Raw genomic sequence first — 122,066 nt, 5'->3', positions numbered from 1 at the left:
GGAGCCTATTACCCCCCACCACCTGTCACTAATTTTCACACTTCCTGTCTGGTCACCCTAGGCAAGGGAAAAGCAAGAAGAGAAGGAAGGTGTTTTCTGTTTATGTCCTTCATTTCCTGGGGGTGAGACACTTTTAATCCAGGAGGTTCTGTGGTCGAGTAAATTTGTTTCACAAGATAGAGGTGTCTGAAATATTTAAGAAGTTCCCTGTTTTTTACTTGTAGCCTCATTGATGATAAAGCTTACACATCATGACATGGTGAGTTAAAGCAGTGATTAAGAGGCTATTGCATATGCTCTTCCCAGCTGAATTGTTGTTCTCATTGTTGTTTTTAGAGCACAGAGAAAGTGTCTGCAACAGCTGCTAATAAGCTCTTATGCGACTCCACTAACATTTTGATCTGATCACCAGAGAAGGGCATAGTGGGAGTTGCAGAACCTGGTCTCAATGGTTTGACAAAAACATCCTTGACATATTTCAGTTACAGTAGAAAGTTTTTGACACTGCAAAGAAATTAAATTGTGTGCATGCAAGAGTCGAAAGGTTGAATAAGAATGTGGAATTTGTATGTGTACTCAGGAAATTGAAAGCATGTGCAAAGCAGATTGTGGCACCCTGCACCTGCCAAAGTAGGACCATGCATGTGATATCTCAGAAACTATAGGGGGGAGATTTTCCAAGACACAAACAGAAGTTAGATACTCAATTTCCATAGACTTTCAGTGGACGAACTGCCCATTGTGTATTTCTATTTCATGGATGCCTCAAGCAATTTGGACCTCACTCTAAAATACTCTTGCTTGAGGTTTCCAATTTCCATTTTAGGTTGACCTAAAACAATGGTGTGTCTTGACAATGTTGAGATCTACATGGCAAAACTAAATTCCCAGCCTACTGCAGGACTGTCACTTAGAAGTTGCATGCACCTACAGCAAATTACAACTAATACTGCCATTGCTTTTCACCTTAAATATACATTCATTGCAAAATCGGCTGGGGTACTGCAACAGATCCTTGCACAGCCCATTTTGTTGCCCAGTCACCAATTTGTGAGATCTCCTTGTACCTCTTTATGGTCAGCTCTGGACTTAAATATCTTGAATAATTTTGTATCACCTGCAAACTTTGCCACTTCACTGTTCATTCAACGAGCTCTTGGAGTCACTGCTTTTAATTGTCTGAAAACTTCAGTTCAATACACAGCAGCGGTCAAAAAGGCTAACAGAATGTTAGGAACGATTAGGAAAAAGACAGAAAATAAGAAAGAAAATATCATGATCATAGAATCATAGAATCATAGAACTTAAGATCAGAAGGGACCATTATGATCATCTAGTCTGACCTCCCGGAAGATGCAGGCCACAAAAGCTGACCCACCCACTCCTGAAATAATTCTCTCCCTTGACTCAGCTGTTGAAGTCCCCAAATCCTGATTTAAAGACTTCAAGTAGCAGATAATCCTCCAGCAAGCGACCCCTCCCCCATGCTGCGGAGGAAGGCGAAAAACCTCCAGGGCCACTGCCAATCTACCCTGGAGGAAAATTCCTTCCCGGCCCCAAATATGGCGATCAGCTGAACCCCGAGCATGCGGGCAAGACTCTCCAGCCAGACACTCAGGAAAAAGACTTTCAATATCACAACATTGACCCTCGGTATTAATTACCAGTGGTGGCACGTTATTGACCTATTGACTAAATCACGTTATCCTATCAAACCATTCCCTCCATAAACTTATCAAGCTTAATCTTAAAGCCAGAGAGGTCCTTCGCCCCCACTGTTTCCCTCGGTAGGCTGTTCCAGAATTTCACTCCCCTGATGGTTAGAAACCTTCGTCTAATTTCAAGCCTAAACTTCCCGACTGCCAATTTATATCCATTTGTTCTCGTGTCCACATTAGTACTGAGCTGAAATAATTCCTCTCCCTCCCTGGTATTTATCCCTCTGATATATTTAAAGAGAGCAATCATATCTCCTCTCAACCTTCTTTTGGTTAAGGAAAACAAACCGAGCTCCTCAAGTCTCCTTTCATACGACAGGCTTTCCATTCCTCGGATCATTCTAGTGGCCCTTCTTTGTACCCGTTCCAGTTTGAATTCATCCTTCTTAAACATGGGAGACCAAAACTGCACACAGTACTCCAAATGAGGTCTCACCAACGCCTTGTATAACGGGACTAGCACCTCCTTATCTCTACTAGAAATACCTCGCCTAATGCAACCCAAGACCGCATTAGCTTTTTTAACGGCCACATCACATTGCCGACTCATAGTCATCCTGTGATCAACCAGGACTCCGAGGTCCTTCTCCTCTTCCGTTACTTCCAACTGGTGCGTCCCCAGCTTATAACTAAAATTCCTGTTAGTCATCCCTAAATGCATAACCTTACACTTCTCACTATTGAATTTCATCCTATTACTAATACTCCAGTTTACAAGGTCATCCAAATCTCCCTGGAGGATATCCCGATCCTTCTCCAAATTGGCAATACCTCCCAACTTCGTGTCATCCGCAAACTTTATCAGCCCACTCCTACTTTTGGTTCCAAGGTCAGTGATAAATAGATTGAATAAGATCGGACCCAAAACCGAACCTTGAGGAACTCCACTGGTAACCTCCCTCCAACCCGACAGATCACCTTTCAATACAACCCGCTGCAGTCTCCCCTTTAACTAGTTCCTTATCCACCTCTGGATTTTCATTTTGATCCCCATCTTTTCCAATTTAACCAGTAATTCTTCATGCGGTACCATATCAAACGCCTTACTGAAATCAAGATATATTAGATCCACCGCATTTCCCTTGTCTAAAAAATCTGTTACTTTCTCAAAGAAGGAGATCAGGTTGGTTTGGCACGATCTACCTTTCGTAAAACCATGTTGTAATTTGTCCCAATTGCCATTGACCTCAAGGTCCGTAACTACTCTCTCCTTTAATATTTTTTCCATGACTTTGCATACTACAGATGTTAAACTAACAGGCCTGTAGTTACCCGGGTCACTTTTTTTCCCCTTCTTGAAAATAGGAACTATATTAGCTAATCTCCAGTCAAACAGTACAACCCCCGAGTTTAGAGATTCGTTAAAAATTATTGCTAACGGGCTTGCAATTTCACTCGCCAATTCCTTTAATATTCTAGGATGAAGATTATCCGGGCCGCCTGATTTACTACTGTTAAGCTATTCAAGTTTGGCTTCTACCTCAGATACTGTAATTTCCAACCCCGCACCTTCATTCCCATCAGTCACTCTGCCACTATTCCTAAGACCTTCATTAGCCTCATTAAAGACCGAGGCAAAATATTCGTTTAGATATTGTGCCATGCCTAGCTTATACTTAATCTCCACTCCGTTTACAGTTTTAAGCGGTCCCACTTCTTCTTTCTTGGTTTTCTTCCTATTTATATGGCTAAAAAACCTTTTACTATTGGTTTTAATTCCCTTCGCAAGGTCCATCTCTACCCGGCTTTTGGCCTTTCTCACTGCATCCCTACACCCTCTGACCTCAATGAGGTAGGTTTCTTTGCTGATCCCTCCCATCTTCCACTCCTTGTACGCTTTCTGTTTTTTCTTAATCACCCCTCTGAGACGCTTGCTCATCCAACTCGGTCTAAAACTGCTACCTAAGTACCGTTTTCCCTTTCTCGAGATACAGGCCTCTGACAGCTCCTGCAACTTCAACCTGAAATAATCCCAGGCGTCTTCCACCTTTAGATCCCTAAATATGTTAGTCCAATCCACTTCCCTAACTAGTCGCCTTAATTTAGTAAAGTTAGCCCTTTTGAAATCGTAAACCTTAGTCTCAGATGCAATTTTGTTTATCCTTCCATTTATTTTGAACCGAATTAGCTCATGATCACTCGAGCCAAGGTTGTCCCCTACAACCATTTCCTCAACAAGGTCCTCACTACTCACCAAAACCAAATCTAAAATGGCATCCCCCCTCGTCGGTTCAGCTACTACTTGATGAAGGAATTCATCAGCTATCACGTCTAGGAAAAGCTGAGCCCTATTATTATTACTAGCATTTGTTCCCCAGTCTATATCTGGGAAGTTAAAGTCTCCCATGATCATACAGTTCCTATTAGTATTTACCTCCTTAAAAACATTAAAGAGTTCTCTATCCATATCCAGGCTAGATCCCGGCGGTCTATAGCACACCCCAATCACTATCCCAGGGGAGGCTCTAGTAGTTTTCTTCCCTAATGTGACCATTGCCCAAACAGACTCCGTATTATCCATTCCATTACTAGTTATTTCATTACAGTTTACCTCATTATTGACATACAATGCTACTCCCCCACCTTTACCTTTGTTTCGGTCTTTCCTAAACAGCACATACCCTTCCATACCTGTACTCCAGTCATGACTATCGTTCCACCATGTTTCGGTTATTCCTACAATATCCGGTTTCAATTCTCGGACCAGGAGCTCCAATTCCTCCATTTTGTTACCTAGGCTTCTCGCATTGGTGAACAAACATCCTAATTTTTGCTGTTTGGCTTCTCTCACCTTTGTTACCCAATTTGGTAGGGACACAGTACCACCATTATGACCTATTGGTCTAGTATCCATCCCCCTCTTCTTCCTTATGTCCAAACCCCTTCCTCTGGCTATATCCGTTCTTATCCTGTTGTCCTCCCTCTCAATGTTTAAATTTGGCCTGGAGAGTGCCTGGACATCTCCCAACCGTCTCCCCCCAATACCTAGTTTAAAGCTCTTTTGATCAGATGAGCCAGCCTCCCTCCTAGAAGTCTATTTCCTTCCCTACTCAGGTGGAGCCCATCCCGTGAGAACAGTTCTCTGTCCCCGAAAGCCTCCCAGTGCCCATACATCCCAAAGCCCTCCTTATAGCACCACTCCCTGAGCCAACTATTTATCATCACAATCCTGTCACCCCTTTGTCGCCCTTCCCTAGGGACAGGTAGAATCCCACTGAAGATCACCTGAGCCTCAATTTCCTTGAGCGTCTTACCCAGCCTGGCATAGTCTCCCTTGAGTCTTTCCAGCGAGAACCTAGCCGTGTCATTCGTTCCTACATGAAGGATGATCAACGGGTTCTTACCTGCTCCTTTTAGGATCCTTTTCAACTGCAGGTCCACATCCTGTATTTTAGTGCCCGGTAGACAGCACACCCTTCTGTTCTCTGGATCGGCCCTGGTCACAGGCCTGTCCAACCTTCTCAGTATGGAATCCCCAATCACGTAGACCTGCCTTTGCCTGGTGACAGTGCGGTCTGCTAACCTATCCCCCGTTCCCCCCGCACCTTTAATACGGAGTCCAATTCCGGTTGCTCTGTATATAGTGGAACAGAAAAAGGTTCAAAGACTAGTAACAAAGATGATCAAGGTTGGATCGTGGGCATTCCAGGGGTCTGTCAGGACTCACATGATGGGGGGGGTGGATAGGAGTTGGGGCAGTCAGGGGACAGGGAGCAGGGGTGGGGTCCCAGGCTGGTGGTGGAGGGGTCTCTGGGGGACGGTGAGGGGACAAGGAGCAGGATGGGTCAGGGATTCTGAGGGGGGCGGGCAGTTGGGGAACAGGAAGTAGGGGGGGGTTGGATAGGGGGCAGGGCCAGGCTGTTTGGGAGGCACAACCTTCCCTACCCTAAAGCTCATTCAGCAGTTTGAGGCTTGCAGAAGAGCCAACCAGTTAGCTTTTCCATTAGGGCTACCATCCCTTTCACTTCTCAAATGCCAAATTATAGTCTATATTTAATTTCAGTGCCATAGGGTGATTCATGTCAGGGGAGGGTAGCTTCATTTAAAATTAGCCACTGGGGGAGGGATCACATGAGAAGAGCAATATCCTTCCCAGCCTTACCAAGGGAGACCCTCCTGTCCCCTGCATTCCCTGAGGCTTCAAAGGGGTTAATTTAGTGGTTCACAAACTTTTATACTGGTGACCCCTTTCACATAGCAAACCTCTGAGTGCGACACCCCCCCTTTATAAATTGAAAACACTTTTTAATATATTTAACACTATTATAAATGCTGGAGGCAAAGCAGGGTTCGAGGTGGAGGCTGACAGCTCACGACCCCCAGTAATAACCTCATGACCCCCTGAGGGATCCCGACTCCCAGTTTGAGAACCCCTGGGTTAATTTAATTTTAGCACCCTGTGTCCATTCACATGCATGTGCTATTTTGAGCATGTCAGTTTTGACAACATAGGCTCATCCCAGATTCTGGAACAAGCTCAAATGCTCAGTTCGTGGAGTATGTACATAAACTATACTAAAGACAAACCCACAGTAACCGTCTCCAGTTTGTGAGGGACCCCATGGATCCAGTCTCTAGGAAACAGATAAATGCATGGAGGTTAAGTCCATTAATGGCTATTAGCCACGATGGGTAAGGAATGGTGTCCCTAGCCTCTGTTTGTCAGAGGATGGAGATGGATGGCAGGAGAGAGATCACTTGAACCTGTTAGGTTCACTCCCTCTGGGGCACTTGGCATTGGCCATTGTCAGTAGACAGGATACTGGGCAGAATGGCCTTTGGTTTGACCCAGTATGGCTGTTCTTATGTTCTAACCTAAATGAACCCAAAGTTATGGAGACAGATATGAGTCAAGGAAGCCAGCAGAGTATCAGAAACCTGAAAAAATCTCTGACTGGATGGGCTCAGATGTTTGGTCACAAGCTGAGGTGGTTCAAAAGTTTTGGATTTTTTTTTAAGCAGAATTTTTTATTGTTTCTTTAAACAATCAAACACAGCAAGCAACAAATATTTAGCCACACACTTCTGAAACCCCAAACCATATTCAGGTTTTGGCAGACTAATTTCAGCTTTTCAATTAAAAAAAACACAACAAATTTTGAAGGAAAGCAGACATTGTCTGTGATTTTTTTTCTGCTTTTTAAAAACCCCTAGTTTTCGATCCAAAAGTGTTGATGGAAAATATTTGTCCAACCCTTTTAATGAGCTTTAGTGCCTTTTAGCACTAGCTGATGCTGAGAACCAGTGATACCTTGTAAAGAAGTTCTCAAAACTGGGTTTGTGCCGAGATGCGGAAGGTTTATTTTTCCCAGGGCTGTCCATGGGGGGGAGCAAGTGGGGCAATTTGCCAAGGCCTCACAGGGGCCCCCACGAGAATATAGTATTGCAATTTTTTTTATGGAAGGGGCCCCTGAAATTGCTTTCCCCCTGAATCCTCTGGGCGGCCCTGACCAAGGGTATGGAACAGCTTCCATATGAGGAGACACTAAAAAGATTCGGCCTGTTCAGCGTAGAAAAGAGATAATTAACAGGGGAGAGATAGCTCAGTGGTCTGAGCATTGGCCTATTAAACCCAGGATTGTGAGTTCAATCCTTGAGGGGACCATGTAGGGATCTGAGGCAAAAATCAGTACTTGGTCCTGCTAGTGAATGCAGGGGGCTGGACTTGATGACCTTTCAAGGTCCCTTCCAGTTCTAGGAGATGGGTATATCTCCAATTATAAGATAGAGATTGATGAAATGTGTGGAAAAAAGTGTTATTTTCCCTTTCACACAATACAAAATCCAGGGGTTTCCTGATGAAATGAGCAGGCAATAGGTATGTGTGTCAGAGTGGTGCTAGAGGGGAAGAAGCACACTGAAACAGAGAGAAGGAAGCTATATACCCAGCCTGGAGAAGCATGCTGTTGTGCTGGCTTAAAGCTGCTTGAGGCTATCAGCAAAGAAATTATCTCCTGTTGTTTGGCTCCGCCTGTGTTCAGGGAAGCAGCACTTTATGTACATTCTGTGTAAATAAACAGGATTGGACAAAAGAAATACGGACACCATCGTTAGTTTCTCCTCCTAACTGGAACACCCTAGTTGTTCATGGTAAAAAGGGGTAACATTACTGATGGGAGTTATGCAGTTACCATTGTTGTAATATCTGTCCAGAACTACAATAAGCAATTTCCTGAAGTTGCTTCCATATTTTGTCACTGCATATGGCTGCACATAATTTCTGTAACAAGGAGTTTTTTCAACTGTGTGATAGGGTTGCAAAGACAGGGGAAATAAGGTAAGTGCTGGGAAAGAAGCAAGCTGTGAGAAGGATGAAAAAAGAATATGGGTATTAGAAAGAAAGAGAAGAGAGGAGAAGAATGAAACAAAGGCAGAAAGAAAGGAGGGAGAGATGGGAGGAAGAGGATAAAACAGGAGACTAGTTGAAAAGAGCCAAGGGAAAAGACGCATAGGCAGATGGGAAAGGGAGAGGAAAGACCCCAAAAGAAGTTTTGTATGGAAAGAGCAAAGAAGGAGAAATTAATTTGAAACATTTTAACTGTTTTAGAGCCTCCTGCCATGAATGGTGCTGTGGAAGACCTAGGTTTTCATGCTGGCTGCATCAGCTCGTAGGCAGTGCCAAATACACTAGCAGCACTGGATCGGCAATATAGACTCTTCTTGTTAGTAATTGACAGAAAGTGCTGGTTTCCATTGTGTCAGTTCCGCACAGCACAGACCAGACAGACTAGCCTCAGTGACAAGTGATAGAAACTTTGTGGAAAGGTCGTTGCTGTGATCAGGCAACAGTCAGATCCTCCATACAAATCTTTGAGGCTTGCTAGCAAGAAATCTAGGAAATATCTTTTTCAATCTTCTAGTAATATGGAATGGTGGTTTAGCTGACAGTTCTGCAACTCTATACTGACACCCAAGTAATGCAGCAAGACCAGACAGTGTGAGCACCATGGATGTCAGACTAGATCACTTTTGCTGAACATGTACAGATTATGCACATGGTCATGATCTGGGGTCTCCATCTTCTGCCATTCCTTAGTTGTGGAACTGATTGCAAAATCCACATCTTAGTACAGAATTGTACTGCACTGATCTGCTCCAGCACAGATCCCTAGCATAAGCTAGAGCATAAACTAAAGTGCTGTAACTTAAGCCAGTAGCCTATGGCTCCCCAGTGGTTATTCCACAACTGGGGGATCAATGGGGCATACATATGCCCTGGCTATGTCTCCTTTTTTTTCCAGACATGCTAGTGGAATCCTCCAGAGGCCCGTTAAGCCCGTTTTACACAGCTGGAGTGGCACAAATCAGCCAGGCCAACGTGCGGATCTGGCCCATAATGCTTTCTCATGCATTTTCCCATTTTAAGTGATCCAGGAAATGAAGTTGCCACCATTTCCACAGTCTAACTGATCTCACAGCTAGTTATCACCCACTCAAACAGTACACTGGGCCAATCACCTATTTTCCTCCCTCTACTTAGCCCTGTAGGTCTTAATTTCTCCCTTGCTGATTTTGTTTAGATTTATAATGCAGACATAATGAACACTAAACAACAGACCAGGTATTTGGGGTGAGCTAGTGCTGCAATGTGTGGAATGCCTTTCCACTGCTCTCTCGCTGGAAAATGTTCAGTTTGTTATTTTAAAAAACCCAACAACTTGAGCATAAATACTTAGTAGTTTTAAGCATGACCTTGAACCAAATCTCTAAAGTAGCTTGTTTGGTAAAAGAAATGTGACTCTTGTATTAAAATTTGGAGCTAGGCCTAATCTCCATATTTTAGATCCAAATCTGAACTTTCTAAGGTTCTTGTGTATTAGAGCTGTGATTTTTAGTTCAGTTTCATAGGGACCACCCACAGCAGTTGGATATGGAACTAGATCCAAACTTTTCCAAAAAACAGAGGTGTTTCAATCTGAGTATTTGGTTGGGCCCAGCTCTCTGCTAAAAATCAATGCTAAGAAAATTAGCATTAAAACTTTTAGGATAGGTATTTAATAAGACAAGGTTTGACTAAATATAAAAAAGGAAAATTTATTCCTTGGGTATACTGTTTTATCACAAAAGTCTCGCCATGAGTCCTCATACTCAGGGGGAAGGAGGACTGTCATTTCAGTCACAGCATATTGTCTGCATGCTTAGAAACAAGAATTAAGTATTATTATATATTTTTATTATCATAGCACCTAAGAGCCCCAGTCCTAAACCAGGACCCTATTGTATTAAAAATATAATGTATTATCTGCAGATTCAGCCCTGCACTCTGATACCTTGGCATACACCCACTACTGTGCGTGCCTGATACAATGACCAATGAAGTTAATAAAAAGACTCCAAGTGACTTCAATGGGTGATGGATCGGCCCCCATACCTGGTAAAATAATGCACTATACATGTGTGCACAGATACAAAAGGTAATTTTTGAAGGCTATGCTGTAATGTGCACCTGTGGACACCCCAAAAGGGTAAATATCTGTACGTTTATATTCCCACTGCATTTTAAAAGTAGTAGCCTCCTACGGATCAGAGAACAATTGTTTAATTTGTATGTAATGATTTTAACACACAGGATCACACAGGGCTTTAGAACTGTATGGTAACGAGCAAACAAAGCTTTTAGAGGTGAAATAAAAGAAGGGAAGCCAGTCTGTGACTTACAGAGGAGGGGCTGGAGGCTGGAGAACAAGAACTGCAAATATAAGGGGTTTCATGAGCGACAGAGCTACACCCCTGCGGATTGTGAGTCACAGGACCTGTCAGAGAAATGATTTTGCTTTGCATATAGAGAGGGGCGTAGCAGTAACTAAAAAAACAACACCATCCCAGTCATGCATTTACCATTTTTAGTTAACAGAGCCTTGTTCAAAGCAAAATGGAGACATAATGGCAATGTAGGCGGCAGTGGCTCTTTGAAGCAAACCTTCAGCGATCAACAATGAAAGCCTGTGATAGATTCATTCTTTTCTCAGTCAGTGAGGAGCTCAGCGTTAATTAATTTAGGACACACCTTTCGGAAGCTTGGTTATTCCCTTGGGCAACTGCTTTACCTCACATTAATTTACAGTTCAACGGCAATTTTATGGATACTTGAACTTTTATTACTGTATAACCTGTATAACCGGGGTTGAACAGATTTTGCTAGTAGGATAAATGATAACTTGGTTATAAAATGAGTCATTGGCATTACCTTTTCAATACATTATGGTCCAGATTGTTTGCTCAGCCACGCTGGTGTGGAGGGGCACACAAGCAGCCTGTACCTCCTTGCATGGCTGCAATAGCAGCCTGTGCTCTGGACAGCGGCAATAGAGACTGCTCACTCCTGCGCCACTGCCCCCCCACAACCAAACAGGGACAGGGCGTGGGGGGAGGAGATGGCCTCTTGGCCTGGACCCCATCTGCAGCCTAGGAGATGAAGCAGAGTGCTCACCCCCAGCCATTGCCCAGGGAGCAGTCTTGGAGAGCCTGTGTCTGCCAGAGGCACCATCTCTCCAGTACTTCTCTGGGAGTAGTGAGGCTCCACTCCACTCCCCCTGAAGGAGGTGCTGGCTGAAAAGCCACAATCTAGCTCTTCTAGGGGCTTGATCCTATAAGGCACTGAGTACTCTGGCCCTGATCCAGTAACACACTTAAGCACATGAGTGGTCTCAGTGCCTTCAACTGCACTACTCACTTGCTTAAAGTTAAGCACATGCTTAAATGCATTCCTGTATTGGAGCCAGGACCTTAGCAGAGTTTCCTGCTGGAGATTTCAAAGCTGGCCACCTCATTGATCTTTAACCCTCTGGCTCACTCTTCAACTTGACTTTGAAATTCCAGTGGCCCTTACACCCAAAGAGTGAGCCCCAAAATTATACCTGCTGTCTGTTACAGTGGTGTAAATCTAGAGTGTTCAATGGAATTACACCAATGGAAGTGAACGCAGAATTTGGCCCATTGGTCTCAGTCCCCAAATCAGTCAGAGCTCAAATTACTCCAGCTGCTAGAAACAACAGGGCCGTCATCTTTAATTTAACATGTGGACGAGACTCCTTGTTAAGTTTGTCTCTGTTGGAGAAGACCCTGATAGTTCAATGCTTGTACAAAGTGGTAGTGCAATTGGCACAGGAATTATTTGTCTTCACTGGAACTACTTGCATGAGTAAGTGTTCACTAATGTGAATACACATTGTGTGATCTGGTTGTAAATGAGAAATAGAAAGTTGGAGAAAAGGTATTTGAGCAGCTAATGGGGTAATTTAACTGCTTTAGTTTTGGATTGTCTGAGAGAAAATGAACAACTTTTTGGACCATTATTGTAATTCCAAAACATCACAAATCATCCTCAAATCTCTCAGCAGTTGAACAAATAATTGTGAGCAGGGGAGAGACTGACTGGAAAATTATTGTCTGAGGAGATGGTACATAAGGCAGGTAAGTTCTTGGTGGATTTTTGTGTCTGAGTTTTTTTATGGTATCAAAACAGTTACCGGTTTAGTCCCGCACACCAGCTACCTCACAAGAACACAGGAAAGCGGAGCCACTACATCACAAAGATACCAGGCCAATCTCTCTTTAGTGTAACAGTTCACATGTTTATTTTATTTATTTATTTTTAATGTCCCACATCTCAGTGAAATCTTCCCTCCCCATCCCACTCTCATACTGCCATGAGGTTGCTGTTTTTTTTACCTATGTCGGACACAATATCCCAAGCTATGCTGGCTTCCTGGACTATAGCTCACTTCAGACTAAAAATAAACCAGAAGGGGGAAAAAATCACAGAAAAGGAAAGGTCATAGTTCCAAGGTCATGTGGGCAAAGTTCTCAGTAGTCCCCTATTTTAGTTCAGAGCATATAGATCCACATAAACTTAATATGATATTTATGTTATTATTGAAAATTATTTATACCATGTAACCTACTATAAACCAGCTGCATAGCACTGAACTTTAAGAAACTGTTTTTAATAATGTTTTAAGATTTCATTAAGGACAGAATCCAGAGCAGTGGAAAAAGCCAGGCCTGGAAGTTCTCTCTAAAGAAAACAGAACAAAATGATCAGTATAGCAGAAAATATTGAATTAGCCAGTATTTCACTTTTAGATAATATTCACCTGGAAAATCAAACCATCAGTTTCTTATGACACAATAACTGATTTTTCTGAAACCCGGCTGGCACTAATTTCATTTAAATCCAGTCTTTCTAAATCTGTGTGATCCCATGAATATGTCTGAAAGGGAAAAAAGTCTCTTTTCCAGCATTAAAACCATTTGATGGTACCTACAAAAATAAAATATGCAACTTTGTTGAATGAAAGTGTGTGTGTTCCTCATGGTGCCTCCTTAAGAATGCATGTTGTCATTGATGTACTCAGTGCTAGATGATTGTATTTATGGGGCATCCTAAGGATTTTCATTTGCAAACTCTTTTTTTAAGAACTTGGGAGGTCCAGTTGCAATGGTCAGAGATGGGAAAGAGTTTGCACTTGAAACAGATAGCTTATGAGACCTTTCCACTATTTTAGAATTAGAGCTATTTAATGCATGATCTGTGACTCAAAGCTCTGATCTGGCTAATCTTTATTCCACCCTTCCGCCCCACAGAATTCAAGCCCAAATTAAGCCACACCAAATACTGCGTCCATCTGAGGTTGCTGTTTTGAAGCCTATGCGAATCTAGCTTTGTTGTTACCAGTACTTCTTAGACATACAAAAATGTAACCCTAGATTTGGAATATAGATGCTCTGCCATCAAAATATAAATAATGAATTCTTTCTGAGGAAACTATATGTTGCTAAGCAAAGCTATGCATTGAAGTCTATCACTAATAGACATGACCAGATATTGAATTCCCCTACCTGGCCTTAGCTATTGCCTTTTTTTCCACATCAAATTCCTGTTCTACCCATGGGTAAATCTGGTTCTGGAAGACTCCCATGTTCTTATGCCACCTTCTTCTAAAAAGCATGATCTAAAGCTATATTGGACTTAGATTCACCCAAACATCACAAAAATAATGTTGCCCCTGAAGAGACAGGTATATGGGCTATGCACATTGACCAAGTCAAAATGAAATCTCTCCATCCCCTGCCTGCCCTCCTGTCCCCTTGGATCTTGTCATGACATCACCCTTGGGGCTGAGGGGCCTTCACTGATCTGAGGTGGATCCTGTGCTGGCTGTAGTTGGCTGTACACAGTGCCATGCTTGCTGTTTGCAAATGCCCCTCATTTCAGTCCCAAAGTTTCCTATCTTCCAAGTAAATTTGATGCCCCCTCACTCTTATTGTTGGAAATTATTAAAATAAGAAATAAAAAGTCATGAAATGGAGGTTTTAGGAAGAGCCATTTACATGACTGAATCATTGAATCCCACATTTTGACTGGGAGAGGCCGAGAAGAATGCTGTCTGCAGTTTGCTTTCAGATCACAGGGCTTGGTACCCAAGGGCTGAGGTTTTCAAAGTTGTCTATGAGAGTTGGGTGCCTAACTCACTTGGTTTCATTGGGAGTTGGATGCCTGACTCCTTTAGGTGTCTTTGAATGCCCCAACCAGAAATATTATCTTTAATCTTTCTTTGGCACGCAGGACTCAGGGTGAATTACTGATGTACCCATCCAAACCACAGAGCTCTGAATTCTGCTAGGTGGCATCGGAAGATGTGGAAATGAGTCTAGCCATCCTGTAAATCAGAATTACTCTTGCTAGAATTGATTCAGTGGAGGAAGGCATTTCATACACTGAGTTTTAGTGTCTGTTGCTTGATGGGATCAATTAATTTTTTTACTATCTTTCAACCCTCTTTGAAGTTCTATAAATAGTCTAAGCTAATAGAAACTTTTTATATAAATATTGAGCATGCAGATCCCTTACGAGGTTATTTAAAACAAAATAGGAAATCTACTATAATATGTTTGTTCAATTGAAAAGGAAATTGAACCACAGTGAACTATGTGGCTCTGACTCTGACAGCTGCAAACAATTCATAGTTAAAATGACTCCGGATAATTCCCAATTTTATTTACCTATTTTTATTTTTTACGGGTTAGAGGGTTCAGAATGACCTTGAATTGAAAGCTTGTACATGTCCTACTGCTTCCTTTGACTGTGTCCAATATTGCCTCAAAGGTGATGATGTAAAATACTGGAGAAAAAGCCTGTCCTATCATTGGTGTCAGCATCTGAGAGGGAAGGAATAACATGAATATAGATTTGATTTAGTCAACACTTCCCTGTGAGAGAGAATTCAAATATTTCTATCATTGATGGCAAATATAGCACTATGGAAAATGTATGTGTGGGGTGATCTGAGGGAGCACAGAGGTCATTAATGTTAGAACAAGCACAATCCTTGGTAGCTTTTCCCTTAATTTCCTGGCCCCTCTATGACTATTTTTGGTGCAGCACCTCTCTTTGCAGCAAATATTTCACAGACAGTGCTGAGGGCAATATAAAGTTGCTGTTAAGAGCAGCAATTCATTCTGGAGAGACAAACAGACATAAACCCTCAATTGTAGCAGAAAACTGAGGTATTAGTGGCTTTTTTTTAATTTACATTTTCCATGTTAGTTCACCTCTAGATCCCAACAGTGTGACTTACTAATTAATTACTATTATTATCTAATGGCAGTGAAAACTGAAATTACTGCCTGCCTTAAGCGTAATAAAATTGACAACAAATTCATAGTTTGTGAATCGCTTTCTCCTACAGTTCTGTTCACAAAGAGGAGAGCATGGTACCGTGGTTTGATGCAAGCCATCCTGCACACAGCACCATCTGTCAGAGCTTGGTATGGTTGTTGTGGAGGCAATGACCTCATCTCTACAAAGGGGAGGGTCGGAGAGCGGGATGGGAAGGAAGTAGTGCTCTTGGTGATTGTGTTAAGGGAGTGACACTGCTTGGTTTTAAGAGAGTCTTGTCCTGTTCTCTTGGCACTACAGCAGAGAAAGTGGTTCACCTGCTAAGTCAGTGATGTTCCTTTTCAAGCTGGAGCATGGGCACTATTTTTTGTCTGTCATTACAAGTATCTCTGTGCTAAGTGGTAACATGGATGCAACAAAAGCAGCCAATAGAATTGTAATTTTATCAGTTGTGTGCCGAGCAAACAAGTATTTTGTTGTTTTTGCCTCAACGTTTTTCTACAAAAATGGAAGGCAACTTTTTCCCCATTTTTTTTCAGAGCATTAATGACTTGGGGGCCACTGAAAAAGAGGTTCACAGCCTCACTGGAGATAAGCATCTTAAAGTTTACAGCCAAGATTCAAAAACATGTGCCTAAAGTTAGACTCTGAAATTCTTATTCAGGTGACTAAATGAGTGACCTGATTTTCCCATTAGGACTGCACATCAGCTGGTGCTCATTCCTCAAGCAATGAGCAAGGTGATGCAGCACCAGAGACTCATAAACTCATAGACTCAGATACTTTCAGATAAGAAGGGTCCATCATGATCATCTAGTCTAACCTCCTGCACAGGCCACAGAACCTTGCCCACCCACTCCTGTAATAAACCCCTAACCTCTGGTTGAGTTACTGAAGTCCTCAAATCATAGTTTAAAGAATTCAAGTTAATCGGATTGAGGTTCCTATAACTTGGGAACTTTTGAAAATGTTGCCCAATAATGGGACTGCAGGAAGACCTACAGAGAGTCAGTATAGAGTGGTCATTTTGAACTGCATCAGGCAATTTTCTGGTCAGACAGCTGATGAATATGACCCCTGGAGGATCTCTGCAGTGTGAGAGGAATATTCAGGTAGCATAGAGCTAATGTAAAGGCTCCTACATCACCCCCACCAGCTGCCCGTATAGGGGGTGTGACAGGTCACACGTATATTGGATTCCTAGCTGTGGTTTTGGGCCTTTGGTGGCCAGTGTAAACTGAAACAGCCCAAAGGCCATTTTAAACTGTCACAGGGGTCAGCCCCACACCTCAGTATTCCCTGAACTCAGAGAATTCAAAGGCGCACTTTTGAAACACATACACATCTCCGTGACTGAGTCCACATTCAAGTCAACCAGACTCCAGGATCTGGCCTGTAGCAATGTCTCTTGACTAGAATTAAATCGCTGAAGCAATTGTCCACTACAGGTGCATGTGACTGTGTGTACATTTGTGGATATAAAAATTACTCTCTTCCCTGATCTGAACCAGTGGGTGGTCACTAATGTTTAGAATAAAATCAATATGTAAAAAAAAAAAAGAGTTTATAAAAGAAAGAATGACAATGAATAGGTCACTCACTCAAACAGGAAGTTAGCATCATTACAAGGCTCAGAAGAGGGTTTTAATTTAGAGTCTAAATACCATGGTGATTGGGAGCTGCACAGAAAAATTAGATAACATTAAATTACTTTAGACAGACAAAACATATAGGTCATATCAAGGAAGTCAACTACAATAAACTGTATTGAATGTTCTATGCCACTCAAAAGTATACAAAAGAAAACAAAAACAAGCTGCCAGCCAAAATTACCAATGTAGTCCCATTTAACAAAACAAAACAAAAAAATCAATATTACAATAGGATGCTGGTAATGAAAGAAAAAACACAGTAGTATCTCAGTAAAGATTAAATATTACAAGATTTTAAATGGAGAAACACAGTCATTTTAGACAAGCAAATATGACCACAGCAATAATGGGGGCCAAGTGATAGTTTAGAATAAGTGCCTGCAGCTTCCAGCAAAGCCAACGGGAACAACAAATATGCATCTCAGAGCAAAATTCGGCTCTAGGACTTGAACATGAATAATTGTGGCAGAGAGAGACAGAATGTCCCAGAAATAAAAGACTTGCTCATTAGAAACCCATCTAGCCAAAGCCATGGGGGAGATCCTTAAGGAAAATCTCTATCAGTCTTTATTTTCAAGAACCTTGAATCAGTCTTGCAATTTTTTAAAGCACTGAAGCTATTTATTAATAATGATATTTTGCGCTTTTATCAAGAAATTCAAGTACTTCATTAAGTTAGTCTCACGGTGGCCCACATCCTGCTCCCATTGACATCAATGGTAAAACTCCATTTAACTTTAATGGCGCAGGATCAGGCCTTATACCTTCTTTCAAGCAGGGAAATTGTAGCATAGAAATGTCAAAGTGACAAACTCATGCAATGAGTCAGCAGCAGAGCTGGGAATAAAATCCAAGAGTCCTGACTCCTTGTTTTCTGCTTTACCCATCAGCCCATCTTGCCTCCCAAATGTTAGCATAATTAAACAATATAAGAATTAGAGAAAAATTATGAACTTTTCTTTTTGGATATACTTATAATCAAACATGTATCAAAAAGAAAAGATGGTAGCTGTTGTATATTCCTTAGAATTCTAGCCTTTTCCACAATGCCAACAAAATAGGTATTTAGGTGGAAATTTACCTGCAGCTTACAAAGTTCTAATGCTTCTTCACTTTTCAATATCATGATCTCAATAGTAAAAGGCTTAGTGAACAATTAGTGCTTTATAACTGATGAAAGAACTATATATAAATGTAATAAATTGGATTGGAGACCTAGAATGGATATTCAGAACCATATGAGAACAAGGTAGAAATTAGTAGGTTAAATATACTGATGATACCTCCAAAAAAGATCACAGAGCATAAAAAAAGCAACCATGAGTGCCAGGGGCGGCTCTAGGTATTTTGCCGCCCCAAGCACAGCAGGAAGGCTGCTTTCGGCGGCTTCCCTGTGGGAGGTCCCCGGCCCCATGGATTCGGTGGCATACCTGCGAGAGGTCCGCCGAAGCTGCGGGACCAGCAGACCCTCCGCAGGCATGCCGCCAAAGGCAACCTGGCTGCCGCCCTCGCGGTGATCAGCAAAGCGCCCTCTGTGGCTTGCCGCCCCAGGCACGCGCTTGGCATGCTGGTGCCTGGAGCCACCCCTGATGAGTGCACAGCTGGCTTCAGTGAAGATTCAGGCAGCTATCACTGCTAGGAAAGAAAGCTTTAGCAACAGATCATGAAGGAAACCAGAACAAATGAAACCAATAAGGGAACTTTCAGAAAAATTTAAGTCTAAATGATAGGTGAAAAAAACTGCCCATATCTTTATTATGATAAGGCCACTGAATCAGGCAAATGATACAATACTTAAAGGAATGACCCCTACCATACAGCAAATACAACAGCCAGTGATAGAGGATAGAGGGGAAATCACTGAATGGCAAAATCTACCACCAGAAAATAAAGAAGAATGTCTTACTGAACTATGGCAAAAGTACTGCAAAATCCCAGAGACCGTGAAAACTGGGATGAGGAGAGAAGATGAAAAATACTAATTAAAGGAATAACTCCAAACCCACAATCTGCAAATTGGTTATAAATAAGGTCCAAACCAGAAAAAAAAATGACAAACAATATGCCCCATAGCCAATAGTTCTGTCAGAGACTCAGCACTCTGCCCATTATAGTCACCAGCCTGAAACAGGAAAATAACCAGCACATACCAAGGGCAAGGGTACATACACTCGCTGCAAGGTTGTATATGTGAAAGTATGTTCCCCCATGTCAAGGACACTTTTTCATCATAGATAGGATGTTGTAGGGAAGGAGAGGTAATGATAAAGCTAAAGAAAAAAATGCAGAATCACAGGATACATGACTTTTGTGAGCACCATGATAACGTTACTTTTATTCTGAAAACAAGACTAGGATGTTTGGGGATTTGCAAAACAGGTATACAAACAGATAGTGGTGAGTTACTGAGCAGAGACTGCCAGTAAAGTTGACAATTAATACCAGTTGTAGTGGATTTTGGAACATGCACTCTTCTTTGGTGGGAATTGTTCTGAGACCTTCAAACCCATATCACATACAGGATAACAAAACCTACCTACTGGTACAACATTTCTGTGGCAGTTAGCATGGGAGCCAAAATCACGTTTATTACAGAAACTCAGTTGCAAACTTAACTACAAGAATGAACTAACTTTCACCACTCCATAATTCCTGAAGAGACATATATGATAGTGAAAATAATTCCCACTCTCTTTATTAAAGTTTTGATACAATTAAATCAATGGAGGCCCTTCCATTGAATATTATGGGAACTGGATCTGGTCCACAAAGATTCCATGTGCCACAAATTATACAGATGACATTAGATATAAAGCTAGTAAATCTACAATACATGCAACAACTCTCCATTAACCGGAAATGATAGCATTTACAAATAATGGACACATGCATGTATAAAACTGTCACAAAACCCAGTGCTATCTGGTACACATTTTCAATACTCTAACTTCAAGATGTAGAAGCACATTGTCTTCTCAAAATTTCAGAGGTTTGCAGTCATAACTTTTAAACCCCGTTTTAACAAACAAAATCATGAAGAGAACATTGGAGAAAATGATTGTTTATTAAATCATAATCTCACAACAGCTTAACTCAGTTTTGTCTGAGAATTGCAACAAATTTGCATCTTTACAGTAACTTTCAGTCACATTTATGAAAAAGGCAATGCCTTTATTTCAATGAGTTTTTCCATCACAATTTTTTGCACAGCGTTTAAGCTATTGGTATTGAGAAATTAAAATGAGTCTTCCTATCATAAGAAATATTTTCTGTAATATTTGCTACAGAAAAAAACAACAAGGAAATGAAATATGAACAAAAATATTCAAATATGTATTTAAAAACAAGTTAGACAAGAGAAGGCCAGTAATTGAAAGGTGTGACAACTACAAACAGCCAAGTTACAAAAAGGGTTAGCCATTTAAATGGCCAAGTTAAACATGACACAGTTAAGGTTAAGTTAGTTCTGGTGACATATATAAGCCCACATTGCGGGGAGAGGGGGAGCTAAGTTAGCCTCAACAGTGTCTTGTTTATCTTGGCCATTTTAGTCACTAACCGTTTTGTAGGTTGGCTATATTTGTAGACATCACACCTTTCTGCACATTCTTAACACTTGGCATCCTTGTATATCTTAAATGTTGTAATCAAAAATCACTTTTTTGTTTAGAAAAATAATAAGCGGTAAGAATGGAATCCTAGGGAGAACAGCAAAAATCGGATATAGAAATGAAAATACACTCCCATCTCCAAACAACGTGTGAACTCCCAGATGTATGAAGTAAAGTCAAACATCCAATTAATTACATTTTTTTTTTATAGAGGATTGGACAGATCTGGGAACTGGCAATAGAATTCACTGCCTCTAGATCATTCATTTAAAGCCTGCAAGGATGGTGATGACTAAAAATTGCTGCCATCTGATGGTAGTTTGTGATTTGTGATATGAATGCTAGGGATGGTTGACATTTTTCTGTCAAAACCATTTTTGACAGAGAATTGGAATTTTAACTGAACACCATTTTTTCATGAAAAGTTTCTGCTTTTTGCTGAAAATTTCAATCTTTTTGCCTAAAAACCAAATCCCCCCCAAAACCAAAATATTAAGATTCAGATGTTCTGTCATAGTGACTTATGGGAGCTGCAGTTCAGTTTCCTCAGGTCCCCATTCTCCTTTATGGGCCAGGTTACCCAGCTAAACTGCAACATTCATGATGCACCAAGGCCAGGGACTCTTATGATGCAACTGCCTCCGCTCACCAGCAGGAGAAACCATGGTGTATCATGGGAGTTGGAGTCTGACCACAGAGCCTAGCCTATGGAGGAGAATGGAAGCATGAGGCACATGATTACAACTCCCATAAGGCACCATAGCAGCATTCCTGAATTGAAATATTTCTGTTTTTGAAATATTTTGATTTTTCACCAAAAAGTGACACTTTTCTGTGGAAAATTTGGATTTTTTTTTTCATTTTTTTTTAAATTTCCACAGGAAAAAGCCCATTTTCTGACTAGTACTAATGCATGAGCAACATCTAGTTTGTAGGTAGCAGAATGGAGATTATTGAATTACTGCAACCTGAGCTTTTATCTCCTCTGTGGATAAATGGCTGGCTTCCATTTTCAGGGCTGGCTATTTGGTACCTTCCTCAACCACCTCATTCACTAACAACACTACTCATTTGTCAAGAAAAGAAATAATTTTAGGACAAAATACTTGGCAACTACAGGATTAACTCAGCCATTAGAAGCTGGAATAACATTTATGAAATATATTGTTTACCTGCAAGATGGCGTTAACAGACTCCAGAACCCTCACAAACCTTGAGGTTCTCAAAGCAGTTTAGAAACATCTTATATTAAAATGAATAGAGAATATGTGCCTAAATCCCTTTAACCACTTAAAAAACCTCAGTCTATAATGTATTTTACCTAAATACAAAATATGCATAACAGATACTGAAACCAATTACTCTATGCGCCAGTCTTGTAAATTAATTCACCTACAGTGAGAAAATGGTCCTGACTGGCATGCAGAGTGGTTTGGTTTTTAAATTGATTCATGTAGCAGCATTAACAATAATGAATGTATACCAACAATGCTGAACAGAATAGAATTCGCATAAATGTTACTTTCAAGTTCTGTGGTATAAAAACTAATAGAGCCCTGCATGGATACAAAATGTATATATCTGTGGATGTGGAAATCCATGGATATAAATCTGTATCTACGGAGCTGCAGGGCTCCTCCGGGAACCACAGCAGCAAAAGCAGCAGCCTGTTGGGCGACCACTCCAGGAGCCAGTGCCCCATGCCAGCAGCTCCTCCAGCATGGCTGTACCGCTCCAGCCCTGCTCCCAGCCCTACCCACTGCACTAAGGCAATGAGGGGTAGCTGTCAGTGAGCCTGGTGGGGTGCTGGGGGCAGTACAGCCACACTGGTGGAGCTGCTGGCAAGAGATGCTGGCTCCTGGGAGTGGCAGCCCCACAGGCTGCTGTTTTCACCTCTTCAGTTCCCAGTAGAGCCCTGCAGCTCTGTGGATACTGATTTATACCCGCAGATATCCACATCTGCAGATATAAATTTTGTATCTGTGCAGGGCTCTGTAAATAAATCCTTCTCTCTGTGTCCATTTTTATCTATATGTGCACGTTGAGGGGGAATATTTTTGTGCTCTGAACATTCTCCTTGTTGTTCAGATCATTTCCTGGCCTATGTCCTAAAATGCTCTTGCTTCTTGTGGTCTTTTCACATTTTTAACTTGAGTGATCTTCATTTGATTTTCTGTATCCTCATCCTGCATGTTGGGTAAGTGATAAAGGCCTGAAATTATAACACTTGCAAGTGCTGACAAGTTTTTTGTTTATACAGAATTATGAACAAAATGAGAAAACAAACATAAAGGGCCACTAGAAAGCACCACTTTTACATGCTGCATGCAAGGTTGCCTAATAGCTGGAGTTAAGGTTGCCTGAAAGTCTCCATTTCAAGGGATCTTTTTGTTTATAATTTTACCAAACATTCATCTTCTGAGATGAAATTTTCCATCTGTGATTCTTGCCTTAACGTGATCAAAAAAAGCTCACCCATATTTGAGAATGAAGAGAATGGGAAAAACATACACAGATACACACACACAGTTTGCCACTTGTGAGTATTGTGGTTTCCCAAACCCATTCCAATAAAATATTCTACCAACTCACCTTACCCCACACCATTCTGAGACAGATCAAATGAGGAACCAGGAGGAAAGAACTGGGGCTGGTCGAACAAGGAACTAAAACTGGCAATAGGTGGGTGGGTAGGTGTGGGGGAGGAGGTGAGGGCAGAAACTATGAGTGGCAGAGTTGGGGGAGATTAGGACAGTTAGCCTGGAGGAATAGACTGGATTGGCTGGGCAAGGAGACTGGGATGAGAAGCCTGAGTAATGGAAACTGGGACTGGGTGGGCAAAGAGAACAGGACTGGAACAAGGAGCCAGGTTTGGGGAACAGACCAAGACTGAGACAGGTTGGAGGGGCTGGGCAGAAAGGATCTAGCTGTGCCCACTAGAACATGCTCCCTTCCAGAGCCTGGAGTGCAACCCAAGATTCCTGAGTCTCACCACTCCACTGCTGCCAGAAAATATCTGTGAAACCCACTTGCAAAGTGTGGTTCTCTTCCCCCACTATACCAGTCTACATAGAGGATAACAAACTACTATTGCTGTCAGTTACTCTATAAGCTGAAGTTGCAGAGGTCTGTGCAGTGAATCTAAAGGTTCCAACCCTGCTGATGAAACAGTTGGTGTCAGTGTATTACCGAATGATGAAATTACTGTTTTGTTTTGTTTTTCCGTTTGTTTTTTAAAAACCCTAGGAAACCACACACAAAATAATTATGAGGCAGGAGTCCTACAGACAATAGCTTCCTTCACCACACATTCCTGATTCATCCTGTGAGCAGGTCCATCTGGTGCACTGAATGAGGCAGAGGTCCTGTGGAAAAATAATTATATGTGATCATGTACCAGTAATTAAAAACTGTATCATAATGTACATGCCTAAGTGGATGGCATTAAGGTTGGGCAGGCAACCTTAACTGTGGCATTTCCTATCTTTGAATGCTTGAATTTGCATCCTTAATAATGTTCTTTAAACATAGTTTTTGTCTATAATATCATCTATACACAACACATACATACATGTATACATTCACACACTCCTTGAATCTCTCTCTCTCACACACACACATATTCACACTCACTACTTGAATTGTGGAGATTGTATTTCCAAATATAATAGTTCATCCACACAGAGCAAGATTTCTGCTACTTTGTCAAATCTGTCAGATAATTATGATCCAAAGACTTTTCTTCTGTGAAATAAACACAGCTATAGAGGTTTTAAACCAGTCAAACTTGTTTCCCAAACTACTTAAAACATTAAAGTAGATTATGAACATCAATGGACAGTGATCTGTTCTATTTACCAGCACCAGGTAGAGGAAAAAAATAAATAGTAGATATCAAATACAAAAAAATCCTTTGTTCACTAGCAATGGCATGTATAAATGTGATTCCCCCTTCTCTGCAGAGCACCCCCACATTACCATATTTAGGGTACGTTGTTTTATGCTGATTTGCATGTAATCAAAGAATCATGGAATCATAGAATATCAGGGTTGGAAGGGACCTCAGGAGGTCATCTAGTCCAACCCCCTGCTCAAAGCAGGACCAATCCCCAACTAAATCATCCCAGTCAGGGCTTTGTGAAGTCTGACCTTAAATACCTCTTAGGAAGGAGATTCCACCACCTCCCGAGGTAACCCATTCCAGTGCTTTACCACCCTCCAGAAATGGTGGTACAGCTGTTTATAATTCAACACAATTGATCGTACTAGAGCAGAACACATGAGCTACACACCACTAACCTGAACAACAGGTGTTTTATCAGATTTCTTAAGCGTTTTAGCAAACGAGGTGGCCACAGGAAGAAGAAGAATTTTCATATCAGTTATATCTTGACACCTGTTTGGAAACAAAAATATAGACCTTTATACTGACCACTTTTCCAACAGGTAGGTAATATACAATATTAATATTGACTGATAATTAAAATAATCTTCAGGAAGTGCTGTAAAATAGCTGGCACAGAATTATCTTCTCTATTTAGTTAAGTCCGTTCTGAGGAAAAACTCCAGCACACTCATTATACTTCCCTGGTAGCTTCCATATTACAATTAAAATAGCAGATATAAGTGAACCAGGGATCCAGTTGCTATTTTAAATGTACTGTATTGTTGTCTCATGGATCCTTCCTTGTCCTGGCTATCTTTCCATTGCTATATTTTAGACGGCTCAGAGGTTGGCCCTTGCCCCTCTTTTTCTTAAAGTAAGTCTAATTAGATGATAATGCCCTTCTTGTCACAACTTCTTGCTTATTTAGGACCGTGGTAATAATTTCAATTTGTTAAAGATTTATTCACATATTCTCATTGCTGTTTATTCAAATGGACGTTCTTTTCTGAAGGAACAAAGGACATAATTTCTGCAAACAGATGTAGCAAACCTGTCAAGCTCTCAAATGGTTAAGTTGAGCATTTCACTTAGAAAGGCTGACAAATTTTCCTCACTTCAAAATATCATTAACACCAATAACACATTTGCCCAAGCCTATTTCTAAGTTGTAAAAAAAGATTGCTACAGATTAAGACCCTTGATATAATGCTATAAGCTCCTAACAATGGTATCTTTTATAGTGAAGAGCAACTGCAGACACAAATTGCCCCCTTTCCTGCACCTTTTTCACAAAAATCAATATTAAAGTAGTAGCTGCTTTAACTCTCCCATAGACTATATGAGAAAAAACCACAGCCATGCTTAGGACAGTTTAGGTCAATAAAGAATCAATACTGTGGTTGAGTCTGTAGAAAGATAAAAGTCTTAGAAGTTGCTACACTGTGGCCTATTGTTTCTATTTTGAAAAGAAGCTGAAGTACCTCACTTTTTTAAAAAAGTAGCAATGAATTTAGTGTTTGTGGAACGTAGAGAACTCAGTGGAGGTTCTATAAGGCTGTGGTATCTGCAGCCTAGGGCTCTGATCTAGTTCATCCACGTTTCCCATTTAGTTCAAGGGGAATCTCAGGAGCACAAGAAATGCAGCACTAATATACTGGAAGCCCAAACCTTCGAGCAGAGTTTGATCAAGCCCAAATCATTCATTAATTATATGTTTATATTGGAGGAACAGCTGAGACTCCTGAGTCAGGAGGGTGGGCCCATGGTGCTAGGTGCTGTGAAAACACTTAAGCACACATGCATACCAACTCTGCCTGTTGGTATGCATACTTCCACCTTTTCATGTTCTCTGTATGTATAAATATCCCCTGTCTGTGTGTTCCATTCTATGCATCCGAAGAAGTGAGCTTTAGCTCACGAAAGCTCATGCTAAAATAAATTTGTTAGTCTTTAAGGTGCCAAAAGTACTCCTGTTTTTTTTATGGCTAAGGCTGCGATTCTTTCACGGAGGTCGCAGAAGTCACAGACTGTGTAACTTAGAATCATAGAATCATAGAATCTCGGGGTTGGAAGGGACCTCAGGAGGTCATCTAGTCCAACCCCCTGCTCAAAGCAGGACCAAACCCATAAGAACATAAGAAAGGCCGTACCGGGTCAGACCAAAGGTCCATCTAGCCCAGTATCTGTCTACCGACAGTGGCCAATGCCAGGTGCCCCAAAGGGAGTGAATCTAACAGGTAATGATCAAGTGATCTCTCTCCTGCCATCCATCTCCATCCTCTGACGAACAGAGGCTAGGGACACCATTCTTACCCATTCTGACTAATAGCCATTTATGGACTTAGCCACCATGAATTTATCCAGTCCCTTTTTAAACATTGTTATAGTCCTAGGCTTCACAACCTCCTCAGGTAAGGAGTTCCACAAGTTGACTGTGCGCTGCGTGAAGAAGAACTTCCTTTTATTTGTTTTAAACCTGCTGCCTATTAATTTCATTTGGTGACCCCTAGTTCTTGTATTATGGGAATAAGTAAATAACTTTTCCTTATCCACTTTCTCAACATCACTCATGATTTTATATACCTCTATCATGTCCCCCCTTAGTCTTCTCTTTTCCAAGCTGAAGAGTCCTAGCCTCTTTAATCTTTCCTCGTATGGGACCCTCTCTAAACCCCTAATCATTTTAGTTGCCCTTTTCTGAACCTTTTCTAGTGCTAGAATATCTTTTTTGAGGTGAGGAGACCACATCTGTACACAGTATTCGAGATGTGGGCGTACCATGGATTTATATAAGGGCAATAATATATTCTCAGTCTTATTCTCTATCCCCTTTTTAATGATTCCTAACATCCTGTTTGCTTTTTTGACCGCCTCTGCACACTGCGTGGACATCTTCAGAGAACTATCCACGATGACGCCAAGATCTTTTTCCTGACTCGTTGTAGCTAAATTAGCCCCCATCATGTTGTATGTAAAGTTGGGGTTATTTTTTCCAATGTGCATTACTTTACATTTATCCACATTAAATTTCATTTGCCATTTTGTTGCCCAATCACTTAGTTTTGTGAGATCTTTTTGAAGTTCTTCACAATCTGCTTTGGTCTTAACTATCTTGAGAAGTTTAGTATCATCTGCAAACTTGGCCACCCAACTAAATCATCCCATCTAGGGCTTTGTCAAGCCTGACCTTAAAAACCTCTAAGGAAGGAGATTCCACCACCTCCCTAGGTAACCCATTCCAGTGCTTCACCACCCTACTAGTGAAAAAGTTTTTCCTAATGTCCAACCTAAACCTCCCCCTCTGCAACTTGAGACCATTACTCCTTGTTCTGTCATCTTCTACCACTGAGAACAGTCTAGATCCATCCTCTTTGGAACCCCCTTTCAGGTAGTTGAAAGCAGCTATCAAATCCCCCCTCATTCTTCTCTTCTGCAGGCTAAACAATCTCAGTTCTCTCAGCCACTCCTCGTAAGTCATGTGCTCCAGCCCCCTAATCATTTTTGTTGCCCTCCGCTGGACTCGCTCCAATTTATCCACATCCTTCTTGTAGTGTGGGGCCCAAAACTGGACACAGTACTCCAAATGAGGCCTCACCAGTGCTGAATAGAAGGGAATGATCACATCCCTCGATCTGCTGGAAATGCCCCTACTTATACAACCCAAAATGCCATTAGCCTTCTTGGCAACAAGGGCACACTGTTGACTCACATTCAGCTTTTAGTCCACTCTAACCCCTAGGTCCCTTTCTGCAGAACTGCTGCCCAGCCATTCGGTCCCTAGTCTATAGCAGTGCATGGGATTCTTCCGTCCTAAATGCAGGACTCTGCACTTGTCCTTGTTGAACCTCATCATATTTCTTTTGGCCCAATCCTCTAATTTCTCTAGGTCCCTCTGTATCCTATCCCTACCCACCAGCGTATCAACCACTCCTCCCAGTTTAGTGTCATCTGCAAACTTGCTAAGGGTGCAGTCCACACCATCCTCCAGATCGTTAATGAAGATATTGAATAAAACAGGCCCCAGCACCGACCCTTGGGGCACTCCACTTGATACCGGCTGCCAACTAGACATGGAGCCATTGATCACTACCCGTTGAGCCTGACCATCTAGCCGGTTTTCTATCCACCTTACCGTCCATTCATCCAGCCCAGACTTCTTTAACTTGCTGGCAAGAATACTGTGGGAGACTGTATCAAAAGGTTTGCTAAAGTCCAGAAATAGCACATCCACTGCTTTCCCCTCATCCACAGAGCCGGTTATCTCATCATAGAAGGCAATTAGGTTAGTCAGGCATGACTTATGCTCCTTTAAGTGGTTCATAATTGATTCCTTGAGGACCTGTTCCATGATTTTTCCAGGGACTGAGGTGAGACTGACTGGCCTGTAGTTCCCTGGATCTTCCTTCTTCCCTTTTTTAAAGATGGGCACTACATTAGCTTTTTTCCAGTCATCCGGGACCTCCCCCGATCGCCATGATTTTTCAAAGATAATGGCCAATGGCTCTGCAATCTCATCGGCCAACTCCTTTAGCACCCTCGGATGCAGCGCATCCGGCCCCATGGACTTGTGCTCGTCCAGCTTTTCTAAATAGTCCTGAACTACTTCTTTATCCACAGAGAGCTGGTCACCTCCTCCCCATACCGTGCTGCAGAGTGCAGCTGTCTGGGAGCTGACCTTGTCTGTGAAGACAGAGGCAAAAAAAGCCTTGAGTACACTAGCTTTCTCCACATCCTCTGTCACTAGGTTCCCTCCCTCATTCAGCAAGGGGCCCACACTTTCCTTGACTTTCTTCTTGTTGCTAACATACCTGAAGAAACCCTTCTTGTTACTCCTAACATCTCCAGCTAGCTGCAACTCCAAGTGTGATTTGGCCTTCCTAATTTCACTCCTGCATGCCTGAGCAATACTTTTATACTCCTCCCTGGTTATTTGTCCAATCTTCCACTTCTTGTAAGCTGTTTTTTTGTGTTTAAAACGAGCAAGGATTTCACTGTTAAGCCAAGCTGGTCGCCTGCCATATTTACTTTTCTTCCTGCACATCGGGATGGTTTGTTCCTGCAACCTCAATAAGGATTCTTTAAAATACAGCCAGCTTTCCTCGACTCCTTTCCCCGTCATGTTATTCTCCCAGGGGACCTTGCCCATCAGTTACCTGAGGGAGGCGAAGTCTGCTTTTCTGAAGTCCAGGGTCTCTGTTCTACTGCTCTCCTTTCTTCCTTGTATCAGGATCCTGAACTCGACCATCTCATGGTCACTGCCTCCCAGGTTCCTTCTCGCAACCTCTGTGACTTCCGCAGCAGCGGGTGCAGCTGACTTCTGTCTGCTGCTGGAGCGACCTGGGACCAACCTCTCTGGTGGTCCCCAAGGCCAGCTACACCAGTTGCAGCTCAGGAGACCCTGGCTAGCTGGCTCTGGGGATGGCCTGAGCAGCAGCCGGTGCAGCATGGACCACCTGAGCAGCAGTCCTGGGGGTGGCCCTGGGGAGTTCCAGAGCAGCGGTCCTGGGGACCGCCCCAGAGCCACCTGCACCAGCCACTGCTCAGGCGGGGCCACTGCTTACCAAGCAGTGGCCCCGGGGACCACCCAAGCAGCAGCCTGCCACACCAGCCATTACTCGGGTGGCCCCAGGCAGCTGGCTCCAGGGACCATGCAAGCAACAGCCGGTGCAGCTGGCTCTGTGGAGCACCCAAACAGTGGTCCTGAGGGGAGCATGGGGACCACCCAAGCAGCAGAAGTCCCAGGGCGGCTGGAGCATCGGCCCCAGGGGTGCCCGGAGGCCGTCCAGAAAGCGGTCCCTGTGAGCAGCGGCTGGAGGGCAGTGAACCCCCAGCACTGAAGCAGAGTCCCCAGAGAAGAGGGACCCCAGAAGTAGAAATTTAGTCATGGATATTTTTGGTAAAAGTCATGGGCAGGTCATAGGCAGTGAATTTTTATTTATTGCCCATGACCTGTCCATGATTATTACCAAAAATACCCGTGACTAAATCTTAGGGTTAATTATGGAGAGACTGTCCATTAAAAAGGTGGGAGAGAAAGAGGTTCTTATCATGATTTCTAGTTACCCCTTTCCACTGATAAGCAAAGAGAGCTGATGTAAAGCAAACAGGACTCTCTGGGGTATTTGGCATTTGCCAGATACAAAAGTCCTATTTATAGTTTAGCTCAAGTTCACCTATCACATTTCATGTTGTGACTTGACCAAATTTTAACCCCTACCTCCCACCCCAGTGAAAAAATAGAAACACACACACACACACACGTTTGGATTTGTCTGACTCAGTTACTGTCCATCTTCATATAAAGCAAGTGCACTGTATACGATGCTTTTTATATAAGCCCTAGAACCACAACCAAATACCTGTCTGAATAGTAACTGAAAATGAAAAAAATATTGTTTTATGTGCACTGGAGGGTTTAGACAATGCATGAGTCCAAATCTTCCAAATTGGTTACTTGAAGGTGCACTTTTGTTATCCTACAAGGGGCAGCTTCTAATGCTTCTTAGCTTATAGCAATAGCTTCTTCTTGCAAAAGCCTAGTAGAAATCTAGATAAATCAGGTGCTATAGCTCTTTAAAAAACTAGTATAGTAAATTGGTAGCTATAGAAAAGATAGCAAAGATTTTAAATGTATTTGTCTGAGGAAAACAATTGTTGCGCTGTGTAAGTGCTAGATCTGCAAAGCCTGAAGTAAATACTGGTCCTTTACTGTTCTCTGTTCTAATTATAAGCAGCAAAGAATCCTGTGGCACCTTATAGACTAACAGACGTTTTGCAGCATGAGCTTTCGTGGGTGAATACCCACTTCGTCGGATGCAAGTAGTGGAAATTTCCAGGGGCAGGTATATATATGCAAGCAAGAAGCAAGCTAGAGATAACGAGGTTAGTTCAATCAGGGAGGATGAGGCCCTGTTCTAGCAGTTGAGGTGTGAAAACCAAAGGAGGAGAAACTGGTTCTGTAGTTGGCAAGCCATTCACAGTCTTTGTTTAATCCTGAGCTGATGGTGTCAAATTTGCAGATGAACTGAAGCTCAGCAGTTTCTCTTTGAAGTCTGGTCCTGAAGTTTTTTTGCTGCAGGATGGCCACCTTTAGATCTGCTATTGTGTGGCCAGGGAGGTTGAAGTGTTCTCCTACAAGTTTTTGTATATTGCCATTCCTAATATCTGATTTGTGTCCATTTATCCTTTTCCTTAGAGACTGTCCAGTTTGGCCGATGTACATAGCAGAGGGGCATTGCTGGCATATGATGGTGTGTATTACATTGGTGGACATGCAGGTGAATGAACCGGTGATGGTGTGGCTGATCTGGTTAGGTCCTGTGATGGTGTTGCTGGTGTAGATATGTGGGCAGAGTTGGCATCGAGGTTTGTTGCATGGATTGGTTCCTGAGCTAGAGATACTATGGTGTGGTGTGCAGTTACTGGTAAGAATATGCTTCAGGTTGGCAGGTTGTCTGTGGGCGAGGACTGGCCTGCCACCCAATGCCTGTGAAAGTGTGGGATCATTGTCCAGGATGGGTTGTAGATCCCTGATGATGCGTTGGAGGGGTTTTAGCTGGGGACTGTATGTGATGGCCAGTGGAGTCCTGTTGGTTTCTTTCTTGGGTTTGTCTTGCAGTAGGAGGCTTCTGGGTACACGTCTGGCTCTGTTGATCTGTTTCCTTATTTCCTCATGCGGGTACTGTAGTTTTGAGAATGCTTGGTGGCGATTTTGTAGGTGTTGGTCTCTGTCTGCGGGGTTAGAGCAGATACGGTTGTACCTCAGTGCTTGGCTGTAGACAATGGATCTTGTAGTGTGCCCGGGATGGAAGCTGGAGGCATGAAGGTAGGCATAGCGGTCGGTAGGTTTTCGGTATAGGGTGGTGTTAATGTGACCATCACTTATTTGCACCATAGTGTCTAGGAAGTGGACCTCCCGTGTAGATTGGTCCAGGCTGAGGTTGATGGTGGGGTGGAAGCTGTTGAAATCATGGTGGAATTTTTCCAGAGTCTCCTTCCCATGGGTCCAGATGATGAAGATGTCATCAATGTAGCACAGGTAGAGAAGGGGCGTGAGTGGACAGGAGCTGAGGAAGCGTTGTTCCAGGTCGGCCATAAATATATTGGCATACTGTGGGGCCATGCGGGTGCCCATAGCGGTGCCACTGATCTGGAGATATATATTGTCATCAAATTTGAAATAGTTGTGTGTGAGGATAAAGGCACAGAGCTCAGCGACCAGTTGTGCTGTGGCATCATCAGGGATACTGTTCCTGACAGCTTGTATTCCATCAGCGTGTGGGATGTTTGTGTAGAGAGCCTCTACATCCATGGTGGCTAGGATGGTGTTTTCTGGAAGGTCACCAATGCATTGTAGTTTCCTCAGGAAATCAGTGGTGTCACGGAGATAGCTGGGAGTGCTGGTAACATAGGGTCTGAGTAAAGAGTCCACATATCCAGACAGTCCTTCAGTGAGAGTTCCAATGCCCGAGATGATGGAGCGTCCAGGATTTCTGGGTTTGTGGATCTTGGGTAGTAGATAGAATAACCCTGGTTGGGGCTCTAAGGGTATGTTGATTTGTTCTGGTGTTAGTGTAGGGAGTGTCCTGAGTAGATGGTGCAGTTTCTTAGTGTATTCCTCAGTGAGATCTGAGGGAAGTGGCCTGTAGAATTTGGTATTGGAGAGTTGTCTGGCGGCCTCCTTTTGGTAGTCAGACCTGTTCATGATGACAACAGCACCTCCTTTATCAGCCTCTTTGATTATAATGTCAGGATGGTTTCTGAGGCTGTGGATGGCATTGCGTTCTGCACGACTTAGGTTATGAGGCAAGCAATGTTGTTTTTCCACAATTTCTGCCTGTGCATGTCGGCGGAAGCATTCAATGTATAGGTCCAGACTGTCATTTCGACCCTCAGGAGGAGTCCATGTGGACTCTAATTATGATTGGAATAAAAACAATGTGTGTTTTTCTAGTCATATGACAGAAATATTCATACCTGTATGATGCACTAGTAAATAGTGACATAAATAGGTTAGTTTATGTAAATAGTAAATGAAATAAAGTGTTTTATTAAGAGTTAAATATCCTGCAATAATGTGATTTTTCTAGCAAATACATAATTGTTATACATTACGATGATGATTATCATTTAAATTAATTGCTGTTCCATTAAGTTGTACAGCTGCTTTACCTACAGCAAGAGTTCTCATCCTGGGGGTCATCATGACTGAGTGGAATCATGTGGAAACAGATGTTATTGGGTCACAGCTCTCCTGTCACCCTTTTCTTGTTACTAAATGACAGAGGGGTTCCGAGCGGGTCACACTGTGAAAAATTGGTTCATGGTATGGAAAAGGTTCAGGACAACTGACCTAGAGTACTCCTCATTCAAACCCCAACACTGCAGTGTTAGGAAAATGTGCATGAAGGGCATAAGAAATACACATTGAGGAGGAGGTACAGCTACAGGAAGTGATTCTAAGAAAAGTTATTGTATCATCCTAGCTGTGTTCACTAGATCAGCACCAATGTAGGGAAAGTTTAGTATTAACGAAGATAAATACTCCCCCGTTTCAAGGAATGTTGTTTATGTTAAAAGAAGCATTCTCCCCTGGCAGAATCTTCACCCCAGTCACCACTCCCCACTGGAGCAATTTCCAGTAGGTTACAGCTTAGTTATGGACTAGAGCAGTGGTGGGCAGCCTGTGGCCCACAGGCCGCACGTGGCCCATCAGGGTAATCTGAGTGTGGGCTATGAGACATTTTGCTGACATTGACCATCCGCAGACACGCACGCCCCCCCAGCTCCCAGTGGCCACGGTTTGCCGTTCCCAATGGGAGCTGCAGGGGCAGGAAGCAGCAGCCATGCAACCCACTGCTTCCCGCAGCTCACACTGGCTGGGAACAGCAAACTGTGGCCACTGGGACCTGTGGGGGGCCATGTCTGCAGATGGTCAACGTCAGCAAAATGTCTCGCTGCCTGCAATCAAATTACCCTGATGGGCTGCATGCAGCCCACGGGCCACAGGTTATCCACCACTGGACTAGAGCAATAGGTCTACTGGTCTGCTGTTTCTGGTCCTCTTACTTAAAATAATGGAGGCTAGTAGAAACTAATAGAGAGCAGTGGAAAATATCTAAAAAAGTCTAATGAAATTTCCCCTAGTGCTCTGCCATCCTCATGCATCTTTTCACTTGCTACCTTAACCCATCCTCCCTGACTCTTACTTTCCTTCCTGAGAATAGAAAAATTTCACTCACTCTGCAGATTCCCTCAGCCCACGGCAGGATTGCTCTCCCTCATCCTGGGAAGGCTGTGAGCTTGGAAGACAGCAGCAGGTTTAGCAGAAATTGTCAGAATTGCAATCATCACAAGGATTTCAGGTAAAGAGATTTGTCCTTGGAGTTGGGGAAAGGAGGCGATTAACACGAACTTTCTCCAGTCTAAACAAATTTGGGGGTCCTTTTTTTCCATCAAGATGTGGGCTGGGGCATGGAGAAGTTCTGATTTTTCTAAACCTGTCAGGTCATCAGGGCACATTAAACAACCCTTAGTACTGTATAATTTCAACCTTTTTATCCAGCTAAAGTAGTGAATTCACACATGGAAAGATACATTCTATAATCAGCTCCTTTAGTTAGTAGGTTGTTAGTCAGGCCTAATGGGCTTGATCCTGCCTCAGCTGAAGTCCATGCCAAAAGTGCCATTGATTTCAATGGAACAGGACCAAGCTCAATGTCATTTATCTTCTAAGAACATAAGAACATAAGAAAGGCCGTACCGGGTCAGACCAAAGGTCCATCTAGCCCAGTATCTGTCTACCGACAGTGGCCAATGCCAGGTGCCCCAGAGGGAGTGAACCTAACAGGCAATGATCAAGTGATCTCTCTCCTGCCATCCATCTCCATCCTCTGATGAACAGAGGCTAGGGACACCATTCTTACCCATTCTGACTAATAGCCATTTATGGACTTAGCCACCATGAATTTATCCAGTCCCCTTTTAAACATTGTTATAGTCCTAGCCTTCACAACCTCCTCAGGTAAGAAGTTCCACAAGTTGACTGTGCGCTGCGTGAAGAAGAACTTCCTTTTATTTGTTTTAAACCTGCTGCCTATTAATTTCATTTGGTGACCCCTAGTTCTTGTATTATGGGAATAAGTAAATAACTTTTCCTTATCCACTTTCTCAACATCACTCATGATTTTATATACCTCTATCATGTCCCCCCTTAGTCTTCTCTTTTCCAAGCTGAAGAGTCCTAGCCTCTTTAATCTTTCCTCGTATGGGACCCTCTCTAAACCCCTAATCATTTTAGTTGCCCTTTTCTGAACCTTTTCTAGTGCTAGAATATCTTTTTTGAGGTGAGGAGACCACATCTGTACACAGTATTCGAGATGTGGACGTACCATGGATTTATATAAGGGCAATAATATATTCTCAGTCTTATTCTCTATCCCTTTTTTAATGATTCCTAACATCCTGTTTGCTTTTTTGACTGCCTCTGCACACTGCGTGGACATCTTCAGAGAACTATCCACGATGACGCCAAGATCTTTTTCCTGACTCGTTGTAGCTAAATTAGCCCCCATCATGTTGTATGTATAGTTGGGGTTATTTTTTCCAATGTGCATTACTTTACATTTATCCACATTAAATTTCATTTGCCATTTTGTTGCCCAATCACTTAGTTTTGTGAGATCTTTTTGAAGTTCTTCACAATCTGCTTTGGTCTTAACTATCTTGAGCAGTTTAGTATCATCTGCAAACTTTGCCACCTCACTCTTTACCCCTTTCTCCAGATCATTTATGAATAAATTGAATAGGATTGGTCCGAGGACTGACCCTTGGGGAACACCACTAGTTACCCCTCTCCATTCTGAGAATTTACCATTAATTCCTACCCTTTGTTCCCTGTCCTTTAACCAGCTCTCAATCCATGAAAGGACCTTCCCTTTTATCCCATGACAGCTTAATTTACGTAAGAGCCTTTGGTGAGGGACCTTGTCTCTTGTTTGGTTTACACCAAAATCCCTGCACCAAACAAGAAAACTTGGGCTATGAAAATGTCTCAGCAAGTAACATCCTATGCAAACATAAAGGGACGTTAGTTTGTTTTCTCTGACTGGGTCTCGTAAACTTTCTCTATTCAATTAAGAAGAGGTTTTCCACACCAGGTGACAGGACCAAGGCAGGAGGGATAGTCACCTGTCTTCGTTTGCTAGCTGGTGTTTGGGGGCATGCTAGAATTCTGATAAAAAATATAGTCTGTTAGAGAAAATAATTCTAGGCTCATTGGATTGTTGTGAAAGACAGAAACACAGAATGGAATCTTTTCACCGACTACCCAAGGGGGCATTTAGTGGGACTTTTCAGTCTATTCATGATCTGTTATTCCCAGCCCCCCCCCCAAAGTTTCCATGTTACAGCAGAATATCTGGGGACTCCATATGTTGTGGGAACACAGCAGAACCAAAATGAGCTGAAAAAAGAATGCATTAGAGTCAAACATGGGATAAAACAGTACCCAAGGAGCCCTTGCTTCATTTTCTCTACCTGGAACCCTGGGACAACGCAGCCATCTCAGCCTCATTCAAGTGTGACATTTCTTTTGAATATGACAGTGGTGGCGACCTTGTCATTAACTGATGCTGCTAGCAACATTTTAGCTTTCATAATACAGTTAATTTTCAAGCCACTGGTTACTGAACCCCCACTATCATTTCAATATAATTAAACCGAATTTTAAAAAAAACATACAAAAAACAACAACAAAAATGATGAGATACAAATCCAGGTTTGGCTGAAATTCACTAATGAAAGGAGGTTTCAAGTTAAGACTCAGACATTATCCCTAATTCCCCCTTATTGTGCTTGGGTACTCAGGCATCTATATGAGAGCTCTTTTTTGTTCTATAGCTCCCGCAGTGCTGTTCGGGAATAAAGGGGAGTTTTTCAGCCTTAACATTAAGGGTCAAGCACACAATATTCTTCTGCAGCTGAGCTGAACTCAGCACTGCTAAGGAAGGGCTAGGCAAAGGTGGCTCTATGCCCACATTTCCTTCATACATCTCCATGTCCAATCCAGGAGCAAAGCAAGGATTGCTTGACCCAAGTATAACTTAGAGCGGCCTCAGACGTGCTCTAGGGTGCACTGGCTGGCTTCCCAATGACACACTCTTTATATTAGGGTGGAGTAGACCTGGCAAAGCTAGTTATAGGAGACCAGGGGGTTGCTCTAGGCTAAAGAAACTCCCAGCTGGCAATGCAAGCCACCTCTTTGCTGGGTTTGCAGTGCCAGAGCAGCACAAAAAAGGCAGACTGTTAAGACCAGGATCTGGCCCCAAATTTTCAAATGTGGATACAAACGGTATTCCTAGGAAAAATGCATGTGGCTCCACTATACATTTGCACCCACAGCTCTGCCCATGACCTTGAAAAGGGTCAGCCATTTCTTTTATAGTTTGTAAAACAAAGATATAATTATTGAGTGAGGGTGTACATGCTGCACTTCAGCTCATAGCAAATGTGTGTGGGCTAGTAAATAACTGTTGCCCCACCCCAAACCCAGAATCTGTACTGGAAAACCAACAGATCTTTAACAACCGTGGCATTAGCAGACATTGCTTGAACAGCAGACATGAAAAGACATAAATCAAAGAACATGGGGTTGGATTCAATTTAGAAGAAGATGTGAGACTTTCAATTAACACATTTCTGTGCAATTTAAGGAAAATATTCAGGAATACTATTTATTTAGCCTGCAGCTAACGTCCATTACTGAGAATTACTCTTAATTAGTGTTGTGTGAGGTTGGGAATACCCACTCATAACATGATCAGTTCACCTACCAAAAGAACTACCAAGCTTGCTGTGCCTCTGGCATTTCCAGGCTAGTTAAAAAAATAACTAGATGATGAAAGTATTATTTTAAACAAGATAATCTAACCAGGAAAACATAGAAAAATATTTGTTTTACTCTTCCTTTGTAATCTACAGCGTCTACAGCATCATTCAAGAGTTGCTGCCTAAAAACACTGCCCACTAAATAGCATGAGAAAAAGGATTACCAAGAAGTCAAGAACACCTTAACAAAGGAGACTTCCTACTCCTCTCTCACCTGGGCACACCTACTCCAGGCCTTTCTCTGACAGCAACTTGGACTTCAATGTCCAGATTCAATGTCCAACAAAATGCGTTGAAAGACTCTTCATTTCAATGAAACTGGACTAGGTGCCTGGTGACTTTCCTTAGCCTCTAATGATGAATGTCTCCATTTGGGGGGCATAAATGCATCTCCTACTTCAACTACAAGGGTGTCACTGCTGAAGACAGAAAAGTATTGTTATAACAGAGGCTGAGCAAGATGTCTCCCCATTCCCAGCAACAACAGGTAGAAAAGGAGCATAAGAGAAAGAAAGAGCACATCATTGAGAATTAAACTCAAGGTATCAGTAACAGACATCTAGCAATACTGCTTCTGAAGTGGTCAATCCCTCAGAGAATCTGACAAAAAAACAAGAGGCTTGGGAGATGGCTTGAGAGACTCCCACAGAGTGTTCTCAAATGTAGTGTGAAAAATTCTCCTCCATCTTTATTAGAAGAATAATTCTGTAAAGGAGTCAGTTTTTGTTGTTCTCTTGCATAGTTGCATAACGGAGTTTTCACTGAATGCAGGATGATTAATATTTTGTATGTGGATTGAATAAAGCTTCGAGATGGGCTTATGTCACAAAATTCTGATCAGGACTCCATACCACCCCGAAAGGGTTGTTTCAAGTCTAAATTTTGAGTGAGCCACAGAATAGAGAAAATAAGCTAAGGAAAACTGTGAGTAAGGCCTGGGATTCCTAGATCATGCCTCACTTTAGGGCTTACAAGAGGAACTTGAGAATTAGTGATGGGAAAAAGACAAATAGCCTGGTTCGGGTAAGCACTAAAAGTTTGGAAGCTGGTGTTGCAAAACAGACCTGGAAATCTCATGCAAATCTGCTGTATTGTAATTCCAGCTTCTCCTACATTTCTCGTGGCATATCACTACTTCTGCTTCCAGCCCTGGCCTGAACTCAATGGCGAACAGCTGGGCAGAAATAAAAACTAGAGGGAAAAAATTAAATGATCTTTTGAAACCTTCAAAAAAAGTTTGGTTCAGGTTCAAACTGAGTTTGAGTCAGTTTTTATTTTCCAAACTGCTTTGCTCACCCTAGTGAGACCCATTGATATGTAGAGGGATGAATTCAAAGCAGAACCTCAAATCCAAATATCCCATTTTGAGGAGAAGTTGTTTGAAACACGAATCAGGACCTGCATCTACTTCTGTAGACATCCTCTGTTTATATTGGTCCAAATCAACACCACAGATGCAAATTCTCCTGGTGATCCTAGTTTTGACTTGATTCAATCTCTGTTTTGATCTCACAGTTTCTGGCCATATAAAATGCACAGAGTACACCTGACTCACCCATGACTTTGAGCAAATCGTGCAAAGAGATGCATGCCCTCAACTTCCACTGACTTTAGTGGGAGTGGAGAGTATGCTACATCCTGGAGGATCAGTCACTTGTGAGATGAGAGCATACTCACAGGAATTTAGGAAAACTTAGTACAAATTCCCTGGGGAAATGTAAGGAGCAATAAGACACAGCAGAGGGGTGGAGCTGAAAGCCTTGACTCTTATTAAATGAAAACAATCAACGGATACAAACTTTTGTAGTCCTACTGTGAAGTTCCAATAAAAAAAGAAAAAAAATCCTATCCTGCTTAATGAAAAGCGTATAGCGATTCTAGAGGGAGGCTGGCTATTTAATGCCTCTTGTAGTAGTTTTAAAAAATGCCACTTTCTTCTTTTTCTTCTTTTTCCCCCTTAAATTTTACTGCAAAACCATTAAAGAAAGAATATGTTATAGTAATAAAAGGTAGCTATATTCCCACAGGGAGAAAGGGAATGGTGGCTCCTGCCTAACCCTAGTGTTCTTGGCAGGGGTACTTGTAATGAAAGTGAAGGTCAGAGGGAAGAGAACAGAGTATTTGCTGTTCAGGGTAAAACATACACTTCCAAATGTGAAGCAGGTATTTAGCGAGTTTTATTTTATTATTTCTTTTACAGCCCTGACATCATATTCCTATACAGCCACATCATGGATTTAAAGGAAAGGCACCTAATGACATCAGTGCTTTAAAAGCCTTACAAACCATCAACACTGGGCATTTCTAAATTTCTCAACACATACACCAATAAAGCTTAAGCCTTGAAGTTTAGACCTTGCAGTTCCAATGAGTTCTGATGTGTTTACAAACTGCTAGTCCAACCTGCTGAATAACACCTTATAAAAGGTGTCCTGGCCTGGAAGGGTACCTTGAAGAGGGAAATTAGGAATATAGTAAAAGGGAGACAGAGTCTGGGTTCAACTGACACTGCTTTTTTTCCCTACCTCTCTCCGGCTGCTTCCTCCAAAGATCCAGCCAGGAACATCTACTTATAGATTCCCACCGGGACTGCTCCATCCACTGCCATGCAGAATAGAAAAACTACTGGAGTAACAATTTGATGAAAAGGTCATTTGTGAAGCCACCTGGTCAAATTAGCTCTCAACTACATCAATCTAAATTTAGGATAACGCAACTGGATGTACCTGAGAACAGTCTTTGGCCCTGTCATAAACAGATAGTTAAGGGTTAAGGTCTGTTTTACCTGTAAAGGGTTAACATGTAGTACCTGGTGACCACCTGACCAGAGGACCAATCAGAGATAAGATTTTTTCAAATCTCTGTGGAGGGAAGCCTTTGTCTGGGTGAGAACTGTTTTTGAATCTAACAGAGGACAGTCATGTCTCCAAGTTCTCCTGGAGTAGTTTCTACTAATTAATAGTGAGTATTAATTAGAAAGGCGAATTAGTCTTATGATTTGATTTCTATATTTGCAATTGTGTGTTTGCTAAAGGAAATGCTTTATTCCTGTTTGCTGATATTGCTTTTACTGAGAAAAGGGGGAGAGGGGATTCTCTCCAGAGATTGATAAGGTTATACCCTATGAGTGTCCAGCTTGGGCTCATAGAGATTCTGTATTTTCTTTTTGTTCTCTTAATAAATTCTTTCTTTTCTTTGGACTTGGTTAATTCCTTCCCTTGGGGAAATTCAGGGGAAGGGGAGGGGGAAGTGGGCTGCTTCCCTGTGTGTAGAGATTCAAGGCGTTTGAATCCAGGCAACTCTGTCTCCAGAGCAGGCTGGAGAGAGGGAAGAGGGGGGGAGGTTCCTCCTCTGTGAATTGATCTGTGTTCCCAAGGGGGGAAACAGGGGTGTCCCGGCCCACGGAATTGACCGGGTGGTGGCAGCCGAAGGGGAGACCTACCCTAGGATTTTGGGGTGGGGGGAAGACATGCGGGTCCTCACTTTGAAACCGCCCAGTTTCAAGTGAGGGTAGACTCCTGACAGGCCCATTACTGTTAAAGTAAACAGATCTAATTAGTGAAATGAATTTGTGAGTCTCAGATGCTCTCTAATAAGATGATGCAATTGTCATTCCCTGTTTAAGATGGAGTTAGGGCCAGGAAAGAGCTTCATAGAGACATTACCTCTCTCACCTGCAGGGATGTGATTATGCCTGCCAGAGTGCTCTGGGGAAGGCGCTCTCACTGCAGCTGTCAGCAGTCTGCAGTGTTCTGGAGAGCTACAAGATATCTTTCCCCAAAACTACAGTACCCTTTCTGAACTGGAATATCCATTCAGCAAGTCAACAAAAAGCTGCGTGTTTTGCAGCACAAAGCTAACAAATAATCAACAAGAGGATGTCGATATTTTCTGCAGCCCATGCTGGCAGGAAATCCTTTTCCAACACAAAATAAATAAATAAATAAATAAATAAAAGAAACACTGCAATTAATCTATGCCATACTAATAAAGACTGACAGTTACTGTACCCAGTCAGATTGCGCTGATCATTTTCCTAAAGGGTTCTTTTGTTCTTGAGATTCACAGAACATCCGTCAGAAAAAAGGAAAATATGTAGCCTCCCTTTAAGAAGTCTATATTCCTGCAACGAGAAACAGCTGTTGCCAGTTTAATGCTATTTCTGGGCTCATATAGATGTGACATCACACAGAACTAAGGCTTGGCCATAGACTTTATGGGTAACCCACTTTTGTTACAAATGTGTATGTTGCATGTGTGTCTGAATGAAATCTGTAGCTGGAAGCCTCTTTGCACGTTCATTCCTTTGCAGTAATTCAATAGGCCATAAGCTGTTTTTATTTTAGAATTAAAACCTGTATTAATTTTAAGCTAAAGAAAAGTAAATGAATATGTCACCATCAGAGTTTATTACATGTCTAGAAAAATATATTCAAAATCTGAACGGTACACAGGCCAAGTAGGAGGAGTTGAGGGACAGTTTGTATTCTAATTTCAAACTGCAGGGCTCCCTGGTGTATTGTATAGGATTTCCTGTAATTTACAGGCAAAATAAGCAGTCTACAGGAAAATGTTTGCGACACTGTACATGTGCATTAATTACACAGCAGGATAAAATGATTTCTTTGTGATAAAAAAGGATGTGATCTACAGAAAAACTATTAAATTGATCTGGGAGAACAGACATTCTTCTGCCATTACAAAGGACTGCTGGATTCATGGAAATAAAGCTGGCAAATATCTTCTCACACTTTATCTTCCCCGGTCTGTGACTGAAGCATATCCTAACATGCCAAACTCCAAGGATATCAGGGAACAAGATACTCCAACGTCCATACAAGTATACTGTCCCAGAACCTTAACGTTCAGGCTGTCTGGCAGGGCTGTCCACTGACCAGAGTTCTCTTCCAAAGGGCCGGGTGGTATTCTAAGACCTCAGTTCTGTAGTGTGGTGTGAGATCTCTCTCCCAGCTTCACGAAATAATACAATAATCATTCGATACATACCACTCTTTTGCTTGCCACTAAAGTTCTAATAAAGCATGACTTCTGGTTAGCACAGACCAGCGTGGCATAGAGATATAATACTGCTTCTCTTTTGGAATAGGATGAGAGACTTCTTTCCAATGTGTAGCCAGTGGCACTAGCTATGCCAGGGCATGAGAACAATTAATTGTAATACATGCTTTTTTAAAGGATAAAACTTAAAAACTTTCAGACCATGAGCTCCTCAAGACTCTCATGTTATACTAAGGTCTTGCCTACCCTGTGAGCAGAACTGTGCTAGCTACAGCTCTGTTTCAACACAGGTTCTGCTAGCAGAGGTCTACCACTGAACAGGGAACTTCCCCCTGGAAGAACTGTGTTAGATTGTAATGTCTAGGTCAGTGGTCCCCAACGCAGTGCCCATGGGCGCCATGGTGCCCGCCGGGGCATTTATGTGTGCCTGCCTAGTGCTCAGCAGGGGAAAGAAATCCTGCGGTTGCCGGGGACAGAGAACTCCAGGGCTGCAGGCACCGGTGCTCTCTGTCCCCGGCAGGCACGGGGCCACGGCTTTTCTCCGGCTTCAAGAAGAGAAGCCGCAGCCCCGCGCCTGCCGGGCACAGAGAACTCCAGAGCTGCAGAGAAGCCACGGCCCTGCACCTGCCGGGCACAGAGAACTCCAGGGCTGCAGGCGCCGGTGTTCTCTGTCCGTGGCAGACGTGGGGCCCGCCTAGTGCCCAGCAGGGGAGAGATGCCAGGGCCCCCTTGCCTGCTGGGGACAGAGTACTCTGGGGTTGCAGGCTGCGCCGTATCTCTCAGGCTTCTCGCTGCACTGCCCAGAACTGCCGCCCTCCTACCCAAAAAAAACCCCAAACAAACCCACAATGCTCCACCTCTGCAGAATGGACCGAATGCTGCCCCATAGTATGTGCTGACACAGGCACCTGTTTGCTCCACTGGTGCCTGGAGCCGGCCCTGTATGTGAGTATTCTTCCTGCACTGATACTGCTGTTTTCTTGTGCTTTGCAATTTATTATTTTTTTAACATTTTGCTCCAAAATGAGTGGTTCAAATAAGAGACAACGTATGTATTATTTTAACCCAGAGTGGGAAGAATATTAAATATGATGTTTTTCGTATTATTTAATGTACAAATACAAAATAAGCCTTGAAAAATTGTTGGCGCCCGCCACACTCTTCTGAAAATATGAATGTGCTACTGGCAGCAAAAAGGCTGGGGACCACTGGTCTAGGTAAATGGATGGGTAGGGTACAGAGGCTGAGCAGGGGAGAATGACCACAGCTTTGTTTGTCTGGTGCAGTTCTCAAAAAACAAAATAAAACAAAATCTTGTCCATCCTGGGAAGAAGGGTGGACTGCCTTAGGATGCAGATCACATCCTGGGCCATCCACAAATGGCCTGCTTTCAGTGGTGTCTAGCCTTTTACATTTAGAAGACCCAAATAGCACTTGCACAAGACCTGCCAGCTGATGTTTCTCTTTCTCAGTAGGAGCGGAGGACATATTGCTGTCTCCAGAGGATTGTTTCTCACTGGAATGTTAAAGCAAAGCTGAGGGAAGGGACTTGCTTCTGACTGTAGGGGCAGAACAAGTTCTTGTCCCTTTGTCAGTTGGGGGAAGGGATAGCAAAGCAAGGTCAAGAGAGGGATAACCTTTTACTGAGGCCTGGTCTACACAACAAAATTCTACCATGTCTGAGCATGATTGCTGGCTATCACGTTAGCTGACATGCTGCTGGTGCTGGTTTAGTGATAAGTGTAAGCCAGGAGAAAACATGTTCAGCATCATGGCGTCTAACACCATTGCTGACAAACTTAAATACAGTAAAATTTTGTAGCAAGGAGCAGGCCAGACCAAGGTCCCAGGAAGCTGGCCATCACATGTTCTTATGGTACCTATGACCTGCCAGCATTGCTCTATGGGGAATACATGCTTAAACACAGCTGTTGCTAGCAGCACTCACTGGCTGATCTAGTACTGATGAGATGATAGAAATATAGACAGGACCTAACTCTATACAAAGCTTCAGCTCTTTAGTTTTCCATCTGTTGAGAATGTAGAGTCCTTGTTTAAATGCTGCATGCTCTGATGGGCTCCTTAATTTAATGAAACTTTAATAAAAGTAAATCTTACCCTTTTAGCTCAATCCTTTTCTTCTTGCATGCTGAAAGCCCTTTATTTGGGAAGTCATTTTGCAATCCCCTCTAAGGTGTTCCTCCCACCTCTCCAAGAAAGGAAAAAGAAAAACACTCGCTGAAAATTTCTAGAGAAAATAGAGTTTAATTTCTTGGAGGTGTTTTGTTGACAAGAAAATGGAAAGCATGTGTCCCTGCTTCCCTTATTGTACTTCCAAGTAATGAAAGTATTTAAGGAGGTACAATTATGGACTTGGCAAGCACCTGGGGCTCTTGGAACTGCTTTTTCACACTGAATAAACACTGTAGTTAATCTGTTTATGTGGCACTGTACTGAGAACTATCTATAACAAAAGACTACAACCACATCTTTAGTTTTCGCTTTCTTCCTTTCTCTCGTTTTAATGTTGCATTAATAATTTGTTGAAATTATTTGATTCTTCTCCCCCCCCTGCCATTTTTTGCAGGATAACCAACTGAAAACAGTTTTTAATTAACAGTGATAGAAATCTAGGGATTGCCATGCTGGATCAGATCAGCAATACATCCTATTTTACACAGTGGCCAGTAATAGATGCTTCAGAGGAAGATGCAAGATGCCCTGTAATGGATAATTACAAAATAAGCTTCGATAGGGAAAGTAACTTCCTAACTAACACAAGGAATGTAGTGGATGGCTTATGCCCTAAGAATGAAGGTTTAATATCCCGTAATTTTTAAAAAAATGAATATACCTGTAGATGTTCTCATTATCCCTAGAAATTGCCAATCATTTTTTTATTCTGCTAAACTCTTAACATCAATTATCTCTTGTAGCAGGGAGTTCCACATGCTATTTTTGCAAACAGTAAAAAAAGCATCAGTTTTAAAAGTTGAAAGTTCAGATCCTGCAGTTCTCTGTTTATCTACAGCAGAGGTCCCCAAACTGTGGGGCATGCCTGCTAGGGGTGTGGAGGAACATTTGGGGGGCACGAAGGGGCCCTGAGGGAGTGCCACCAGCCCTGCCCCACCCCCAGCTCTGCTCTTCCCTCCCTGAGCCAGGGCCTCGGTTTCTGGCCCCATGCCTGGCCCCACCCCCAGCCTCAGGCCCCTGGTCAGGGCTCTGGTCATAGCTCTGGCCCCAGACCCACCCCCAGTTGTGGCCCCAGCCTCGGCCCCCTTACCCCTGTCTGGGTCCCCTGGGAGCCATGGCACAGCACAATCAGTGCAGAGCACGGTTCCCACTCTGCTTTGCCAATACCCTGGCTGACCCTGAAGGGGACCATTCCATGCCCATTCAATCCTAGGATTCTCTGCTGAGACTGCTGACATGGGAGACAATTAGTGCCATGTGTGGTAACCTTTATTGTTGACAGTGGATGCCAGTGCTCTAGGAAATGGACTGAGATCACTAAACTTACCAGCAAAGCCATTGAACAGCTCTTACACACTCATGGCTTTCAGCTGCTAACAAATATGCTCTAGCTCAAAAGGATTTTTTTTCAGGAATTTCTGTATTCTGGTTTGTACAAAAGGACCGACTAGATTAGGGGTTGGCAACCTCTGGCATGCGGCTCGCCAGGGTAAGCATCCTAGCGGGAAGGGCCAGTTTGTTTACCTGCCATGTCCGCAGGTTTGACCGATTGCGGCTCCCACTGGCCGTGGTTCGCCGCTCCAGGCCAATGGGGGCGGCAGGAAGCCACGGCCAGCACATCCCTCGGCCCACGCTGCTTCCCGTAGCCCCCATTGGCCTGGAGTGATGAACCGTGGCCAGTGGGAGCCACAATCGGCTGAACCTGCAGACGCGTCAGGTAAACAAACTGGCCCAGCATGCCAGGGTGCTTACCCTGGCAAGCCGCATGCCAGAGGTTGCCGACCCCTGGACTAGATGATCATAAAGGTCCCTTCTGGAATCTAGGAATCTATGAAAAGATGGATTAGATATGAACAGATGACCTACAGAAGAAAAACTCTCTAATGCATGACCATTTCCTTGAACCATCCAGTTCCCAGCCTTGGCCATTCTTTCTTTTGGTTCCTGTGGATTCCTTTATGCAGCATTGACTGCAAACTACTCTGTCAAAAGAACATGGTTATCCCATGTGGGAGAAGCACAGCACAAGGATTATTTAAATGTGAATTTCAAATGTGCTATGCAAATGCCATGTTTGGATCCAATAAATGGATAAAAGAAGCCATAATATGCAGTTTTCAGTTTATACAATGTTCTGCCAAAAATATTCAAAAAATACAATATTCATCATAAAGAGAAGGCCTCAGCTGATGGACAGTCAACAACTACAACTTGGATTAATGGGAAATAATTAGCATAACTACCTCAATGCATTCTACTCTAAAAATATTGATGCTCCTAATGGTGTCAGTTCCAACGCCTGAATAGATTTTACCTTGGCATCTTTAAACAAACACAAGTTTGTATAATGCATCACTGGTCTTGGATATTAAAAGAGAATGTTAGAGGATTTTGAAACTTTAATAAAAGGATTTTCCTTTGAAGTACATAAAAGCTATAGACCTGATCCTGTTGTCCTTTCTCAGGCCAAAATCCAATAGTTTGAGTCTGAGTAAGGAGTTCAAGTTTGGGCTCAATGGGTAATACATTCACTGATTTCAATAGGCATTGACTGACTTCAATAGGCATTGCATTGAGCCTGGTCTTTGAAAAATAATAATAATACAAGGAGGCAGAAACTGTGTTTCTATAAGGTTAGAGAAAATTGTGTGCTTAAAACATTGCAGAAATTGTTTTAAGAACAATTCATCAATGTGAAAATATGAACCCTATAATGCTGCCAAGGTCAGGAAAAGCTGTGATAATTTAGCATGTAAGTGCTAGTCATACAACACAATGCAACATTATTTAATTTTATAACACATTCATACCGCTATCTGACAATAGACAGGGACGTTAAAGCTACCTGTGGGTTGAGGTCAAGGCTATGTAGTTTAATGTTAAAACAAAGGAGCTAGCAGTATTCCATGTTATAGTTCTTTTTATGTGACCAGTTACTTTTCCTGTATCTACCTCAGACAGCTCAGTCTTAAGCAAGACCACAGTGAAAACTTCATGCTGAATCTGAACTAAGGAGAAGAATGTGGAAGAAAAATAAAGTGCATTACTTATTTGAGCCAGTTTTTCCCCTCCTTCAAATTTCTCCATACATATTTTCCATTGAAGCCCTGTTCATGCATTCCTGGCAATTTCCCCTAGAGCATTGGAACAAAGACCATCTCAGGGGACCCACTTTTTTTTAAAGTAGAAGCTTTTTTGTACCCACAAAAATGTGTGCATAGGTGCATCTGATTTTGTGTACACAAGGCATGAATTTGTTGCCACAAACCAACATTTAAGCATCTCTCTCTATCTTCAAAAATAATATATTAATCAATAATACTGTAATACTTGACACTTATAGTTCACCTTCCAACTGAGGGGCTCAAAATGCCTTAGAAATATGAATGAATTATATCTCACAACACTTGTGGGAGGCAAGTAAGCAGTAGTCTCCTTCCATAGATGGGAAAACAGAGGCACAGAGTGGTTAAGTGGTACAAGGAGACTCAGAGAGTATATTGCACAGCTGGAAATAGACCACAGAATTTCTGTCTCCCAGACCATCATTCTCAGAAAAATAGGGACTGTAAGGAACTTAATTCAAGAAACGTTATTTTTCATCACTAAGAATAAAATTGTATGAAAAGTTTTTGGTTTTTTTTTCTGTTTGTAAAGGACTCTCCAAAACTGGTGCTTTACAGGCAGATTTTGAAAACAAGGGCACAAAAGGGTGAGCAAAAATGTATGCCCCCCTAAGTGTGGCTCTCCCCAGAAGCTTCACACAAGTTGTTAGTCCAGACACTGGGAAAATACATGGGAATGGGGGAGGTGGAAGGAAGACTACTCTAGATGCATAACTAGAATAGATTATGTGGCCACCCACTCTGGCAAGGAGGATGGTACGATCTGGTCAGTAGCATATCCTTCAGCCCTGCCCATGTGCTGAATCCTGCATGCTGCAGCCCACAGGCCCCTGTGTTGTACAGTCCTCCCCTTTATTAGTCCCCATGCTGCAGAAATGCCCTGGTTCTGCTGGCAAAGAGCTTATGGTCAGACAAGTGCAGGATTTGTCTCTGGGGAACAGGGCATATGCAGACTGAACATAGGTTCTGTTGCAGATGTATGTTATAAACCTTGGCACATTCTTGGGTAGAAATTTTAATTATCCAAAGAAATGTTCTGAAATTCAAAGATAATGTCGTGTTCCTTTGGTGTAGAAGCACGATGTTCCTATCTCATCCAAGGGCAGGGTAATAATTTGTACTGTGAAAGCAGGATTTCCCCCCGCATCACTGGGCAGGACATGATGTATAGCTTCAAAGCTAATTTCACTGTATCTCCCATATTTTGGAAGCAAAGAAAAAAAAAGTCATGGGCATTGAGCATGCATGCTATGAGGTAAAAAGAAACAGTGTCATGTATGCAAAAGCTTGAAAATCATTGATTATGATACAAATCTCCATTTTCAAAGACCCCTCAACAGAACTTCCTTTTTTTTCATTAAAGTTCCTATCACTTGTGCACAAGAATTATAAAAGTTACCCTTGCAAAAGACATTTGTGCAAATGCATTTGGTGCATTGTAATGTGAAATTTTCAAAAAAGTTCAGCACCAAGTAGCTCTTAAATTCACCTAGCTAAATGGCCAGCTTTCCAAAAGACCTCAGCTCTAAAATAGGCTCCCAAGTACTTTTCAAAAGCACCCAAGTGACTTAGGAACCAAAGTCCCATTTACGAAAGAGACCTTTAACAGATTTTAATGGTAATTAGGTACCTACCTAATTAGATACCAAAAAGGTGCCTAAATATCTTTAAAAATCTGCCCCCTTGTGGGATTTTCAAAAGCACCTACATGCTTAACTCCCAGTTAAGCACCTAGAGGCTTTTTGAAAACACCACTGGGCATCTGTCTTCATCTGTAGGCACCTAATTACAGTTAAAAATCTTGCACTTAGGTACTTTTGAAAATGTTAACCCTTAAATCAAATGAAATGTCCAGACTTTTCCAACAACAGAAGCTTCTGTGGATCAAGCACTTTAAAAAAATCTTAGCCATGCAGCCTATCACCAGCAGGTGTTAGTGAATGAAAAATTCACACACAAAAGTTTGAGTATACAGGGAATATGCACATAGATGAGGCTGAAATTTGGAACTGAAGCCTCTTGGAAGGCTCTTTTTTTTTTGCAGTTTGGTTAAGTTTATTTTTAAATGTAACTCCCTCCTCCCAAAGAAATGCTTAATTGTTTCTTATTCTTTAATAAATATATCCGTGCTAACAGCCCAGTATGCTTGAGCCGTAAAATAAACAAATATGCAAAAGATGTATTTGTGTGCTCTGCACATGGTGAGCTAGAAGGGGAAAAATCAGGAGGGATAGGTTTTAGTTAAAATCTTATAAAAGATATATTGACAAATATCTTTGTAACAATCAGATTGACTTCAGCAAGACTGATCACATGTAAAGTGAAGCATGCGCATAACTATTTGGAGGATCAAGACCAAAGTTAGTCATTTCTCTAGTATAATGGTAGAGATATAAACCTATTCTCATTTTGACACGATTTAAACTTTAGTTAAATTAATAATTTTGGCATGTGTTTGTAAGATGCTAAAAATAATACACTTGATTTCAAAGAACTTTTCTTATTTCTCAGAGGGAATAACAGCATTGTGCTCTTTGGACAAAACTTGACCTTAAAAAATACACAAAAGTCTCATCTTCATTCTCAAATGTTTCATTCCCTGCTTATTAAGTATTAGTGAATGTCTGGGATCAAAATACCTTCTATACACCGAAGCCTTAGGACTGAGCCAATCAATCAGTGTTTCTGACACAAAATTTTCATTCCTGGCAGTAGAGCTTGTGGGACTAATTCTTTGAGGGGGAAAAAATGAGAAATCCTCAATAACAATATACTAGAACTATAATAAGAGCTCTCTCTACATGCTGGACACTGAGCATCTCTGTGTACAGAATTTTTGAGATCCTTGTTGGCTGAACTTTATACTCTGATCCTGCTCTCATACGCTTAGGCATGAACAGTAACTGGGTTTAGATGATATATTGTGCTATACGGCCATGTCCCTAAGATCAAAACTGAGCTTTCAGTATATATATTAAAGTGGAATGGAAAAACAAAATCTTTACTACCTATACCATTATCACAGACTAATTGGAAGACTTGAAAAACTCCCTCCATCTAAATAGTTGTCTGCAATCTGAGATATGTTCTGTATCAACACAATGACTAGCATAGCATGAGGAGTCTAAAGCCCAGAGGCTGCAGCCTTACTGTTCCTCCTTTGCAAAAGAAGACACACAATATATATATGTACACACATACATCGAAGCCAGCAGATTCTTTCTAAAGTTGGCACTGTCAAAACAAATACAGCTGCTTGTAGCACCCTCCCGCCACTGATGCTGACAATGCTAGTGAGGAGGAGGAGGTGATGAATGCTTTGTTATTCTGAGGAGGAGGATAGTGTTGTGAAAGGTGTTGAGTTTGACACAGCAGTATCAAGAGCAGAAAAGTGAAAGTCAAAGAAATCAGCCTCGTACCATCTAAAATTGCTCTGGCACTAAACCCACAAAAATCAATGACTCTGCTTTCACAGTAGTTTTCACATGAACCTGAGGGAGTGTACAATGCAAGCTGCACCATATGGAAAGTCGCTGTAACTGGAGGGTGAGATTGGAGCAAATCTGGTACATAGCCACTGCATCATACAAAGCATTTATGCATAATATTTGTGCCTATATCAGCATAATGCATCTATCTTTGTCTTTTATGTTCACTTTTATGTTTGTTAAAGCTGAGAGGGAGAGAAAGAGAAAACAGAAAGAAATCCTAAAGGATAGAGAGCTGTATATTGATGTTTGCGGGAATAGTTTACACAGTAAGTACAACTGTGCATTTCCTCCGAGTTCATATTGTTAATGCTGCATTATGGATGTTATCCTGGAGATTCTTGTACCTGGTTCCACCTTTAAAAGCACAACTCAACACCATCTTCTCTCCTGCCCTGCCCTCCCACTCACACCCACCCCCTCCCAAATAAAACCCCAAACCACCACACAAACAAAACTATGGAACCTAGTTTCTGTGCCACTTATATAACTTTCAGTGCATCTTTTGGCAGAAGTGTGCTGAGAGCAATGAATCCCTTAGAATAATACATAATAACGATGTTGAGCCTGCTATAAAGTGAAGAGCTTTTCCTCTCAAAGTATTTTACACACATTACCTCATTCATTCTCACAACACCCTGATGAATATAATTGGCCCATTTTTACAGATGGGGAAACGGAGTCAAAGAGGTTAAAGTGATTTTCCCAAGATCAAAAAAGGATTCAGTGCTGGTTACGGGGAGAAGAATGCAGGATTGAACACAATCGATCCCCACACATACACCTAACGTATACACAGCAGTCCCATGGAAGTCCCCAGACTGCTTTTTGCCACATTTGAGCAGTGTGCTGTTTACAAAGAAAGCCCCCATTGCCACAAAGGAGGCGGTTTCCATAGTAGGATATTCAGAGGAATTAAGGGGAGGAAGAGAAGAAGATCTGGACTGACTTACTCTGTCCACATGAAACGGTTAGTGCCTGACCTCACATCCAACTCTTTAACATGTGAGACAAAAGCATTGGAGAGCCGAACGTACTGAAAGATGGGGATTTTTTGCATAGAGAGAGACGATGAGATGGATAGATGGGTAGGCCGACATTAAGTCTCTCTCTGGCTTGTGCTCCTTAAATTCTATAAAACTACAACAAAAGCCTTGACCAAATACAAATACATCAAGACCAAATACAGGTCTAAATCCTGCTCGCAATACACAAACTAATGATCGCTTTTAAATCAATGGATTTAGGCCATACTCTACATACAAACATCTTTCATTCCATGTTCCTTCCCTAGCTGATAGTGACTCAGTGTGCTTCACTCTCCCTTCTCTTAATGGTGAACCAATTTAAAATGCAAAAGTAAACCAGAGAGAGAACATAGCTGTTTTGCTTCCAGGTTCCTGCTTGCTCTAAGTGATCGCTAGTGCTGGCACACCAATACAATATGGACCATGCTGATGCTATTGCTGTTGCTTTTGCTTTGCTTAGAGTTATTGATTTCCTGCTCCTTCTTGTAAAAGATTCCATAAACTGGAAACTGTTAAAGGTTAACTGCAAAGGTTTGGTTAAAAAGAATGTTTAAAAATTGTTTAAGGTCCTAAATCATTACTAGTTAAACATCTACACTTAAAAATTGCACCAAGGTTTCCATTTTAAAGCGATGCATTTGAAAAAAAGTTTCCCCTTTGTTACTTGCCAGTATCAGAGTTCAGGATTGTGTCTTTGCTCTGCTACAGCTGAAGACATACAAAAAGAACAGGAGTACCTTCTATGGGTCATCTCGATTATCACTTCAAAGGTTTTTTTTCTCCTGCTGATGATAGCTCATCTCAATTGATTGGGCTCTTCCAGTTGATATGGGTACTTCCACCTTTTCATGTTCTCTGTATGTATAAATATCTCCTGTCTGTGTGTTCCATTCTAGGCATCCGAAGCAACCCTGAGATTCTATGATTCTATGAAGAAGTGCGCTGTAGCCCACAAAAGCTTATGCTGAAATAAATGTGTTAGTCTCTAAGGTGCCACAAGTACTCCTGTTCTTTTTGCGGATACAGAGTAACACAGCTGCTACTCTGAAACCTGAAGACATACAGGCAGCTTTGAGCTCTGCTTCAGGTATTTGCAATCTTACCAGCTGTCACAGTGGAAACAGGGAATCTTGAACTCAGGATCTGCCTGGGAAGTAGATGAAGAAGTAATAGGCCTGAGGAACTGATGCCTGGATTGGGCTCTGAATGGTTCCATCCTTTGGCAATGTTTCACTCTGGCCTATTATAGTGCTAGAGGTGCAAATGGGTGTGCTTGGATTCAGGGTTTGTTTATTGAATCTATATATACAGGGCCAAATCCTGGTCCCCTGTTCCACCAGCCATCCCAATGAGAGTGCAAAGCTTAGATAAACAGGTTAACCAGCTGGCTGGAATTCGCCTAGAGCCAGGGAATCCCCAGGTGGTGAAGAGGCAACTTTGTGGCCTTGGTGGTGGGGTTGTGGCTGGAATGCTGCTGTACTCTGGTGATCTGATCCGTGGATGGTCCCTTTGGGGCTACTGAAATTTTAAGCAGGTGGTTGGTAGGGCAACAACTATAAATTGTGCCAGGGCAGAAGCAGCCCCTGGATTGGGGAGAAGTAGGTAACATACCAGCAGCTTTTAATCCCCCCTTCTCAGCTGCATGGAGCAGAACTCAGCCTCCCACACAGACCCCTGAAGATTCACCCCTCGGTATGTTCATTCTTTTCTCTTATTCTCTTTGGCACTTTCAGCTTTATTTTTGAAAACTTCCATGTTCACCTTGAAACAAATAATTCCTACGGCAAAAGCAAAAATCTTTCCTGTTCCTGCTCAGAGAACCTTTAAAACTTACAAGCTTCAGTCTCTCTTTTGCAACCCCACCTCCCAAAATCAAACAAAACCAACCAAACATGCAGCACACAAATAAAAACAAACAAAAGGTGGTTTTTATGGTAGAAGTGAACAGTATAGGAGACGATTTTCCTTTCTTGGCAGCTTCAAGTCCTTCAAACTTGACAGAATTCAAACTTGAATCAAATTAAAAAGGGCAGGGGACAGTATTCTCTCTGCTCAGAGGATACAACAGGAAAGTGAGGGGAAATGTCTGAGCTACAGGAAAGAAAAGGCTAGAGAGAGACGAGAGGGAGGAATATCATGGGACTAGCAGTAGTGTAACATCCTATAGTATGTTTCCTTTTCTTCTTCATCTCATATTTCTTCACAGGATCAGTCCCCCAGCATTGCAGGCCCTCCCAGGAGTACAATGCCCCTTCCATGTATTGTGCAAGTGACACTGAGAGTACAGCAAATTCAGGGGAAAAAAAGTCTCCATCAATGCCATCATCATTTTTAAAAAAGGCAATTGATGTCGCCTGAAGCAGTGGCTATGAAGCCCAATTATACCACATTTCATTCAAGTGTCAAAAATTGGAATAATAATAACCAACTATGAGGAGCACATATGTGAAATGATGCTGCCATCTTTTTTTGTTTTGGCCAAGCATTTTCATAAATTTATGCTTAGAGCAGACCCTCTGCCCTGTTCCTTCAAGGACTTTCTTCTTTGCTATTGTTTTCAGTTCTTAACAATTGGTTTTTCTACTATTCTAGTGTTGACAATTGCTCACAGAGGTTCCCTATGCTCTCACAACCGGGTAGTCAATCATTTGTGAATTAGCTACCAAATCCAGATGTCAGAAGGATACTGGTAGCATTTATTTGTTGATAATATTTTAAGTGAGTTTTTCGCTTGGGAAATGTGTAGGATTACAGTCACCACTAAATTTATACACAGAATAGAGAAGGCATAGACTGAAGCAGAGCAATAAGTCCTGGTCCTTGGTTTTCTTGGGCCCTATGATGTCTGGGGCACTCAGGCAGACTTCAGTAACCTGCCCATTTTGAAGTGGGATGTTTGGGAAAGGGACTCGGGGAAAGATGTGTTAAGAGAGCTAGTTATGAGTAGTGGATCAGCACTGGGAATTGGGAAGTTGAGGTATTTACAAATGGCTTGTTGGGATTGGTTTATCCTTGAAAACAAAGATGAGGAGCCAGGGGTCACATGCATAGAGCAATCCTGGACAGTAAGCTTCTCTGTGTTGTTTCACAAATGTTCCTCAACCCTGAATTAAATGGCTGGTGGCTTTTACAACTCTTGACCCACAGGAACTGGATTGGAACCTCTAACTAACTCCACACAGGCCTTCTAACATTTATTTATAATTAACCAAGGTGAATATTTCACCATGGTCACACTGTGGGGCTAGGTGAACAATTCTAAAGGAAATCGGAACCTATTTGAACCAGCCCTCTTTCAACATGTCAATTCAAACTTCAACACTGTGAGTTTGGTTTGGCAGTCAACATTTTATATGTTAGTATTGCAATGCAAAAGACTTGTACTCCAAAGCCCCAGCCACGCATGGCAGGGAGAATGAGTCTGCTGGATATTTTTACATGCCTTCAGAACATTGTCTTCAAATTATGCCCTGCTAAGGGTTAAGCCTTGAGTAAGGTTGCACAGGTGCAACTGATTGGCCCCATTACTGAAACTCCAAAAACCTAGTTGAGGGCAATGCACAAGAAGGAGTAGAAGCCAACTGTTTACAGTTTTTACATCCGCTGTCTTTTAACTGTATTTGCTATTTAGTATTACCAGAAGTTAAAGTATTAACCACTTATTTTAATCACTATAGTATGCAGACGTGACTCCCAGGGAACTAGTAAGAAGATGCCAATTTTATATAGAGACTTTACAGAGCAGAACCACATTTCAAACAATGCCTTCCAACAAGAGATGCAGTACATGTTTATTCAATGTCAATTATTCAGGTAGAATAACAAAATGCTGTTTTATTGGCAACTATACATTCATGCATATTAGGCCAATGGCAATTTTCCTAAGGTTTTCCCTGTCTCAGGATCCATGATTGGAAATATTTAAAACACCAAAAGGCAAACATTCAGTGTTAGGGACAGTAATGTGAAAAATGAAAGTGGCTCTAGCTGGATTGTACATTAAATAAAAGGCAGAGAATGAGAGCTGAGTGAATTTTTATATGTTACATTACTACAAACCAGTCAAAGATTCTGACCCCTGGCATCAGAGAAATGATGCAGTCATCTTCCCAGTTTTGATACTTTCAATAAAATCATTCCCAAGAGGACTGGAAAAAATCTCTCTCTCTTTCTCTCTGTCTCTCTCTCAATAAAATGAGAAGCCATCTGTATTATGAGAAAGCATACTAATAATTTGATAGTGTTCTGAAGTAGCTTTTATAAAGCTTTTGCTTGGGATTTAATATTGCCCAGCAAGTCCATCAGATTTCCATGGCTTTGTTGGAAAAAGAAAAGTACAGCACTGATTTGAGCTCCTGCCTGCTGCAGGTCAACAACTCACATATCAACAGAGATAACTTTGAAGATAATGTGTTCAAATCTTCTAAAGCCAACCTGCCCCACAATGAAGAGGCACCAGAACAGCTTCTAATTTTAATAACATAGCAGGGCTGGGTCCCATCTGTGCCCAAGTAATAATCCGCTAATATTAAATGTATTTCTTACAGTGAAACAACTACCAAACAACTCTGATCTTTGGCCACGGTTTGCAGAAGGACTTCTGAGTTGTTGGAGATCTTTGCAGAACTGAACATGATTCCACTGATCTCTTTCTGAAACAATATTTGAATGTAGCATAAGATTCCCTATCCCCCCCCTCCACCTTTTTTTATAAAAAAGCCAAAACAGTTGAACAGCAGTCTGCAGTAATGAATACATGCATGCAGTCAAAATAATTAACGTCAGCTTACAAGGTCTTATGGAAAAATATCATCAGAGGGAATCCACATATGGCTCCTCTTCTACACCTTGTGGAAGGAAAATACTACAGAAAATCTCAGGTTGAGAGATGGGAGGGATAAAAAAAAGTATCAAGTCAAAAATACTGTTTAATGCACTTATTAACTCAAAAAATAAATTTAGGTATATGGGACCATGGCAGACACCAGGTCAGAGGAAGGCCAGTCTTGTAATTAAGGCACTGGGCTGGGACTCATGAAGACTGGCATTCCAGTCCTTGTAATTGTGCCACTCTAGAGGCTTTTCAAGTGTTCAGCACCCACAATTAGGGTCAGATTTGCAGATCGCCTTCAGCACATAAGTCAAAGGGGCTCGCTTTTAAAAAAGCATTCTGCTCCCTTTGGGACTTTTATGTCCAGATTTTCAGAGGGGCTCATTACCTGGAATACTGAGCTTTTCTGAATATCTAACCCCAACTGCTGGTGCTGAGCACTTTTGATTGTAACTTCCGTTGGTCTCAGTGTCCCATCTGTAAAATGGGAATAATAATACTTCTTTACCTGACCGGGGTAGTGGGGGTGTGATGACGATAAATACTTGGGAAGTAGTCAGACACTGCAGAGCAGGGGGCCAGATAAATATATGATTTTGTGCTAGCAATTCTCTTTATCTGCTCTAGGAATTACATTATCCTTCAGTAAGTACTCTAATACTCATAACAACATCAGGTTTTAAAGTAGCGATTCTCTCTGCTTTTATAACTCTTCCTTTTCCAAAATGGAAGAGCTGTATTGCTTGCTGAGTCTGCATTATCCCCAGAGATCGAGCTGGATTTTGTTCCTTTGTCCCAACATGCCTGGAGTCCTGTCCTGCTCAGTGCGGCACAGCGGTGAGTGAGGGGACAAACACAGGAATGGGTTTTAAGCAGCACGCCACAACTTTATTAAACTTAACACAGGGGAGGGGCGCTACCCACCCTGTCATCCAGACTCTCACCTATCATGCATTTTAAGTAGTTCCACTGTGGAATCACAGGACTCCTACTATATAACCCATAACTTGGAGAATATTCTCCTCAGCCTACCCCTCAGTTCAATTTTGAGTCCTACCAACCACCCGCTTTCCCCGAGGGGGACAGAGGGTACTAAAAGGGGACCCTTGGCCCATGAAGGCCACAAGGTCTTTCCTTATCATATTAGCACAAGGTCCATCAGTAAACCCCCAGGCACTGGAAACCAGCCACATGTTGTGACAAACTAACATCCTTACCAAGTACTGTAATTAATTCTTAAATCCTATTCCTATTTAACTACATCTCCCAGATACTGTGAAAAAGGTGACAAACTCCCCAGGTCTCTGTCAATTTGGAAAGAAAAAAAATTATTTCCTGATGCCTAAATGGGATTGGTCAGACCTGCCACATCTGCAAAATACAGCTCAGAGGCTACCATTATGGTGTGGGGAGCGTGGGGCTGCTGGAACCGAGCAAAAAGAGACTCCATGTGCCATCCAGGCTAGGGTTTAAATTAATGAAAGGGAAGGGCGAGGAACCAATCACCTCTCGCCAATGAGTGGCTAGAGACTCTGAAGGGGAGCGCCCCCCCGCTCCTCTCATGAGCCTTCAGTGCATTCTCCTCCTCTGTTCAACTGGGGCTGTCTCAGTGCCTCCAGCCCCACCAAGCTCCCCATCCATTGATGCTGGTGGGTGACATTTTTTCAAGTAGACAGCTGATGGGTCTGGTGCATACACAGTAACATTGCTGAGTTAAGCTAGTCAGACATCTTAAATGTAATTCCAAACATCTGCAGCTGGATTTATAGTGATCTAAAAGCAACGGAGAAAAGGACAACACTTATTCAGTGACAAAAAAAGAAATACATAAGATTTCCCATGTTGCTCTTGCTGTCTGTGCCACCACATATGTAATAACGACCCAATGTACTGTAATTCACAGTGACACTGTCAGACAGCAAACACAGTCAGAAACCATGCCAGGCAGAGAAGAGAGCTTTCTGTTGCTCTTTTATTTTCAAGTACAGTCTTGCATTTGCCTTATTTACAACTATTCAGTTGGTGCACTGGAGTGGGGGGGATTTACAGATATGGATAGCCTACTCACCCTCTTGTTTGTTTAGCCATAAACATTCAGAGAACCTTTTAAAAAGCCCTTCCTTTCAAGTCACATGAAGGTGAGAAGCCTGTTTGTGAGTTCTAAGGGATCCCTAGTAACGCACTGCTTTATGTCTGATGAGGCACCGTGCGTGAGTGTCTGGCTGACCACTCCCAATTTTGGCTTGACTGTTATGCTACTCTCATCCAGGCAACAAAAATAGATCCTGACTTGGATGGATGAGGAGAAGGAGGTAGAAGACTTCTATTGAACGGACTGAAGCTATCATTAACAAGGTTTGCTCTGCTGTACCAGGAAAGCTTGATGTTCCATCGTGTGAGGTCCTGGCAAGAAGGAGCATAGATAAACAACACTATTTTCCTCTCTCATTTGAAAGAAGAAGCTGATTTACCATGTCAGATGAGAACAATAAGTACATGTGCTGTGAGCACACTGGGATTTACACCACACTATTGCCCTGTAAAAGTTATATATTTCTGAAGAAAGGTTTAAGAAAGTGAATAGGATCCTTCTCCATACTGTCTCGATGCTCTCTGAAGAAGATGTAGCATGTTTTACTTCAGAAGCGTACTTCTGCATTTGTACTGGGGTATGAAGTTTCATCAGGTTTTTAGAGAAGATCCAAAAGCTTTCAAGGTAACTCAAGAATGTCATGTGTGGGTAAAATGACACCTCTAACTTTAGATTTCAAGCCCAATTCTCAGAGTTTGTGCCTGCACTTTCATATATACTTTTCAAATACTTTGATTTAGAAGAAGTACAGAATAAAATACTTTGTGAGGAAAAAAGTGTTTGTTTGTTTCCATTGTTTGTTAATCTCCTTTTCCCCCAAGTGGTAAATGAATTGCTTTCAAATGCACACACCAGTCTGCCCACCAAAACAGATTGCACATCAGTGGGCATTGTGGGAAACTATCTGCTCTCTTCGTATAGGCACACACATAGTGAGATCCAAGTTCATAGAGCAGTACAGTTCTGGAGAACTGGCTGTGAGCTGTCCCGCTTTATCAGAGGTAGTTTGGTTCCAGTGGATTGGATCAGTGGACTAGGAGCTGGGGATGTGGGTCCAAATTCTTCATTGGCATAAATTTGCATAGCTTTAGAGATTTCAGTGGAGCTGGGTCAATTTACACCTGCAGAGAATTTAGCCCGTGGCTTCTAGTCCTAGCTCTGCCTCTGACCTACTGTGTGACTTTCAGTAAGTCACTTCACCTTTTTGTGTCTGCTACCCCAAATACCCCCATGTAACAGGGTGCTGGCTTAAGAGGCACTGAACCAGCTAATTAGCTCAGAACCTGCTAGCATAGCTCCCATCAAGGGGAACTGGCTGGAGCTGGCAGGGTGTGGCTCATTAAAGGAGCCTGAGAGCAATCACCTGTGAGCCTGCCGGGAGGAAGGCCTATAAAGCTAGCAGGAAGAAAGTAGGAGGGGGGAACAGGAAAGTGAGGAGTGAGGGCCTGTTCTCCCAGCTGCTGTAAGAGCAAGCTGTTCCCTAAGGGGCTACCTGACCAGTATTGAACAGTATATAGCTGTATAGACGTGGTGGTGGGAATATACTGGGAAATAAAAGGGCACTGGTGTGTGAAAGAGTGGTCTCCAGCGAATTTGTACGGCGAGCAACAAAGCGCTCATCTACACCCCATCTATAGAACTGTAGTTGCCAATAAAAAGTTAGCATTTGACAGCACCACACAGTGATATCTGAAATGACCTGTATTTAGAACAAGAAATAACCGTAACTCTGCACTGGTTAGCATGCACTACCCTTTCAGTGATTGCCCTGTAGCTGCTTTCCTTTATCCTTCTCTCTCTCTTCTCTAGTCTTGAGGAGGTGGCCACCCAGCTACCACTTTGGGACTCTCCTTTCTCTCGCCCCCTGCCCCCTAGGGGATGGGTCATCAGGATCTTCCCCTCCCTATTCAAGCCAAGGCAGTGGGGCTGAGCTGGGATCTCTTTCAATCCCTTTTCATTAGTTTTAGGTCTATCCTGCACGCCCACATCCTATTCTAAAGCAGGAGATCCTCCACAACTTTCTTGGGGGGAGGGATAGCTCAGTGGTTTGAGCATTGGCCTGCTAAACCCAAGATTGTGAGTTCAATCCTTGAGGGGGCCACTTAGGGATCTGGGGCAAAAATTGGTCCTGCTTAGTAAAGGCAGAGGGCTGGACTCAATGACCTTTCAAGGTCCCTTCCAGCTCTAGGAGATTGGTATATCTCCAATTATTATTTTTTGGGGGTTGGACTAGATGACCTCCTGAGGTCCCTTCCAACCCTGATATTCTATGAGATTCTATGATTCATGTCTCCTCCCCATTGGGACTGTGTGTGTGGTTGTGTGTATGTGTGGAGTGGGAAGTGAAAGAGGAACGAACTTCTCCTCCCATAAGGTTCAAGGATTGCCCAGCAGCTCACAGATCACCAAGCAGAGCTCGAGCGGCACAAATTAGCTCCTCACTCTAGAACCCCATCATCTCCAGACCTGAATATGAAACTATCACTTATCACTGACTTTCACAGTATTCAGGAAAGGGAATAATTTCCCTCTCCCTGGTTATCATTTTGAAAACTGCACTGCAGAGTGGGTGCACAGTAACACCCACACTGCACTCAATCCTGCATGCTGGGTGGCTAGTATCAAGTGCCCAGGATTCAGTCCCTTAGAATTATGTAGTGCTAAAGCATTTGTTTCCCTCAGTGAGGCCATAGATGAGCTCTGAATTAGTTTTTGCCTATAGATAGGCCTTCCACAAAACAATGGATCCAGAACCCCTTAACTTTGGGACTTGGGTTGAGAACTGTAATCTTCATTAGAATCGGAATTTCACTGCTACCCCATTAGTTCTTCATAATGGGTCAAACAACAACCTTAGGTCTGGACATACTCAGGTCTGGAGTTTTTTTGAAGTCTAGGTCTGAACTTTGCACATATTTTGGAGTTATTTATGCTCAGAGATCAAAAATTCCCCAGGCTACAACAATTTGACTTTGCAAAGGTTAGCATTAACAGCCACCAGTTTTATAATAATCTCAACACAGGTTTAATGGGCAGTTAACCCCAATTGATAGAGGAGAGGTGAGGGAATACAGATAAAAAAGGGATAGCTGAGGATTAGGGGAATTAAAGAGGTATAAAATACAATAAACATGAAAATAAAAGAAAAGAAAAAAAGGGCAGAAATTCACTTTGGAACTGAGACCAGGCATGGAAAGTCTCAGACCTAGGGGAAAATATTTCAAGGGTTATGAATAACAGAAAACAGGGGGTAATGGCCACAGTTGGATTGCAGCCATAACTACAGGTGCTCATGTGTTAATGTAACCTCATTTTGGTTCAATACGTGCTACAGTATTTCTTTGTCCTGGAATTTCTTCTTTTTTTTCCAGAATAAGCAAAGGAAGATGTTTGTTTGTTTGCTTTTACTTTCTTGTTCAATGGTGCAATTTTGCTTTTCAGGAACTATGATTTTTTTTTCCTGATCTTCCCTCCCGCATCTGATCATTGTTTGAACACGAATGAATTCCCAGTCCCAAAAGCCCATATGTGATTTCTGTGGAGTGATCCCAAATTACCTAATCACAGCTCACGTGCCAGTGCACATTCACCGTTTAACATCTTTTTTCTTTGAGCTGGGCACAGAAACTGCAAGTTGGCTCAGATGTAAAAATAATAGCTGGGTTAGGCAAGACCCTTCACAGTGAGTATGTATATATAGATATATATATAGCTGGGCACTAACAAGCAAGTTAGAAAATGATCTATTTAAAGTTTCAAATCTGATTTAGATGCTGCTTTGAAGTAGAGTGAGTAGCCAGTGGATTCTGTTCTCCATCATCATTTTTCAAATAAAAAAATTAAAAAATTATGATAATTATGTGTTGTGAAATCTGGATGGGGACATGCTACATCCTTGCATATTTTCCAGTGTAATTAAAGCTTTCGGCTGGTTCTTCCCGACTGCAATTGTTACTTCAAATGTGAATTAATAAATCATATCCATCTAGTTAAGAATTAAAATCAGTCTCAAGTATTCTTGCTTAGACCTGCAAACTTAAACACAAGGAGGGATGAACCCTCCTAAGAAAACCTCAGCAAAAAAAAAAAAGGGCCTTGTCTTGTTTAAGGTTTTTCAGGTATCTGAAAAACATACACAGGACAAAGTTACATGACTTACCCATATGGAAGCATTTTTCTAGCTTTATACCAAAACAATATGCAAATGGTCTACCCCTACTTTCACTCATGACTGGCTACAAATACAAAATTCAAGCTGAATAATGCTAACTGCCCAAACGCTCTGCTCTAAAGGATCCTCAAGGGCTTCTGGTCTCCTGTGGTATACACAAAGCACTTTAGCTATCACAGTGAATTAGTGTAAGGCCTAGTAATGCACCTTTAAGTATGTGAGCCCTTTTAAGGCACTTAGAGGTCAAATCTATGGCTATATAAAGTACAACCTTTGGAACATTTATTTTCACTTGCCTGTCCAGAGGCTCAGATGGCACGCAAAGGTGGTGTTTAATTTCATCAGGGCCCTTCAGATTCCAGATTGCTAGAGTCATCCATTGGCTGTGCTAGCCAACCAAAATTTACAGTAATGTAATAAAGCAAGGTAAATATTGGCAATCAAGCAATGACTGTTGAGCATGACTGCTTGTTAAAGGAGTAGCTGTCATTGTGAAAGCTGTCATTTTGCAACAGACCGCTAAGCAATATGAAGAACACAGAGCAAGTAAAGCCAGCCTATCACTCGGACCATACACACAGCCAGGCTAGTCAGACTCTTGTACAGTTCTCAGCTCAAAAACAGGAGTCTCTAGCTCCCCAGAAATCAAATCATTTTGGGGGGGTAAATGTACTCTGTTTAGAAACAGTGAGAGGGTCAGACTGACATACACATGCAATGGCAACAAAAAACTAAAACATATGTAAACTGATGTATCAGAATAAAAGGAAAGAGCTCCTTGAGATCTAAATCTGAATGTAAAGGACACAGTAAGTTGCAGACTTAATCATGAATGCAGAGATAAGTGATCGTGCACAAACAAAACAGTATTTTTCACAGACCCATTTAATAAAGTCCTTATACAAGCAAGCATAATTTTTTGCACTGACATACTGAATTCAGGAGTGGTTTTTACTAGGAATGGAAACTAAGTGTGAAATGCACATGACGTCTTTGCTGCCAGATAACTAGGGCTGCCGTGTGCATGCCTGAGGACACCTGAGCTTACTGATCTCTAGGAGCCTGCTGGACAGTTCTGCAATGCTGCCAGGCCTTCCTCACTACTGGCACTGAAACACTGTCCTTTCCCATTCCATTGGGAAGTCCCTGGGTCCTGGAGAGAACACGTCTGATTTGGTATATACAGGACACAATCAGCTCTCTACACAAAGACTTCCCTTTTAACATTGGTCCCTTATGTTGTTCATTCAGGGAGTGATTGATCCTTCCTATAGAGATTCAACAGAGGATAAGTCCTGGATGTCTGGCAAAAGAAGAAGAGAGAGCACTTTTTAACTTACTGGAGTACAAGCAAAAACAGACAAAACACACAAATGTTTACCGAAGAGGCCCGAGTAGTTTGCGCAATGGTGTGAGTCATTTGTGTGTATAGTTACCACAACTGCATGGCCAAATCACAGCATGAAGTTAGACACTGGCATTGCAATCACTTGGATTTGTATGCATAATACCAGAAATTATGTGCTCCTGCATTTTATACACAGATCTCAGGTTCCTCTCTTATTTGGCCCAAGAACAAGGACTAAACTGAAGGTGAAGAAGCGGGAGTGAAGCCTCAGCAGTTTGGAGCTTCATCTGCAGCTTCTAACATTAATTTACAAATAATGCAATAAATAAATAATGATGGGGAGGGTGGGGGTGTCCACAGACTAACTCTGTAAAAGTGACTTTTGTGCAGAGATACTAATCAAATTGGTGCTATTTTTAGCAGTTTTAATCTGAGTACAATTCTGAGATGTTTTTCTAAATTTGTGCCAGGTGAATTTAAAGAAAACTTGCAGTTCTGTTCAGGTAGCATGCTGAAGTCCTGATCCTTGTTGGATACTTCTCCTAACTTATGCAAATCTTCCAGGACTGGAAAGCTCACTAGATAGGAAATATATCCACTCTTTGCTGATTTTGCATGGATTAGAAATACCGTGAAAGCAACAATCCATTCTCTCAGTATTTCAGTGTGTCCACTAAGCCAAAACGTGTAGGGGAAGGAGAACATTTAAACTAAGTTGCGTCTCTGAAAATAGCAAAACAGCCTTGGGTTTGGTTCAAGCTCTAAGTTAAGATTCTGGTTGCTTCCTGTTGGTGACATCTGAAAGCAGGTAGGTAAAAGTGACACAAAGGACTGCTCAGAGAGCCAATTTACAGTCGTGGGTAGGGTTCACACTGTATCTAACTCATCACAAGGGAGACAATGCTGCCCCTAAGGAGTCTCCAATAGTCCGTTCTTATTTGATCTGAAACCCGTTTCATTGCTTCTCTGCACAGCATTTCATATAGGATACTTCAGCACAGGTAAGGAGGTAGCAGACTGGCTTGGCACTGAGGAGCAGGAGGGAATCCAGGGAGTCATCCTCCCTTCTCTTCTGTGTCTCAGTTCTGTTCTTCCCCTCCTGCCTGAAAACAAAACACTTTCTCCAAAGTTAATGCAAAGAGGGATGTGAGGGCTCTGAGTACCCTCACAGAGTTAAGCAGCTATTCAGTTTGCTGTCAAGGACAAGAAATATATTCATGACTCCATTCACCAATTTTACAACAGCAAGAGTTTATTTCATGTCAAGAGGGTCTGAAAAAAACGTTGGGGGAAAGGGAAAAGAAACATATTTAAGTGAATCTGTTCATGTCAGGAGAGGAAAAAGGTTGTGCTCTCACCTGTATCATTCAAAATAATGCCCAGTGGAAACTGAAAAGTGTTGTAACACCATCGTTAATAATACCAATCAAATTCAGCCTCTCTGTTTAGTGCAGATGTCACCAGCCCCATAGGGGAGACAGTGCTGCAAGTGCACAGACGCTACGCTACTAAAGGAAGGAGCCTGATTCCTCCACTGACTTACTGAAGTTGCAAAGACAGACACCACATCACCTGCCAGCTACGCTGGTCCCTCCCTGTCATCAGCAAAACACAGATTTCTCTTTTCAAATGTGGCTTCCCTATACAATCAGCCAAGAATTGCCTCCAACCAGAGGCTGCGTCCACTTCTGCATTACAATGAAATTCGTTTACGGCAGGCATGTCGATGACAGTCAAACATGGAGTGGAATTCAAGTTATGAGGCTACACTGCCATCCTCCTGCTTCAGTGTCCAGGGGTCAGCATGTGAACAGACTCCAGTAAATTGCTGTACGTTCAAGGCACATGTCTTAAACCATACAGTATCAAAACCCAGCAGAGAAGAAATGATACACTGAGGAGAACAAGGCTACTTTTTGGAGCTGATAAAAGGTGTCAGAATAGACTAGTATCAACATGTCCCTAATGCAGGGAGAGGCTAGCAGTTGTCCATGGTGTAGCTCACAGCTGATAGTTGTGAGATTGTCTGGCTCAAGCAGGAATGAACATTTCTGTTTAGTCCAGGCATGTCTTGCAGCTAAACACAACTCACTAAGCTGCTGCCCTTTCCGGCCGACCTGTTTAATAAACTGACCATAAGAGATCTTGTTGCAGAACAAAAATAGCCCCAGATCCTTCTCTATTTTTTCTTATCCCCTTCAAGCTACATGCAAGATTTCTCCCTAATATAGACTCCTAGTAACTTGCTGTAGTCTGTCATCTCTGATAAAATGCATACAAGACACATTGTTGATCTTTCCTATTCAGAGTTCAAAACCCTGCTAACACAACACTGTCCAGAGCAATTTCTAAATCCCTATGAGTTAAAATTTAATACTAAAACATAGCCAACTGAACTAAAGATGGCTACAAAAGAGCCTGAAGAACAGATTCAGGCCCCCCAGATTCAAAGACGACATAAAGCTGTGTCTCCAGAGAAGAGTGACAGGTGTCTTATTGCTTGAGTACCCAAATATCATGTAGCACTGGCATTGTCTTGAATCTCGTCACCCAGCCATAAATCATGGGCCACAAAGATAGCCAAAAAACTTAGAGTGAGCTTCAGCAACCAACAGACAAATCTGAAATCGCCAGCCAGAGAGGCGCGGTGAATGATGGTGATTAAGTCAGGGATGGGTGATTTGATGTAGCTGAATGTGGATTGGTGTCAGTTAGTGCAAACTGATGTAATTTACATCCTCACCAAATCAAAAAGTTGGGTTGTAGCAGGAAAAACATCCAACAGGAGGGTGTAAGAAGGACATCACCTTACTAGGCACCATATGCTTTATTTTATACTCTCCTTTTGATCTCCTTCCACCTTTCCTTCAGCCAAGTGTGTGTAAGTCATGTCCCCAGCCTGATCTGATTTTCTAACATGTAACTCGCACTATTAGGTACATCACCGACATGTTTGGCCCTCAAAGTTGGTGCTGATTCTGGCAGCAGATATCTAGAGCACAGCAGAGACATGACTTCAAGGTTTACATAACTAAAATAATCTAGAAAGAGATTCTGCAGCCCCCTAAAGAACTGGGACACGTGGATGAACATAAATTAACCACTGCTCAACTTCTGCTTCAAAATATGAAAGAATGCTGTGGGCAAGAGCAAACTAACTAATGACCACGTTCCTGCATTGTTCCATAGGGTTTGGGTGTTTGTAATTCATCTAAACTAAAATATGCTTAGCTTTATCATAATCACTCAAATGCTACCAGTTTCATATCTGCATGCAGTGCACAGAATGATTGCAAAGTATCTTAAGAAGGATACAACATGCATTTGGACTATTCCTTAATGCTGGGATTTTCAAAGTAGCTTAAAGGAGTTAGGCACCCTAAAATTCTTGCTTTTTGAGAGGTAAAACATACAAGCTCCAGAGTTTAGGTTCTGCTAAAATGTGTCAGAGTTCAAATATTTAGCCAGGTTTTAACCAGAATCATCTGAAATTTTCTATGTATTGGAGCATGGAGTTGAATCTTTTAGCAAGGATCAGTGATCTGAATAAAAAAAGCTGTTGACATATTTAGTAGTCAAAGTCAATTACTATTAGCTGATATTTGTCATATTTCAGCCCTACATGATTCTTTTTCACCTTATCAACACAACCAGTGCTGTTTTCCCCTTCTATCTCAAAGGGCTCTCTCTCTCTCTCTTTCTCACACACACACACACGTCCCTTTCCAAAGCAACACCTGTCATTGGCTATGTAGGTACTGGGGATGAGAAGCTCCTGGACAAGTATGAGGGGGGCAGCATACCAGGCCTTACCTCCCCCCAGTCCTTCCATAGGAATCAGGCCCATAGTTCCCTATGTTGGTGCCCTCGCTCCTAAGGTGCATGTGGAGGAAGAGAAGACAACAAGCATAGATCTCTAGGACTTCATCAGGGAGCAGAGGATGAAGTAGCAACAGAAGGTAGACTGGAGCTGAGAGGAGGGGGCGCACAAGCCAATGCCTGGATTCAGATGGCATTTGGGAGTCTGAATATTAATGAGAGAGCTAGGAGAAATATGTGCAAGTAAACCTGAAGGGTTTGGTTCACTTCCAATCTCTGTAAATTAAAGAAGATGGTTCAGTGTGAGAACCCTGCAGGACTCACACAACTCTAATTTTAACCATTGCCCCCACCCACCATACAGATACTTGTCTCTATGAAATAGCACAGCACACAACTCTGAGTCAGCCTTTGCCAACAAGGAGACTGAAGGCTTTTTGGGCAGGTGCACAATGGCCTCCCGCAGCCTTACACCGCTGCGGAAAGGAATAGCTGCTATTGCAGTGCTCACTCTCAGGGAATGCCATGAGTACTCCTGGCTTGCTTTCACAGCCACACTGGCTTCTCCAAACGGGAATGTGGCTGTGGCCTCAGACTCCTCCAGGATAGCCAGGAATGATGAACCCCTGTGGTGAGCTGCACACTCTGCAATGTCTTCAGAGGTTGTACAGGTACTTTGAGGGTTCCGGGAGTCCTTATTCCTGGAGCCTGGGCTCTGGGACCCTTTCCCCTCATAGGGTTTCAGACCCCAGGCTCCACTGCAAGCCCAAATGTCTACAATGCAATTTTGTAGCCCCAGTCCCCTCAGTCCAAGTCCGCTGACCTGGGCCAGCTGCAAGTCTTCTATTGCAGTGTAGACATACCCAAAGGGTTGCACTTAGTGCTGTCTAACAAGGTGAATTAAAAATAGTAATGTCCCATGTAGGGACCCTTCCCACCAAATATACTGCACCTCTGCAAGAGCCAACCATTCTTTGCAATATTTCACTTTTGTGAAGCACTCTCTTAACTGTCCAAACTGGCCCTGAGAGCTGGATGTATTAAAGAGGAATAGGTGAAGAAAATGTTTTGCTGAATTTGTGTGGATGAGTGTGGGAAAGAGGGAAGGGGTGCTGATGACACAGACAGTATTCAGTTACTATAAAAAGCATATCTTGGCCAAAACCATCGTGGCCAAGATTTTTAAACCTGAGTATATAAACAGAGCATCCTAATTCACATTTAGGCACCTACATATGAATGGCTTTATTTTGAAAGGGACTGAGGATTTGTGTTTAAGTCTGGCTCCTAAACCCATGTATAGGTACAAAAATAAAAGCAGTCTGCTTTTCAAAAGGAGTAAGAGCTCTGAACTTTCCTCCCATCCATTTTAATGGGATTTGCAGGAGCTCAGAACTCCTGAAAATCAGACCACTTATCTTGTTGTGCCTAAACATGATTTAAAGAGCGAAACATTGGTTTGAAAATGTTGGCACCTGTGGTGTGTGAAATATGTACAGTAGTTGCACACGTTTTGAAAAATGTGTGCCATGTGTGTGCAGCATCATGTTAGCTGTGTGCACAACTGACTAGTTACAGTGGTGCCACCTATCGCCAGACCCTCCCCACCCAAAAACTTTTGGTGATTCAGAGAAAATGAAACCCAGCTCTGAACCCCCGTTGGCTTCATTTTCAAAACCAAAACACCACCTCCTCAGCCCATGGTTAATAGAAGCAGGGGATGTGGACATAAGAACTACCTACAATAGCTGCATAGTAAGTAATTTGATGGATATATAATTGTTTACCCAACATGAGTGGTTTTCCTGTTGCACTTGTCTCCTCCCCAACGTGTGTACAATATCCATACGGGATGTAAGGCAACGTGCTGGAACTTTGCACTTCCCAGGTTGCTGGAGACTGTAAACATCATGAGGTGGCATTTAGAACCCTGTAGCAATGGAACAGCCCTGACACTTGCATATTCTCTTCTCTTGGAGGCACAGTAAGTACGGCATAGGCAGCTTCACAGCATGGACATGAGGATTAGGCAAGTAAAGAATTAAATGGGGTGGGGAGAATGGCATTTCACAATGGATGAAAATGCCAGTGCACGAAGCAATATGAGCTCCTGAGGAGATATTTGATCCCCCTGGCCAGGACAGCAGGATATGCGACGCGTAAGCTTGGATACCAGAAATTCCCTGCCACAAAATAAAGCATAAGGTGAATTAGGTTACTAAATTCTCATACACATACCTAGTTCATGTTACCATTAATTCAATCATTTGAGTTAATGGAGTTGCACAAAACACTCTCAGACAGCACTTGAGTCTAATAGATTCCTCCTTCAACACAGCCCCTCACTGTCAACATTTACCAGTCACCACTATCACTGAGTGAGCAGGCCTCAGCATTGAAGCACATTTGTTTGATTTCCATGTTTGTTTTATTCCCAGTATTTCCCTTATTTCACATTTCTTTTTTGCTGCTTTTTTTTATTTTCCCTGTTCTCATGCCTTTATGTTTAATTACCTGTTCGCTTTTCTTCTTCTCCCTTTCGTATCTTACTCTCTCTCCCGGAGTAACTAGGTGCCCGTGTGATACATTCATTGTTTTACACTGAACATTGTGGACGACCTGGGGAGATGACTGGGATTTTGGCAGTGAGTGGCAAACTGTGGACGTGTCACTCCAGTCTTCTGCAGGTTCAAAAGCCAACAGCGGAGGAACGTGGGCTTTTTTGAGCAAACCCCAGATATGTTGTTGACACTCAGTGTTCACATTTACATTATGCTGCTCAGTGCAACACTGGTTCCTAATTTTGGAGATGCCTAGAAGCAGTGTATACTTGTGCTCTAGCCACATGTAAGAGATTATACAATACTATTTACTATTCCATAAAGTTAATTACCATAGCAGTCCCTGCATCACATGGTCCCTGCTGTATGCCACTTTGGAAAGAGAGCTTCTTCTTAAAGGAATGGGTTTTTTTTCTTAAGTAATGGCATTATCTGTTCTATTTAAAAGCAGACAGTATATTTCTAATAAACTTGTTGCTAGCCTATAATATTCATTTTTAATATTGTTCGTGATCTTTTGGAACTGGCCAATCCCACACCCATTGTCTTATTAAAGACTTTTTTTGGTGTTGCTTTTGAAAAGGGAATATTGTGGGCCAAATTATCTGGATGAATCCACTTATGGTTTTTATTAGACTGCATTAGCACAAGCCAATTTCTGGGAATAATGGCAGAAGCGAGGGTAAGTTGCAGCAGGATGGTAAAATGGCAGCAAGTAATTAGCTGAAAATGGCATCATCAACATGCGGCATGTCACCAATGTACTTGAATGTCAGAAAATAAACAGGAGTTGTGAAACCTGAAATTCTTGCTTTTGTCCCTTTTCTCCTGACTTAGCTGATCATCTCTAGCATCTATTCTGAGATATCCATGCTGGTGCCTGGCTCTGTATCACTAGCACACACTCTCTCTGGCTATGAGGGCTGACGAGGCAGGAGCAGAAAAGGCTGTTTGGGATCCATTTGCTATAGCTGCCTTTTTTAATATAGTGCATTAAAACTGTTATTGTTCCTCTCTCATTTCCCCCTTGGTTTTTTTTGGTTGCATATCATGACCAAAGAGGCTGGAACATCATGCACTAAGGAAATATTAATTCCTTTGCTGTTGCATCTAAAAGCTAAGATGATGAATTTCTGTGCCATGCTACATTATACGGGGATAAAGGAACAAAGGGGTGAAGGACAGTGGCTGCATGGTGTCTTAATCAGATGCAGATCAGCCTAAGAGCATCAGACCATCAAATCCCTGCTTTGCAGCAATCGTGCACCTTTAGTCAGGCTCTGAATGGGCTGAGATAGATTCGGGGCTTTATTGAAAGATCATACAGGATGACTGCAAAATCCCATTACTTGTTGATTAAGTATTGATTGCCTCGGTATTAACAAGGCAGCTAATACGAAGTGACCTCTGAGGCCACTGGTTGGGGGGGAAAAAGACAATTTACTAAAACAGGCAGGCAGATGAATAAGGGGCTAGATCTGCTCTTGGCTTTTAGCTTCGGTTAAAATGTCACACTCGATAGTGCAGATCAATGCCCACTTTATTTCCTTGCAGCCGTCTTATTACCATCATGAGGCTGCCTCCTTTGATGCTTTTTAATGACCCTCTGAACCGCGTGCTCTGCTTACCCACTGCCTTTGACTAAAAGGAAAGGAAAAGGGTTTTTTTTCCCTTGCTGGTGATGGAGTGGCTGAGAACGTGACATTGTGCCAGTATAACTGGAGCAATGAGGTTTCTCGGGTCACCGGTGCTGTGACTCTGCTCTTTCACTTGGTTTCTACCTTTTCTTTCGTTCTTTTCTAGATTTCAAAAGTCTTGCTCCTTTTCATAACTTCAAAACTGCAGAGATATTAAGAGACCACCTACTGACAACTTCTGACCAACATTCTTATTTGTGTTTATAAGTGCAATAAGTTTAGCAGCTCTTGTTACAGTAATTCTCCTAGAAAGGACACCACTCAATTGTTCCAAGCCTGCTTTGTTTCTTGTTATCGTTTTACAAATATTAGAATCACTTTTGATAATATGGAAAGGTATCAGGGATGCACTGGAGAGACGTAATTGTATTCTTCTGAATCAAAACCAGGCTGCATTAGGCAACACACACACACACACACACCTTTCACTTTGGTACATATATGTCCAGGAAAAAATCCATGGTCAGAGAAAGGATGATTCAGATAAGACTTTTTTAGCTTTTCTGATCCTGTAATATATTTATGGGAAAATGTTTGGTTCCCATTTTGCAGAACAGTCTGCTGAACTCTGAATTTTAAAAAGTACAAATATTTAATGTGCAGCACAAAATGGGGATAGTTCAAGAACTGTTAGAGATCTATCTGCTTTAAAATTTTAGAATAATGAAGGATATTAGAAACAGAACTCTGGGTTAGGGAAACATCTTCTCAGTCAGCAAACTTTTTTTTCTCCTTTTAAATCTCTCCAAGCTTGTGGAGCTGGAGTGACGGTAATAGAGATATGAAGAGTGTGTGTCCGCACAGGCTGCAGATGGAGAGATAATGCAGCAAGACAAAATCAAAAGACGATTTTGGAAATATCACATTTCTGGGGATAGCCCTTGGAACAAACCAAACAAATATGAACAGAAGTTAAAATTACTACTTTGGAGATAATCGATGTGAACTGTTCTGGAAATATGACAGTTTAACGATTATGGGCCTGATTTAGAGTCCATTGAAGTCAATGAAAATTTGATTTGATTATTAGTAGTAAAATGACATAATTTATATGCCCAATCTTTTCTCTCTCTCATCCCAGCCCCACTCCTCCCTTTTCTGCAGTAAAAATAGACACAAAATAATAATAGTAACAAGCAACCTCACAGGTCTCTTCTGGGAGCATTTGGCAGGTTTGAGAGTATGCAAAGCCATCCTCATCCCTGATAGCTGAATCAGCCACAAATGCAAATCTCCGCTTCCTGTTTCATCCTCTCCCTCCCTCTCCTGCTCATTCTGCTTCTCTTAAAAATCAGAATCATGGGGGTAATCTTCACAGTGCAAGGATGTGACGGACTGACTCCGATTAGTGCCTCATTACTATTATTTATATAGTGCCATAAAAGTGCATGGTGTTTAAGAGAAAAATAAGCTACCACCCCTGCATCAAAGTGCTTAGGATCTAAGTTGGTCAATTAAACTTGATAATTTCACACACACACACGCCCTTCTTTCCCTTTTCATTTACAGCAGGGTCCAGAGCTTAGGCAGCTTCCCACTTTTCTTCAAATCAGCCAAGAATGATCCTTTCTTAAAGTGTGAGCCCAGCTTGAAGGCTGTTGGCCAAATGGAGGCATGTAGAGGCTCAGATCTGGAGTGCTGCCTAACGGGCTCGTCCACAAACATATGCATCTCTGGAATATTGCTTGCTGCAGCTCTAATTATAAATTACCCCTGTAGATACACAGGGGTTCTAGTGAATTAAGCAAAATTTTGAAGTGGCTGATAGGAAAACAAGTTTTTGCACAGCATTCCCAATAAGAAATTATACACTTGTTATGCATTACAGTCTGTGCTCAAAATGCCATTTCAGCATTCTGGGTATTAAACAAGGAATCTTATGTGGTCTTGCAGTGAAACACTGTGAAGGATTATTTAAAGTAAACTGTAGGGAAATATAAAACAAACCCAGTTAATTTATCACAACAGTGAAGATGCATAAATAAGATGTTTATGAATAACAAGGACAGCTTATCTATTATTCCAAAGAATTCTAGTTTTCACTGGCAAAATAAAGAAAAATGACACCTATTTTGTTCAGCTTGACAGTCTAAAAGTTTGCAGAGTAAGGCGCATATGAGACCATAAATGCACAGTGAAATGTGCTTTTTAAAAATGTCTCTAATTACAATTAACCTAGTGCTGGTTGCAACCATCTTGCTGAAAAGAGAAGACATTTGCAACACTACAGCGGGAGACCAATGATGGAAACCAGTCTCCAGCCTCCTTTAGTAAAAGTGTAAACAGCCAAAGGAAAAGCTTCAGGGCTTGTAGCTCAGCTCTGTGAATCAGCATAGCTTCCTTGTCTTTAATGGAACTATGCCATTTCACACCAGCTGAGGTTCTGGCCAATTCTATTTAATTTGTAAAGGACTTTAAAAGCAATATTGGACATTCTGGAAACAGATAGGCCGTCTCTTCCATACTGGGTTCCCATAATGCTAATATCACAAATGAGAGCCATCCCAGAAATTAGTGCCGGGACGCTGGGTTACAGATAGACCACCTCCCTAGCCAGAAGTCAGCACCTGGAATTTCTAAAAGCACCGAAGGAAGTTTGAGCCAATACTTGGCCTTTAATATGAGCACACTAAGTAAAACTGTCCACAGCATAACTATGCTGTCGGGGCTTGTGTGTATAAACAGTTAGTGTGTAACAAGCTGGGGTGGAAATCTACCACACAGTAACAGTTCATAGTGCGCTTTGCTCTACCCTGCTTTGACATGGGAGTAGATCAAAGCGCACTGGGGAAATTTTAATGCATGGCAGCAGGATCCACATGGACAGTTAGTGCACAGCAGACTATTGTGTGATAGATTTACACCCCACCTTTCCACACACTAAATGTTCATATAGACGAGCCCTCACTCAAGGGCTTTTGCTCTTCCTTCATCAAGATGAGATGGGTACATCTGAGCCCACTGTTCCTGGACATCCAAATGGCCTTAGCAGCCAGAAATGCCTTCTTTCATTTTCAGCTGTTCAAGAGGCTGCCCTCTTTGTGTCAGACGTCTCTTTGTCTGTGTTGTCTATTTAGATGATAAGTTCTTCAGGGCAGGAACTGTCTCTTGTTCTGTGTATGCAGGTAGACATCACTGCATCAATTTACACTCTCTTTCACAACTGAAATGTTATTTTCATCACCATAAGGCCTAGGAACATTGCATTTTGTGGGGTATTTTTAAATAAAAGCTTAGATTCTGAACCACAAGAGGGCACCCACCAAACAAAGCACCAGATAGCTAGCCTACTGCGACCCTGTCAATGTCAATTCCTGTGTGAGTGCCACCTCTTTTCACTAGCTTTACTAAGGCCTGGTCTACACTGGGGGGGAGGGTCGAACTAAGGTACGCAACTTCAGCTACGCGAATAGCGTAGCTGAAGTCGAACTACCTTAGTTCGAACTACTTACCCGTCCTCACGGCACGGGATTGACGTCCGCGGCTCCCCCGTCGACTCTGCCACCGCCGTTCGCAGTGGTGGAGTTCCGGAGTCGATGGGAGCGCGTTCGGAGTTTGATATATCGCATCTAGATGAGACGCGATATATCGAACTCCGAGAAGTCGATTGCTACCCGCCGATCTGGGCGGGTAGTATGGATGTATCCTAAGTGTAATATCTTCTGAAAGCTAGGGAAATCCACACACTCATTCATCCACACTCTCTTTGCATGCCACTAGGCAAAGGAGAGAATGTACATTTTAGACTATTATGTGTGTTTATAATTCAGTTGCATTCAAATAGCACAGTGAGGGGTGTGACATGCACTCTAAAATACGTGGATGGGACAGGGAGATTGGATACATAGGACAGAATAGGTAGATCATATTTCAGTAAAATGGCCGCCCACTAAGGAAGGCCAATTGTAATTTAAAAACGGTGACAAGTACTTCTTACCCTGTGAACTTCCATAGTGCTGGGCTGAGCAAAATGGATGCAGTTTTCCTTTAAATTTTGCCAGTAATGATACGGTATACAAAGTGACAGACTACAGAGTTTGGGTTGAATGCTAACATTGTTCTTTTTCCCCTTTAAAGGTCATGTGCAAAAAAACGCTCAGTTAAATCTATCCATTTAAAATCACCATTACGTCATGAAAAGCAGCCTCAACATGCTAAGAAGCTTCTTTTGAAAATACATGCTAGGGACCAGCGTGTGTAGATCAGCTTTATCAAGTGATACTCTGGAAGCTATGCTCCAGTGCTCTTTTACAAAACCTTTGATTTGCTTCTGATATGTATTTTCACCCTTTCAAATGCAACCAGATTTCAGTGCATATCACATTTTTAATAAGAAAGGAAACAAGCAGGTGTTGATGTGTGGTATATAACTGCAACAATTCCGATCACATTTGTCGAATGGGTATGAATATCACTTTTCAACAAGGTATACGCTGAGGAATAATGAAAAATAGGACTGAAACCTATTCTTGAATTTGGATCCTAGAGAAGGCATATTTAAGTTTCACTATCATTTGTTACAGGAGAGTGTTGAAAACTAACAGCTTGTAAGAGATTACTGAGCAGTACCACTAATGTGGTTCAAGCAGATAATGTTAATAATCTTGATATTACTTAATAACCCAAGTTTTCCCTTTGAAGACATTTATTGCAGAGAAAAAAGCACATTTGAAATACAGATGTGTATTTCAGTTCCTACGCAGCAGGTGCATGAAAGTTTGGTGGGTTTTTTTTTCATTTTTGTCTTTGAGTTCTCGTCCCTCTCTTTTTGGGGATCTTAGATACAGGTGCATTGGCCCCCGTTACTCAGTTATGCAATCTTCTCCAAAAGGCAGACCTGGTTCAACTCTAATCTTGTTCAGGAGAATATCCTGTTGAGGCCCTGACTTCAATTTTCAATGATATCTGAAGGCAATCAGCACCTTTCATGATGGATCCCTTAACTGTACCAAAAATGAGTGTTAATTTCTCTGCTACTACACAAGAGCCTGATCAAATGCCTTTTGAAGCTAGTGGGGGGTCTTTTCATTGACTTCAGTGGGATCCAGAGAGGGCCCCAAATACACACTGGTGCTGGGATTGTAAGACAGCTAACACAGATTTGCTCACGGGCACTGTAGTCAACTGCATGAGCTCCAAGGTGCTGTATCATTGTATATCTAAGAGCATGATCGAACCCAAAGGATTCCAGGTAATGCTAGCTATGAAAGATTAAAAAGCAAAACCAAAAATCCCTGCTGTTTGACACAGAACATTTCAACTGCAACAGCAGTGAAATTTCTCCTGGGATAAATTTATGAAAAATTACAATTTGTGCTAGGGTAAAATATCACTATTTTCCAACACACACACACACACACCTACCTTAGATGGGGCCTGCAAAAATCCAGAAAGCAAACAATAGTAGTAGCTCATATGCCATACTGTATGGTCTGAGGCCTTTTTCTGTAGTAAAAGCAGCAGCCAGAGTGAGAAACAGCAGCCATGAACTGAGTTTCAGAGAGTCACATCCCCACGTTCCATCTAAATTGCACCAAAACAATGTAATATCAGGCTGTAAAGGTGATCCTGTCTAAGTTACCACAATCACCAGATTAAAAAAAAGCAATCTTAAAATCTTTAAAGAAAACTTTGTTTGATAGCATTCTGTCTGGCACAGCTTGCAAGCTTATCCACAGCTGCAACCGTGAAATCTATACTTCTATTATTTTGCCTTTGCCTACTTCTCTGTTGTTTATCTGTGTGGTCTAATTGTTTCTGTCTGTTGAGTAACTAATTTTGCCAGATTTAAATCAGCTAGGGTGGTGGGGTCTGATTGGTTAAAGAATTGTTTCTGATGGGCTAGGAAGGGTGAAAAATACTGGTTTGTAGGACTTTAGTTTCATAGAATCATAGAAGATTAGGGTTCATCTAGTCCAACCCCCTGCTCAAAGCAGGACCAACAGCAACTAAATCATCCCAGCCAGGGCTCTCTCAAGTTGGGCCTTAAAAACCTCTAAAGAAGGAGATTCCACCACCTCCCTAGGTAAACCACTCCAGTGCTTCACCACTCTCTGAGTGAAATAGTGTTTCCTAATATCCAACCTAGACCTCCCTCCCTGCAACTTCAGACCATGGCCCTTTGTTCTGTTATCTGCCACCACTGAGAACAGCCGAGCTCCATCCTCTTTGGAACCCCCCTTCAGGTAGTTGAAGGCTGCTATCAAATCCCCCCTCATTCTTCTCTTCTGCATACTAAACAAGCCCAGTCCCCTCAGCCTCTCCTCATAAGTCATGTGCCCCAGCCCCCTGATCATTTTCGTTGCCCTCCACTGGACTCTCTCCAATTTGTTGACATCCTTTCTGTAGTGGGAGGCCCAAAACTGGATTCAGTACTCCAGATGTGGCCTCACCAGTGCCAAATACAGGGGAATAATCACTTCCCTTGACCTGCTGGCAATGCTTCTACTAATGCAGCCCAAGATGCCGTTAGCCTTCTTGGCAACAAGGGCACACTGCTGACTCATATCCAGCTTTTACTCCACTGTAATCCCCAGGTCCTTTTCTGCAGAACTGTTGCTTAGCCAGTCGGTCCCCAGTCTGTTGGGGTGCATGGGATTCTTCCGTCCTAAGTGCAGGATTCTGCACTTTTCTTTGTTGAAGCTTATCAGATTTCTTTTGGCCCAATCCTCCAATTTGTCTAGGTCACTCTGGACCCTATCCCTACCCTCCAGCTTATCTACCTCTCCCCCTAGCTTAGTGTCATCCGTGAACTTGCTGAGGGTGCAATCTATCCCATTGTCCAGATCATTAATAAAGATGTTGAACACAACTGGCCCCAGGACTGACCCCTGGGGCACTCCGCTTGATACCAGCTGCCAACTAGACATTGAGCCATTGATCACTACCCATTGAGCTCGACAATCTATCCAGCTTTAGTCCACTCATCCAATCCATACTTTTTTAACTTGCTGTCAAGAATACTGTTGGACAACTATCAAAAGTTTTGCTAAAGTCAAGATATATCATGTCCACCACTTTCCCCATATCCACAGAGCCAGTTATCTTATCATAGAAGGCAATCAGGTTAGTCAGGCATGACTTGCCCTTGGTGAATCCATGTTGACTGTTGTTGATCACCTTCCTCTCCTCCAAGTGCTTCAAAATGGTTTCCTTGAGGACCTGCTCCATGATTTTTAAGCTATACCTTAACCAGTTTAAAATGACTGATTAAGGTATAGCTAAGCAGGACTGAAGTTTTAACTATATAAACTGGGGCCTAAAGGAAATTCTTTGGAACCTAACTCCAGGATGCAGCCTAAGATCAGAGCTGCCAGATTTCTACACCCTGCTGACCACACTGTGCAGAAGCTGGAGCCCCGGACAATCTAATCTTGACTGGCCATCAAGAAAGGTTTGTCAGCCTTATTGGGAGTGGGGAGCACTGAATGCTTAGCATGTGTATTTCTGTTTTGGTAACTGTTAATAACTAGAGGGTAAGGATATTACTGTGTAAGGCCCTTTCACTGGTAAAAGGCCCTGCAGATCCTTAGAGCTCCAAGTCCACCACGAATGGATGTTATCCTGGAGCCCCTGGAGAGGTAAAGATGGGTTCCTTACTTCCTGAGTACCCACTAGAGAGGGTAGGGGCCTGAGAGCCCTAAATTGTGTGGGTAACAGTACTGGACTAAGAAGTAATATGAAAATATTTTTCCTTGGGAGCAGAAACTTCAAGCTTCTTTGTATTTTCAAGTAGAATGTTACTAAATTATGAAATGTATTATCATAGGACCAGGTACTGTCATTCTCATTCATGCTATGCAGTATCTTATTGTGCCAGTATCTCATTTTTTTCAGTGAGTCTTCTGAAGTATGGGTATCAAATTCTTGTTCAGAATGAAAGGCATATTTATAATTTGTGCGCTCTATCATACATAACTGGACAGTTCGTAATTAAGTTACATGTTGGTGTTGTTCACATTGCTCTCTCATAATGGACCAAAATGTCAAATGACCTCACCGGCAGCTTTTCAAGAGCTCAGTACTCACACTTAGGCCTAAAATTTAAAAAGAGCCCAGTTCCCATGTAGATGCCTAAGTAAGGGCCAGATTTTCAAAAGTGCTCAGTTACCAACCTACTGACTGGTTTAAATCTGGCCATCTACACTGGTGCTCAAAGCAAAGCTAATCTCTCTTAAAAATCCTGGCCTATAAGATTCTCTGAAACAAAGACAAGCATATGTACCACTGAAGCATATTATAAATGCCTCATTTTTACACAGATTCCTGAAAAGTAGTATACACTGGGACCATTGTACCTTTCCATTTAAAAAAGTATTTGAAAAGGCTCAGCTATTGTAAGGTTTGCTTGTAAAAAATAATCTTAAACTTCAATTGGTGATTATAAAAACTTTAAAAGAAATATATTCCACAGAAAACAATTAACAACATCTGAGGATTCCATTGACTGTCCAGATGTCTTAATCCGGATAGTTAATTATAAATTATATTTATCACTATCACACACACACACACACACACACAAATATAGTCATCCAACAATGTAAGATAATGCCAACATGAAGGAAAAGACTTCTGTAAAGAACACTGTGAAAAGTAAAAGGATTAGCTTCAAAAGATTATCCTTGTAATCTGACAAACAGTATACACACCTTATTTTAACTCAGTTTTGGCTTGTCAATCATGCATTTAAATTACATAACAATTTGATGCTTTTTAACAAATGACAGCATTCTCTATGTTGGCTTATATTGTGGCAGTCACAGAAATGGATGTCTGTTTGCTGTCTAGAAATTTTTCTAATTTTACAGTTTTACTGAGTGCTATGTATAATGCATCTATTTTTGTAACACTCTCGTTTTTCCCTAGGTGTTGCTAGTCATTTCGTAGTGACAAAAAATAGTTCTTTTGAATTTTTCCAGGGATATAGATGAATGTAATATGTGGTGTGCTCACTTTATTATTATGTCATGTAAAATGAGACAAAATACTGCACTTCCAACACAGAATAAAGATAAGATGCAGGATTCCATAAAGACAATATATATTACTAATTATTGAAATACTGGAGATCAAAGGGGTTTTTTTTTGGAGGGGGAATGCACAAAGTTGTTTTGCATTTTGAAAACATGAGTAAGTCAGTGCTCTGTGAAGACAATGTTACCATGAGATAAACAAAGGGAACTGTCAAACTTAAAAGACAGACAGCGGCATGCTGTTCTTCTGTCTCTCACGTTCCTTTGAAAACAGAGGCAGATTCCACTGTACAAGCCAGTCCATGTCAATGTTTGGCCTTCCTTCTCTGCAGCATGGAAACATTTCCTATCATTCTAAAGCACTACACTAGTGCTAGCTTTTGTGGCTAGCTGTTTATGCAGTAAAATAATTGGGGGGAGTGCCCCAGTTCGAGTTCTCAGTGATATATGCAAATCTTGCTTGGTAGCTCTAGGTAAGTGTGTATTTTTCCAGATCTATCCAATATAACCTGCTGAATGACATTATGAGTTCTAGTCTGACTTTTGTTCATATCCACATTGACTTTTTTCTTGTGGTCTTCCATGAGGCAAGGATGCACTTCGTAGTGTACAGAGATAAAGAAAGCTCAATACAGGACACACCAATGTACCATTTTTTTCTGACCAGATTGACCATATATGAAAGGACAGAGTAAGTCTTAAACACTTCCTGAATACAATACAGTGTTCATCAACAAAGAGACAATGCTTCCATGAGCTTACTGACAGAGGTACTGGATCCTTGCACGGATTAGTGTGACAGAGCTCCCGCAGTGTAGTCTGCTCATGCTGAAATATGTATCAATGGCGCTAATTCCGAGACCCTATAAATTGCATTCTACATCTTCAATTACAGGTACCATTACAACCTGTTTGGGGATGGAAAAAGGTATACTGTCTGCATTCCCATATGTCAAGGTAAAGAAAATCAGTTTTAATTCCCCAGACCCTGGCAGCATGGTTCTCTGTAACCTACTCTGATCTGGCCCCCTGACTCTGTCTCTTCCCCTCTTCATTTTAACCAACATTCAGCAGTTAAAATAATCCTCCACCTCTCTGATAATTACCCTCCCCCCAATATTATCAAATCCCTTAATCAAAGAACAGAACCCCAGAAACTACATGGAAAAGTCTCACTTTGCTGGAAATGGTGAATGACTGCCCCCTGGAGTATATTCATTGGTACACAGGGCACCCAAGCAGACAGGACGGATTGGTGGTGAGAAAGATCTGCAAAGACTTGGAGGAAGCAAGACAGGTACCTCCTTCTAGTTAAAGCCACAAGCAGCAAAAGCAGGATTTAGGCATACATTGTAGATCCTGGACACACTGGCAGCTGCAATATTATACCAGCAACTGTACAATCATGGCCAATTGTCATTAAAATCAGCATTTGCCCACAGTTATCACACAGTGATATCTGAGATACTCCCATTTTCGCCCTATGGTAAGAATAGGAAATAGCTGTAATATCTGACAGCAAATGTTGACTTTTTAAGAATATTAACTGTACCTTGAGCCTATCTTTCAAGCTAATTGAGATCAGTCTGAATACTTGAATGCAGGAAACCTTGAAGATGAGGCTGTTTATTACAAAGTGTGTGTGCAAATGTACATTAGGTACATACATAAAGCCCAGAGCTAGAGCAACTACTCACTTCAAGGCTTCTGAGTACAGTGTCTTTAAATAAATTGAGTTGCATGGAGAAAAGTTCCTCATAAAATGGTATGTTATATGAAGGAGAAAGCAAGATCGATGACAGAAAAGATCCTAACTTTATTATATGTTGCAGTTGTGCTTAAAGCCATAGAGAAATTCTGCAGCATTATCCTTCCAGCCACAGGAAATCACACTTGCATCACGTAGTTCACAAATATACAAACTAAGCCCTGGACCCCTCTCTCCCTCCCTCCTTCATCAGATACAATTTGTTTTGGAGACCTCCTGATACTCATTCCATGTAGACATGAGAATGAATGAGCCTTGAAACAACTATGGTGTGAGATTGGGAAACCACCAGTGCAATACACATGGGAAGCCAATAACGTGACATTATTTTCCCACTACACATGATTAAAAATTGCGATGATTCCACTGTGACCGAAATAACATTTTATTACATTGAGGATAAAAAGAAGAGAAATCAACGCCTGTGACCAGCTGTTGGTATAGTCACCTCAAGGTCATTTCTATCATCTAGTCGCAATACCTGATTGCTTAGGACAGAAAAATACCAGGGACAGTAAAATGTTCTATGTCAAGACAGCTAGGATGCAGGTCCTACAGTTAAAAGGTCATTCCCCCTCCCCCTCTCCCCTCCACCTCCCCTCCCACACTTTCTACTGCCTTGCCATGCTCTACAGAAAAAGCAAACACTCCAAACCTAAATTCTATCCAACATTCACATTAGGGTCTGGGTATAAAAGAATTGGTGAAAATGTCAGAAATACCATCCCTTCTCTGTATGCAGTGCACACTCAAAGGCAAAGCTCGTTGTGTGGGTTGTTGTGGTAGATTCTGAAGGGGGTTAGATTTGTAGGAGAGGAGATGACTTTTGCGTTTTGCTGGCTGTTTACTTTTATTTGTTTTGGGTTTTTTTGTAATTTATAGCAGGGGTGCCTAAGGCCTCTTTTACTTTGGGAGAAATCTATCTGACCTTGTTAAACTGAGAAATCTCATTTTGAGATTATTTTCATTATTTCCAGACATCTAGCCCCCTACTGGTAGCTAATGGAACAGCCCATCAAATACATTGAGAAAAGACATATAAAAAAACATATAATGCCAAACATTACAAACTAGCAATACTCACATTCCCTAAGCAACGTCATTCTGCCATCCCCTTCCCCCTGTTTCCACACTTGCAGAAGCTTGATGATTTAGACAAAAGTTTATTGTCTTTTCTTGCTTATTTATCATACAATTTACATGTATTTACTCTTCTCTCTCCCTCTCTCATAGAGCCCTGTAATTTCATTTGCTTTCTCTCCTCTCTATATTTTTTATTTTCCCTTTCATTTGTATTCATATTTCTTCTTCTTCTCTCCCTGTTTTTTTATTTGAAAAAATATAACCCTTCTCTGGTTTCCTTTTCCTTTTAGTATCACTACAGCTATAATCTATATCTCTATAGTGATTCCTTGTTCCTTCTGTTTCCCTTTTCCCTCCATTGTTCCCATCTCTTGATTTTCTTCATGTTCTGTTGTCTTGCCCCCACATCCCAGTGTACTCACTTTGCTTCTCCTCCTCTTCATTCTATTTGTCTGTACATATCTGGTGCACCAATCACTGTGGCTTATATATATATATATATATATATATAATTTTTTTTTTTATAAATAATGGCTCTCCATAGCTATAGGTGTTTTCACAGTACTTAGAAACATCCACCAACAAACGTATCCATCAAAATAGTACCATATAACATAATGGAGTAGACTGCCCAAACAAGTTCCATTACAAATCACCACCCATTAATAACAGGATCAAAAATCCAGGAGCAGAGAACAAGAATTAAGCCTCATTGTTATTCTGACTATCTTTCTCTCTACTTTCCTCTTTGCATTTTTCATATCTTGGCCTTCTTCAAAGGCGAATAGTTACAGGGGAAAGAAAATTCCCCAGCCATCATGCCACTGCCTTTATTGAGAAAAGGACTAGGCAAACTGGTGCACCTTGTCCTCTGCTCGAAATGGGGAGACATGAGTATTGATTCTAATCCCCTGTGGAAGAGAGCTCCACGGCTAGCAGCTGTTCATCAAAAGTGCCTAGTATCCAGCTCCTGCAAGCTTTGTCCTAGGCACTGTTAGCCACACCATCTCTGTAGCTCACAGTACTCTTGGGGTGGAGCAAAGGCATCAAAGGAATCCAACTGTAGCCTATGAAGGGCCTCATTGAATGAAGAGCCAGCACAATGTGTGGAATACAAGTTTCATATGCTTTGTGTACCTGCTCTGCTCAGGAGATTGGTCACTGCAACTTCTATGTATCATCCATAGTCAGCCTTAGGTACAGAGTACATTACTAGAATACAGCCTGGAAGTAAGAAAGAATGGGTCACAACGGTCAGATCTCTATCCAAAAAGAGTGAGCACAATCCATTTAGCCATAGATTTAAAAAAAAAATTCTGGACACTATTGGAACAAGGCCATGCCGGTCCAGAGCTGAGTCCAGCATGCATGAACTTCTCCTGAGGATAAGGGAGTGGACACCCTCAGCAGAGGGAGCAGTAATATTTTCTGCTAGATTCTCAGAGTGCTCAATCTCCATCCAAATGCTAACTTCCCATCTCTTTGCTGGATGGTAAGTACCACCTTGCTGGTGACAGGTAACTCTGTTTGGGGAAAAAAGATGTGGTGCCTAAACTGAGAAGGTTTGTATTGGGGCTCAACTTACATTTTGCCTGGTGTTTCATTAAACAAAAGCATTCACTGATTTTGAAGAAAAAGCAGTTTAATTTTGCAGGCTATCACTCCTGGCTTCACTTCCTAGTGGAACAAGATGCTTTTATAGGAGGAGACCTTCCAAGCCAAGCACAACTGACATATGGCACAGCTTGATACTTGTTCTCTATATCCTGATGGCTCAGCCACTGAATTTGTCACATTCTTTCTGCTTCTTGCATTTTCCAGGAAATGCTGTGGTGTTCACTACTTTTAAGAGTTATTCACAGCAAACCTAAGAGTCTGCAGAAGATGCTGCCAATGACATCTATGAAAGTCACAGGACCTGATTCAATAAACTGCACAGTACATCCAGTCTGGAGCCTAAGCAAAAGCATGGAAGTTCTAAGGCAGTGGTGGGCAACAATGAGGCCTGTCAGAGTAAGCTGCTGGTGGCCCGGGAGACAGTTTGTTTACATTGACCCTCCGCAGGCACGACTGCCCGCAGCTCCCAGTGGCCACGGTTTGCCATTCCCGGCCAATGGGAGCTGCGGGAAGCTGCAGCCAGCCCATGCTGCTTCCCGCAGCTCCCATGGGTCGGGAACAGTGAACTGCAGCCACTGGGAGCTGCGGGCAGCAGTGCCTGTGGACGGTCAATGTAAACAAACCATCTCACGGCCACCAGCGGATTAGCCTGACCAGCCGCGTGCAGCCCGCGGGCCACAGGATGCCCACCACTGTTAAGGGCTTCAAAGGCCTCCAACTTACTTAATTTGTAATACTGGGAGGCTGTATGAAAATGAAAGTGCACCCATATGAAACACAGATAATTTTGCTTTTGAGCCCAGGCATGAGATACAAGACTAGGTGACTTTCATCTGTAACTTCTCTAATGGCTGATTCTGGTCTAGCACACCTATTACTAGACTGATATTTGTGCATGAGTGTTGACTGCATAATGATTTTTTTGGTGACAACCTGTCATGCCATGGCAGATCTTCTTGAACTGATTGGCTAAGACCGCCTAAATGAGAGAACTGCAAAGCAAGTTACACAGGTGTCCCTCACAGACACAGGCGGTAACTCAGAAGCTAAATTTGCAAACAGAAAAACATGGGAAAAAAGACCCCAGAATAAATTATTCATTGCAAATTCTTTATTCAGACCTAGTTGACAAGCTTTACAGACCCTTAACCAACTTACCAGACTAAAACTTCCTATGTGCTAGCTAGGGTTCAACATCTCCCTTTCAAACGTCTGTGCTCTAATGCATGACAGAACATGCAACATAGGGTACATCTCAGATTCCACATGGAGAAAGAGTACAGCACAACAGAATGGAACGTAGCCAGCGGAGTACCCAACACTAAGGTTCATTATTAGTGGCCCAACCCTGAAATTTGTTGAGATCCATCAAATCCCACTGAATTCAATGTGACATCTATGCTCTAAAGTGATTAGAAATGGGTATATTCAGTGGAATTTGAGGGGACCTCCCAAGATGTGCTTAGCAGCATTATGTTGTGTGCCTTTCCAAAGCACCTATCCCATTCCTTAGTATCTTATGCCCCACTTCAGGAAGGTGTTTAAGCACACACTTAACTTTAATAGGGCTACTTATGTGATTAAAGTTACTTGCATATTTAAGTATCTTGCCTCAATGTTCTGATTTGCAGTACCGAAACTCAACAGTATATGAAATCAGAAGTAGGCTATAACTGTAAAATTCTTGAGCTTCAAATTTGGTTTTGTCCACTGCAGAAATTGGGCCAGGCACTAATTTGGATTCAGGTTTGGCTTCCTGTTCCCTTCCACTCTCCTCCAATGTGGAAAGCTGATTGGTTCTAGGGTACTGATTCAGGTCCATCTCTAACAGAATGGTACTAGTCATAAACATTTGAAATAGACCTATGGGCCTGTGTTCCTGTCACTAGGAATTCCTGCTTAATTCAGTGAACTGGCCTGAAAGTACTGCAGTACTGTGTATATTGCATAGTTGTGTACTTATCACATAAAAAAGAGTATCTATGGAGAGCATTTTTCCTTAGCTTTCTCTGTGACAAACAACAAACCTGAAAAGTCTTTTGCAGGAACAAACCAATGAAATCCAACTTTTTATATATTTTATGTTTCCTGCCTCCATGCGATTGGAATAAACTGTAAATTAAGTGTTATAGAACTGTAGTTTGGTTAGATGTGATGATTTAGAAATGTGGTTTTAGTTTGTTATAACATAATAGCAGCTTTGCTTTGTTGTGACAGTAGCAATAAAATAAAGTTACTACAACATATAATGCCGTAAACAACCACAACTAATGTAACAAAGCAACAAATCAAACAGAACTATACACACCCAGCACTTTGTGGGCAGATATAATTATGATCTGTGCTTAATTTTTTAAAATTTGCAGGTTTCCATTTTCAAACGAGCCAGTCATAGTGGCCTGTCCTCTCCCCTGTTCTCTGAGGCAAACAGCAGATTTGGGATATTGTCATTTAGAGGAGAAACATTTTCATGCATGGTTAATAATTGTAAAGCATAGGCTACTTTTTTTTAATAAGTAAAGATTTCTGGCAGCTCCAAAAGCCTTGTTACTATTATGTGTTAGTCACAGTTTATGCACATCAGAAGACTAGTGGAAGGCTGAGATAGGCGGAGGGAGTAAAGATGGAACTCTTATTTAGGTATGAAAGGATTTCCATTTGTTAACAGCTTTGCCTATAAAGTATGCAATGACATTTTCCTACTGTGCTATTTTCATGCCTCCTGAGATGCCAGGTTATAATGCAAAACATCTGAATCATTAACTTTATACAGTGATTTAATAATGCGTGTAAAATACATGGTAATGTTGCTTCTTTTAAAACATAAGAACCACATAAGAAAACAACTTCCTGCACTATGTCGCATATTCAGGATTCAGTTGTTTAATTTGGGTGGAAAGGGTTCAAGCTTCTGTCTTCATTACATCTGGAGGCAATGTCCTAGACTCCTGCAGACAGACTCTCTGGGACAAATTCAGCATCTAGTTACATCAGAAGTCAGTGAGGTTTCAGAGGTGCAACTGAAGCTAAGATCCAGCAAAGCATGAAAGCACATACTTACCTTTAAGTATGTTCTTAAGTTAAGTGCATGTTTAAGTGCTTTGGCTTGATCAGGGCCCGAGGCACAATTTGGTCCCTATAAACTAAAGTCTCATGATCCTCAATACAAATTCTCTTAGTCTCAGTGCTCTGAGACAAACTCTCTCAGCCTCAGTGCAAATGCTTCTTGAAAAGATTTCATGACAGACAACTGCTAATATGCACCATGAGATGAGAAAACATTGCAGCACAAGCAAAATCCAGAAAAGAGAGAGTTAATTCTGTTTATAGACTTGTTGAAGTTTTTTGGTTGGTTAAAAAGCTGACAGACTGCATTACAGCTAACATTCTCATATTGATTATACCATTTCTAAGCCTGCCCTCACTGTGACAGGAGCGGCATAATTAGTTTTTTCCTTGTTAAATATTTGTAAATCATTCATACTTTTATGGGTTACATAACCTGGCTGTTACCCTTCAAATAATCTTCTTGTAACTTGTTTAAACATGAAATATCTCCTGTAGTGTGGTGTCATTTCTGTCCTTCTGAGCAAATACAGTGTCTGAAACAACTTATTTAACAAAAAGACAGAAAACAAAACACAAACAAACAAATAAAGGAAGGGAGAAGGAGAGCCAATAGGAGTGCTACAGTTCTATCAAGTAAGTCTGTAATGGACTTTATCCAAAAGGAACAAGAAAACATTTGCTGATGCTTAATCGCTCTGAGTGCAGTTACAACTCTGTGTCAGCTGTAGAGGGTAACAATAACAAAGTTTATAAAAGCTACTGTGGTAAAGCCTACCAACGAGGGGTTTTGAAATACGGAACAAGCAATGGCAATGCATTTAATATGCGTCAAGTCCCTCATTCAGGAAAGCACATGCGTACATCCCACTGTTTTCAATGGAATTAGGTGAATGCTGAAGTGCTTTCCTGAAGAGAGATGCATATATTGAATATCTGCATGGTGTAAGGGAAAGATAAAATACCAAAATGAACTGATAGATTTTTGCACAGAACCGTGGAAATGGTTCCACAGTTCTTCTAGTAAAGTACCGTTGTTCTAGTAATGATAAGGCAAATGTGCAGATGCTAACACACAGCATAGAACATATGTCATAGCAAGACAATGGTATTTTTGTGGAAAATTATGTAAAACTATAGTTTGTAATTAGTGTTCATATAACAGCTTTATTACACTAGCTAGAGTATAATCATAGTTTGTCTATCAAAAATATTTATTGTAGATATTTTCCTGGATTTTAAGAATCTGATCTCTTACGACATATTCACATCTCTCATTAGTATTAATGGAAGTTGCACTCATGATTAGCAATGGGTGAAGCTCAAAAACTTTTGTCCATTTCAGATAAACATTCACGAGTTGGATGTCTGGTACCTCCTAGTTTTGAGAGGATCAAATACCTGAAAAAGAGCATTTTTTCATGGTATTTCAATATTTCCATCCCTTTTCTGAACCAAGCTGTGCTATGGAAAGTGAAAATGTGGTGCTGAGGTTGTGGGAAGAGGGAGAGGAAGGATTATATACTAAAACATTGGTGTTATTCTATATCCTTTTTGTCTTCCCATCATTTTTCCTTCTACACATTTTGAGTTCTCTCCCTCAGATCAATGTCTTACAAATTTATCATGATCAGTCTCATATAGGTCAGACCTGCAATTTTGCTAGGAACAACTGTTCATACTAATGAATCCCTTAGTATCAGTTTATTCATAGCGTCACTGTATCAGATAGAGATGGTCCTGGATTAAAATACCAGATGGTAACCCCAGTAATCATTGATAGCTTTCCGAATCCAAAGCTAGGGATGGGTCAGACTTTTGCAACTGGCACCTATTTTTATGACTGGCAATACCAAAATTTTGACTCTAACCTGAAATTTTAGGTTCAAAATACACATCTGGATCCGTAACCTGCAATAGCCCTTGTCTATAAAAAGGACAGAACCAAAAGCCCAGATCTGAATACTGCCCAAAGCCTATGAATCTAAACTTAAACCGAATATATGCTAGGTTTCAGAATAGCAGCCGTGTTAGTCTGTATCTGCAAAAAGAACAGGAGTACTTGTGGCACCTTAGAGACTAACAAATTTATTTGAGCATAAGCTTTCGTGGGCTACAGTCCACTTCATCGGATGCATGTAGTGGAAAATACAGCAGAAAGATATATATACAAAGAGAACATGAAACAATAGGTGTTACCATACACCTACACCATACCATACCATACCATACACATACCATACACACCTATGGAGAGTGATCAGTTAAGGTGAGCTATTATCAGCAGGAGAGAAAAAGAACTGTTTGTAGTGGTAATGAAAATGGCCCATTTCCAGCAATTGACAAGGAGATGTAAGGAACTCTGTGTGTGTGTGTGTGGGGGGGGAATAAGCATGGGGAAATAGTTTTACTTTACTTTATTGGTCATTACACAAAGTAAAACTATTTCCCCATGCTTATTACCACCCCCACCCCCCACCCCCAGTTCCTTGTCAATTGCTGGAAATGGGCCATTTTATCACCGATCATTTGCACCATGGCCAATGGTGATCCTACTGGACACTAGTCTAATTTATTTGACAAGCCATTACTGGGTCTATTAGTTTCCAATATACAGAATGTGTAAAAGCCCCAGATTCAGCATTGGCTGGTCTGAGAGGGCAGTTATCCTTGAACAGTTCCATCAAGCTGTAGGATCTAGGAAGGATGCTTTATTCAGTGTTACATGGATCACCCTTTTTTCACCTATCATCCTATTTTGTTTTGATCAGAAAACAAAGAATCTATACATAATTAAAGAGATAATCACATTGCCAACACTACAGATCTGTGTGTGCTTTTGCTCAGATATAGTAGTATTCATATGATGTTCAGCAGATAAAGGTACTGACACAAATTTGAAGAATTAAAGTATTAATTTTCTAACTCTGCCATTTATTTTATATGAGATATCAGAATCCATTTAATAAGTGTAATAAACATTAACTCTGGCAGTTATAACACTATTCACTAGATTAATACAGGGTAATATTTTTAAAAATGCCAGTTAGATAGGTATAAACAGTTGAACAGATATTTTTCAGACTCACTGTATCTAGACAGTCAGCCTAAGCCTTGAAAGCAAAATCATAGCCAGAAATCAATAGTTCCCCATTGATTTCATATGCATGGAAAGCATTTTGCTAGTACAATAAGAAAGTGAAGATGTGTCAGCAATGGAATTTCCATTCTTTAAAGCATGTGGGTTTTTTTTTTTTTTTTAAAAAGGTATTTCTTCAGATTTCTGCAACACAAACAGCCCAACCAGGTGCCTATCAGGTTATCCTCCATGGGTGATTTGACAACTTTACCATTTGGTATTGAGGAAATTCTAGTATGCTGGGACTTCATTGTTTTTAAGAGTTACAATTCATTAGCACCCTAATTCTTGGGGATCAGTTTACTGTGCTGCAGTTTTTGTCCTCTCTGTTTTGAGGCTGTGAACCATAGACTACATATTTAAGTCGCATTCAGGCACTAAATACATTTTATCAGTGCTGCCTACTTATCACTCCCAAGATAAATTGGCAATGCCATACACTGGATATTAAATTCATTGGCATCAGCTCTAGCATCAAAGCAATGATATTAAAGTTACAGTTGAGAGGCACTGACCATTTGTGATGAGAAACTACCAAAAAGGATACTGAGCCACCTGAGACAAGTAAAATGTAGTCAGGTGGCCAGAAATCTTTCAAAGACATGCTGAATGACAGTCTAAAAGCATGGGGTAGCTCAAATTATTCTAGGAACAAGCTGTAAGCAACACAGCTAAAGAGCAGGGCTTAGTTCACTATGATACCAAGATAAAGATATCGATCAAGAGACAGGAAAGACGTATGTGTATATTGTCACATTCAAACTAACTTTTTGTATATTTTGTATCCAAACAGGAGAAATCAAGCACAATGCCAATTTACTGCTAGTTCAAAAACAGAGATCAGTTTTTCTCAAAGATCTCAAATCAGTTCACTCATGGGACACTGGCTAGTTCCCAGGGGCATTTGCTGTGGGAGCTTGTTTGCTTCCAGGGTTTGGGGGAACCCACTAGAGACCACTGTGCCAAGAAAGAAGGAGGGGAAAGTAGCCAGACAGGAAAGCTGAGAATATGGCAAATACCCCCTGCCCTCCCCCACACACTTCTTCTAAAACTCAAAAATCTGAACTTTTCTGATGTTTGAAAAGAAATCTGATCATTTCTTCCCACATTATTTTTCACTTTTGCTCACCTCTGGACAGGTTCTGCCCAGAACCACAGACTATGCCAAAATAACTCACAACAGCAAGCAGTGCCAAAAATCTCAGAAGGATTCTCATGATATGTCCTGCCAAATTTTGTGAACCCAAGTAATTCAGAAGGCAAGATTCACCAGTATGCTCAGGCCACTGTGGAAATGCAAACCAGACATAAATACAGATTAACTGGCCAGCATAACCCGGTTTACATAGAATCATAGAATATCAGGGTTGGAAGGGACTTCAGGATGTTATCTAGTCCAACCCCCTGCTGAAACAGGACCAATCCCCAACTAAATCATCCCACCCAGGGCTTTGTCAACCCTGACCTTAAAAACCTCTAAGGAAGGGGATTCCACCACCTCCCTAGGTAACCCATTCCAGTGCTTCACTACCCTCCTAGTGAAAAAGGTTTTGCTAATATCCAACCTAAACCTCTCCCACTGCAACTTGAGACCATTACTCCTTGTTCTGTCTTCTACTACCACTGAGAACAGTCTAGATCCATCCTCTTTGGAACCCCCTTTCAGGTAATTGAAAGCATCTATCAAATCCCCCCTCATTCCTCCTCTTCTGCAGAGGAGGATTAAACAAGGATTAAACAATCCCAGTTCCCTCAAGCCTCTCCTCATAAATCATATGCTCTGGCCCCCTAATCATTTTTGTTGCCCTCCACTGGACTCTTTCCAATTTGTCCACATCCTTCTTGTAGAGTGGGGCCCAAAACTGGACACTACTCCAGATGATGCCTCACCAATGTTGAATAGAGGGGAATGATCATGTCCCTCGATCTACTGGCAATGGCCTTACTTATACAATCCAAAATGCTGTTAGCCTTCTTGGCAACAAGGGCACACTGTTGACTCATATCCAGCTTCTCATCCACTGTAACCCCTAGGTCCTTTTCTGCAGAACTGCTGCTTAGCTATTCGGTCCCTAGTCTGTACCTATGCATGGGATTCTTCCGTCCTAAGTGCACTTGTCCTTGTTGAACCTCATCAGATTTCTTTTGGCCTAATCCTCTAATTTGTCTAGGTCTCTCTGTAACCTATCCCTACCCTCCAGCATATCTACCACTCCTCCCAGTTTAATGTCACCTGCAAACGTGCTGAGGGTGCAGTCCACGCCATCCTCCAGATCATTAATGAAGATATTGAACAAAACTGGCCCCAGGACTGACCCTTGGGGCACTCCACTTGATACCAGCTGCCAACTAGACATGGAGCCATTTATTATTACCCTTTGAGCCCAACGATCTAGCCAGCTTTCTATCCACCTTATAGTCCATTCATCCAGCCCATACGTCTTTAACTTGCTGGCAAGAATACTGTGGGAGACTGTATCAAACGCTTTGCTATAGTCAAGGAATAACACATCCACTGCTTTCCCCTCATCCACAGATGCAGTTATCTCATCATAGAAGGCAATTAGGTTAGTCAGGCATGATTTGCCCTTGGTGAATCCATGCTGACTGTTCCTGATCACTTTCCTCTCCTCTAAGTGCTTCAGAATTGATTCCTTGAGGACCTACTCCATGATTTTCACAGGGACTGAGGTGAGGCTGACTGGGCTGTAGTTCTCTGGATCCTCCTTCTTCCCTTTTTTAATGCTGGGCACAACATTAGCCTTTTTCCAGTCATCTGGGACCTCCCCCGATCACTATGAGTTTTCAAAGATAACGGCCAATGGCTCTGCAATCACATCCGCCAACTCCTTTAGCATCCTCGGATGCAGCGCATCCAGCCCCATGGACTTGTGCTCGTCCAGTTTTTCTAAATAGTCCTGAACCACTTCTTTCTCCACAGAGGGCTGGTCACCTCCTCCCCATGCTGAGCAGCCCAGTGCAGTAGTCTGGGAGCTGACCTTGTTTGTGAAGACAGAGGCAAAAAAAAGCCTTGAGTACATTAGCTCTTTCCGCATCCTCTGTCACTAGGTTGCCTCCCTCATTCATTAAGGGGCCCGCACTACAGGTGCTTTATATCCCAAGAATGATGCAAAGCTGCCAGAGTAGTGATGAATCTAGCTCACATAGTTCAGAGGAACTCTGGATCAGCTTGTGAATTTGAGTGTGTCTTTATGAATACCAATTATTTGTTCAAGTTTCAGTCTCATGCAAATTTAAATATTCAATATGATAAATCCTTAGTAGGGTTAATATTGAAAATGACAACATACTGCTAACTATGTAAATATGACCAAAATAAGCATAAAGTAGTAACTTTTAGAGTTAAGTCAGATTTTTCTCATCTCTGGGAACAGTGCAGAATTCATGGCATTACACTACCAGTGACTCTTTAATGAGTGGGTAGTAAAAATACCCGCCTTTCTGAATGCCAGGGGATATCAAAAAGTTACTCACTTCTGACTCAGTAATTACCCACCAAAAATGTAGATCAAGTGGTCGTCACCCAAATTAGTACCTGCCAAAGAATGCTTTTGGCAAGGTTGTCGTCTGAGAAACAGGAAACGAGTTGCAAAATATTATTAAAACTTGAAAATAACAGCTTTAAGGTGTGAGCTACCATTCAAATAGACACAATGGAGCAGAGACAGGAAATGGAGAATGCACAGGAACCATGTAGAGAAGAGGGTTTAGGGTTGGGAATTGCCTTAAAAAAAACTCCCACATTTTCATCCTATTCTTCCACCTCCCATTGGACTCTGTGCAGTGTAAGTTATTGTGTCTGGAAGACACATCATAGCTACTATACAAATGAACTAAAATGGCTCTAAAATGTTCAGGGTCATTCATAAATGAGGAAGAGAGTAAGGATGGCCTGCTGATTTAGGCACTAGCCTAGGACTTAGTAGACCTGCGTTCAAGTCCCTGCTCCTCTCTAGGCTTTCTATGCAAGCCACTTAGTCTCTTTGTGCCTCAGTTCCCTGTCTGTAAAATGGGGATAACTGCACTTTCCAACCTCATAGGGTGCTGTGAGGATAAATACAATGAAGATTGTGAGGCACACAGACACTACAATATTGGGGGCCATAAAAGTACCAAAGGTAGATATTAATAATATATTTTTATCTGTTACATCATAGATGATGATAATAATTGATATTGGAAAATTGCATCTGTTGAGAAGAACAAAAGTAGGCAGGCCACTGTTTCTGGTGTTTCAGCTGCCATTTAACAACAAATACAATCAATAATGATCACTGTATACAGAACATTTTACCTCCAGGTACTTTACAAATATCCACATATAACACCTTTATTATGCAATCATTAGTGTGGAAGGTGGCAACCAAATGTCTTACAGCAAACTGAACAACAGAGTAAGGAGCAGATCTTTTTTCATGGACATCACAGTCACCCTCACAAAAAGGACCCAGGGATATATTTCTGTCTACTCTGGCTGGACAGTACCTCAGTCTTAAACCCATATCTAAGAGACTTGCACACAGTAAATTGCACAGAACTCAATTTTTCTGCTACAGAAGGATGAAGGCTGAGTCAGTCCTGCCAAGATCTGAACCTCTAGTTCCAAGGACTACTAGTGTTTCAAACCAAAGAGCTCCTTTGTACACACACAGCACTAGTTTAATGAAATATTTTAAAATTGATTTAACTAATCCATTTCAAATTCTTCACATGGTCACTCAATATTAGTTTACAACTGGCATTGATGTAGCACAAAAGCGCTTAAGCAAAAATGGTACTTGATAACTGAACATTCCAGGTATCTACGCTAGCTTCTTTGACAGATACTCAACTTGTAGACATCGTCATTTATGGGTATGCAGGACTCATCGGATCACTGTAACTATAAACTGTCTTTTCCTTTCAGTCTATCCATCCTCTTTGGATTGGCTTGCTCATACTATAGTTCTCTTTGTTGTTTGCATGTGTCTCTTATTCTATTAAACCATGGAATACAACTTTAATATACCATTGTATACTATGCTGTAAACCACTACTGACCCCTGCATAGTAAGTTAGACTTCCAGTCTTGCAATAAATCAGCACAAGAAGGAAAGCCATCTTGTAGCTCTACACAGTCTCAGTAGTATGAATTCCAAAGTGAGTCCGAAAAATGCAAGTTAGTGAAAGGGTCTCATCTCGTTTAGTCCTCAGAATGGTGGGCATTCCTGACTGACTAGAATCTTCCTTCTAGAATCTTCTATTACAACTGGTGGGTGTTCTCAGAGCTGGGTATTATGTAGAACTTTGCACATGCAAAGTATCCCAAAGAACTTAGCCTTAATGAATTAATTCCCAGCAGTGAAGTGACTGCTTAGCCATTATTCACTCATCTTGGACAACAAACCCTATTTTACTGATACAAGGAATGTTGATTAGGATGCTGAATTCTAGAAAATCACCACAGGATCTTTCATTTTAACCTGGGGAACCAGCAGATATGAGCAGAAGGGGCCTTGTTTAACAACTCATTTGATAAGACAGAACCCTTAACAGTGCAGCAGCCCTAAGGATGCATCTTTACACTGTGAGCACTGGGGATCAGCCTGAAGTCTGATGTGAGACTTAGGCCTCTGACTTTTTAGCCCACATGAGTGAGTGCTCCCAGCAGAACTATACCAACACTCTGAAAATAAATTCGTGTATTCAATAAAGCTGACAGAGAACAGAGTAAAAATAAATGGTTGATTGTTTAACATGGAAAAAAGTCTTAACAGTGGAGTGCTTCAAGGATCTTTATTAGGACTAGTGTTATTTAACTTACTCATTAGTGATTTGTAAAAAAAGGGGAGCTGGCAAAATTTACAGATGACATAAAATATTGAGGGTCATCAAGCCAAAAGAAGATTAAGAAAATTAGGCAGATGTGCAGCATGATGGGAGATGAAATCCACTGTTGACAAATGCAAGATAATGCCCATTTGAAGGAATTATTTGAACTACTGGGTTGCTATCTGAATTGCTGGGTTTTAAATTAACTAACCACTCAAGAAAAAGAAGTAGGTGACACGGTGGACAGCTCAGTGATAAAGCTGCTCAACGGGCAGCAGTGGTCAAAGCAGAAAAGGAAATGTTAAAATGTAGAAAGAGCGGGATATAAATTAATACTAAAAATGTTATGTCATTAAATAACTTGATGGTACATTCTTATTGGAATGCTGCTTCAACCTATGTTCAACTCATCTAAAAAAAAACACAACAAAGCCAACATAGAAGAGTATAACAAAAATGAAGGAGTGGAAGGAGTACAGACAGGTCAGTTTGGAGAACACATAGAAGAGGGGACATGAGAGAGTTAATGACAGGTATACAGCAGGTCAATTGCATGCTCCAAGTTACTTTGTCTCATAATACAATGACAATGAAATGCAACATTTTTAAAACTGATAGAAGAAAATGCATTTTACAATGATATATTTTACATGATGCATAAATAATCTGTGGAACAGCTTGCCACAAGATATAATTCAGGCTTAATAAGGGCTTAATATGATTCAGAAAAAATAATTAGACATTTTTAATGATATTGAGTACATCCACAGATAATTTGGCCAAGATAAGATATTTATAAGGGATGTGAACCCTTATGCTTCAGGGCATAATCAAAGTACTAACTGATGGAGGTTGAGAAGAAATCTCCCCTTTGGGCATTCAGGGGTTTCTTGTTTGTCCCTATGTCCATCTGGTACTGGCTGCTATCAGACACAGGATATTGAACTGGATGGACCAGTCTAATCTGGTGTTGCACTTCCCAAGTGAAATCCTGACCCATTGAGTTCAATGGCAAAACTTCCATTCACTTCAACGGGGCCAGAATTTTACCCTTTCTGTTCCATAACAATAATTCTGGTGAGGGGCGGGGTGGAAGGAAGGGGAGGCAGATGGAGACCGCACGAGTTGCAATGAATTAAAGCTACTATTGGGTGCATGTCTTAAAGAAGAAAGCATCATCTTGTTCCCTGCATGGTACTAGAAACACCCAACTTTTCTTCCCTCCATGGTTCTTATACCTATGCTGCTCACAAGCTGACCACTTTGTTATAACGTAGATGTACCTAACATGGTTTTAAGTTTTGCAAGAAACAGGGTGGTAGAATCCTGTCATTCTTCAAAACTACATTCTCCTTTCGTTGTCTTCTGTATTAAATAATAAAGAAAGAGAAAAGCTATTGTTGCTTAAATCCTCCTTCAGAATGAGAACCTGATCTCTTGGGTGCATTTGAGAAACCTGATCTGCAGCTTCATAGAAGTAGAAGTTCTCTGTAAAAATCACTTAGTTTAAAATATGGCCCACCCAAGCACAAGCATCTTTCTCCTCCCTCTTTCTTTATAGCCATCCAGTTAAGGGAATGTCTGTAGTACAGAAATCTGATTCGACTATTAATATGTAAACAGAATTTGACTGGCTCTTCTTTTGTGCTTATTGCCAAGATACAATCTGGCACAACAGTTTTGTTTGATAGACAGCCCTGGCCTAGGCTTGTCAACTAGCCAATGTAAAATAACGTTATTACTGTATGATCTTGAATTAGACTGTAAAATATTTCAGTTGTGTGACACACATGATGAAAAGATTTTTGAGTTCTCACATGTTTACATAATTAGCACTGCATATTTGTTAAATTAAGGTATCACTATCACCTTTATTACCATATCCCTCCTCCTCCACTGTGATGTCTGTTTCTTATGTAGCCTCAGATGTGTTAACTTTTCAAAGATATCAGAAAAAGGAGTCTGTGTCTCTGCGAGACTTCTTTTACTTCTGTGCAATTCTAATAAAAGGTATCAGAATATCAACTCTGGTCATAGCCTTTCAAAAAAAATCTGGTGAGGTCCAACTCAAGTAAGGAAAAGAAAGCACTAGAGGGAAATGGCCTCAAAGACCCGACTTCAGGTGTATTTAATCCTTCTACTACTGGTTTTAAAGTATTAAGTAGCCAAAGGCTATCCCTGGGTAGAAAGACGGTTCAGTGACATCCCTTTTGTAAATATGTAGCTGTTCAGCCTCCCCCTAAACTTCACATTGAAGTCTGCTGCTTTTTCAGATTAATTCAGTTTGAATACTGCTGACTGTCTGTCACTACAGTCATATGTCACTGGTGGCAGCTCAGAAAGCCTAACCCCTTCTCTAATGTCATTGCACACTATTCATTTTTAAATGCAGCGTAATAGTTTAGGGATACCAGTAAAACAGTGAGGGGGAAAAAGCATTTTCTGTTTGAAGGGTGTGCAGTGCAGTTTATAAAACTAATTTTAGATGTGCCCCACATGTTTCCCTGTGATTAACATATACAGTGTAGGTAAGGTTTGCAGAGTTTATAATAAATTAATAATAAAGGGCTAGTTTCATACTGAATAGTACCTCATTCCTCAGGCTGTTCCATTGGTTTCAGTGAATTCCCTCAAGGAATAAGGTAGTATTTAGCATGCCTATCAGAAGCAAGTCCAGAATAACCACCAGAACAGAGATAGGCTCCATCGGCCCAATTAGGAATCAGAGTGGGATTTTGAACACCCTGGAAGTTTAGAGCTGGGGGTCTGGTTCAGCCCATTATAAAGAGAGGTCAGCTGCAAGCTGTGAATACCGACGAAAGGTGTTTTGGCTGTAGGGATTTGACTCCAGCCCATCTCTACAAAGGAGTACTTGGGTTAAAATATACATTTACAAAATGTTTGACATCTGCATGTAAGCCCCCACCCCCTCCCCCCATCCACACATTTTATGGTCCAAATTGTGCTCTGTTTATCTTTTGCAACTTCACTGATTCAATGAGGTGCCATGGGTGAAACAAATAGTAGAATTTGGCTCTTTAAACTTTAAGGTTTATGTTAATTTAATGCAAAATATTTTTAATTACAAAACATACAGTATATGCAGTTACCTACCTAAAAGGCTTCTGAAATTAGGACTAGTGCTTCTCCAAATTTCAGTTTTCTGGCTTTCTGATTTAATTCCAGCTGCAATAATAAACATCCTCCCCTGTTTACAGCTCCATAAATAGTGCCTTGTATTTTCTGTGACAATGCAGCTCTGGGCTGCCTCTGTGATCGTTTATTTTATATCATCCTTAAGTTGCCATTTATTTACATTTCTTAAAACAGCTACCCCATTAAACAAATGGCCTGCTTTGTTAAGTCGTGGTCAAGGATGTTTCCTTCAACTTATCACATCTAGAAATGCCATCGTCAGAAATGCTTTCAGGCTATTTGCTAAGAAAACTAACATAAGCTTCTTATCAGAAATCATTACATTTCCCTGAAAGGTGAACTGTTCTGTCAGTTATTCAGGCCATGTGAAATTCTATGACAGGTCACTGCACAGAAGTTGATGGCACACTGTGGTCGCCTCGAATGTAAGCCAGAGCCTTCAGCTACATATGACTGCAGGTAGTGACACAGAAGCAGCAAGCCTTTTCCCTCTGTCACATCTAACTGTGGGTTGTATTATGGGCATAGATTGGAGGGGGATATGCAGGGGGCTTAAGGATGCATCAAGAAGCATTGCAGATTTGGTGATGAGCCCTGTGTGTCAGCATCCAAGGTTCAAGTCCCAGCAGAGTCGGGCAGGAGAACAGGCTATTTTAGACTCAATGCACCATTGTGCTTTCAAACCTACTGCAAGAAATAAAGCCAGAAGAGAAGCTATGCATATTTCCAATACTCACAACACAGGCTTCATTCTGCTAAAAACAAAATCAATAATAGCAACTGCATACTAACTACTAAAAGTTTAATAGAACACACTGGAGTTCAGATATTTTAGTTATTTTCCTTAATGCAAGCAGCTAATTTCCAGTTAGAATTCCACTAGTTAAAAAGGTTGGTCATGTCAGTAAGAGGTGAGGAATAGCCCTCCTGGGATCAACACTGTACACGCTTTGTATTATACAAATTTGCATGAAGCTTATGAACCTTCAGGAAAAGCTCTCCATAATGAAGCTAAAAGCTCTGATTGGCACAACACTCTGATTTTTGTGGGGTTTCAGTCATTACGGCACTGGAATCTGCACCACTAAATCCCGATGCATTGACATACATTGTGATGTAATAACATTCTGTGTAATACACAGAACACACAGAAACAATTGATTTAAGCAGGCTTCCCTTGTGCATTTGCTGAGTCCCCACTAGTTACAAGGATTAAGACTACAGAGAGAGCATAGACATTTACAGACAAGGGGAAATCTGGAAAAAAAAAAAGAAAAAAACCCTCACCATATATTTTTCAGATAAATAATTATTTTTACTCTTTTCAGTTGAAGACATTTCTGTTCTTTACACTTTATTCTAGTTTTGCTTTCTCATCTGGTTCTCAATTCTCATCTAGATTTGCTCTCCCATATTTCCAGGATTGTGTTTTCATTGCATTTTTGATCAGTTACCCTGAGATCGTAGAGTGTAAAGTTTTGAAGCAAAGCTTTACTATCTGACGTTTGGTTCCTGCCCTCAGCAGTTCCAGTCATGTGTCTTGCTACAATGTTCTGTTTTGCTAATGGGTGTGTTTACATCATTCGTGCTTTACTCCTGTAGAGAAATGGCCCGTCTGTAGTCAAAAATAAATATTTTATGGATTTTTTTTTATAAAATTGCCAGCTGCTTTTATTTTATGTATTCAAATTTATATTAACCATAGGTGTAGGTGCTCATCCTATGCTCTGGGTTCCTATCCCCAGAAGGACTGTCCATGGATATAACCACCTATTCCCCACTGTGCTCCCTCTTCAACAGCCTGAGAAAAGATGGGCTTTGCAACGTGACTGGAAGATTAACCAATCTGGGCTCTGATTGACTTAACGCAGGGAAGTGTATTCCAGAAGCATGAACGCCTCACAGAGAATGCCTTGCCTCAGCTGGTCCTCCTCATTTATAGGGTAGTGGGCTGAAGCTTGAGTCCGTCTTCTGATCTCAACTGTGGCAGTAGCTCTCTTAACTTCCCCATCTTATAACCCTTTCCTATTTCAGGACAGTTATGAACACCCTGTGTTACCAATAGCAATGTCTTGTGCAAGCCAGAAATTAAAGTTACTTGCACTGCTACCTGATTGAAAAAATAAGTCTGATATTTCTCTTCACAAATAGGAAATAACACTATGAGCAGGCAAGTCCCTCCCCAGTGGACATTCTTTAAATGTTCTTCAAATACTATCTCCTTTTTGTAAATGTGAGTAATACTTCCTGCCTATGCATGATCACAGTCCAGATGCAAAAAAACCCACCTCTGTTCTAAAAAGAAATGACACCAGACATGATCAGGAAACAAAGAAACCAAACTGATGCAATAATAGACAAATCTTCAGCAGATTTTACATACAATGATTAAAAGTCCTTCCCCTTTGCTATATATTTGACAATGCATATGAAACCTCAAGTCTGAGATGTATCTCCTTTGCTCTCAGTATTGCTGCCTGTACCATGAGTAAGTAAATGATTAAGAACATTTTAGATTTGGTATTGTCAGATATACTACCTGTCTCTTTTTGTTTCAGTCATGCTTGCTATTCTTACCAGTTTAGACATTTTCTATGTCTTCAACCTTTTCTCATCTCCACTGAGGCAACACAAGACATTTCAGAATCCCCCCAAAAGTCAATTCAGGTCTGCTGTATCTGATCTATATGGGTTTATAGAACATTTTACCTTTAATCGAGACATTCCTCTCTTGCTTCCATGCTGGTTATAGCTATATTGTTACTCACCACACTAAGGCTTGGTTATGCTTGTTGTCTGCATGTACAGGACAGCACCAATGAGTAGGATTTCAAAGTGAAATCTGTTAAAAGTGGAAATCTCCAAATTAGCTCATGAATGTTACCATATGCAGAACTCAGTAAATATATCACTGATAAATCACACATCTTTTTACAACATGTCTATAAAACCATGATTATAATAAATGTCTGCTTAATTAATACATTAGGACAGAAAGCCATTTATTCTCCTCTTATTTGCTATCATTCTCCCTGTTCTGATTTAATAATGCAAAAAGGTTTTTCAGATGCCAAATGGTGGAAATAATAAAAATACATTCATCACTGATATTGAAGGCAGACATGCCTGGCAGTGCTTCTGGCATAGCAAATGAAGCCAAATTTCTTAACTGAAAGGCAAGTGATGTTTTACCTAAACATGTTAAAAATCAGATCTGCAACAATACAAAAAAACAAAACAAAACAAAAAAACAAAACAAAAAAAAACAACCCCACAACCAATCCTGTAAGATGCATTGGGAACACAGCAATAGAGGTGTCCAGAGTAACTATTATTACAATATGGGGGGGGGAGGAAGATGTGGGGGGAAGCTTTCAAGACAGTTAAATTCATGAGGGCTACAGAGCCTCAAATTGAAATTATCTCACTCTGTGCTGATAAATAAAGTAGCTCTGGTACCTAAATCATGACACTAACTATACGTTTCGATTTTTTTAAGTAGTGATTAGGTGGATACTCAGGGGAACCCACTAGCCTTCACAGAGATAACAGACTCAACTTAATATCAACTTAAAAAGAGACTTGAATTCTAACCAATCTCATGTAATGAATTGCAATTCTATAGCTTTCAGAGGGGGAAAAAAAGATAAAAAAGCGATGTGGCTCCATTCTCTAACTTGCTGTCAGGAAATATAATTTGTGCTCTCGGTGATTCACCTAGCTCATATGCAGCATGCAAATTTATTTCCCTAATAATCAGACCTGGAGATTGCCCAAGAGGATTAATAGCATCATTCCTTATGACCGCCAGGATATTATGCACCTCTGACATGGAAAAATTGTGTTAGTTCTACAGAGAAAACGCAAGGATATTTGTCCTGCTAGACAATATAATAGGCTGGTGCATCATCAGATTACAATGTCATTTCAAAAACCTTGAATACAAATAATGTACAGTGGGGGAAATGTTGGTACAACCTCCCTTAATTCAGTAGCCTTGGATTCACATGTATTTTTTTGCTTGTAGGTTTTTTTTCGTTCTTCCCCTATTATAGTTTGTGGAATATAGTACTCAAAAAAAAGATATTTTATATTAAAAGTATATCTTTTTGGTTGTTCTTAGGTTATTTCTTTGAGAATACCCTATACAGACACTGTAAAAAAACAAAACCCACTGCTCTCAGTTTTACAAAAAGCTAAATACACAAACATCCATATTATATTGTATATGTCTATAAGAATCTGGAGCACATTTATTGGCACAGTTTCTTAATGTTTCATTCACAAGTCAAAGCAATGTATTTTGCAATCACTGGTATTCTCATAGGGAGAATGTTAATTTTTAAAATCTTTTTAAATGAGTTGGTCAGGAATTTTCTAAAAAAAGAAATGTTTCCTGCTGTACTTTAGACCAAAGAACACTGCCTTCGAGACAAGACAAAATTTCATTATTATGCGCATGGGAGCTATAAGATTAGCTCCTATTGCTGCCCCTAAGGTGGAGCAGCAGGAGGAACCAATGAGATGATGCTAATGTGCATGTTAATAGTATTCTCCTAGAAGAAGTTAGGATAATTAAACATGTACCGTCTCTTTAAGACAGAACTGCACACATTTTCTTCGGATGGGTGTTTACAAGATTTCCAATTTCAGGTCACAGCCATTTCTGAGATTGCTTAAGAAAGGGATGGGAATAACTTATCTTATTCATGTATTCAAAGAACCTTATAAAATGTGCAAAACATAACAGTTTTAAGGGGCAAAACATGCATCTTATCTTGACAGACCTGCTTTATTATGGGTAGTGTTGTATACTGAACCTAATATATTGAATATTTTTAAGCTAATATACCTTGTAGGAAACTAGCCTTTAATGTGATGGATTTTATAGTATCTCATTAGGGTGTGTTTATATAACCTGATACTAAACACATTTCTGGATTCATGTTCCTTATTAAAATTGTGAACTGTATTGATTTTTAGTTGGAACAGCAACCGAGTCATTTTTACTATTAAGAAAGGCTGTTCAGAAGTTATTTTCACAGATCACAACTGCTGTGACACAAACAGTGCACATATCTCTCATCTTTCTTTACAGCCTCAATTATATGAATTGTGATCCATTACCCCACCTGCTTCTCCATTGGTGGAGCAGTTCTGTTAGATTGTTAAGAATTCAAAGGGACATTTTTTATTCATGGTTTTGTTATTTTGCTTTTAAATATAAATTCAAGACAATCCTCAAAATAGTATTTATATTTTATCTGGTAAAGAAACCTTTTTTTTAAACCAAAATACCTTCATGCCTCTGCTTTTCAAGTTTCCATAACAAACATGGCAATGTTTACACTAATATACCAAACACAAAAACTTAGCATTCCAAGTGGTATAAAAAATAACTTTCACATGCTAATGTCTCCATTTTGTAAACCAGTCTTCAAAGGTAAATCTAATGTTAGCAGTAAATAGAAATGCTCTTATATTTCTCTGAGGGATCTGGGGAAATAATGATCTCTGAGGTACATTAAATAGTTTAAATTATTGGGAGGTCCTTGTAAGAAACAAAATGTGAGAATAAAAAGAATAAAGAAACTGTTCCCTTTACTGCGAAGTTAGGGCTTTTGGAGGCAACCCAAATTTTAAATGCAAATATTTAGAGAGGAGGAATCACTTCTGAGACAAGCAAATCATAAACTTATTCTTCTTGATTTAATTAACAGTTAGATAGTACAATCTAGTTAAAAAAAAGACACAGAAGAGTGCGTTCATTACATTTCTACATTTTTAAAATCAACCCTTAAGTCTTCAACAGGGACAAGATTTGAAATTAAATTGCAACATATTGAAACCAATAGATTTAATATAGCCACTTGTGTGCTTTCCTTTTAACTAGACTTGTTAGTTTTGCTATAATACTAGAGAAGCAGTTCAGGAATCTCAAGTAATTGCTATATCTGGCCTATGAAATTTTAGGTCTGAATTGGTTCTCAGAAAGGAGAAATTTTTTCCTTTATTTTGCCCCTGGCATGCTATTCATTATTAAACATTAAAGTTGTGTCAATTACTTACTTCCATAGTTGATTATTATCCTGGTTATTCTACCAGCTAATCAACCCTTCTCTAAAACATATCTAGCAGTGAGTCTTAATAGATATACAGAATATAATTATTTGTGCAAATTTCTTTTGTTTCCTTTTAACCACAGAAATTGGTTAATTATTTTAATCCACACAACTCCCAAATAAGAGCCTATCTTGATTTACCAATTTATTTTTAATCAATGTTAGCCTGGGTTTTTAAAGTTTACTCTTCAGCCAATGTAAGAGATTACACTGGGAGAAAGAAGAAAAAAGATGTAAGTGTTTCATATACTTGTTTTAAAAAGGGATGAAACTAACCTCCGGGAGAAAGACTTTGTTAGTATTAACAGATTCACAGCTATTCTGTTTAAGGTGCAATTATTTTACCATTATTACACACAGGCTTTTAACAGAACAGTCATTCCCTCCATTTAAGCAGTGAGTTTTATAATTTATTACATCTCTTTGGTCATCAACTCACTATACAAACAGTTGGTCACCAGTGACCAATTACATTAAGGTTAAGCAACATAACTTTAAATTAGAAATAAGCTAATGTATCTTCATCAAGGGCCTGCTGTGTTTTCACTGCTGTTTATGAGATGATACTAAATGCGGATATGGAGCACGCTCACTGGGACCAATTCCTATCGGCCTGAAAATGGGAAAGTCTTGAGCCTACTCAGGTCCAGAGCTAATTAATGGGATAACATCTGCTTTAAGCATTCCGCTGTAGTAATTTCTATCAACTTCACTGTGAAGGTGCATGGGAAACGAACAGAGAACTAAGTATCTATCTTGAACCACATTAATCTGTAGTGGATATGAAAATGTGAATTTTAATATTGCTCTCATCTTTAGGGGGTTGCAAGGGGGGGGGATTTTTCTTGTAGATTATATGGATTTTTTCCTCCCCCATGGAGAATATCCTAAATTCAATCTGCACATACTGCTTGTGGTTTTGTTCATTTTTTTGTTTTGTTTTGTTTTAAAGAAAGGGACACAGCAGCAGATGAGGATGACCATGTGTCTCATCAACAATCAATTTTATACAGGAGGCTGTTGAAGTGGTTTTATTTCATTACTTTAAAAAAACAGTCTGAATTGCCAAAGAAAAAAAACACAGTACTGTAAAACTGGCTTCAAAAGTGATAAAGCCAGTTACTTCATTTTATCAGCTTGTGTATAACAAGCACTTGTCTGAAGGGTGACGCACCTATCCTGATTTGTGATTTAAATAAATACAAGTTGAATGGAATAAATAAAATACTACTACTACTAAAAATAATCCATGATTACTTAAAAACAAATACACATATCTGAATTCAGAAGTCCCTTCAGCTGAATTTTCTCACTTATTCTGCAAATTGTTAAAAGATTTTAATTATAGTCAACAGTTCAGAGCTATATTTTGCTCCTGTGCTTTTCCAGTAGGCCAAAGAATGAGAATGCTCAGGATAAACTGGTTTATTTTTTATATTACACAGTCAAGCAAACAGGTATGTGCCACCAATGCGTGCGCTTGGAGTGGTCAATAAACAAAAGAAAATGCATTGTTTTCTCTTTACATTATTATTATTGCTTAAGCTACAATTTACTGATTTAATTCTTTCAAGATAATACATTGGGGAATGAATTGCATGCAAACAAAAAAAATGGTCTTCAGAATAATAAAATTATATTAATAGTTGTTCACCTTTACCTAAGAGGTGATGAGATCAAATGTCAACTCTGTGGAATATTTTCTATAATTTGTTTGCTATTGTGCATATTCTATTTATTTGTTTGCTGCTAGGTATTGAAATATTCAGGCTATTGGGAATTAAATGCTTATTTGACTAACAATGCTTATCTGTGAATTAATGGTATAAAACATGGCGTTTTCTAAAAGGTTGTCACTCAGTTTTATTTATGGAGATGCTACTCAGACAAGATTCAAGGTCTTTCAAAGAACATTGTTACGTCTCAAGCATAGGGGAGAAAAATATTTACATTTTTAACAATCCTATATAATTGTATAAATTATTGAAATGAAATAGTGCCTGCTGTTGTTACACACGTAAAATTATAATTGCACAATGAAGTAGCATGGTGTATCGCACATGCAGTATCCACAATGAGTTGCTCTGAGGCAAAATTTTTGTTCTGTTTTGTTTTGTTACAAAATGCTTATTTGAGCCATTAGGATTGAGGGCCAGAAAATAAATTTGGTGTCTACTGTGCATGAGCACATAAATATGGTCAGCTTCATTACTGCAGTAATATTCTGCTTTTCTGGTAGAACTAATAGAAGCACCATACTGATAGTATTTCATGCCTTCCTTCTGTTAGCATGCCATAAGGTTGCAACAAGGGTGAACCCTCAGTTCTGTTGCTCTGCCTATCCTGCTGGTGTTATTTCAACCCTTATTTTCCTTAAGAGGATCCTCTGATAGTCTTAATGTGTAGACAGGGATAATATAGTCACATTCATAGTAAAAAATAACTTCAAAATTAGAAGCTGTTAGTAATAATGTAATATGCTGGCATGATTGGCAACTGTTGATCCAAGTATATAACTAGTTGCTTCTTAAAATTCAGGGAGAGGAAATGGATATATAATATACTGTAAAGTGTAAAAGAACTGGACAGGAAATAAGGTGGGTTGAATTTTTTTAGTGCTTTGATCAAATTAGAACCAGGTTGATGAAAGAAAATGCCTTGGGTTCTTGGCTTGAAGTTTTGTGTGATACAAAAGGGTTGAAATGATCAATTTTGCACGTCAGTAAGTTCTATCTATGAAAGAGAGACAGTTTCTATACTTGATCACTCAGACTTCTGGCCCCTGTGGGACATTAAATTGAGCAGAAATTAAATGGATGAGGGAGAGGAGACCATCACAGAAATCAGTGGAAGAGCTCTGTGTTGGGGTTCTGTGTTTCAGCTTTCTGCACTCCCTTTGCATTCCAGTATCTTGACTCAGAGATGATAGGGCTGGAAAGGAACAGGGTGATTGCTTGATGAATCCCCCTACAGTAAATGCAGGATTATCATCTACACTGGTCTCTTCAGAGTTTGATCTAATCAACCACTGAATATTTAGCACCAGCTTTCATCCCCTTGGCTCATTCTGTCCCACCTTCCAAAGCAGTTATTACAGAATGGCAGCTGGCTATTATTATTTACACAGTGTCATAGTTGTGCAACCTGAACAGTACTAGGACTGCTCACTTCTGTTCCCCCTTAAGGAGAACACTCTAAAAAAGGGATATAGAGGGGCAAAGAGGGTGTGCAACCATGGTCCTATCCTTGCTTTGCTTTTTTGCATGCAAAAAAAGTGGCCCCAGAGCGATTGTGTCAGCCTGAAACACAGTCCCTCATGGGGCGAGGTGACTTTGTGGATTTTAAGTCATTGCCGTGAGTTGAGGGCAGTACAATCTAGCTCTTAATTTTTCAGAGCTGTGCAAAACCATGTTGAAAGTCTGCCGCACCCTAGTAAGCCTTATTTCAAAAGGCAGGAACCATGGAAGGTTTGTTGTGAAGTCCCTGATTCAGTCCAGTGCACATCAACATCTCTGCTACTCGGATGTAGGGTCGAGATAAAAGAGCTCTGAGCACATTAATCTTATTTATATATCTAATCATTTAGATGCCAAATGTGAGTGTCACAAGGTTCCTGTGCCTGATTGTATTAGAGAATAGGTAGACAACTAAAGGAGGCCTACGTGTTAAAATAACTCTTTCCTTTACCTATAGCACAGTACCTGCACGGGAACCCTTTTGCTTTGGCATGATTTTCTTCCACAAGTAACACCTCCAGAAAGCACTGTTTCCAGAAATGATATTCTAGGATTGGGAATACTGACAGATTGGTGCAGCAACCTTCACCCAGGTCTCCTGATTCAGCATTGCATGGAATTACATCAAAATGCAGTGGTGTTTTTTGTTTGGTTTTGTTGGTGGTGGTGGTTTCTTAGATGCAGAGTATTTGAATAGCTGCCCATTTCTACACTTCTTTTGAAGTTGATTGGTGTTCCCCAGTAACAGAAACACTGCACAGCATCGAAAATGACAGGACATCAGAGTATAGCTTCACTAAAAAAAGAGGCATGTGGTGTTATATGAATGACATTTTTTGAGTTCCAAGTTTGGAGTTACAGAAATATCTGCATGATTCATATGCACGGTAAGATAGTCACACACATTCCAGTGTTAGGCATTCACTAGTGCACATGCTAATAAGGTGTAATTTGGCAATATGATAGAGGTCCCTCTTTCCAGTTCTATTATCTGTGAAAGATACAGTCGCTTCCGCCAACTTGGTTGCACATCAGGAGCATTTTGCTCTGCAGCCAAGAAAATAAAGATCTGGCAACAGAGATGAATGTTAACGTGCTGGGCCAGCAGAGCTCGGAGTATGTGAAGGAGATGGTGCCGCTTAGGGAGAATGCACCATGTGCAGCACACCCTGTTGTCTGACTGAAGATACATTTATATTAGCTGCTAAAATAGCCATCAGCTTGGAGGGAGTAAAAGATCCAAATAGCCTTGGCCTACAGAATGAAAAGGAAAAAAACTTTCCACTGAGGTACATGTTGGAGACATGGAGTGCTTTGAGTTACACAAAATATAGCTGTGGCATTCATGCCCTGGTGCTGAGGCTCCACACTGTTCTGTTAATGCTACATCTCTGAGAAGGGAGTGCTGTACACAGCACCGGTGAGTTAGCCCCAAATGGGTTTATGTTCTTCAGCAGAGATTTCTTTCCCCCATCCAAACAGAGGTTCTGTAGCATTCTCCAGTGGGGTAGCCTTTATTTATGCCATATAATAGAAACAAGTTTTCCAGGATTAACTCTCAGCTGTGGCACTTCAAACATGGGCTTTTAACAGCTCTGACCTGGGTTCTGGCTCTTATTGCAGTCCCTCGGGGACATTTGGGGGGGATCTCATCAAAAATATGAGAAAGGGGAATAAAATGAGGATGAAACATTTATTTAAAGTATTTTCCATAACATTTGCTCTTTCTTTCTTTCTTTCAGTTAGATCACACTTAATGTGATTCCATGACACCAGTGCTGTGGATGAAATTGAAAACTGTATTCTTCTAAATGTGTTCCTAACATTCCATTTTTTACAAAGCTGCCAGGGGCTATTCTGCATTCTCACAACTGCTACAAATGTAACATATTGTTTTGCAATAAAAATTAGCTATAAAAGTGTGAAAAATACCAGAGAGCCAAATGTGAGAAACAAGATATGGGGGTACGGCTTTAGCACCCTTTTAGTGGACATTTTATTTATTTTTCAAATGGCGCAGACACATTTATAGCTACTGTATTTCAATTATCTCTAATTTCACACATTTTATGCAAATTCCAAACATTTTAATTGCAAATGAGAAGGGAACTTATTTTTAAAAGTGGAGCAACCCAACATTTCAGATTGTTCTTGATTTTAATTCCAAATTTGTCTACAGCGCTGATAAAAACTTTTAAACCTGCATTTATACACTATGCCTTAAAATTCGGCGCAATTAAAAAACAAAATGAAAACAAACCAACTACATGGCAATTAGTTTCAATTCCAAAACCTTTTCTTCACCTTTTACAAGCCACTTCAGACTTCCTAAGTAGGAAAGGTCATGAAGTTGCAGTGATATTATTAATGGAAGACACATTGTTTCAATAACAGTTAGTGATTTAATAGTATCCTCCATGACTGATGAAAATGAATCCATTATCCTGTACCTCTCTCTCTCTCTAACTTCAATATTCTAGGACATGGCGTATTAGCTCAATCCTGGAATTCAATAGAAAATTCTCTAAACAGAATAAACCACAACTCAGCCTTTGGCTGGATGAAACTATCTGCTACACACTGGAGACCCAGGCACAAGCGGTGTCCTTTTCCAAGAGATATTTCACAATAGCTCACTCTACAGAATATTGTATAAGGTCATAGAATATCACGGTTGGAAGGGACCTCAGGAGGTCACCTAGTCCAACCCCCTTCTCAAAGCAGGTCCAATTCTCAGCTAAATCATTCCAGCGAGGGCTTTGTCAAGCCTGACCTTAAAAATCTCTAAGGAAGGAGATTCCACCACCTCCCTAGGTAACCCATTCCAATACTTCACCACCCTCCTAGTGAAAAAGGTCAATGGCCTTCAGAGCTGTGCAAAATGTTGCTGACAAAGTCAAAACCAGCAAACCTGGTTGGCGTTTCAAACAAGGCTTGGCCAGTTTTTGAGCAAACTAGGGCCAAGTTGAGGCTTTAGTTGTGTCTTTCAGTGGAAGGACAGACTTATGGTTGAGGCTATGGACTGGATTCAAGAGATCCAATGGTTCAATTAACAGCTCTGTCACACACTTCTTCTGTGACCTTGATCAAGCCATCTAGGGTTAGATTCTGATACCCTCTCTCATATTGGGTGGTATGTTTTACTCCAAGAGTCATCACACTGAAGTCAACAGGAATACTCATGGAGTAAGGTGCTACCCAGCCAAGCTCAGAGTATCAGAATCTGACCCGTAATCCTTCTGTGCTTCCCCCTTCTCCTCCTACAAAATGGGGATATTAGTACTTCCCGACCTCATAGGGGCATTGTGAAGATAAATTCATTACTGTTGGTGAGGCACTTGGACTCTGGTGATGAAGGCCACATAAGCAGATAAGAAATTATCCAAACTTTAACCGGTTTGACCCCAATCAGGCAAAACAATCTGATTTCATGTGCCTTTTGCTTTGAGTTTTTGGCTTCTTTTCAAACATATTTTCTGGAGCTGTGACCTTCCAAAAACAGAAAAAAAATATTTAAAACAAGCCACCTGCAAATGAAATTGTTGGGTTTTGTGCCACCCTGGACTCCAATTCAGCAAAACACTTATATACACGTGTAACTTTAAGCACATGAGTAGTCCCATCGACTTGCATGGGATTACTCACATGTTCAATTTTATGCATGCGCTTATGTGCATTGTTGAATCAGGGCCCTGATGGCTGACTACTGTGTGTACTGTTTAAAGGTTCTGAAAAGTTCCAGCTGTTTACCATACTGTACCATACACATTTTACTACAAATGGAAACTTCCTAAATTCATTCCCTAAAATGTCTTTTATATTCTGATAGTTTTTCTCTCTCTCTCTCTCCTGCAATTTATTTTAATGTCTAGCAGAAATATTCAAAAAGAATGAAAAAACTTTAGTCAAGGTTTCTGAATTTCAAACCAAACATTATCAGAACAGTGTTAATATTCTTTTCATTTAATTAGAGTAATCTGCTGGGGTTGCTGCCTTAATCTTTATCGGCTACCTTTTAACCAATCAATACTTTAGGGTTATAGTTTTGGAGATAACTCTCTAGGCACTGCTGACATTGTACAGTTACATATTTAATATCTTTTCAGATGATTCAGAACTCTGGCAATGTAAGAATCTGCTCAGAAAAAACACTAAACCTTAAATTTTCAAAGCTGTGTGCAGGGATTTGGTGACCTGACTTCTATTAATGTCAATGAAAATTTAGCTGTAAGAAAGGTAATGTCTTTTCCCTCAGATTATTCCCTCTCTGAAGGGACCCAGAGAACAGAAGAAAGAAAGAAATACAACTTTGCACCATGGATTGAGACCAGTAGGGCCTGCTGAACATCAGGGAATATTCAGTAAGAGAACATTTGTTTACTAAAATTAGCAAATATTTCTATGCATACTGAAGTAGAAAAGTCTATGGAGTTATAGGGTGGAGGGGAGAAATGAGATTTGGTGTTTTTAAAACATCATTAAAATATATATAATTTAATTTTGCTCCACTAAAATTATCTGTTTGATTATGTATTAATTTTGCTGCAAATAAAATTAGTTGTCAGACTTCTGTTTATGGCCTAATTACCTTTTGTGAGGCAAAAAAAGGGATAAAAAAACAATAAAGAACGGATATTTACCTTACAATAACTGTAGTTCTCAGAGCTGTGATGTCCACATGGATTCTACTCCTGATTCTCAAGCACCCCATGTATGCAAGATCAGATTATCATCCAATTATTTTGGCCAGCATTATTTTGATCTTATATGGATACCAGATATCTTCACTCCCTGTCCCCACCCGAAGGCATAAAGAGTGGAGCAGCCTCAACTATCCCTCAGTTTCTTCACCAATATATAATCCCAGAGGAGTAGAACACCACAGTAGTGTGGAAGAAAGGCAGCTCATTGTCACATGGGTGAACACTTTTAAGAAATTATAATTCCATAGCTGACCTATCAGTCCTCATCCTCAAAGGAAACCTGTAGAACACCTCCAAAAGATGAGCCCGAAAAATTAAATTCATAACCAGGTTACACACTAAAGATCATGGTCTCAACAGAAACAATGAAAAGTCCTTGTGGCACCTTAGAGACTAACAAATTTATTTGGGCATAAGATTTCATGGGCTATAATCCCATGAAATTTTATACCCAAATACATTTGTTAGGCTCTAAGGTGCCACAAGGACTCCTCGTTGTTTTTGTTGATACAGACTAACACGGCTACCCCTCTGAAACCGGTCTCAACAGACACACTGGCTGTACAGCTCATTACAATTTGTCCTTTATCCTCAGACTGCAGAGGTGTTAATTGCCCTCTTCATTTTAAGTGGTTTCTTGCATCATGTGTTAATCCCTTATGTTTAACAATCTGTCCCACCTTGTATTTAGCTGACACACTCTGGTTACCTTTTCCGGACCTGAAGAAGAGCTCTGGGAAGCTTGAAACCTTGTCTCTTTCACCAACATATGTTGTTCCAGTAACAGATATTGCCTCACTCACCTTGTCTCTCAATGGGACCAACATGGCTAGAACAACAATGAAAAGAAAAAAGTTTTCTGTTTGCTTGGAACTGAATACTTAGTCCTAATTAAATAATGACTGCAGGACAACCCTACCAAAATGGACATCCAGCCTGGAATCCTCTACTAAGGAAAAGTGTCTTGTAAATGTGTGGACTGAGCTCCCCATCACTGCCTTCCAAATTTCAGAAATAGGGACATTCTCCAAACAAACAACAAAGGTTGCCTGGGCTCTAGTGCAACATGCTCTAAAGTGGTTAGCCTCGTTAGCTCGTAACATATTATTGTATTGCTGGAGGCCACATTTGATAATCTCTGTGAGGAAATTGCCTGACCCTTAACTTGATCAGCACAGACCACAGACAGTCTAGGTGTGTACCAGAATGGTTGTATTCTGTTAAGGTAATATGACAATGCCCTTAATAAATCAAGTGTATGAAGTTTAGTTTCCTCTTGGATTGAGCAAAGTTTGAAGAATAAAACTGGAAGATGAATAAATGGATTCATTTGGAACTCTGAAACAATGCTGGGCAGGAATTTGAGATGGGGCCCTGATAGTAACCCCATCCTTATGGAACACTTTCTAAGGGGGACCACCATGAGGGCCTGAATCTACCGTAGCCATCAAGCTAACATAATGGCTGCTAAAAAGCAGCCTTTATTGACATGTGGTACAAGGAACAGATTACTAAGGGCTCAAAGCAAAGACCCATTAACCCTGTGAATACTCTATTAGGGAACCAAGTGGCAGGGGGCTCCCAAACTGGAGAAAAAACACGAATAAGGCCCTTAAGCAATCTAGAGTGAGAAAATACAGTGTAGCCCTGGACAGGAGGGTGATGTGCAAATATCACTGTTAGATGTACCATTACAGAACCAATAGAAACTCCAGGTTGTTTCAGAGTTAGTAGAAAGTCCAATACTGCTGAAATGGGTGCTGTCAAAGGAGGCAGCTGGTGCTGACGTGTTCAAATATAAAACCTCTTCCACTTAGCTTTACAAGTCAGTCTACTTGAAGCTTTCCTGCTTTGGAGCAGAATATTCTGAATTTCAGCTCTGTAGCTTCTTTTGATGGATATTGGTCAGTCAGCCAGCCAGCATCTAGGCTGTCAGATATAACCATGCTAGGTCCGGGTGTAAGATCTGACAGTTATTCTGGGAGACAAAGTGATGGGGGCTGTGTTGCGAGGTTCATTTCCCAATGCTATCAGGCATGTTTGAGGTTTGAGTTTCTACGTTATATGTTGTAAATGTAAAGCTGATGAGGGACAGAGTGGAAGGCTTCTGAGAGACATTTCAATCTCTGCCCTCCTTTCCTGTGCTAGGCAGTCAATTTAAAGCAGGCAAGCTAAAGACCAGCAAGAGGAAGAGTTAGTAACGGTCAGTGGTGACATTAACATTGGCGAATTGGTCAGTGTCTCTCTAGGGGCAACTCTTTTGGAAGGTTCTTTCAGTGAGAGATGACAGGATCTGAAGATGTCCAGGTGAGGGCCAAGAGGAGATAAGCAAAACATGGAGTGACCATTTCATAGATTTTAAGGCCAAAACCCAGAAGGGACCATTAGATCATCTAGTCAGACATCTTGCATATCACAAGCCATAGAATTTTGTCATGAAAGCATGTCTGTATAACTAGGCTCTTATACCATGCCCTTTACTATTGTGTCTGAACAATTCTCCTCTAGCAGGACAGGAGCGAAGCCAATGAGCTTTATCCTGCAGGAGCAGGGAGGGGACCCTGGAGCCGGCCAGACAAACACCATGTTAGGTTCCACCCTTGTGGAGTTTCTTGTGCATTCATTAGTTATAAGAGTGGTGAAGAAACCTTGTATCGGGACCCAAGACCCTGAAGATTCTCTATAGATTTTGAGGCTTGGCCCCTGGCAGATAGCCATTGATGAGGAAGTGTCGTCCCTTTGCATGGGTTCTGCATCTCTGTCCATATACCCTGGCTAATCCTGTTGACTGGGTCTGAAGCTGGGGTTCTCCCTTAAGAGAGATCACCACCGTGAATGTGGAGACAAGGAGAAGGCATTTTGCTAGCTCAGTCAAGCAGTGGCAGCAAGTGGCTCAGCAGTACAATGGGGGAGGGAGAGGCTGCTGATATTCCCTTGCATGTGGAGAGTGAGAGAGGGGCAGAGATCTGGACACCATCTGGCTCTGCATGTGCACTATCCATGTTAATACAGCTGAGACAAACCACCTCTAAACTGCAGCTCTACATGACAAATCTAAAGAAACTGAGCCAATAGGAGATGAGTCAAGCTGTTCTTAACTGGATGTTGCTTTTTGCAGCTCTCCTTATCTGTAGCACTGCTAAGAGATCTGTCCAATTGTAAAATAGAGTCCCACTCCCTACTTCTGCAGGATAAAACCTACTGGCTTCACTCCTATCCTGCTACAGGAGAATTGCTCAGATACTATTATATTGGGTATGGTATAAGAACCTAGTTATACAGACATGCTTTCATGATGAAATTCTATCATCTGTGATACACAAGAGTTTTGACTATATACATTGTGGCAGAGCTCTGACCTTGCCCCCGTGGGTCCTGCACTTCTAGGCAGTTTATGCTAGCCTCAGTGACTCACTGTGACCCTCCACGTAGCCCTTCTCTCTCTAGGGCCAGGGTTACAGTCTACAGAGCCCTTTTCATCATAGGCCAGCAAGGAGGTTGGTGAGAGAACTCCCACAGTCTCTGTTGTCCCTGGAGACTTATTTCAGAAAAGTTTAGCCTCCTGTCCTGACAGGAGCCTGACTTCCCCTCCCAGGAGATGTTCCTGTAGAGGTGGTTGGGGGGAACCCGGCCCAGGGACCCTAATGGTAGCAGCTGTTGCCAGCCAACCTTTCACTGCCAGAGTTGCTACATTTCCCTTGGCCACTTCCCCACAGCTCTTCTGCTTCTCCCTTCTTCACCCTTACCTTAGGGCTCTCTTACCGATGGTTTGAAGGTGTCTTCATTAACCAGCCCTTCAGCCACACTTCCTCTCCCCTGGCTCTCCTCTGCCTGACTGGAGTGAGCCCTTTTTGCAGTATCAGTGGGGCCTTAATTAGAGTCAGGTGGTCACATTAGCTTAATGGTCTCACCTGACTCTTTGCAGGTTAATTAGAGTCAGGTGTTCTCATTAGCCTGGAGCAGCCCCTGCTCTGGTCAGTCAGGGAACAGAAAACTGTTAATCCAGTTGACAGTATATCTGCCTTCTGCTATTCTGCTGTACCCAACTGGCCTGGGTCTATCACAATATATATAATTCATTTCACAAGACGTAAACTAATCTTTCTAGACAAGAAAAACAAACAAACAAACAGGTCCCCTGGAAGTGATTCTAGTGTAATTTGAAATGCTGTATCTGAAAACTTACTTTAGTGTCCCAACATATATACAGAGTTTACATAAAACTGAGATCTCTGCAGCCCATGAAAAGTTAATATAACACAAATAGTGACTGGGCCTGAGGACAATATTTCCCTAAGGAAAATGATAGTTCCTGCGATTGTGCTTTATTGCCCTAAGCTGAAGGAACTTATTTTCCCAACTACTGTCCTCAGAGACATTTTCAGGTGTTCCCCCTATTTGCTCACACAACGCCATGTGCACCCCCCCGCCCCTGAACTCACCAGTATCTGGCTGACTCTGTGGCTCTGTCTCCTGACTTCTTACTTGAGAGAGGACCACAAGTGTTAGCTCCTCATAGAGGAGCCATAGAGGAGGAAGCCAGCAGGTTCCCTCACCCACACAGAGTTGTAGAGGACGGGCAGAGCAGTCCTTTAATCCTCCAGCATTTGTTTTCCCTTTACTCTCAGCACCAGCTCTGCTGATATCAGTTCTCTTTCCAATTATATGTTTGATGTAAAGAAATGCCCTTCTACTACTGCCTGTTTAGAGTGGAAATAGTACAAACCAAGTTTTGGTCATATGATCAGGTATTAACCAAGAAAAAGATCCAAAGGTACACACACACACACACCCGCACACACACACACATACCCCTTTCATCTCTATTATATTCTGAGCAATATCACTTAAAACAGAAAAAAAAACATTTTTGACAATATTTGGGGAGGCGGGGCTCTCTCTGGCTTTTAGAAGCAGCAAAATGATCAATGAAAAATGGCAAGTTTTACCACAAGCCTGATGAAGTTCACTGAATTAGCAACAAATTCTGCCAAACTTCTCATTTTGCCCAAATTCTTCCCATTTTTTTGTAATTCAAAAACTGAAAACTTGGGTGAGATTGGCTGTTGCTAAACTGTAAAGACAAAACTCACTGCAAAAGTTGATTGAAATGCATGCAAACTAAAGGCAGGCATGTTTCTTTCAGCTCTAGAAAGGACAGAAGAAGAAAAAATGGTGTGGAAGAAAGGGAAAAAGTCTTGAATGGACATAGTAATTCATAGTGGAACTGCTGCAACAGGATTTCAAAGATAACACTATTTGCCACGTGCCATTTGTTTTAAAAAAAAGACTTTCAGTGAAATAAAAGAGGTTCAATACTAGTCTAAGAGAGACATAGGCAACTTGCAGAGGAATGTAGAGTAGTGGAACACTTACACTCTGCTAAAACACTGAACTTTTCTCTCAGTGCGGTTTCTTCTTAATTCCTTGCACAACATTTAAAAGGTAATCTTTGCTGCAGAGACAAGATGGTGCCACCATATATTCCTACTTCCATTCTTAATGGTGACCTAATAAAAGAAATAATTCTACTTTTGGAGCGCAGAAAACAATCATATTAAAGTAACTTAAGCATCTATTAAACAATTTATGAAAACACATCTCCGGTTCTGGCTTTTACAC

The 122,066-nt window shown here is 41.2% G+C and overlaps 1 long non-coding RNA gene across 1 annotated transcript; it reads right to left on the bottom strand.

The window, feature by feature from the left end:
* Nucleotides 1-65,275: 65,275 nt before the first annotated feature.
* Nucleotides 65,276-120,219, bottom strand: LOC123367040. Its single transcript, XR_006578272.1, has 4 exons — nt 120,191-120,219; nt 117,248-117,273; nt 105,152-105,225; nt 65,276-65,625 (listed from the first exon to the last, which is right to left on the bottom strand). It is a non-coding gene; the product is annotated as an uncharacterized LOC123367040 (long non-coding RNA).
* Between the last annotated feature and the right edge of the window lie 1,847 nt (nt 120,220-122,066).

Source organism: Mauremys mutica, chromosome 3, assembly GCF_020497125.1.
Source record: "Mauremys mutica isolate MM-2020 ecotype Southern chromosome 3, ASM2049712v1, whole genome shotgun sequence".
Lineage (NCBI taxonomy): Eukaryota > Metazoa > Chordata > Testudines > Geoemydidae > Mauremys > Mauremys mutica.
The sequence above is the reverse complement of the archived record's forward strand: the minus strand, read 5'-3'. Positions and strand labels throughout refer to the sequence as shown.